Source organism: Cornus florida, unplaced genomic scaffold (assembly GCF_030987335.1).
Source record: "Cornus florida cultivar Cherokee Brave unplaced genomic scaffold, ASM3098733v1 CherokeeBrave_3.0.0_Hap2_Chr08, whole genome shotgun sequence".
Taxonomy (NCBI): domain Eukaryota; kingdom Viridiplantae; phylum Streptophyta; class Magnoliopsida; order Cornales; family Cornaceae; genus Cornus; species Cornus florida.
The window spans coordinates 2,588,143-2,689,729 of NW_026775578.1; the positions used below are offsets into that span (position 1 = coordinate 2,588,143).

At 34.1% G+C, this 101,587-nt stretch overlaps 11 protein-coding genes, 1 non-coding gene and 1 pseudogene across 17 annotated transcripts in view; 8 read left to right on the forward strand and 5 right to left on the reverse strand.

Moving 5' to 3' along the window:
* Nucleotides 1-667: 667 nt before the first annotated feature.
* On the forward strand, nucleotides 668-1,411 carry LOC132268541 (F-box/kelch-repeat protein At3g18720-like). The gene has a single exon (XM_059769373.1). The coding sequence runs from the start codon at nucleotides 668-670 to the stop codon at nucleotides 1,409-1,411; it is 744 nt and encodes a 247-aa protein (XP_059625356.1).
* Nucleotides 1,412-6,219: 4,808 nt separating this feature from the next.
* Nucleotides 6,220-10,812, forward strand: LOC132268879 (protein NETWORKED 4B). 2 transcript variants are annotated; one of them, XM_059769772.1, is made up of 3 exons: nucleotides 6,220-6,324; nucleotides 6,737-6,846; nucleotides 9,225-10,812. In XM_059769772.1, exons 2-3 carry the CDS (start codon nucleotides 6,750-6,752, stop codon nucleotides 10,574-10,576), a joined length of 1,449 nt encoding a protein of 482 aa, XP_059625755.1. In that variant the 5' UTR covers nucleotides 6,220-6,324; nucleotides 6,737-6,749; the 3' UTR covers nucleotides 10,577-10,812. The 2 variants fall into 2 exon arrangements, with proteins under 2 accessions (XP_059625755.1, XP_059625756.1); XM_059769773.1 differs by having other exon boundaries at nucleotides 6,743-6,846.
* A 2,614-nt stretch (nucleotides 10,813-13,426) lies between these two features.
* LOC132268880 (probable indole-3-pyruvate monooxygenase YUCCA10) lies at nucleotides 13,427-17,592 on the forward strand. The gene is made up of 5 exons (XM_059769774.1): nucleotides 13,427-13,725; nucleotides 15,539-16,178; nucleotides 16,375-16,608; nucleotides 16,908-17,030; nucleotides 17,208-17,592. The coding sequence occupies exons 2-5, from the start codon at nucleotides 15,567-15,569 to the stop codon at nucleotides 17,334-17,336; spliced, it is 1,098 nt and encodes a 365-aa protein (XP_059625757.1). The 5' UTR covers nucleotides 13,427-13,725; nucleotides 15,539-15,566; the 3' UTR covers nucleotides 17,337-17,592.
* Nucleotides 17,593-19,232: 1,640 nt separating this feature from the next.
* On the forward strand, nucleotides 19,233-21,514 carry LOC132268542 (probable indole-3-pyruvate monooxygenase YUCCA10; annotated as a pseudogene).
* A 2,783-nt stretch (nucleotides 21,515-24,297) lies between these two features.
* On the reverse strand, nucleotides 24,298-39,665 carry LOC132268881 (protease Do-like 2, chloroplastic). The gene is made up of 21 exons (XM_059769775.1): nucleotides 39,391-39,665; nucleotides 38,550-38,729; nucleotides 38,340-38,390; nucleotides 37,571-37,644; nucleotides 37,329-37,392; nucleotides 35,449-35,493; nucleotides 34,483-34,590; nucleotides 32,070-32,147; nucleotides 31,003-31,069; nucleotides 30,761-30,819; nucleotides 30,452-30,551; nucleotides 29,448-29,527; nucleotides 28,209-28,265; nucleotides 26,412-26,515; nucleotides 25,892-25,979; nucleotides 25,698-25,783; nucleotides 25,539-25,563; nucleotides 25,341-25,412; nucleotides 25,085-25,135; nucleotides 24,945-25,005; nucleotides 24,298-24,869 (listed from the first exon to the last, which is right to left on the reverse strand). The coding sequence occupies exons 1-21, from the start codon at nucleotides 39,559-39,561 to the stop codon at nucleotides 24,619-24,621; spliced, it is 1,872 nt and encodes a 623-aa protein (XP_059625758.1). The 5' UTR covers nucleotides 39,562-39,665; the 3' UTR covers nucleotides 24,298-24,618.
* A 6,316-nt stretch (nucleotides 39,666-45,981) lies between these two features.
* LOC132268544 (auxin response factor 23-like) lies at nucleotides 45,982-51,460 on the forward strand (the record flags this gene model as incomplete). The annotated part of the gene is made up of 13 exons (XM_059769375.1): nucleotides 45,982-46,149; nucleotides 46,582-46,677; nucleotides 46,839-46,895; nucleotides 47,321-47,497; nucleotides 47,721-47,805; nucleotides 48,451-48,541; nucleotides 48,726-48,890; nucleotides 49,017-49,139; nucleotides 49,425-49,500; nucleotides 49,600-49,771; nucleotides 49,960-50,624; nucleotides 50,814-51,004; nucleotides 51,118-51,460. Coding segments are annotated over 13 exons (2,160 nt in total), but the record flags the coding sequence as incomplete, so codon positions are not given.
* A 3,990-nt stretch (nucleotides 51,461-55,450) lies between these two features.
* On the forward strand, nucleotides 55,451-58,137 carry LOC132268882 (uncharacterized). Its single transcript, XM_059769776.1, has 2 exons — nucleotides 55,451-55,954; nucleotides 57,660-58,137. The coding sequence occupies exons 1-2, from the start codon at nucleotides 55,673-55,675 to the stop codon at nucleotides 57,918-57,920; spliced, it is 543 nt and encodes a 180-aa protein (XP_059625759.1). The 5' UTR covers nucleotides 55,451-55,672; the 3' UTR covers nucleotides 57,921-58,137.
* A 3,879-nt stretch (nucleotides 58,138-62,016) lies between these two features.
* On the forward strand, nucleotides 62,017-69,820 carry LOC132268883 (bifunctional 3-dehydroquinate dehydratase/shikimate dehydrogenase, chloroplastic-like). Of its 4 annotated transcripts, XM_059769780.1 has the most exons (11): nucleotides 62,220-62,267; nucleotides 63,119-63,192; nucleotides 64,506-64,614; nucleotides 64,861-65,079; nucleotides 65,579-65,931; nucleotides 66,098-66,161; nucleotides 67,284-67,392; nucleotides 67,955-68,104; nucleotides 68,183-68,331; nucleotides 68,448-68,610; nucleotides 69,073-69,417. In XM_059769780.1, exons 2-11 carry the CDS (start codon nucleotides 63,185-63,187, stop codon nucleotides 69,114-69,116), a joined length of 1,368 nt encoding a protein of 455 aa, XP_059625763.1. In that variant the 5' UTR covers nucleotides 62,220-62,267; nucleotides 63,119-63,184; the 3' UTR covers nucleotides 69,117-69,417. The 4 variants fall into 4 exon arrangements, with proteins under 4 accessions (XP_059625761.1, XP_059625760.1, XP_059625762.1 ...); XM_059769778.1 differs by lacking the exons at nucleotides 63,119-63,192; nucleotides 69,073-69,417 and adding an exon at nucleotides 69,518-69,820 and having other exon boundaries at nucleotides 62,017-62,267; XM_059769777.1 differs by lacking the exon at nucleotides 63,119-63,192 and having other exon boundaries at nucleotides 62,018-62,267.
* A 96-nt stretch (nucleotides 69,821-69,916) lies between these two features.
* Nucleotides 69,917-70,845, reverse strand: LOC132268884 ((+)-borneol dehydrogenase 2-like). The gene has a single exon (XM_059769781.1). The coding sequence runs from the start codon at nucleotides 70,567-70,569 to the stop codon at nucleotides 70,006-70,008; it is 564 nt and encodes a 187-aa protein (XP_059625764.1). The 5' UTR covers nucleotides 70,570-70,845; the 3' UTR covers nucleotides 69,917-70,005.
* A 5,093-nt stretch (nucleotides 70,846-75,938) lies between these two features.
* LOC132268885 (short-chain dehydrogenase reductase 3c-like) lies at nucleotides 75,939-79,998 on the reverse strand. 2 transcript variants are annotated; one of them, XM_059769783.1, is made up of 3 exons: nucleotides 79,843-79,998; nucleotides 78,349-78,423; nucleotides 75,939-76,982 (listed from the first exon to the last, which is right to left on the reverse strand). In XM_059769783.1, the coding sequence occupies exons 1-3, from the start codon at nucleotides 79,860-79,862 to the stop codon at nucleotides 76,175-76,177; spliced, it is 903 nt and encodes a 300-aa protein (XP_059625766.1). In that variant the 5' UTR covers nucleotides 79,863-79,998; the 3' UTR covers nucleotides 75,939-76,174. The 2 variants fall into 2 exon arrangements, with proteins under 2 accessions (XP_059625766.1, XP_059625765.1); XM_059769782.1 differs by lacking the exon at nucleotides 79,843-79,998 and adding an exon at nucleotides 78,599-78,868.
* Nucleotides 79,999-91,770: 11,772 nt separating this feature from the next.
* LOC132268545 (F-box/kelch-repeat protein At1g57790-like) lies at nucleotides 91,771-95,604 on the reverse strand. Its single transcript, XM_059769376.1, has 2 exons — nucleotides 95,526-95,604; nucleotides 91,771-92,708 (listed from the first exon to the last, which is right to left on the reverse strand). The coding sequence occupies exons 1-2, from the start codon at nucleotides 95,602-95,604 to the stop codon at nucleotides 91,771-91,773; spliced, it is 1,017 nt and encodes a 338-aa protein (XP_059625359.1).
* TRNAP-AGG (transfer RNA proline (anticodon AGG)) lies at nucleotides 95,222-95,293 on the reverse strand. Its single transcript has one exon. It is a non-coding gene; the product is annotated as a tRNA-Pro (tRNA).
* Nucleotides 95,605-95,785: 181 nt separating the features above from the next.
* LOC132268546 (uncharacterized) overlaps nucleotides 95,786-101,587 on the forward strand; it is a 7,510-nt gene continuing 1,708 nt past the window's right edge. The window contains exons 1-5 of the mRNA XM_059769378.1: nucleotides 95,786-95,867; nucleotides 96,620-97,036; nucleotides 98,169-100,681; nucleotides 100,776-101,045; nucleotides 101,189-101,302. Of these exons, the coding sequence (XP_059625361.1) occupies nucleotides 95,786-95,867; nucleotides 96,620-97,036; nucleotides 98,169-100,681; nucleotides 100,776-101,045; nucleotides 101,189-101,302 (3,396 nt within the window). The remainder of the gene's footprint in view (nucleotides 95,868-96,619; nucleotides 97,037-98,168; nucleotides 100,682-100,775; nucleotides 101,046-101,188; nucleotides 101,303-101,587) is intronic.

A 101,587-nucleotide genomic window follows, 5' to 3' on the forward strand; every position in this document is an offset into this window, starting at 1 on the left:
ATAGTTTATAAATTCAAATCCTTAAATTTGAATTACATAATATATATTTTTTGGGTTACTTGAATTTTATGCCGAAACTCTTTGGATAGGATTTAAATACCTTGCAAAGAGAGAGACGCATTCCTCAAAGTTGTAGTAGCATATCTTTATTTTTTTATTTTTTGAAAATAAAATAAAAAAAAGAAGTAAAAACAAGATTTGCTTTATTAGTTTGATTTGGGTTAAAACTCATCTTAAATACATAACCCAGTCCAATTATATCTTAAATTGATTAACCTAGTCCAATTGTATCATATCAAGTAAATTTCCAAGTAAAAGGAAGAAACCAAGATTGTTAGGAAATCTAACTTATGCTCGAACTAAATTTAAACCGCGCATTCTTTATATATGTATGTATGTGGGTGCGTCGTGTCTAAGAATAAAATTTCACTCTTGCTCCTATCTCTCAACAATGTCTAGGTTCAAAAGTAGACGTTCGTCAGCACCGTTGATAGATACAGATAGAGATAGGCCATTGATGTTTTTTCTAGGAGAAGTGGTAGGCCAAACTTGGTTTGGCTTATTCGACCCCATGAGAAGATCAACATACCCAGTGCAGATTTTTCACCATCAAGTTTTCGAACACCTCCAAGCACAATGTCTTTCGTCCAAGTTCGGATGGCTACTTATGTTATCTCGTGAGAACTCCTCTCTCTTCTTTTTCAATCCCCTCTCTCGTCAAAAGATTGAACTCCCTTATCGCAACTCTATCTTCAATGCTGTCACCTTCTCTGCCCCTCCAACTGATCCAAATTGCACCATCTATGCCTTTGTCATGCCCACTTTCAATGGCAAACTCTATGTCGACACTTTTTGTGTCAGTCAAGAAAATAAGAAGTGGATTCGTCATGCCTTCAAACCTAGTTCGGGCGAATGTGACAGCACTCTGGTCGGAGCAATTTGCTGCAATGGAGTTGTCTACTGCGTGGACTCGTTTGGAAAAATCAGTATATTTGATGCTCAAGAGAGCAGTTGGACCCGTCTTGCTTTCGCGAAAGACAAGGGTTTTGGGAGGGTTTGTAACCCATACTTGGCTGAATTCAATGGAGACATTTACGCTGGAAAGTTAGGGGCTCACGGGGTTCTTGACAAAGTTTATAAACTGAAGGTTGATGATGGGGTGACTGAGTGGATGGAGCTTAGAGATTTGGATGATGTCAATTTGTTCTTGGGGCCGTACGGGTCGTGTGCTATGTCTTCAAAGGAGAAGAAGATTTTTGTTTCCGTATCAGACTGTGTTTTATATAATTTCGACGGTGATGGTGAACTCAAGAAGGATACGAGGTTTGATATCGCAAACTCTAGCTGGTCGGATGTGCCAATTTGGATTGAAGACTGGAGTGAAACTGTGAATACTTTTCTTAATGATTGAAGCTCCAAGTGAAGCTTTTTATTTTTTCTATAAAGATATTCCTGATTTACATTTATTTATTTATTCAATGCATTGGTGGCATGTTCTAATTTTTTTTTGAATTTATATTATATTTAAAGGAATGGCAGGTAGAAGAAAAAAGATGAGATATCTCATCTCTATGGAAAAAGGATGAAAAACTTGAGCTTCTTTCCGAGCACCATTTTTCTTTTCTTTTCTTTTTTAAAATCAAGAAATCGAAGCCAGTATAGTATTTCAAATAATAATTCCCTAATTAATTACTAAACAAAGTAATTAAAAGTTGGAAAGAACACCTCATCATCCAAAAATCAAACCTTTCCAGTAGATGAGTGGCTAATGGTTGGGCGTCGTTGAGATTGTATTCAAGTCTAGTAGCCCATAATCCATATTGTTATGGGCAAAATTCTGCCCAAAGCAACCACTTTAATGCCCACTCTTCTTTACAAGCCCATATTACTGGGCTCGGCGATCTTGAAATGCAATTCTACATATTATTTATTTAAAATATGGAGAGTTCTTGCTTCCAGGGCTTCAAATGAACCGCTCGGACTTGGCTCGTTAAAAGTTTAGCTCGGATTCGTTCATTAAGTAAACGAGTCAAACTCTAGCTCAATTTTCAGGCTCATTTAGTATTAAGCTCGTTAGGTTAGTGGACAAGTTCGTTAACTTAAAAGGCCCATCTATATTTATTATTATACATTTAAAAGGTTTAAGCCCATATGAATATTAGTTTGGCCCAACTTATATCAATTCATTAATAAGGCCCAAAAATTATAATTCAGTAGCCCATCATCCATATATGATTAATATCAGCCGACCACTAGAATTTAACACATCTCAGCCATTCGTTCTAGATCCAAGAACTAGAGGTGTCTACAGCGGCAGGTCCTCCTCTTCAGCCCCATGATTTAGCCGGCAGCTTTCCTAATGCTACACAGAGGCGCTCTCTCTCCAACAGATCGTATGGAGTTGATAAATCATGGCTTGATTTTATCTTGAAAATATGTTATATATATTTTTCATTTTTTTTTTCTTCTTATTAGAGATGGAGATCGGATGAGCTTCTTTGTTGTGCGTATGAAGATCATATGAATTTCTTTGTTGTGGGGATGTAGATCGAATTTGAGGGTGATTTCTTGGAATCGATAGTTGCTGGGTACTAACAGATCTTGAGCCAAGCCGAGTTGAGCCTGAGCATGTCAAATTTTTACCGAGCCGAGCTTGATCTTGACCAAAACAAGCTCGTCCGAACCTGAGCACTTCTTTGAAGTTGACGAGTCGAGCCTCAGCAAGCCAAAGTTCCGCTCGGTTCATTTGCCTCACTTTTTTTATAGGTGATATGGACCAAGTAAATAATGACACATGTTCTAAATTTAAAATATTACTCCAAAGATAATAATAGTGGATTTAACCTATTTTTAAGCAGGTTTTTTTTTTTTTAACCAGGTTTTATCTCTCTGCACCCTTAACCAAAATCTAGGTATTTTTTTAAGGTTTCTATATTATATATATACTATATATTTAAGTACATATATGTTACATTTGGTATGGAGGAATGTAATGGAATACAAGTAAGAATGAAATGAGAAATTTTCTCTTTCTATTATTTCTAAATATGAAATGTGTAGTAATAGAATGATAATAATCATTTTAGTATTTGATTGAACCAATTTAAAATTTAAAATGGAATAAATTTCAAATTAAATTTTCCAAAATATCCTCTTAGTACCAAATAAATTAAATTAAAAAAATTACATTCTTCTATGATTGTGACAGTGGCGGTGGTGGATGGTTAAGGTGGAAAGCGGTAATGATATTAGAAGGTGGTAGTGGGGTGGTGTTGGTGGAAGGCGGTTGTGAAAGGCGATGGCGGCGGTGGTGGTGGAAGGTGGTTGTGGTGGTGGAAGGTGATAGCAATGGTTAAAGGCGGTGGTGGCCAAAGGTGGTGGCAGTAGCAGTGGTGAAAGGCGGCGGCAGTGGTTGCGGCAAAGGAATGTGGTACGGTGGAGGAAAGCAATGGGTGGTAGTGAAAGTCGATGACAGCGGTGGCAGTGCTGGTGGAAAGAAGTGGGTGGTGGTGAAAGTCGGTGGCGATAGCAGCGGTGGTGGTGAAAGTCGGTGGCGGTAGTTGTGGTGGTAAAAGGTGAGGTGGTTATGGTGGAAGGTAGTTGTGATTTTTGGACTTGAAATATGAGAGTTTTTTGGGAAGTTAATTTTTTAAAAAAATTTACTTGGGAATGGATAGCCATTCCATAGGTTTAGTTGTGGAATGAAATTTCATTAGTGGTGCACACGATCCAGTTTGGTTCGATTTTGAGGATTTTTAGAACCAAACTGCTCCCTACGGTTTCAGAAAATTTGAAATCGAACCAAACCATTTGAGCCATGGAACCAAATCAGCCAAACCATGAAAAAATGATTTGGTTCATTTCGGTTCCATGGTTCTAGTTGACTTTTATTTCCTTATTTATTTCCCCCTTGAATTATATATACAACGAAAATATCAATAAATCTCACATTCCTGAATCCAAGACTAAAATAGAGAGATAAAAAGAGAAGGGGAAAAATGGGTGAAATAAACCCCAAAGCTAAACCCTATAAATTAAAATAGGGTTGAATCTTGCTGAAACTGAAAAGGATGACAAATCTTTGGTTGAAAACTAAGAAACTTGATTCGTTGTCGTTGTTGGTTGTGCTTGAGGTGCAAACACGTCGTAAGATTTAGAGATATGTGAATTGGAAGTGTGAGAGAATGGGAGAGAGTGTGAGAAAGAAGATATTATTGATGGCAGCGATAAAAGATCGACAGCGATGATTGAACTTCGAAGGTTGCTTGAGAGAGATTGATCAACAACTGGATCTCGCGGCGATCAAAACTAAGAAGTGAATGAGGCGGCGTGAGCAAAGAAAAATAATGAGATAGTGGAGGAATGCTAGCACACCCCCATAAATCAAAACATTAGGAAAAGCAAAAACAAATTAAAAAAAATATCAGATAATGGTGAATGTTGGCTCCCGTTTGATTGTTGTGCCGAAATCTCTTCCAAAGTTAAGAGTAGTATATATATATATATATATGATGAATGTTGGCTTCCGTTTGATTGTTGTGCCGAAATTCCTTCCAAAGTTAAGAGTAATATATATATATATATATATATATATATATATATATATATATATTATGGTATGTATTTGTATACCAATTATAATAGTTCGGTCTGCGCCGATTCGGTCCTGTGGGACCCCAATCCGGGATCAAATAAAAAATTCACAATTCCATTATTTTTAAACCGTGACCGGACCGAACCACTATGAAACTGGCCCACTTTAAATTGCTTACCAAATAAAGGAATCGTTGAAATTAATATTTCATTTCATTCCATTCCTTAATACCAAACAATAATTTTTATTAAAGAGATTTATTTTTTATGGTTTTAGATTTTCAATAATTCGTTGAAATATCACTAACTGTTGATTCTCCACTTAATTTTTTTGTTAAATTAAGATATTATTATGAAATATGATTGAAAACTACATGGTACTTTTATTAGTAGTGGTAAAGTGGAGGGAGTTGTTGGAATGGAAAGAGAGTGGCGTGACTTATTATTATAGTTATTCTTTTGTGAATTTAAATATATTAAAAAATGTTATAAAAACTAAAATATGATTGAAAACTCTATTTTCAATTTAAGGGTAAATTGCATAAAATTCTCCTCTATTTTTAATTTATGACAAGAAAGTCATCCAAGAAAAAAAAGTTAATATAAATCTCCTTAACTATTTATTTGTTGCAAAGTGATGTTATGATGGCAAAAATACCTCTTAATATAAATTTTAAAAAATTGTTTCTCTTAATATAAAACTAAAATTAATACAAATAACTCATTCAACATAACAGTGTTAAAAAAATTTTTGAAACTTTTTTAATAGTGCGTTGGTAAGAAAAAGAAAAATACCTTGGAACAAAACTTAAAATTTTCTTAATTGAACAAAAAAATTAAAAAGAAAAAAAAAAACCTAAAATGAAAATTGTTTTAAGACAACCTAAATTTTCTTAAATTACATTAAGTGGTCATTTTCAAATTATAACTTCACTTTAATGGTGTGAATTTTTTTAAAAAAATTTAAAGTTCTATTTCTTAAAAATTTAAGAGGAAGAAAATATAAAATAAAAATATATTTTTAATTTATATTAAAGGACATTTGAATCCACTTTACAAAAAATTAATACTCAGGGAAAGTTTATGTTAAAAAGATTTCAGGAGAATATCTTGCCAAAAATTAAAATTAGATGGAAATTTTATTCAACGTGCTCCGCTAATAATAAGTATAGACAGATAGATATCTGTACAGATGAATTTATGATACAATTTTTTGGGTAAGTAATTTATAGTATAGTTTTATAAGTAAAAGTCATTATATTCCGTTCGATAGACGTCTTTTTTGTTGGATTTTTCGACCGTTACATGCTTTCTATTTGTGACGACACGATGGACGCTCCCTCGTATGGTTCAAGTGTGCCCACAAACAACAATTTGAAATGACCGTCTTATCACTGATACTGGGTCCGAATTTAACTAAAGAACGTAACATCAACCTGGGGTAATATTGTAAGTTGAGAGATTTTCAAAATCCCATATGTGTCAGTGTTATAAAGCAATACGCCTCGTGGATTTAAACTTGTGGGTCTTCGGAAAACGTGGCAAATATTCATTGGACAAGAACAGATTGACAATAAGACAAATTCGAAAATCGAGGTGATTTAAACTACGAACTGTCTTTTCTGGTTTACGCGTAGCGGTGCATAGAGAGAAAGAGAGAGAGAGATCGCTCGGCGTCGGCGTTTCTTCTCTTTTCTGTGGTCTCCGGTGAAACGAAGAGATATCTCTCAGGTAACACTCCCTCTCTCTCTATATCTCTTTCTCACTCTGTATACTCCGCCGTGACATCTACGGCGACAGAAGTGCCGTGGTCGGTGCTTGAAAGGGTTCAGAACTTCAGATGTAATTATTACTCTTGTAGAGGGGTATTTTGGTCGGACTTTAATCCAATTCCTAGTAGAGTAATACTATGGTCCTTTGGAGTTTTGGCTTTTTCTTTTTATCCCTTTTAGATTTGAATTTGTCTTTGGAGGCTGAAATGACTAAACCACCCCATGAAGTTATGGGATTTGATCTTGATTCAAATGCTCACCATTGATCTAATGGCGTTATTTTCTAGATTTTGATACATTATATATATATATATATATATATATATATATATATTTATTTATTTTCTTTACTGGGTTGTGGTTTTGTGAAGGTACAGAAAGAAAATGGGGGAAGCAAAGAAGACGCCATCGAGATATTGGTGGTTTGATAGTCACAACAACCACCCTAAACGTTCCCAGTGGCTTCAATCTACCCTTGAAGGTACCCATTTTTTATTTTTATTTTTATTTTTTATTTTTTTCTTCTTAGGAATTCTTCTAATAATATCATAGTTACAAATTGAATCTTGTAATGTGTGATCTTGATAATCAAACAACTAGAAATGGAAAAATTATAAACCCTTTTACCTGTTTTATGACCGTTAGATATTGTGATATTTAGTGACTCAGAGTTTTGAAATTTTTTTTTAGATTATTTTACCTGTTTCTGTATATGGTGTTTGACTTGCAAGTAATCACACTTGGAAAGACTGGCTGTTACAACTTCGGTTTTTTTTTTTGGTAAAGAATTATTATTTAAGGGACGGTAAAATTTGAGTCCTTGACCATACATTATTGATAAGGTACTTGGAATATGTTAAAGTTGTATCCAGAGGGCACCTCCAAAAAAACATGAGCATTAGGGAGTTCAGTTGTTACCATATTGACACCAAAAGGAAGTAGTATAGAAAAAATCAGGATACTTACAGGAGGTTATAGCAACCAAAAGTGTAAAAAACTTAAAAAATTAGTTCGATAACCAAGATATAATATATTGACCCACCACATATTGACCCATTTTGATAGATCAATCCCTTCAACTAATTATAAAAACCCTAGACAAATTGGGTTTAAATGATATCACAACATCATTGAACAACTTTATTTAGATTGAGCTATAGATATAATGGTCTGACACTGGAAAAAGATCCAATTTTTAGATCAGGATCCCCAAATTCACTTGATTGAAGATTAATTATCAGGATTGTAGGAAGGAGGAGAGAAGTTACAGATTTTAGGATTTGGTTTGTTGTGATCCATGTGTTTCATACTGGATTTGGTGCAATCAATCGGTGTTGGAGGGGTCACTTCAATAGTTTATTGGTCTCGCCTAATTGGGTTTAGAGTCTTTGCCGAGTTTAAATCCTGGTTTCTGCAGTGGACTTATATGTATCATCTGCATTGTTATAAGCACTGCACATTAACAGTTTGAATTCGTTAAAAAACTTGGTTTATATTTATTAAGTAAATAAACCAAGCTTATCTTTTGGACTCGTCTAACAAGAACCTAGCCTGACCAACATTGGACACGGCTCATTAAGTTTGTGATGAACTTTATATACACCATAAGTCATGTTTTTAATATTGAAAAGCCTAGCTCGTATGAAATAAGTTTAGTCTAAAATCAAATCAGCTTTAGGAATAAGGCCCCTATTAAATTTGGGAAAACTCTCCAAGGTACTCTCTCTCTCTCAAATTCAGAATTAGAGTAAAGGCTATTGCAGAAGCTAGATGGGTTCTTAGCATGCTAGCTAAGATGTAAGGAGTGTTTGTAATAATTGGTTTATGTTGAATCAAACTTCTTTTGGGATTGCAGAGAGGACGATCCATTATGTAATTGGTTTCCATTGAATCAAACTCCCTCTGAGATTGGGAACGGGATAATTAATTGATGTGTTTCTGTTTTCTGTTGAATCAAACATCTTGTGGGTCAAGATTGGACGTGTCTTTGAATGAAGTGATCAGCTATTAAGGTCGGCAGTAATGTCTTTGAATCAAACACCTTGCGGGGTTGAGGGAAAGGTCCGCCCCTGTTTCTGGATTCCATGACATGAGTTACATATTCTGTATAGATAAGATATTGGTTGAGTTGAATTTGGCCTTGAGCAATAGGAGAATACATGGCGGAGGGCTCCACAGCCATCATGAACTGAGAGACTAGGAGTAGAAAGGAGGTTGGGGAAAGTATTCGCGGTTAAGCAACCTCCCTACCAAGAGGATTTTCATCATATCTTCTTGCTATTGGTTCTGACTTCTGAAAGGTGATAAAAAGTAACTTTTGTTATAATGCATGCATGGGACCCTGAGGTCCAGTAGAATGCAAATTTTTACATACTTTTAGGCATGGCTTTTAGAAGTTATACATGCTGGTTTCAACTTCTGAAAGTGCTCACTGATAGCCTAATTATGTACTGGATCCGTTTAATATGGTTAAATATAAAAAGTACCTAGTGAAGCAAAAGATATAAATACTTATACAAAAAGGCCAATGATTCTTTTCACTTTTGGTTCTACTTCGTTTAGTGGATGGACCCATATCTGTAATGCACTTTTGACATGGCCCATATTGATTAGTTTTTGAGATTTCAAATTAGTGCTATGTAGTTGATGCTCATGCTTACGATGATACAATTTTATTTGTTACTGGTCAAAGAAACAGAGTGCTTAAACAATATCGAACACAATTTCTCTCACGGACACGAAATTTCAGGGACTTGGTTAATCTTTCTTCTTAACTAACCATCTCATTCTGAGTGCATTAGACCTATTATAAGATTGAATTTTCTGATATTGATATGTGCCTCCTTTACACTACTGCAGGGCTAGATGAGAAGACAAGTTCGATGCTTCAAATAATAGAGGAAGATGCAGATTCCTTTGCCCAACGTGCGGAGATGTACTACAAGAAGCGACCAGAGCTTATTAGCATGGTTGAGGAATTGTATCGAGCTCATCGCTCATTAGCTGAGCGATTTGATCAAGTCAAGTCTGATATTGGAACTCGCCCCACAAAACATTGGGCATCCCCATTGTCCTTCAAGTATCAAACAGAGAAGTTGATAATCTCCACAGAGAAATCCTATGACAGCTACTCTGAAAGCTATGATCCCGAGGAATCCGGTGAATCCGAGGTTGATGATCCTGAGCAAGAAGAAGAAGTCCAAGTCGATAAAGAAATGGAAGAGGAGGAAGTGTCTAGTGGGCTTTGCAACGATGAAGCAATGAAGCTGAGGTTAGAACTCGAGAGACTCAAAGAAGAGAACAGGATTCAGAAGGAGCAACTAATGCAGAAAGACGAAGAGAAAAAAGTCATAAGACAGCTCAGTTCAACTGTGGATATGCTCAAGGAGGAGAATGTGAAGCTGAGGAAGTATATTGCTAAAAACTCCCCCAAGAAATGGAGCCCTCTTGAGTTCAACAAATTAAAAACTCCCCCAAGCTATGATCCCGAGGAGTCCGGTGAATCCGAGGTTTATGATCCTGAGCAAGAAGAAGAAGTCCAAGTCGATAAAGAAATGAAAGAGGAGGAAGTGTCTAGTGGGCTTTGCAACGATGAAGCAATGAAGCTGAGGTTAGAACTCGAGAGACTCAAAGAAGAGAACAGGATTCAGAAGGAGCAACTAATGCAGAAAGACGAAGAGAAAAAAGTCATAAGACAGCTCAGTTCAACTGTGGATATGGTCAAGGAGGAGAATGTGAAGCTGACGAAGTATATTGCTAAAAACTCCCCCAAGAAATGGAGCCCTCTTGAGTTCAACAAATTAAAAACTCCCCCAAGCTATGATCCCGAGGAGTCCGGTGAATCCGAGGTTGATGATCCTGAGCAAGAAGAAGAAGTCCAAGTCGATAAAGAAATGGAAGAGGAGGAAGTGTCTAGTGGGCTTTGCAACGATGAAGCAATGAAGCTGAGGCTAGAACTCGAGAGACTCAAAGAAGAGAACAGGATTCAGGAGGAGCAACTAATGCAGAAAGATGAAGAGAAAAGAGAAGTCATAAGACAGCTCAGTTCAACTGTGGATATGCTCAAGGAGGAGAATGTGAAGCTGAGGAAGTATATTTCTAAAAACTCCCCCAAGAAATGGAGCCCTCTTGAGTTCGACAAATTGAAGGCAGTAATTTTGGGGAAGTTGTTTAATGAGTCTCCAAAATCCCATGCTAGTGTTGCTCTCTAGATGTGGGTTACATCCCAGCTAGCAATTGATTGAACACAATTAAATTAGGAGCTGACAACAGTCTATACTCTATATATGTAGGAATTTCCTGAATTTTTTTTTTTTAGTATATATAGGATTTTTATATCTTAGTAGTTTAAGTTATATTTTCATGTTCAGAGCTACAATTCATATTTTTCTGCTTTGCTAGGTTTGGTTCATCATGATACAAATATATTATTAGTCATTTTATTGTATATTTGAGGTTGGTCTAAATGTTTCATTCTTTCTTTCACTTAATTTAGGCGTTTAATTACCAATTTTTTTTCTAGGAATGGATTAACCAGTAATTTTCCATGGATAATTATACAAATTATATGCAAAACCATGACCATACACTACAGTTATGGTTCAGAATTTGGTCAAGTGTAGTGCAGGATGCAGAGTATAATACCTTTTATAATATCAATCTGCTTATAAAACAGACAAATTACGAAATTAAATAACAGCTTTAGACTGTTAAAGCACAATTAATAATAAGAAGGTCTGTTGAAAAAAACAAACTTTATTTATTTTTTAAAGACATATACACTCAGAATTCAGGAAAATGCGATACACCTCATTAACCTAAAATCACACACACATTTTATATACTTGGAAGAGAATAAAAATCTACAAACGTGGAAAAGAAAAGAAAAAAAAAAGTGGAACCACAACAATAATTGGAGCTGCCGACCAGCAAGCAATACCTTGAAGCTGCAAGAACTTTGACATACCAAAAAGCTGCTACATTAACCAAAATGGCAACAATCCGAAAACCAACACTGAAAATAGCGAGCCAAATGAAATTAGAGCAACCGAGGAGGAAGTTGGCAAAGAGCCTGATGGGGAAAAGGCCATACCGGGTCCCGGGGCAAGCATGAAGTCGGGATTTGGAGGACTGGGGTTGGAAGGAATGGTGGGGACAGAGGATTGAGTTGGTGAGAGGCCCGGAGCGGCTGGTGAAGGAAATTGTGGAGTAATGTCTGGAGATAAAGCAGGAGAGGACAGAGGAGGATTTGGCAGCAATGCAGGTGAAGCTGCTATAAAAGAGGTTGGTAAGGCTATTGAAGATGATGAGAAGAAGGTCATGAAAAGTAGTACAACCAATGCCAAGACTGACCAGCATTTGGAAGCCATTAAATGATAATGCAATCAGAGGAGCTCTTTACTAGGAGGAACTGTAATAAAAGACCTTGGACACAGAGAGAGAGAGAGAGAGAGAGAGAGAGAGAGAGAATTGGAAATATATGAGAGTTATGATTGAAATTTGAAGGCTAAAAGGGAGTGGTAAAGTTGATAATGGTGGGGACAGAATGATAGGTGGGGAGAAGATTATTAAAATATACAGCTTGGCATGTTTTGCTAAGGGACAAGATTGGTTTTTGATTTTTAGTTCTGGTACGCATGTGGGATTAGGTGTATGTTCCCTTTTCCTCATTTCTTGTCACTACCCTTCCCCCGTGAACTTTTTCCAATGGCCAAGCATTCAAATGAGTATTCGAGAAGAAAAAAAAAAGCGCATTCAAATGAGAACCAACATTTATTACAAGAGGCGTCGAAACGGAAGCTCCAAAACCTACCAGTTTGATAAAATAATTGGGCATCGAGGCCTGTGGTAAAGCCCATTTGAATCCAGCCTGAATGACCAACATTACTGATGTTGGGCCTTATCCTGAGTTTTAGCCCATAGTATTTGTCCCCGACTTGGGCACATTTTTGGCATTTTCCCAATTTAGGCCTACCTCATTTTCGTTTAGGAAAATGATTTCTAATTGGATTTTTCAAACCCAATAGTTGAAGGATTTTTATTTTATTTTTCTCGTAAATGATCCACACTTGAGTTTATTCATTACATCTAAGTTGTAAATGTCTAATGAACCTATTATAAATATTTTAGAATCATTTATTAAATGAGTGAACAGACACAGACTTCGTGGATTGTCCCATTGTTTTTTTTTTTTTTAGTAACACAACATATATTAGTAATTTTTCAATTTTTGACTATATACATATAAAATTTTAATGTTGCCCCCTAAAATTATAAAAAATCTCACTTTTACCCATCACAATATCCCTTTGAATAGGCTCATTTTGAACTTGAAATATATAGTTATACCCTATACATAGATATATAATTTTTTGAGTTCATTTACTATTAAAAAAAGTGGTCCACTTAACTAAATATAACCATCTTTTAATTCCGCCCAATATAATTAGGACATAACCTTTATCCATTATATTTCCCATTGAGTGATGGCCCTGATGGGAGAATGACCCAAGTTAAATAACCCTATTTTCATTTCATTTTGATTCTTGTAAGAGTTATTCACTTTGAACTCTCTATTTTAATCAATAAATTAAAAATTGTATTAAATTATTTATTTAAATTTTTACATATCTTAAAAAATAATCTTAATCCAATTATTAAATATGGAGATTTTCCAATACATAATATGCCTTGTATATAATGTGATTGATATGTCAAGCGAATAAAAATTAATATAACAATTAGATGAGCGTAATTCTTAAAAGTAAATCAGATAAATTTAATAAAATAATATATTAATTATTGACCACTCATAATCGTATGCATCAGGCCGCCACTCAATATCTTATCTCTCAAAAGAGAAATATCTTGAACACTCTTATAGTAATTTTATCCTAGGACTGTCGTAATCTCTAGGGTGAGAGTAGTAATTTCATTGTGCTTACCGACACCGAAACAGATTTTAAAACAGTTTAATTCTAGGACTGTCGTATTCTCTAGGGTGAAAGTAGTAATTTCATTGTGGTAACGGACACCGAAACAGATTTTAAGACAATTTACTCGTCGACCGGTTTAATCTTCAACTCTCTCTTCTCACTCAGCACGCAATCATCCTAGTATTCTCCGATCTCTTTTCAGCCCTTTCGTCCAATCACTTTTACCTCTCTCTCCTCACTCAGCACGCAATCATACATTTATTATTTTGTTTATGCTAGAGAGAGAAACAAGTAAAAGGAGTGTATTGCAATCTCCTCCGATCATGGCGAGGTATCTGTCGATTCTGTTATAGATTCACCTCTAATTGGGTTTGGTTAATGTTGACACATCTTCCTACTACTCAGTTATAGAGTTCGCTTCTCAGGTATGCGCTTTGTTCTTGTTTGCCTTTTTGAGAAATTGTGCTTGTTTGCTGCAGATTTTGAAGGCTACTAATTACTAAAATATTTATTTATTTATTTTATTTTTATTATTTTTTCAAATAGGTTTTTGGGTTAATTAGAATTTGAATTATGTACTGGATCTTATTTTGAATTATGATCAGCAAGTAAAATTACTTAGTGGACTCTTAAGTCTCTATTTTACCTTTACACTGTATAAGGTTGGACAAATTACATACGACTGGATTGTTCAATATTTATTATTATTTTAATTTCTACCACACTTATTCGTGGCTTAAAGTTAAAAATGAGATATTGAATGATTTATATATATATATATATATCATTCAATATGTTTAACATCAAATTGAAAGTTAGTAAATTATTGTGTCCATGGTAGTAATCTATTTTTACTCATGCACCTATCAAAATTAGACTTCATGAAAATTGTAATATACTTACGATTAGTTCTAAGTAGAAATCTTTGAGGTCTTATAAAGATTTCAAAATTAAAAAGGTTATTTTTTATATCAAGGATTTCTTTTTTCATTGGAGTATAATTTAATTCACTCGGTTTAAAAGTTCCTGAAGCATACTTACAAACTTTTTCTAAAATAGTATCTAGACTACTAGCTTTCAGAATTCCACTTCAGTTTGCATTTGAACCATATATTTCGACTATCAAAAAGTCATTTTTTTTAGGGAGTTTTAGCCTTTCTAATTTATTGGCTAAATCTTTTTTCTCCTTGATTCGTTGAATGTCACTTTGACTGAACACCTATTTTTCTCTTTTTCTAAGCTTTTTGGTTAGACTTGAAGTATATTGAGTTCTGTTTGGAAGATAATCCCTCATATAATTAACACATTCAAAGAACCTTTGAAGTTGATTAGCATCCTCAAGTTTACATCTAGCCTTATCTTTTTCCCAAAGTTTCAAGGATTCTTCTCCTAATTTTTATTTAAGCTGGAGTTTTATCTCACTTAGGGAGATATTTTGTTGAGCTTTAGCAACCTTTCTTAGGTTGAGATAGTGCTTATTTAAAACCTGAGTCACTTCCTCTTCTTGTTATTTTTCGACAATTTGAATTTTTGAAAAATTAAAAAATTTTAAAGCAGATTTTTTGAATTTTGTATCATTCTGATCACCACGTTGTGAAGGATTGAGCTAATCTGGGTTAACCTCTAAAGTTTTAACTATCCTTTCGATCTCTGTGGTTTTAGTTCTAAGTTCACCAATTACTTGGTCACTTAGATTTTTGTTACTGTTTTGTAAAGCTTTAACAACTTATGTTAGTTGGAGCTTTAGTTAAATATTTTTCTTGATTTCTCAGGATTTGATCGACTTTCTTTTCTAAGTTTGAAATCCTAGAATTATCTATTTCTTGACTTATGTAGTCAAATTTCTTATTTAGATTTAAAATTTCTTTTCTTAAATCTAATTTGTCTTCTAGATCTAGTTTGATAGGATCTAGGTTTTTTGGGATATCTCTTGAACTTTTCTTTTTACATAGATTTGTTCTAACTTTTGGTTAACCTAATTGAGAATCCTGATTTGATTTTTTATTTTGCACCTTGACTGTTATTGTCACTGGAATTCATGCAAAAAAATTTGAATCATGATATAGTAAATACGGATTCATTCATCATGACTTTGTAATAAATGCTTGGTAAGTCCTCTTATACGTGCAAATCCCTATATATATATATATATATATATATACACACACATGCGTCGCTATAACCATGCATGCTGGCCCATTCAATACTCTCTTCATTTCCTTGTTTGTGTACGTGCAGCAAGAGAGCCGCCAGTGATTTGGAAATTATGCCAGAAACTGTAGCCATCATAGTCGGAGCCGGTCCGACCGGCCTCTCCGCCGCGGCTTGCCTAAACCAGCTTTCAATCCCGAACGTACTCCTAGAAAGAGATGATTGTATTGCTTCATTGTGGAAGAAGAAAACATATGATCGCCTTCATCTTCACTTGGCCAAGAAATTCTGTGAGCTCCCTCACATGTCATTTCCTACCACTTTTCCCAAATACGTAACAAGGAATCAGTTCATACAATACTTGGATGACTATGCCTCCCATTTTAAGATTAGTCCCATGTACCAAAGATTAGTTGAGTGTGCAAGTTATGATGAAGTTACTAAAACATGGAAAGTTCAGGCAAGGAATATTGCTGTCAACTCTATTGAGGAGTATTCCGGCAGGTTTCTGGTGGTCGCAACCGGAGAGACTTGTGATGCATTCATTCCTGAAGTTGACGGTTTAGGTACTTTCAAGGGAGAGGTTATCCACTCAACCCAATACAAATCCGGGAAGAATTACAGTGACAAACATGTTTTGGTTGTTGGGTGTGGAAATTCTGGTATGGAAATTGCATTTGATCTATCAAATTATGGTGCCAAGACCTCTATTGTCATCCGAAACCCGGTAATTACATCTTTTAATTTGTTTGATATATATGTGTGTGTGTGTGTGTGTATCAAACTTTTGTTTCTTTTACACAAACAGTATAGTGCAAAGAACCTCTATGTTAATTAATTGCATTTGGTTTTTATATATTTCACCCTATGGTTTATATGATATATATCAAAATTATAATATTGGGCATTCTTGGATAATGCAGCTTCAAATATTCTCAAGGGAAATGATGGACGTAGCGGTGGCTTTAGCAAAATATATTCCAATAAACATACTGGACTACTTGGTGGTGTTGATGAGCAAGCTAATGTATGGAGACTTGTCCAAGTATGGGATTAGAAGGCCCCAACATGGACCTTTCTTTTTGAAAGCAAATCATGGAAAGTTCCCTGTTATGGATGTTGGAACCTGTAAAAAGATCAAGTCCCGCGAAATTCAGGTTAGTGAGTTGCATAAATTAGCATCATACTATCTGTTTTGAGAGAACTGAAATCGAAAAACTGTACAAAATTATTTAAAAATAAGAAAAGTGTACAAAAACTTTGCTTGATTCTGTTTTTTAAAAACACGATTATTAAAAGGTTTATTTTCAAATAATTTTATATTTTATAATTCTCTAAAAAAAAATTTCCAAGGCCCTAAAGTTTTTAGAATTAGTCTATTAGATCTAGTACTAAATCAAGTTAGTTATTATAGACAACCTTACTACTACTTTTTTGAGTTGTTTTGTATGTGCAGGTGTTGCCAGGGATAACAAGAATAACAGGCAATGATATATGTTTTGAAGATGGAAAATCACATCCGTTTGATGCAATTGTTTTTGCTACTGGATTTGAAAGACCAACAAATAAGTGGCTCAAGGTAAACAAGAATCACAGATCATACCCTTTTTTTATTGGGAAAAAACAAGTTTCAGTTTCAGATTTAGATTCTTTCATCTTTTGGGTAAAGGAGGAAGAGAAAACCAAAACAAATAAATATTAAAAAAGAAATCAAAAATAAAAATAGTTCCCTAATGAATTTCACTGCTTTGGACAGGGAGAAAAAATTTCTAAGCTTTGGAAGGGGGAAAATGGTTTGTATTGGGCAGGATTTGGAGGGAGAGGATTCTTTCGAGCTGGAATGGATGCCCAAAACATAGCAAATGATATAAAATCATTGCTGTGATTTCACATAATCTAATATAAATAGCAAGATACAATGATTTCCAAAAATGATGCATTAAATCGTATGGTGGTGCAATATTTAAAACATTACATAGTACTGCGATATATATATATGTGTGTGTGTGTGTGTGTGTGTGTGAAAATATAACATGAATTTGTATGGCGTGTAACAGTGCACTATGGTTTTGGAGTGAATGCATGTTATGAATTTAAAACTGAACCATTAATAATATTAATTTATATCCGTTCCACTTGAATTTGAACTTGAACCTTAGTTTATGCGTTCCCCTTGAAAGTGAAAGCGCATTTTTTTATTTAGGAATTAGAAAATGTCATAAATGTGTTTTATGTTATGTTTGGTCAGAGGGATGGATGTATGAACCGTGTTTGGTTGGAGGAAGGAAAGAGAGGGAGGAAGCAAGGAGAGATTTTCTTCTTGTTTTTCTATCTGCCCAATTTTTGGGGTAGAGAGGGGAGAGAAAATGAATAATTACTACACATACAATCTTCAATAATAAATAAATAAAATCAAAGGGATATCTACCTTTTATTATTTTATACAGTAAGTATATATTCCTCATTTATTCCTCCCCCTATTTCTTTTATCAATTTTTTAATCCCTCTAACCAAACGAAGTATTAACGTTATGTTTCAAACTCTTATCTTATGTCAATAATAATAAAATTAATAATAATATTGAAGAAGAATGAAGACATATACTCAATATGGAGGGGTGCTTTATCCCTCTTCCCTCCACCCAAATATAAAGGAGTAATTTTATCTCTACTCTCATTCATCCCTCCCCGGTCACTCTCTCAAACCAAGCATACTATTAGGGATCGAGTTTAATTCGAAATTTGACTAGGGTAATTTTTTTTTTTCCTATGTAGTATTAGAAAGATGCACGAGAAAATAATTTAAAAATATTTTGGTGGTCCAATGGATTTCAAATTCCCAACCTCTAGTGAGAGACTGAAAATGGTTGGGCGTGGAGGGCTATGGTTAAAAAACCCATTTGAATCGAGGCTGAATGACCAAGATTTATGCTGGGTCTTATCCTGAGTTTTTAGCCCAATTTGGGATTTGCCACCTCATCATTTTGGTTATATCCAACACGCAACTCTCTAATATTCAAGGTGGACAGCAAAATGACCATCTTTTTCTTTCTTTAACCGTGATTGGTGACCCACGAGTTGTGTGGGGCCCCTTGGTACGAATCTGCGATACCAATAATGTAAGTCCAATTTAAATGGGGTGTCACTTTCAGTCTTATTTTATTAATTTAAATTTTGCCACTTATAGAAAGAGATAATATAAGAAAAAAAGAAAAAAGAAAAAAAAGGTAATAGAATGAATGAGCTATAATATTTTTTGGTTGTAAATTTTTATTGAAGTCAAAAAACGAAGAGAGAAAATAAGTGAGTCTATTTTAAAAATTTTAAATTATTAAATTATTTTTTATAAATATTTAATAAATTTTACAAATTAAGTAAGTGATGAATTTAATGAGATGAGAAAAAATAAGTGGACTTATTATAACAACTTAAAATTATCTATTTTCTTTTATATTACAGATCAAAATAAATTATCAATTTCTTCTCTTTTACATCCAACCCAACAAAAAGAGAGGATATACAATTACATTCTTTAACATAAATCTTTGATTGAAGACTTAGGTTAAAATAATTATTTAGAAATATTTATTTATATATATATATATATATATATATATATATATAATTTTTCTGACCACACAAAAAAGTCGCAGGAAGTCAATGTAATAACCGACTTGTATCATTTTAGATGACATGTGATGTGTCCATGCATGGTTTCAATAATAGCTCTCTTGATTTAGTTTGTGACAGACAGCACCATGTGAAGTGATCATAGAAAATAAATGGGTGCAGAAACAGTAAGGGGTGGAGGCAAAAATTTGTTTCAAGGGGCTCCATATTAAAGATGATAAATTATATTTTTTTAAGTAAAAAGTGATGCAAAACAATAAATCAAAAATAAAACTGTACTAATGGTGGAATAATAGTATTTAATTATTTGAAAAAAATAGGAACATAAAAATATCGACCTTAAGGCAACAAATTTAATTACCAAACTTTGAAGAGAAAAAAAGAATAGTTTGAATAAAGGAATGCAGCTTTTTTTTTAAAGAGAATATAAAGAAGAGGAAGATGAGGAGTAAGAATGAAAAGAAAGGAAAAATTAAAGATATTTTTAAAAATAATTATTTTAGTAGGTATTTTTGTAAAATTTTATAAATTAAAGGCCTATTTGCAATAAAAATTAATTGGCTCAAGGGTAAATAATTATTTCAGGGGGCATTTTTTAAGTTTTTATAAATTATTGACCTATGTGTAATAAAAATTAATGGCCATTTTTTTAAAATAAATTATTTCAGGAGGGGTATTTTGAAAACTTTTATAAATTATAGGTCATTTTGTAATTAAAACTAATGAGCCGGGCCCTCCGGCCTCTCCGTGGCCGCTTGCCTAAACCAGCTTTCGATTCCGAACGTCGTCCTAGAAAGAGAAGATTGTATTGCTTCATTGTGGAAGAAGAAAACATATGATCGCCTTCATCTTCACTTGGCCAAGAAATTCTGTGAGCTCCCTCACATGTCATTTCCAACCACTTGTCCCACGTATGCAACAAAGGAGCAGTTCATTCAATACGTGGATGACTATGTCTCCCATTTTAAGATCACTCCTATGTATCAAAGACTAGTTGAGTTTGCAAGCTATGATGAGGTTACTCAAACATGGAGAGTTCAGGCAAGGAATATTAACGTTAATGTCAACTCATCTACTGAGGAGGAGGAGTATTATTCCGGTCGGTTTCTGGTGGTGGCGACCGGAGAGACTTGTGATTCATTTTTTCCGGAAGTTGAAGGTTTAAGTAGTTTCAAGGGAGAGGTTATCCACTCAACTCAATACAAGTCCGGGAAAAATTAGAGTCACAATTCAAATGTTTTGGTTGTTGGGTGTGGAAATTCTGGTATGGAGATTGCACTTGATCTCTCAAATTATGGTGTCAGCACCTCTATTGTCATCCGAAACCCGGTAATATCATATTATATCATTTCATTTGTTTCATCCATCTTTTGCTCTTTTTATTTTTTTTAATATTTTTTTTAACTTTTGCCACGCCCTGCTCAAATTCCTTCCCCACTCCCTTTTTTTCAAAACCAATTTGTTTTTTTCTTCATAAAAATCCAAAAATATCCTTATTAATACGTGTAAATAAGTGCTTTTTATATTATTTTACTTTAAGGGCATTTTAGGCTTCAAATTGAAAAAATATCTTTATTTGCTAAATTTAGAAAATGTTGGGATTTATCTTCCCGGGAAAAAAAATTGCAGAAAGTTTTTTTAATACCAAAAGTGGTGTTTTTGCACATTTGTAGATAACGGTGGAGTTACTCATATATGTATATACACATATATCAAACACACACACACACACATACACACACATATATATATATATATATATATATATATATATTGATAACTTTCGCATGAATCGCATATGGTTCGGACTATATCTACGGTCGTGACCCTAATGAATTGATCGCACTTAAGAGGATTCAAACATGAAACTTGAGACATCAAGTCCTAGGGCTTCACTAACCCTTTGGGGTTATATCTAACACATATGTGATACGTGTTTGGGTATATATATTTCACCTTATGGTTTATATATATGATAAAAATAATAATTGGCGTAACGCAGGTGAATATATTCTCAAGGGGAATGATACAGTTGGGATTGGTTCTATCGAAATATATTCCATATAAAATGGTGGACTTCTTGTTGGTGATGCTGAGCAAGCTAAAGTACGGAGACTTGAGCGAGTATGGGATTAGAAGACCCAAATATGGACCCTTCTTTTTGAAAGCAAATCATGGAAAGTACCCTGTTATCGACGTTGGAACCTGTAATAAGATCAAGTCCGGCCATATTCGGGTCAGTGTATCATTAAATTAATATATATATATATATATATATATATATATATATATATGGGTATAACTAGGGAAAGTTATCATTAAATTCAGGTCAGTGTTTCATTAAATTAATGTGGCTATAACTAGGGAAGTTATCATTAAATTCAGGTTAGTGTAATATGATACATCTTCCAGTTCCCACCAATGCTCTATACCTTCATTAATAAAACAGAAATAAATAGAGAGTATTTATTTAAAGAGATATCATGTGTCAACGTATTTCAAGATGTTGTACACTTTCTCTTGTCGATCGCCAACTTACAAAATTTTTACTAGTTAACGTCACATGTAATTATTGACGTAGTTATGGAACTTGTTGGGACTCCGTCCTGACTCATTCATGCTTTAATTGCATAAATCCAGTGATACATATATATATATATATATATATATATATATATATATATATATATTAGCCCCCAAATCAGTGAAATCGAATGGGGCTTGTTTGAGCTGAAATTGGATCTAATTCGACATCCAAGATAACGGATTTTAATTTTGAATCCCACTTCAAAGACATAATATGAATCTTTATTAAGATAGTGTAATAAGTAGACGCTTACCTATTAATCTAAAAATTCAACCTGTTGAATAGTATTACATACTAAAATATTCTCTTGTAACATTTTTTCACATTCAAACTCGCAACACTCTCGTTGCGGTCGGGCCACCCTATTTACCCGAGGTGGCTCACTCGAACGTCTTCGGGTCGGGTTGGGTGCTTGGCGTGACACCGAATTAATCAAGGATTGGGTCTGACTCTGATAGCAACTGTAACGGATGGAAGCTTATCTATTTACCTAAAAGCCCAAACTGTTGGATAATACTGCATATCCACCTATTTATACATTTAGATACTGCGCTTACCCACCTAATTTTGTGGGAACGATACACTTGTTCTAAGGAAAAAAAAAATTACATTCAAGCATATAAAGATCTTGTCCGCATAATCCAATTCAAATCTAAGTATAAACTTTCTCGGAATATACAGTATACAGTTTTTCAATTGACATTATTTTGATTTGGAAATTGATTTGGTGTCTAAAAATTCGACTGATTTATATGAATAATGGTTGATATCATCATAATATCACTAATATCTTTAATTTCACGATGATATCAACCTTTATTCATATAAAATTAATCAGATATAGCCGGTTATCATTGTCTATCATTACTCTCTTTTTAAAAAAAAAAAAAAATTCACCCATAACACAAGGTACCTGGAATATGTAATCAAGGTAATTGGAATATGTAATCAAGGAACCCTAGTTCCTGGACAAGTAAATGAGAAAACGGACATGTATTTATTGAATTGAGTGTGACTTGCTGGAAAGAAGACAAAATGTACGAGGAATACTAGGTCCCACTATTTACTAATGCATGTGTCTCTCAAATGGTGAACCATAACACCCAAACCCAGGTTCCACCACACGACTACAAAATTTCTATCTATTTACTTGGGTGTCAAATGCTAGTTTACCTTAAGAATATGATACTGAAAATTACAAATCAGGCGGCCCAAACATATCATAATCATTTTTCCTCGTACATAATGCAACCTTTAAAACTGCATAACCTACTCATCCCATATATATTATTATATTCTCATATTTAAATTACACACAAATAATAAGTTTGATATATATATTATAAATTAAGAAGGAAGAGAAAATCACAAGACACAAACATAAAAAAAGAAAAAGAAGAAGAAAAAAATGATGGTAGCTAATGAATTTGAGTGGTTTGGACAGGGAGGCGATTACGTTCTAAAGGATGATGGAATGCCGAAATACAAAAATCCAAAGCATTGGAAGGGGGAAAATGGTTTATATTGCGCGGGATTAGGAGGGAGAGGATTGCTTGGAGCTGCAATGGATGCCCAAAACATAGCAAATGATATTAAATCATTGCTGTGAATATTTCACATAACCTAATATCAAATGATGCATTGAATCCTACTATGTATGGTGTTGTAGTTTTAAGACACTACAAAAAATAATGTGTACTAGTGTTGTGATCTGTAATGGGACTGTAAAAACTGTACTATGGTTTTAGAGTGAATGCTTGCTTGTTACGAATTTAGCAGTAACAAATGTTAACGTTATGTTTTAACTTTCAACTCTTATCATATAATGTCAATAATGATAAAATTAATAATATTATGGAAGAAGATACAAGACAAATCCTCCCAAAATAATTTTTTTTTTTTAAATAGAAGTTAAATAGGAGTTTAGTTTAATTTGAAATGTTAGTAACCACAACACACCACACCACACCTCAACTCAAACTCTTTTATATATTCTAAATTATGATCATTCTTTACTTATCAACTTCATTTTATTTTAAATTTTAATTAATGAATATTAATGTTTTGGATATTTAATTCTGTAAGAATTTGTTTGTAATTTTTTAAAAATTTACTTTATTTATTAGGTGTAACAACCCGAAAACTAATCTGAGAACAATTCGATGTATAGGCCCTTTTTCCTAACCTGACCTAAACACCATAACAAAAATCTAAAAATTAATTTCTTTTTATACAAAAAGTGAATTGATGTACTGAAATACAAATCCCGATAGTCCAGGTCAGATTCAAGCCTACTAAGCACACTCAAGGTCGAGTTCATTGGACGCGGCATATAAAATAACATGTCCAAAATTAATGGGTAAATTATTTTTGTTAAGTTTTACTGCAAATAACCAAACACCAAAATCTAAAAAAAATATTTTCAAGAAGATTTTTTGTCACAAAAATAAGTTTGATATTTTTTCTTTTCTTTTTCAGCTAAAATTTCTAGATAAGATTACTTGATCATAAATCCATTTATTAAAAGATCAAGGTTTCACATTACCAGAAAGGTTTATGCCAACATATGCCAACCTGAAAGCGAAAAGGGAGAACATACCTCAAAATCATAGCAGATCTTCAACTGGAAATTACATCAGAAGATTGAGGTTTTTTTTTCTAATGCTATTTAAATTGAATTATCAAAAAGAAGAAATTGAACATTATTTTGTTTTTGAAGCAGAAAAAAAAATACATTAATCTTTACTAATGCCGGCTACAACTACTTACATGTGTGCTCTCCCCAAATAATAATGAATGGATACAGAAAATTTAATGTTGACAAAATTAAAAAATGCCAAGTTACAGCTAAAAGAAGCTTGCTATGGTTTAGTAGATTTTACTGGCCTGGAAAAGCTCCCTCAAGAATGATAGCAAAGAGAATTCAGGGACGAGTTTTCAACAAACAGTGACTACGCCCAAAGAAGCCCATCAAATCCAAATTCATGATTTGAAACCGGACTGTCCCCAAAATCATCCTTTTCATCTATTGCTTGGTTGTCTCCATTATAATCCACATATGGCTCCAAAAGATCAGAAGATCTTTCAGATGGAATTCCATAATCTTTGAGAATGCAGGATGAGGCAGCTACTGCTGCCTCCCTTTCCAAAACAGCAAGGTAATTGTCTTCGAATTCGAAAACCAGATACTTGTCCTTGCATGCTGAGCAAAGCAAGACGATTGTCAGGACTAAGGTAGGGAAAGAGTGGTAAAGATGAAAGAGATGCCAGCACTTACAATCAACCAGGTGAGCTAGGTGATGAATGTTTTTTATTTGCGTCCCATTGAACTTCAAAACCTGCATAATCTTTATTTTGAGAGAGAGTGTGTGAATTGGCAAAAGCATTCTGGATATGAAGTGGTAAGAAACAACTTGCCTGCTGATTGCCCATATCCTCATATCCAATGTTTACTTCATTTGCCAAGACCTTGCAATGGAAGAAAGAGATTAGCTGTCTCCAATTATAATAGAGTTCAGAATTCAACTTTCAGAAAGAGAGACAGAAAGAGAGGAAAACAAAACAAGGCGTTGTGTGAAAGAAGCTGCATGTGCAAGAGGATTAACAAGCTAACCAGGGCCATCATATATCTGGCATATTGTGAATATTGTTTAGTGAAAAAGCACACCATTACCTGCGATAGGATCACAATCTGCTCCCCTTTAAATCTTGCCAAAGAGTAACGTGCTTTTGCCAACAATTTCAACTAACTCAAAAGAGAGAAACAACTAATTAGATAAAGAAAGAAACAAAGTGATTGGGTTGATGAACATCAGATTAGTAATAATATTCTAATATCTAGAAGGTGTCATTGGTTATTTAAACAACTTACCCCTATGGTGTCTTCACACTCCTCACTGTCAAAATAATTGAATTCAATTAGCTCGGTAATAACATTAGTTTCCAAGAAAACAAACAAAAAAACAAAAATATAAAATCTGAGAGATGTAATTGTCATATTGATAGGTGACAAAAATCTCATAAAACGTACTCTATGAGTGGCTCCGAAAGTGGTGTAAATACCAAGCCAGCAACTATTAAATACGAAGGTTGAGCTCCATCAATGTGATAGGGAACCTTGAGGTGAGAGCAGTAGGAACCCAAGTTAATCAACACTAAACAAAATTCACGTTATCAAGGTATCAAAGTTCACATCATTAGAAAGCCAAGTTTCTCTTTACATACCAAATACACACGTGGATTCAAAACTGCTTTAACTTTCATGAAAGCTCCAGCTCTAATAATACCAAGCTCCGCTACATCACCTGCAAACCTGAACTAGAATATCCTTAGATCAAAGCCGAAAACTAGCATCACTGATATATGTAAAAACATGTCTCAACCAGAAAAACATACAATACTGTTGGGCTACCCCAATTGGCCCAACAAGACATAATCCTCTTTAACTTAAGTAGAGTATGTTGTGCAATAGTATATGAGTATAATAAACATGGTTTCAGTCCATAAATCATATTGACATATCCCTATAAACTGGTGTGTAAGAGTAGGAAAGCTAGAGTGAAGGAGTACAACAGTATCGTTCATTCTATACCAAAGTGAATTGCCATTAAAGAAATATGTGTCATTACAAAGTATTCCACTTCTTATATATTAGTTATAAGGACTTGTTAAATGTATTACTATGCATGGCCACTAAAATGAACTGACAAATTCAATTTCTTAAGAGAGAATAAAAACACTTTACTTTTCACTAATGAGGTAGCGAAATGCTATGCGCTCAGTTGATCTGAATGGCACTGTTCCTTCACTCCCTACACGAACACCATCAAAGCTTACAATCACATCCCCCTGAAAAAGTATGAAATTTACAAGTATTACTTTATTCCCACAATGTTAATCTGACGAAATGTCAGAAACCCAAGAAATTTGTATCATATTTATTTGGTAGGGAATTAAAAGAATAGCAAAATCCAAACAAGAATACTACAAGAGGCTCACCACACATATATATCAGCAATTAGGCATCAATTAACACAATTCTCAACACTCATGCAACTTTTTGTGGGACTCTTCATCGGTTAAGTTTGTCATTGGATTAGAAACTCCTACCGTGCTCGTCGCACATGGGAGTTATATTGCACTACCAATTAACCTCTTATTTCTAAATTATCTTAAAGAATGTGATGCAACGATGGATAGAGCCATCTGTAACCAATCAACTTGATATTCCGCATGCATGACAAGCATGATATCATTTTTTTTTTCTTTTTTTCTTTTTTTCTTTTTTGCATAGTTCCACTAGTTACAGTTCCCTGTTTAACAGAAATTTCATGTTTTAACCTGTGCAATGTGCTCAACGTATCCATGTTAACACGGCATTGGTCACAATATGGATCTATTTTCGACACAAGAACCAAATTGAACACTTGGATTCTCTAATTGTGATGATGAGAAAAGTAGAAAGCTCAAATTTGATAGCAAAAAACAGTTTCTTCTTATCTTTGAGATAGATGATACCACTCTTTTTTACATCACATTCTGTTTAACTTAAATGTTGCATATTTTGTTTTGAAGTGAACAAGACATGTCTATGTACCTGTCTTCAACTTGGGATGCATTTCCTACTCCTTGTACCCCAAGATTTGGGATTCAAGAGAAATTCCCATCTCAGTATGAGCTTACAAAAGAAATAGCTTAGTAGCCACATTACAATGCTTGGAGGAATTTGGGTGACACCTACCCACACCCGATGCATGTATCCAAGTGACCAAGTCTACGTAACGTAGGTTTTAATTGGTGAAAGTTTAAACCTTTTATTTTTGTCAATTCTTTTTTATTGACAAATAAAATACCTGACGCTCCTCTCATTCCAAGGTTCTGAACCATCAATTTTTTTTTCATCAAAGTTTAAATTTTCACTTCTGGTTTTTTGATTGCTTCTCATCCCAGTATCACTAGTTTCTTGGAAGCATAGACTAAAATGGAAATAATCTCTTGTACAAGTGTATAAACACAACAAATTTAACATAATTACCCAAACTTCCTTAAATTCAATCATTTTCTTTGCTGACACCAATTTCTGCAACTTCATTTACTAATTTGGACTTCGAGCTATTCATTCAAATTGCACTAAGAAAGGAATAGGAAAGAACAAAAAAGGTCAATGAAGATCTCGCCAGTCTTATTTATCCAAAAAAAAAAAGGATCTTGCTAGTCTTGCCAAGTACTACTATTCAATTACTAATTTTAGTGTGAGAAATAAAAATTAGATGAACACCAAACAAGGATCCCACCAATCTTAACAATGAATGAAATACCCTTTTCTTCTTATTTTTCTATTTTCTTTTATGGGTCCTATGGAAGAAAGAACAAAAATGAAAAGAATATAGACAGAGTGCCCACTACTTGAGATGTTATGATCTTGAGATCCATTGACCTATGAATTGCAATAAAATAGTGCAATCCTACCCACCCATGATCACATTTAACAAATATAGATGCATATTAAGAATGTCCAAGTAAACTCTTAAAGGCAGCATACCTCCTTCAAGACATTACTGGAGTCAGAAGTGGGCTCAACTCTCCGCACAAGTACACCCTGCAGAAACCAGATATTGTGGGGAATTTTGAGTGAGAATTAGAATGGAACCCAAGTTCACAAGCAAGTAGTAGTAGAGAAAATTCATGTTGAGTTTACAGTGAGAGAGCTATACAATAACTAAGGCAGTCTAAACTTACTCAAGGGAAACGGAATAATTGATGCTTCACATTATAAAAATATACACATACAATAACATAAAAATTTACTGACCCCATCCTTATTGGACAAAGCAAGGATGATGATGATGATGACAATGAATCATTCCACTTAAATCTCAACTACTTAGGGTTAATAACAAATTGTTCTTTTTGTCGACAGATCTAAATCCACATATTCCTAGTAAGTTAATAATATTCACCGCCTCAATCCATAACTGCTGTTTTTTTGGAATATCTCCCTTGTATTTGCTTCAACTTGAATCCAATCACACCTTAAGGTTCACAATTGTTATAGGAACATAGCACCTCCACTCTCTAAGAACCCATCCAACGCTGCACAATTTTCAGCACGCAACTGAAACTCCATTATTGAGAAATTTATATATATAAATAAATTTCTTAATCCTGAGGAAAGCCTGCAGGAATAACCAGCAGGCAAGCACATATGAAAGGCCATCACTTGATCTAGGACTTGAACCATGATACATTTCAATACTGGGTTTAGAAGGTTCTTAAGACATGACTATCAAAGTACATCAAATTGGATAGTTCACAAGTTAAAACATGACTATCAGAGTACATCAAATTGGACAGTTTACAACTTACTGTTCCTCTCTATTATGATAAATTGTCATTTTGGATCTCCTCTTGGCCGAATGTCTTCCTCTGGGCCATTACCACCTCCCGTCACCAGTTCCTACTCTCTATTTCCATAACCTCTTTCCCCAGTTTTCCACTCTTTCTCCCATGTCCAACTCCTCCTACCTTTTCCTTCCAAACATCCACCCTCAACCCACTAGCAAATACTGTCACTCCCAACCAAAACATGTACCATGGCAACTAACAAAAGAATTGAAATTACACCAAGTGTACAAATGACGTACCCATAATTTGAAATACAAATGATGCCAAAAATACAGATTGCAAACAATAGAAATCCATGATAGATAGCATGCTGTAACAAAATATATATATATATATATATAATGACCATTTTGCTTCTAACTAGATAGACACATACCTCATTAGAGGAAACTTTTAAGCAGGCACGTAGAGCTGGATTCTCTAATTTCTGTAACAACACACCAAGGCAAGGGAAACCTGGAGATTTATGCATAAATAATTATTTGAGATAATTTCATATCAACAGCAAGATTATGTTAAAAACCAAATTTAGATCTTGTTAGTGAGTCAGTGAAAGTGTAACAAATAAAAACGAAAAATAAGTGCCGAAATCTAATGCAAGAAAACATCAGGAAGAGTGAGATGAGCCAACATGTTTTGAAGGTGTTATCATCAAAGTGCCAACCCAATCCCAAAAAAGTGGGGTACGTGTGTGCATGTATGAAGCACAAGATTTAAGAAACATTGCATGTGTGAAGCACAAGATTAAAGAAACATCAGTATCAGCAGATAACATCTTCAACAAGAATGTGAACAAATTGTTTTTTTTTTTTTTTTTTTGTGGGGGGGTGGTGGAGGGCGGAGGGATATGAATATAATAATAAATAATACAACATCCCATTCATACTTTTAAAAGAAAGAAAGGAAAAAACAAGGGGAACCACATCATTTTTTAACACTTTAGTAATCAGACCAAAACACTTTGACATATAAACGAAGGACCAGTACAGAAGAAGAAACAAGACATCTCACTAACAGTGGACCTATAAATCTTGTAAATAGAACATAAAAAGTGTTCTGCAGATTTTGTTGTAGAATTTTTTACAAAGAAGTTACTTATTTTTTAAGAATTTTTTGGTAAATATTTTCATTTAAATTGACATAACAAAGAGCGTTGAGAAGTCATGTGCAATAAATTATCATAATCAAGGTTATATCCTCCATGACTCGTGATTAGAGGTCTAATTCAGCTTTCTATCCTTGAAGCACTATAATTATTCTATCACCATCATCATTTGTATAGAACAATGTGTACATTTATCAAGGCCAATTCATACATGAAATAGTTCACGAGCATAAAATACCCTGCACACATTACTGAATTAAAGAAGAATTTCTCACCAGTGTACTTCCCATTCCTATCGTAGTCATTCAAAAAATGAGATACAACTGTAGTTGGAATTACATATCCAATATTCTCAGCCTCTTCAGATCTGTAAACCTAAAGGAAGTGTCATGTGAAAACATAATAAAGAAAAAACATATTACTATTACGATAAATCCTTAAGTGAGCAAGAAATGAAACTATGAGATAAAAAGAATAAACATCACTGTTGTTAAACTATGACCTTAACAAGAATGTTTCAACTAGTCTGAGGTAACAAGTGTGAAAATTCTAAATAATGAATATCAACTTTGACATAGAACTACCTGAAATGCCAACCCAATGCACTCTCCTTGGTCATTGAATGCAGGACCACCACTATTACCTAAAATCTAGCTAGTATAAGCAGTGGATAAAGCAATGAAGATAATATAACATTAAAATATATAGTGATAATAGGACAACATAAAATAAGCAAAGTTTTAAATTTAGGTCATGCTTGAAAAAATAATATCAGAGAAGTTTCTTTTAGAAGTAATGAAGATATAGTTGTTAGACATTCACTAACCAGGATTTATTGCTGCATCAATTTGAATGCCGAGCAACTCGGATGATCCATGAGCATATGATGTAACCTAATGATAAAGAACTAGTGAGGAACTTGATATGTTTCTTCAAAAACATTTAGATGCAAAGAAAAATTTCAGGATCCAAATAATTTGTGACAAGGGATGTTGTGGAAAATTATTTGAGAAACAACAGAAACCACCCACAAATGACATAAACTCAATGTGTACATAAATTTGTCCAAAGAGTTAATCAATCTTGACATGACTAATTCTAAGATTGGAAGTACAACATTGACCATGCATAAAACTACAATGAACAATTTCATATGAGTAACATATTTCCTTGTTGTTCCCCTAAAGTGAACCTCAGTTTTAAATTTACAGATTACCATTGAAATATAGCATTCACATTATTAGAAAGACAAATTGCTGCTAAAACAAACAGATTATTCTGAACTAACCAAGGATTTTGAAATTCCAAATATTAGTTTATGAAATAACAAATGGTCGCTTTCTAGTTTCTAAGATTATATTTTTCAGAAAATTTTAAGTAGAATGTATCTTTTATTTTTATCATCTCTATTGTTATGCATCTAGCTGTTTCATTTATTCTAATTCAAGATAATTCCTTGATAACTATTTCTAATTTATACTCTCGTTGTTCTTTTGTTTTTCTTTCCTTCTTTTGGGAGTAGTGGGGATGAATCAGAAGGGAGCTTCTCTAACTTCTCCATTTCTTAACTAAGACATGATAAACTATCATCGTTTCACAACAATCAACCCAACACCATCATCGCCTGGTTCCATGAAAAAAAAAAAAAAAAGAAGATAATGCGAGGGAATAAAAAATATAGCATAAATACATGACAAGAAAATAGAATTACCGCATTCTCAAATGGCAATAATATAACATCAAGCTACTTATCAAAATTAATAATTTAGTAAAACATCGAGGCATTTCAGGCAGAGAAAAGTAGGAAAAGGGGGGGTCACAATGCTGATCCCAGGAACGGCAGAAATTTATTAAGTCTCACAAAATTCAAAAGTCCCATGGAGCAGACCAAACCTCTATTCGCGATACCACTCCCTTAGTCACTGAAATGGTGTCACCTCCAAGGGGATATCCCACAACTGTCACTGCATCCTGCCCATCCAAAGAACCAGATTAAAATGTTTTCACCTAACACATGTTTATTGCACCAGAATAGTGAATTTTTACATTACTTAGGCTCCTTTTGTTTGGACGTAAAATATTTTTCAGGAAATATTTTTTTATTTTCTGGTGTTTGGTTGTTGTAAAATATTTACAAAGAAAAAAAATATTAAAATTTAATAAAAATAATTTATTCATCAATTTTCGGCAAGTTATTTTACATGCCTTGCCTGATGGACTCGACTTCAACCTCGACATAGACATTTGCCAAATACCGACAAAGTAAAAATAAAAAAAATATATTTTACCTGAAAAAGAAAAATATTTTTCAAAAAAAATATTTTACGTCGAAACAAACAGAGCCTTAATTACACTAGTTTTCCAATTTATTATGAATTTTTCTCAACTAAAAGTTCCCACAAATTATAAGACAAGCAGATCAGGAAATATCTTGTGGAATAAAGCCACTGGAGCAGGACAAACAAGAATATACACAACAGAGAGTGAATAACAAAATAATCAGTGAAACATATAACAGAACGTTCAAGAACTAGGCAAGGCACAGTCCCCCCTTGGCCTCTTAGTGAGCCAAGGCCTAGGAAAAATTTTGAACTTACTAAATTAATGAAATAGAGATACCAAAAGTCTCAAAGTATGGAGATCTAATGTTCCCTCCCTAGGCCTTAAAGCAGGAAGTCATTAGTTAAGCTCTCTCGGTGTTCTATTTAAAACTTCATTGCAATAATTACTTACGTTAGCATTCTTCAAAAAATATTTTCATTACTCGTGTATTCTCATTCTTTATTGTATGTAAAAATTTATACTGTCAGAAGAATAGAAATGTAATCATTATAATGGAACTGGCAATAAATGTCACTTATATAGGCAGTAGAGGGATTTCTAATACAACAACAAATAGAAAAATATTTCAACTGAAACATTTTTTAGCTATATTAGAAAATATTGTAAAAGGTGTTTTATTAAGAAATATTTCGAAAAAACATAATTTTCATTATACTTCAGGTATCTTGCAGGAACACTTACTTCTGCCTCTATAATATCTTAAGACAAAAGGAATGATAAGATGAAATAAGAATGAGTAAGATGACTGACTATATTTGCATGGGATCCCTACAGGACTCCCTATTATGCTACATTAGTTGCATTTTCTAAGGTACATAGACTCAGTCAGCAGAGGTTTCACGAACCAGTAGGAGATGTTCAAGACAGATCGACCAAAGGGATGGGTATTCTACAAATGATAGGATCATTGGCCATAGGTATCCTCATTTCCCTTTATCTAAGTTATTTATTGCAAATAAGCATATCAATAAGAGTGAAAAAGCTATTTGAATTCAAAACGCTAGGTTTAGGGCAGGTAGGTGCATTGGATAAGTGCGCCTCGCTTTTAGTGAATGATGGTACAGTTCTTGCCGGTATTTTAAAAACCAAAGTGAATTGTTTGCTGTCTTATCCAATATAATGAAGTTGTGAAGGATCAAGATATTATGAACTCATGAACTGCAAACCCAAATCTAATAAAAACACAAACCTAATATGAATAGACATATAAAGCATGTATGTTAGGTGTTAGTTACAGAAATAATTATCATATATGTGTGTGTGTGTGTATATATATATCCACATGATTATGCAATATTTCGAGTGCTTTAAAGAAATTGTTTTTATAACCATGAACAATGCAATTCATACTTATCAGGAGAAATATCCAAGGCCCTCAAGGAGTTGCTAAAGCAATCAGCACATATAATATTTGTGTTATTCAACTAATCAAAAAAAAAAAAAAAAAAAAAAAACCTGTGTCATTCTCATAGTGTAAGTTTTTGTGTCATTATATATATTTCAGTCTACATACTAGATGGAAACTAAAACTATTCCTCAGGTAGGAATAATTATCAACCTGAAGACAAGGCAAACATCCAAATCTAATAAAAACACAAACCTAATATGAATAGACATATAAAGTATGTATGTTAGGTGTTAGTTACAGACATAATTATCATATATGTGTGTGTGTGTGTAAATATATATCCACATGATTATGCAATATTTCGAGTGCTTTAAAGAAATTGTTTTTATAACCATGAACAATGCAATTCATACTTATCAGGAGAAATATCCAAGGCCCTCAAGGAGTTTCTAAAGCAATCAGCACATATAATATTTGTGTTATTCAACTAATCAAAAAAAAAAAAAAAAAACCTGTGCCATTCTCATAGTGTAAGTTTTTGTGTCATTATATATATTTCAGTCTACATACTAGATGGAAACTAAAACTATTCCTCAGGTAGGAATAATTATCAACCTGAAGACGAGGCAAACGTCCAAAATGGAGAGGCCCAGCTCCTTTCCAGAATTCCTTGCTTTCTACCGCAAGCAGAGCTATGTCGCACTCAACACCTCTAGCTAAAACCTGTATATTAGATCACTGAGAGAAAAGTAAGCTGCAACTTACTTATTTGAAAATTAAATGATTTGAGAATTAAAAAAAAAAATTTGATAAGTCGGCAAACACAAATAATAATAAATAATAAAATTAAACATCAAATACCATCTTCTTGTTTTTACCAGTGTGAAATGTGAAACTACGAATTCTTGATATTGCAAGCATGTTATAGTTCTTGTAAAACAAGTAAATAAACCAAATGAGGAGCAACTAAAAAGCATTTAATTTTTTATTTCCTAGTTGAGACACACACACCCAGTTTGCCCCTACAGAGACTAGGAACTCTCATCCTCCTCTGGACGGTGAGGAAGTACTGCTAGGCCACAGCCCTTGGTGGTAAAAGCACTTAAATTAGCACTGAGGAAACAACATCAAGGCCGTCATGAAAAACAATTATATAAGCCAGATGTTATCAAGATAATTATTTGCAAGTCAAGTTTTAGTATGCAGGCGGGCACAAAACATGATGTCCTAATACAAGAGTCTGTGCGTGTGCTCACAGAAGCATAGTGTTACCCTGCATCAAGGAAAATGAAAATTATCTACAACATTGAACGTATATGATCATCTATAAGGTCCCATAGAAATGGTGGTTTATTAAATTCCTAGTATCATTTATTGCTACTAATATATTTTCATGATTACTCCATTTACAACGGGTTGATTATATGCCTTTACCAGCTTTAAATATTCTAAAGAACAAAATGAACCAAACTAACTCCATAGGACATCAAACACTCCAAAACTTATCAATATATAACATTGTTAAAACGATAAAGGAACATAACAAGAAAGCAAAAACAATTATGTCTATAAAAGTGATACCTTAGCCACATATTTGGTATCATCTCCCCTTCTCTTCACTTTGACCTGTACCCAAAGTCAAATGAGATGAATAACGTAATTGAGCTCAGCACCTTGGCATGTACATCATGTCATCATGTGATTAGAACATAACAGGAACGAATTATCTTGCAGCCACTTAAACAAACTAAATATAGAGAAGAAAAGAAAAACCCCATACATGGTACCATGATTTATATTCAAATTGACAAGTTCATATAATTGATACAACAGCATAGTCAATGGTGCAAAGTTAAAAGTTCATCTTAGTTATTTTCAATTGTTGGAAAACAGCAAAAATGCAGATGAATGCACGTGCAAACGGGCACACACACACAGAGAAGAATTTTAAAAAAGATGGCATCAACCAGGAGCCTAAAAAAAGGGGGGGAGCAGGTAGAAAGATACAAATCCAATAAAATATAGGCATGCCTTCTCCTCCTTTCATTCTAAGTTAGGAAAAATAGAAAAAAGGTAGATTAGATATTAGATATCAGTTAGTAACCAGGAGATACTAATTTTCTTTTAACCCTTTTATAGTTTACCTTGCTATCACATTGTGTACTAGACAAAGTTTTTTCATAACTTATCCCAAAAAAAAAAAGTTTTTTCATAGAAAAAATAGCATAACAAGTAATAATTTCTTTACGTCAACATAGGGAACCCAGGTTTTTTTGTAGAGTCAAGGTTTCAATTTAACATCTCACACAGACAAGTACAACAGGCTAGCTTATTCACATGTCTGTATGCAAACACTCATTTAAGAGTAATAATATTTGCAACGTAACATGCGTAATTAGCAAATACGACTCTAACCTTCCAGCACCAAGCATAGGGTATCCTTGTCAGCAAAGTAAGATTAGAGCACATGATGGAAGTAAAGAAAGCAGGATAACATATAGTGACCCTACCATTGTAAATAAGCTTACAATTGTGTGTCCAATAAACAAGATATATTTAGAAGACTCTGTATTATTATAACGGGTACATATAATATGAGAGCCAAATTTATGTATACGATACTCTAAACACTAAAGCATATTTTTATATGTAAAAAAAGTACCAATAAGGGGATTTAATGGAATGAGACCTGTATGTTTAAACGAACTTCAAACATGTTTAAAGCTACATCTTATCACAAATTACTTTAGTTCCTCACAAGTAGCCAAACAAGCCAATTAAACTCACACAAAATACATCTATTACGCTAAATATTATTTACTCCTCACTGTAATCCAGAATTTATAATTAATAGATACAGTGCAAACTTCTGATTCTTGCAGTATCAAAATAATCAGCCCCAGACCCACATGCTTTCCCCATTTTGGAGTGCCATTAAAACATCAGAACTTACATTGTAACCAAACACTTTCCAATTTTAGAAACTGCCCCTGATTCTGATAAAAAGATGTCCAGGGAAGAAGACATACAGTTCTTGGTCCTAACTAAATAGAAACTTAACACTTAAAATCAGCCAGCAATATAATATCACTCAATTAAGCAAATTTTTTCATACTATTATAATAATCTTAACCCTTTTATTAGTGCAATACCCAGTATGTATCTTGCCACCATTGCAAGGTGCTAGAAGGCCAAAACTTAAAACATACCTAATTATGCACAAAGTGGCTGCTCTCATACTCAAAACCCCTATAATAATCTAGAAAGTTAGTGACAAATAATCAAAATTTGTTCCATTACCCAATGAGATACTTATCTCTTGCATGTACCAAAACCTTACTATTCAGGTGATTTTCATTTCAAATCAGTTGATAGAAATGCAGCCAATAGAGGATAGGCAGAGAAATTCATAAAATTTTAAGGTTTGAATACCTATAGATCCGACAATTTAAAAAGATCACCTGTGTATCATGTTCCACACAATGTGCATTCGTCAAAAGCTTCCCTTCCCCGATCATAAAAGCACTGCATTGAAATTTTTTAAATCTAGTCAAATATCCTCTAAGGATGAATGTCCAATTAAATTTAGGGCATAAGAAATAGAAAGAATGCAATTTCAAACCAAATGCAGATCTAAGTTTCCAAGGGAAATCATTTTTTACACTATTCAGGAACAGCTAATAGGTGAGAACTCAAAACATGCCTTCCAGTGCTTGTATATTGTCTTTGTTTTTGCCAAGGAAGTGAATAATCAGGCGCGGTGTGTGTACAGTAAACCTAGAAAAAAAATGAAGAAAAAATTATTAACAACATATTAAAAGTAAATTTGATACGAAACAAAAAAAAATGGAATTCTACAAATTATTGCCATGTATAAGGATAGAGTTCAAGATTGTTGAGTTTACAATTAATAAACGTTAACGAGAAGGAAAATTAGTATGAGAGAGCCACAAGAGAGACTGGAACAGCATTAGTCACTGCCTGCAAAATATATTTGACACGTCACTTAACTATTTTCTTATAATCTTGTAAATGAGTTCGCATACTTTGTTTTTAGAAGATTTGTAAGTCAAGTGTATGATAGATGGGTAATGTAAATCTCATAAACAAGTACACGATTTCTAATCAATACAGTCTAATTTACAAGATAGATATTAACCCAAATTAGCTTTTGATTGATTGATCCTGACAATCCAATCAATCAGTCTTGACTCTTGAGAGTTTCTGAAGAACATATGGGAACATTTTGAATAAGTGTATCTTTGTTAGATGTCAAAGGCAATAAATCAAGTCCTGTTGAAGAACAAAGACTGCATAATTCAAAGCATTTGCATGAGCTCCGCGCATGAATCATTCCATTTAAATCACTCCCGTTATAGATCCAGCTATATAATTACTACTACCTAGCAGAGTTCAATTTGAAAATTTTAAAAACAAAATACCTTTTAAAAAAGTAAAATAAATAAATTTACCTTCACAACAGCATTAAGAAAATCTGCATCTTGAAGATTACCTGTTTCAACCTGAAAATATATATATATATATATTTATACGGTAGCTTACATAAAATAACATTAGCTCAAACTGATTAAGCTAAACAGCACAAAATAATAGCAGAAAAAAAATAAATAAATAAAAGATTAAGAAAATAATGCAAATTGAAACCCTCCCTATCCCCGTACCTGCTGGTCCTTTAAGTCAAATAAAAATCCCTTGGTGTCTTTTTTCTGTGTACCAAATGATTTTATGGCTGTTGGTTGAGATGACCCTGTTTTACTTCTACCACTATCGCTATTGGCATTTGAATAGTGCCCTTCATCTTTTGTTTTTCCAGGAAAATTCTTCTTTGAAATGGCTTTTCTCTGAATTTAACAAACCAACATCAAATTTGAACTAAGCAAATGAAATTAGACAACAAGAAACCTGAACGAATCTTTAGAAACTGTATTAAATCAATAAAGATCTTTTGCAACGAGAATACTACAAACAACAAATATTCATATAAATAATAATTTCAACTAATCTGGAAAACACATAGTATATATCAAACAGGGCCTCTATGCGGACTAATAGTGTGTGCACTTGTGTGTAAAAGTGAAATTTCATACAATCAAGAACAGGAATAAATTGTTTTCGTAACCATACTTTAGGAATGACTAAACGATTTAACAAAACATAACAAATAGGGCCTAAATCATCATCAATCAAATAGATAATTAGGGAAATAGATACAACCAACAAATATTCATATAAATAACAATTTCAACTAATCTGGAAAATATAGTCTATAACAAACAGGGCCTCTATACAGACTAATTGTGTATACACTTGCGTGTAAACGTGAAATTTCATAACTTAAAAACAGAAATAAATTGCTTTCTTAACCATACTTTAAGAATGACCAAACGATTTAAGAAGACATGACAAGCAGGGCGAAATTATCATCAAACAAATAGATGTGCATTTGATGTAAATATTTAACAAGAAAACAAGAAAAGCAAAGATAGAGAGATTAGGGTTTACATCTGCGTCAGATTTACGTGGTGTTGCTTCACTGTGATGGGTGGCTTTAGTAACGACCAAACGATTAGGTCCGTGGAACGTGACGAAGTGGCGTTTGGTTAAGAGAGAATAACAAGAAGTGCCGGTGGAAGAGAGAGGAGAGAACCGGCAGCTTGCGGCGGCGATCGCCATTTAATTGTAAGGAAAAGAGGTTGAAGAGGAGAGTGCCCACTCTCTTACTTACAGGCGCACTCTCAGAGTCTCACTGCTACCTTATCCTCATCGGATAAAATTACAAACTACTCCGTATTTAGTTAATCGCCTAATACCACAATATATTAGGATCATCATCTACCTTTCGTTTTAAGCTACTAATATTGTTGTTGTTGTTTTTTTTTTTTTTTTTTTTTTTTTCCAAATAATAGTATATTATTGGAGAGTAATTCTGTAAATACAGAACGATATTAATTTTATTTTTATTTTTATTTTTTACACTAATATTGTCAATTTGTTCAACTAATATATAATTATAGAAATAATTGTTAAATTTTTTTATATTGTTTGATAATAGAAATACGGTATAATTTCTACATACTTTTTAGAATAAATGCAATATATATATATATATATTTACATGTTTTTCCTCCTTTTTAAAGTTTAATTTATAGGATTATTGACATATGATACAAGAAAATATACTGTGAATTTATTTTTATTTGTTTTATATACCTGAATCACTGAACTAAAGGCATGTACTTTTTTTAGTTTTTATTTTTGGTAAGTGTAGGGGAATACTTTTTGGTAAAGGCATGCACTTTTTTTGTTTTTTTTTTTTTTTTTTTTTTGTAAGTAGGCAGATACTTTTCGATAAGTGTTTTAATATTTGGAGGTGATTCATTGCTATAAATTATTGGAGAATATTTTGAAATTAAGATTGATATTTGTAACTAATTAAATTGTTTGAATTATCAATTTGTTGTGTTATGTTATTTAAGGGCATGTAATTTGACGTGGGAGAATGAGGAAAATATTATTGTGAATGCATGTGTTAAAATGTTGTTTTTAAAATTTAATATGTTACTATTTAAATGTTCAATATTTAGGTGTGTCATTGTAACATTAAATGCATTTTGTTTTTAGTTATACATTTTGAATCTACAAGTTAGATTGTTAAATTGTAGAGATTTAATATTTGACCCAATTTCTTTTTAAAACAATACTAACAAAAATTTCACATCACATTATTCAGGAGAATAAGAAATTAAATACCACTAAAGTTTTCATATATTTACAAATTTAATGCACAACAATTATCGGGGAACAAAAAAGAGTTAATGCACGTCATATCATTATCCTTCATCACTCTAATATTTTGTTATTATATTTAAATTTTTAAACCAATTTTTAATTTGATTTTGTACCCGTGTTACCTATGTATATTTTTTTATCCTTTTATATTATATTTACTTTTTAAATCATTTAAAATTTGATTTTGCAGGTGAAAATAAAATAAGTCCAACTAGAATATAATGCAATTAACATTCTTCATATGTAAGGATCAAGATGCTCACAAATTCTATTATATATATATATATATATAATGACGTGAGAATCCTTGTAACCATTCGCTCTTTAGACTTGTCACTACTAGGTAAACCCTTCGGCTGCCGACGCCGGCCCCACATTATAAGCAGCAAGTTAAGTCGAAAGTAATAAAAGAGGTAGGAAGGTCAAAAGTAATAAAGGAGGTGGGAAGACTTAAACCCTAACCTAATGATAACCAAAGCTCTCTTCTTACCAACTCATCCAAATCTCCCTGGGCAATTCTATTTAATGTTGATCCATGAAATTGTAAATAAAAAAAAAAAGGGATTTTATTACTTCATCTTTAAGAATGTTGGCTCCTCCATTATCACCACTATTCTTTGTCATGGCATAAATTACCAATAAAGAAACAAGTCATGCCCTGTTCTTCTTTCATTCCCTTCCAAATTCTTTAATCTTATATTCATTCTTAAACTATAATAACAGGAACGTTCTGGTATATGGAGTCAGAAACAAGGAAGACAGAACAAAAAGTGCCAAAATTAAGCCTGTGTTTTCGAGAGACATGCAATTAAAGGAGGGTTTTTTTGTGCATAAAAAATTGTACCGTGTTCAATTTACCTGCTATGAGTAGTTTAAAAGGGATCCATACCGGACATAGGTTGTACATGTATAAAACAAATCACAAGTAATTAGACTTAATGACATCATTTTCACTTGTTATGATAATGTCATTTATCATTAATAGTATCAATTAGTAGGTAGTATCACCGGTGCATATTATAAAGATAAAATAAGTTCATTTAAGGATAAAATGAGCCGATTGTGTAATTTGATTGATAAAGATACTTTTTCCGAAAGTGCAAAGAATCCTAATTTTACACAATATTTAGACACCGTACAAAATAAAATAATAAATAATTTTTATTAAATACATTTTTTTTATTGTTCATCCATAACCCGCCAGACAAAAATAAAATCCAAACCAAACATACTGCAAATATTATTCATATATAATTACAAGATGGCCCAGAATGTTCCTATAGAGTCTAGGGAGAGAGATTGTAATTTGTAACGGACTCTACAGCTGGGAGAGGAAAGAAAGAAAGAAAAACAGGGAGGGCACAGCAGACGTCGCGTGGGTCATCAAAACAGGCTATAATTTACCATGGAGCCGAGTTATCACCGGGTAACGCATTCTTTAACCACTGTAACCTCTGCAGCGACACTCGGTGTGGGGTCCAGACACGTGTCGACCATACAACTCGCTGCCTGGTCTGGACGGCGCGATGTTGCCCGCTCAAACAGCAGTTAAGAGTAACGGCGTTAAAATTTCTACGCAAAAGGACAAGCACTCTTTTCTCTCTCCCTTAATTTAACACACACCTCTCGACGTCGGAAGTAACGGCGGTGAGAAGGCCATCGTGCGAGAACGGAGCCGCCTTTTTCATCAATGCTTCCTATTTGTGTCGTGTCGTTTTCGCCGCTGTAAATTGTACCAGTCTGTTTCTCTTTTTCTCTCTTTATAAAATCCACGCATTTCCTCGCCGATTCTCCGTCAACTTTTGGCTTTGGTTATGCTCATACTCTGTCTGATACCAACCATATTAGTTTTATACTCCGTACTATTATAAAAACAATAAAAATAAATGAAAACTACTTTTTATTTTTATTTTTTATGTTAAAATACATAAGTCCATTACATAATAAATAGTTATGCAATACAAATCAAATCAAGTTATGTTAGTTACTGTATGATAATAGTACCAAGTATAAACAAAAACATCACGTGCATGATGGAGGAAAGTCATGCTAATTAGGAGAATTAATTAAATTCGTTAACTTACAATTAGAACAGTAAAATATAATGCAAGGTACTAAAGTTAAAGATTGTCAGTTCTAAAAAAGGAGAACTCAGAGACGGAATTAATATTTCACACTATGGGTTATGCATTTGACGGACTTATTAAGATGAAACAAAATTAAGTGATATGATTATTAATTTTAAAAATGTGATCTCTAATAATGTATCATCTTTAACAAAATAAATTGCATTATAAAATTGATCGTTCTTAAGAACTTCATCTTACACTAATATCTTTTATGAAAACTAATTTTCCTCTTCTATTGTTTCTAATATAATGGGGCCATTTATTACATTATTTTTCCTTAATTTAACAAAATAATTTTTTTTTCAAAAATATCTAAGGGGATTTAAAAAAAAAAATAAAATTAGAAGACCTAATAATACTTATTAGATAAACTTATTGCATTTTTTAAGTATTGAAATCCTCCATTTTGTTTACACTTTACACCCATGAAGGATTGATGGTCGAGTCTTGAATGGATTAGAACTGATAATTTTTTTATTTATATATAATTACAAAATGGGTAGTCAAATATAAACTACTTTTGTTTTTGTGAATGCGAGCACAATGACTCACCACTGGTTCCCTTGGCAGATGGGGATTAAATTAAAGGAAAATATTTGTGTGGCAACACGTGTTAAAAACAGAAAACATTTAATTTGGAATATTGCACCGGCCAATAGGAGGCTCCCACAACTGACTACTAGTCATAGATCATAGAGTGAAGCTCCTAAGATCTACACTATGTTGTCCGTAGCGGGCCCATGTAGACTACTTGGATAGTTTATTTATTTATTATTATTTATTTTGTTATATTAGTAAAAGTATTCAACTTCTTAAAACAACTCCTTCACAATAAAAGAAGACATGTACGGTAGTATTTAAGATTTTGTGGTTAAATCAAAGTGTCTTTGACTTAATGGTGTAATTTTCTCATTTTTTAAAAAAAAAGAGAGCAAAAAGAGTGTGTGTTTGTTTTACCATCAAAAAAAAAAAAAAAAAAAAAAAAGAATTTTGTAGTCAAGTAATATATTTTTTTACATGTAGATGTCTTGATAGTCCAATAATTAGTGTCTTCGATGAATGTTGGGAGTTCCAGACTTCGACTTTTTATATTTACTAATCTAACTTTTAACATTTCTTACCTTGTAATATATATATATATTTACATGACAGTGGGTTCTAGTCCTAAACAGACAAATTGAATGTATGAGTGATGAGCCAGAGCTTTTTATAAAAAAAAAAATTGTAATATTCACTAAAATTTCAAATTATTATTTATATATTTTTGTACTTTTTAAATGGGTTAAAAATTAAAATGGAATAATAATAAAAATCACATGTAATAGAAAAAGGAAACAAACAGGGGAGGTGTATATTTTTTGAAATGAGTATTCTATAATTTGCATTTAGTTTTTTCCCTTTCTTTTTTGTCTCACTAAAAATTCACAAAACCAAATGAAAGATAAACTAAAAAAATTAAATAAAAAAAATAGAAAGGGCGGAGAAGGCGACATAAGAGAGAGAGGATAATCGGATCGGCGATGTGTATGAAATTAAATGGGGGTGATAGAAACGGGGCATAGAAGATATCGGCGCAAAGTAGCAAACACCGCCAGCAGAGGAGAGAGAGAGTTAGAGAAAGAGACGCCTGACCCTTTAAAAAGCTAGACTCGTGTCTCCCAGGACGAGGGTACGGTGTCGAAGAGGCAGCACAGCGACTCATCGTTGCAGAAGCTGCCCTGAAAAGTGTACCCTTTAGTCCTTTGCCTATACACACATATATATATATAGTTATATACATATCAACATAGCATACATCACATATATTACCCAATAGGCCAATCACCTCTCTGATATATGTGATGATGACAAACGTTAAAGGCTAGCACTCATGACAGAAAGAGAGAGAATGTAAATAATTCCAGAGAGAGAGTACTGGCTAGATAAATAGTGGGAGACACACACAGCATATATGTATTTGTGAAGGTGGTGGTGAAGCAAATTAAGGGAGGTACTGGGTACATAGTCCCACATTGAACGCGTCTGGTGTGACTCACCTGATTCCATAAGGGTCCTTTTATATCTTTTTTTCTCTCTGTTCTCGTGGGTCCTCATCATCAATATCTTCTTCGTATTCTCCTGCATTCTCTCACTTTATCAACCTGTTCTAGAGAGAGAGGGAGAGAAAAAAAATGGGTTTTTATAATGAAGAAGATGAGTTGAGCCCTGAACCGGACAATGAGAGAAGTAGATACATAAACGATGACATCCAAACTAACAACCCAGGTGACCACTTTGGCCTTTTGATCATTCTTTTACCATTACTTCTTGTTGTTTTAATCCTGATTTCTGTTACTTACACACTGTGAACTATTGAAGTAGTGTTCTGGTCTATGCATGAAGAGAATAGGGAAATATATAGCAGATATATAGTTAATGGCCAATATTTAGGGGGAGAGCCCATTTTTTGCAGTGAAAAAATGGCATTCATAATTTCACAGCACTGTGTGGAATCAATTTTATGGGAGAGAGTAACTGTGAAAATACCAATTTCCAACTCCATTGTTATGTGATCTTTTGATTTGAGAAAATAGTAATTTCAGGACGGCAAGTTTAGGTGTCGTTTTCTTCTGTTAATGTTCATATTGCCTCATATATGAATATATATTAATTTCTTCTTCTTCTTCTTCTTCTTCTTTTTTTTTTTTTTTTTTTTTTGGGTACCGAATGAGATTTATCAGAGACTTTTATGAACACGGGTAATAGGGAACTCTTGCCTTTATATCGTCTTAAAACTCAATTTGTTGATTTCATTTTTTTTTTTCTTTTTTGTTTTAAATTGTTTGTTGAGTTCTATCCTCTGATTCTTTCCTTCTTCTTTTTTACCCCCCATTTTATCCATGTTTAAAACTTAAGTCAATATTTCCTCCATTCAGTGTAAATTTCCGGTCAGTGGTGGTGTTTTTTTTTGGGGGTGCTTAAAATCTTCAGATCAAACCTCACAAAGCTATAAAACCCTCTACAGTTTGTGTATATAATTATGTATTTGTTTGTTTCCCATATAAGTTTGTGATAGTTATTTATTTCATCCCAATACCTAGTCAAATTAGTAGTTTAATTTTGGTTCTTAGTCTCTCACTCATCCCTGAGATGTATACCTCCATCTGTTTCTGTCTCTGTACGCACACATGGCTGATTTATTGTTTCCCCCTTTGGTTGTGTTGTTAATGCTGCTCTGTTATGGATTTTAGGTCAGAAAGTTGATTTGTACTCCGAACTTTGGCATAAATGTGCGGGCCACCTGGTTAATGTTCCTCGCGCAGGGGATAGGGTTTTCTATTTCCCTCAAGGTCATATGGAACAGGTTCTTCTCCTTTGTACCTAATCTCACTATTGCATTATGGTACTCCAGTTTTTGTTCATTCAAGTTAGTGAAAACTGACAAAAATAAATAAATAAAATTTAATATGGGCTTTAAATGTCTCTTGGAAATGTAATTATTGAATTTTGTCGAAATTAGCAAGCTCAACCAGAAAGAAATTATTGCGGTTAGTTGAAATCGTTCCAAAAATGAAATAATGATCCAGAAGATAACCTCATCACTTGATACATAACCCAGATGCACTCATGTAAAATAATTATTCGATGGATTTGTTTCTCGTGTTTAATGCAACTTTACATCTAAAGCTTTAGGAAAGAAACATATCACAGATCTTTACTGGATAATTTTTGATAGAAAAATTATCTATTTGTTTTGTCATACAAATCCGTTTATTATTATTTGAATTTGGTATAGGTTGAAGCATACACAAACCAAGATGCCCAAGTGGAGATGCCAATCTACAATATACCTTCTAAGATTCTCTGCAAGGTTGTCTATGTTCAGTTAAAGGTAAATCATATCTTTATGTAAGAGTTAATACTCTTTTAAATGTTTTGGTTTTTGTCAATGTGTAAATGGGAATGTGGATGGAATAGCGCATAGGCTTTATTAGTATATCTGTCTACAACTATTTTTTGATTGTATTCATGCTTATTGACTTTGATTTTCAGATTGAAGCTCACACAGACGAGGTGTTTGCACAAATTACTTTGCTTCCAGAAGTTAAGGTTGGCTACTACAATTTGAAATTGTTTCAGAAGAACCTAACTGCTCAGTTTTTGAACTTGTTTTTACTTACTGAATGTTTGGAAAAACATGTGAATTCGCCTTATTTTAATTTTCTAATGCTTCCATATTGATTCTACCATATATTCTGTTGCATAGCAGATGTTAAAAATGATGTCATTTCTGTCAATTCTACTTTTATTTATTAGTTTAGATTTTTTTCTAATGATTGCCATCAACATGACAAACATTGCATTTTTGTTTTGTTTTCTTCTAATATGTTTTTATTTTGGCCATGCTACTGCCTACCAACTTGTGCATTCAAGAGCTTCGTAAATTTAATTATTTGATTGATTTTTCTCTCTTTCCTTTTCTTGCTGTGAATTCTATATTCTCTTATAATGTGTTTGCTTATTGAATATGCTAGAGCTTTGTATCCTCTCCTCACGAGGTGTCAAGTCCGAAAAAAGGAACTTCTCTAACTCTGGCTCCTCGGAAAAGGAAATCACGTTCCTTTAGCAAGAGGCTCACTCCATCTGATACAAGCACACATGGTGGATTCTCTGTTCCTAAGCGAAATGCTGATGAATGCTTTCCTCCTTTGGTCAGTATTTTGTTATAATTTCCCTTCTAACCTACTTCCTAATAATCCTCATAACATGATGTTTGCACCAAACTTATCTAGCCTTATCTCGTTGCTTTACCTTATTTAACTCTGGTTAATTTCATGCTTTCTTCTTCTTTCTCGACAACAAAAACATCAAGAATAAAGGGTATTATTTGCATAATCCTCCCGTCTCACTTACAAATTCATTTCTTGGTTGCAGGACATGTCCCAGCAGCCCTCTGCACAAGAACTGGTGGCAAAAGACTTGAATGGGTTTGAATGGCACTTCCGCCACATATATCGTGGTATCAAAACTGATCTTGGACACTTTAACACCAAAAACGCATCATAAGCCTAAACTATATGTCATCATGTTCCATATACACAACTGAACCTACGATGTATTGCATGGATGAAACATAGAGGCCTTTTCGGCATACCATGTAGATAATAAATAAGCATTAATTTTCAGCATAGCTATTTTTAGCAGGGTGAATGGAAGCATCATTGTTAGACAAAGCCATATTTGGTAGTGTAAACGGAGACATCATCATCAGACATAGCCATATTTGGCAGTCTAAATGGAGGCATCATCATAGTAATACAATAATTAGTGTCAAAAGAAACGAATAGACTCATTGATATGTTAACAAAACACAACATTCTCATTTCCAATCTCCGGTAAAACAAAATGGAACTCATTGAAAATCTGTACAAACTGCTAATAGTCCATTAAAGTATTTTCTTTTCTTTTCTTTTTTCTTTTTTTATGTGAAGGTCCATTAAGAACTTTAATTTTGCATTTCTTATCTTTACTATGTAGAACTCTTAACTTGGCAGATAATCTTTATAGCACTTAGCCTTATGTTAGGTCTTATTCTCAGATTTTTATAACATCCTCATCTGTTTACCATATAATATATTATCTATTTTACCGACGTAAAATGTAGGTCAGCCAAGGCGACACTTGCTTACTAGTGGTTGGAGCACATTTGTAAGTGCAAAGAAGCTTGTTGCCGGGGATGCTTGTATTTTCTTGAGGTTCTCTCTCTCTCACACACGCTAAATTCTAATTCTGAACACTTTTTGAAACTAATGTGGGAGTAAGTCATGTTGGATTTAACAAGCTGAGTCTCACTAGTAGTATTCTCAAAATATTTGCTAATTTTCAGTTGGTTGCGTATTCAATTTATATTTCATAATAATTAATTGGTTCTTGTTTCAGAGGGGAAAATGGAGAACTTTATGTCGGTGTCCGCCGTGCAACAAAACCACACAACAATACATCAGCATCTGTGATATCTGGCCACAGCATGCAACACGGCATACTTGCCAGTGCCTTCCATGCCATTTCTACTGGAACCATGTTTACTGTATATTACCGTCCTTGGTAAGCTACTACCAAGCTATGGGTAGGAATTCTTGAGCGGAAGACAATGCTAGGTTGTAACTGCAATAGTTCCACAATGATGGTTCTTATTTGATCTTTAAGTCAAAACCTATCTATCTTCTGCAGGACAAGTCCTTCTGAATTTATAATCCCTTATGATAGATGCATGAAGTTGGCTGAAAACAACTTTTCAGTTGGAACAAGATTCAAAATGCAGTTTGAAGGTGAAGAAGAACGAAGGTGCTCAAGGTGACTAATTAAAGAAAATTTGTCTTTCAGAAGAAATTTAAATTTTCCTTTACAGTCGTTACATTTGCTGATCATGGGATTGCATATTGACATTAACATCGTTTATTTGACTCGGTAGTGTAAATTCATGGATTTATTTTGGAAAATATTGTAAATTTCCTTGCTATTATTGTTAGTGGAATAATTGACAACAGAACAAAAAGTTATTGCAGCTAATATCTGCCCACTGGAATACGATTCTTCTCGTGTTCTATTAAATCAACTGAATGTAGTTATATGAACCAGATTTGCAGGAACTGTAGTTGGTGTTGACGATATTGATTGCATCAGGTGGCCTGGTTCAGAATGGAGATGTCTCAAGGTAACAATATTACCACGTTATTCAAGATGAACTTTTTATTTTTTTCAGAAACTCATATTTGCTGTCGTCATATTTGTCTATATATTCTTCTCTCTATAGGTGAGATGGGACTCCACAACAGGTATTCCTTTTCGTCCTGAACAGGTTTCTCCTTGGAGCATAGAGCTTGTAGAAGTAAAAAAGAAGCAGCACACTTCTACTCTTCCTCATCGAAAGAGGTCACGCCCTTTCGACCCATCAAATCCTGAGTTTCCTGCTCTGGTCAGTGATGGTAAGTAGGTTTTATACATTCCATTTTTGGCTATAGATTTTTTCTTCTTCTTTAATTGCTTGTTTTTTAAAAACTAAATAAATAGATAATAATACTGCTCTATTTTTAAAGAAATAATTGACCATAACTTCAAACTACCCTATTATGTGTTGTAAATGATCAAATTCCTTTGGTCTTCTATTCTCTAGGCTTAGTGAAGAAGAATTTAGTCAAGTGTACACCTGAAATACACTCAGGGGTCTTGCAAGGTCAAGAAATTAGAGCCACAGGTGCTTATGAACTGGTTGCATCAATACAACCACCCATACCACATGTGATTCCGCAATCAAATCCTGATTGGGGCCACATGGGATTGGAGAATCATCTGTGCTTTCAGATGAATGGCCAGTTTTACGAGTGCCCTGGCAACATGGTATCAGTTCCTGGTGGAAATTTTCTCAATTCAGGGCTAGTTAACTACTGCCCTCCAATGTTTACCTCCCATGGACATGGCAGTGTTGAAGTGAGTAGAAGCATGTCTGTTCCAAACATCAACTCCAGCAGTTCTGTATCTCAGGACTGGAAGGCGTCTGAAGAGAAAAAAGAAACAGAGGCTCCAGTAGCCTTACCAAATGGAAGTGGAAGATACATGCTTTTTGGGGTCAATATATTTAATTGTCACCCAGAGCTCCCTTCACCACAAGTTATGTCGTCTAGTGAGCTTCATGGTGCTTCTTCTGTCCCTCCAGCAGCATCTCAGTCGAGCATTTCTGAATCTGTCCAGGTCTCGTTGCCGTCTAACAGCATTTCTGGCAACCTTCCAGAGAAACAATGCAAGAAGTGTTCTTCTGTTACTAACCGGAGTTGCACAAAGGTAGGTAAATGGGAACTTTTGAAAGGAACTTTTGAGGAAGAAGCCAATGCTGATTTTGGCGAAGTTTTGTGATCAGTAACCTTCTGTGTAAAAGATATCTATTAAATTCCTTAAAATTGTTTCCTTTGTATGCACTTAATGTGGTTGGGTTGACAATATTTGAGAAATTGTAAATTTTTTCCATTGCAGGTACTGAAGCATGGAACTGCTCTTGGAAGATCAGTTGACCTTGCACGGTTTGATGGGTATGATGAACTCATTTGTGAACTTGACCAGATGTTCGATTTCAAAGGAACATTGATTGATGGGAGCAGTGGTTGGCATGTAACGTATACAGACGGTGAAGGGAACATAATGCTGAATGGAAATTACCCATGGCTGTTAGTACAAAATCCCTTATAGCTGATTAAAATTATCATCTATTAGACCATGATTTAGTGTTAGATTGTGATTATTCAATTGTGCTAATATTTTAACATTGTTACAAATGCAGAAAATTTGGGTCCATGGCGCGAAAGCTGTTAATCTGTCCCAAGGAAGACATTGATAATTTGGAACCAAGCTCACCAAACCCATCGCTGTTATAGTTTTTACTTGTCAAGGTGGTTCGTTTTATTCCATCATCCATAACATGAAAAGTGTCACACGGGGGATCATACAACCTTACTGATAACTAAATAAATGATGTTGAGAGTCAACAGTAAATGTATGTAGCTATATATTGTCTGTGAATGGTATGAGTTTCATTGCAAGGTTGTGGAGATTTGTAGGAGAGAAAATGTATGAGCCTCTTATTATACATTAAACAATTGCAGCTCTATGTTGTTTGAGAACTATGTAGTTGTGTAAGATGATTGTAACATGAGGAGGTCTGTGATTTTTTGTTTTTTTAAGAAAAATTTAAAGTAGAATGGACTTAGCCAACATTGGAAGTTGGTTGCATGATGGGCCCAGCAAAGATGGAATGCATTGAAATATTCTTTGATTGGATGGGGAGAAGTTCGTTTTGATCTATTCCATCAAAATGGTTTCATGATTACCTAGCTTGTCTGGGTTGTATAATTAAGGGGGGTAAAGAACAAGATATTTAGGACCTTACCAAGTATTTTGGTTTTGATGAGACGGGCTAGAAATTTTCATTGATAATAATATTCTATGGGTTGAATTGGCACATAAGTGAATCGATTTGTAATAGTATCTAATAGGAGTAGCTACTCTAGTTAGCTAATGAACCATGGGACCGAAATCCTCTCCGGCGCTACAAAACGAATGTCAATAGTCATCAGAAGCATAGACATTGTGATTTCATCTTATAAATTTCTTGTCCTCCAACTGTTTGACAAAAGCTCTAACTAATGGACCATAAATTCTAAAGGCTTTTAGAACTACAGTTGAAATTATAGGAAAATCTGATATCTATCTATTTCAATCCATATGGTTAAAATTTAATTCTATATCTTTTTTTTTTTTTCTTTTTTTTTTTCTAAATTTTAAGCTACTATCAAAAATTAAAAATAGTATTTACAATAGTGGGCCTTAGGCCATAACAAGGGAGAGACAACAGGCCCAAAGGCAAATACAACAAGGGACTAGCCCAAACCAAAATCCAATTGAGAGAACAAGCTAACAACCAGTCGCAGTACCGAACCATTAATGGTTGTTAGAGAGCATTCCGGTAATGGTGTTGGAGCTGCACAATCTGTGCGAAGGAAGCTAATCTGGCGGTCTTGGAGGCGGCCGGAAGGGAGGACGACAACATGATGAGGAGAGATTCCAGTCCTTGAGGATCTTTGAAGTTGTTGAGCAATTTCTAAGAACCCTTAATTTGAGAATGGCAGAGATGGTGGAACAGATTTTGGAGCAAACGACTCGTTAAGATGATTTTTCTCCTCTGTAAATCCTAGCATTTCTCTCTTCCCAGGTATGATACACAACTAAGAGGAGAGCCAATTTTCGAAGCATGTTTGAAGGGGTGTTATTGTTGCTGATCTGTAGAACAAGCACTTCCTAATTTGCTGTTGGGATGACCAATTGACATTTGTAAGTGATGAACCTCCAAATTGGTGAGATGAAGGAGCAATTGAAAAACAAATGGTCATGAGATTCGGTTGAATTGTTGCAAAGAGCACAAATGTTTTGACGTCTGGCCATAGCTTTGCTGTCCAGGGTAGGCAACCTTGATTGAACCGCCATCCAAAGGTTAAATTTCATTCTTGGTATGATTGGAGAATCCCACACTAGATTGTGCCACTGTATTGATGAGAGATCCCCTACAAGGTGCTGCAGTGTATGCTTGAAAGAATACTGCCCATTTGGAGATGCAATCCACTTCTTTTAGTCACTTCTAGTGCGGCAAAGTGGTGGTAAGGAGAGCAATTCAGGTATGGCAGAGGTTAAAGAAAGTGGGAAAGACCAGATATTATCAACAATAAAGGAATTGACAGTGGTTCCATCATTAAACCCAGCCTCAGTTAGAAGAGTGTATGGAAATCTAAAGCTAAGAGGCCTTATTGTTGTCCAATTGTCCCACCAGAATGAAGTTTGGGATCCATTGCCAATCCTGTGCTTGATGAGCATTCTGGCTAGGTGCCTAAGTTGGAGAATTTTCCTCCAACTCCAAGAACATGGTTCTGGTAACTTAAGAGTCCAGAGGTTCCTCCCTTTGATAAGGTGAGAATGACACCATCTAAACCAGAGACTGCTTGAATTATCAGTTTGCAAGTCCCAAATATACCTCAAGATGCCAGTTCTATTAGCAATCTCCAAGTTTGGGATCCCCATTCCACCTGCCATTTTTGGACTGCACACCCTACTCCAAGCCACTTTAGCCTTTGGACTGCACACTCTATATCTTGGTTGTAACATAAAGCAAGCTAGGGCAAAAATTGTAAGCAGTATCATACCATGGGAAGTAGAAACAGTGAGAAAGAAAAAGCGTCGTTTGCTGAAATTTGGTATTTTGTATAAAGTATTATACTTGCAGTATGCAGTAACAAATTTTAACCCATCCCCACTTATGCGACGTGGCGTTACTAGAACCGTAGATCAGTCACCGGCTAGGACATATTTCCTTTGGCGCTGGAGAGAATTTTTATCCTGAACCATGACCTATGATCTAAAACGATTTGACATCATCTAATAATTGAGTTGTTGATTGTTTAGATTTATCAAGGCCATGTTTGGCGTGACTTTCTGGAGCTCCAAAATGGGCTTTTAACCCCATGAAATGATTTCACTAAAAAAGTGAGTGTTTGACAAATATTTTGAACGGGCTTCTTTAAAATGCCCAGACCTTTGAAAGCCCGTTTAAGGAAAGCCACAAAAATAGGCTGCTGAAATCCCATTCTCGGCAAGCCAATGAGGCAGTTAAGTGATAAATATTGTGATGACAATTTTAACCCTACAAATTTTAGTATATTTCCAAATTAACCTTTGTTCTCCACTCTGCCTCTGCGATCTGCAAGTAAAAATGACGACGACCTTGTAACGACTCAACAACCTGTAGAAATACCAAAATAATAATAAAAATTTATAAAAATTTCGGCATGACTTCCGCAGAAAATGTCCCTCAACAACCTGTAGAAATACAAAAATAAATGCAATGGCTTCACTGGGCCTTAAATCTAACTTATCCTGTCCCAACGCACAATTCAAATATTATACTACATTCCCAAAATGGTTACATACATACAAAAGTCCCGTTCCTCCATCTCATCCAAACATGGAACCCACTTAAGTTACATCAAATTACAGTCCATAAAATGTAGCTAGAATTAAAAGTCCATAACTTACAACATTATACTAATTAAACTAAAGTGTCATAAGGTAGTTAATATTACATTTACAAAATACTAGAGTCTAATACAAAAGATAACAAAATAGAATGGATCTTCAAGCTCATCTAAACCTGTGGTGGACCGTCGTCCACCACCTCTTTTCCATATCCTGAAAGAATGTTAAAAATAAGGGGGTGAGCACAAGCTCAGTAGGAAGTGTCTAAGACACACTTCTTATGTCCCCGTGAATCCATGCAATGAATAGATAAAAAGTGAACAGGATCATACTATCGGGAAACGCACATTTTCAACCACAATAACAAGTATATAACAAATATCAACCAATCACAAATTTACCACGATATCATGAAGTGCAATGTTATAATGATAGTATGTACACGCGTGCCACTCCATCGAAATCTACTGCAATGGAGGACAACAACAAGAAATGAGCATTACACATGATGGGATTGCTAATTCAATATGGCAATCAACTAAATAAATCGTGCCTTAGTCTGTTTATGTCTTAATTTGGATTGTTTTTAAAGGTTTCATTTATTTATTTTGGACAATTATTGTTTATTTGAAATTAGTATTTAAAATCTTGGGTATGTTTACATTATATTTCATTTGGAATTTATTATCAAAATAATAATTAACATTTTTAGTGGTAGAAGTATTCTACCTAATTGTTCTTACAATTTTTTATTTTTGGATAAAAAAACGGTTGTCAATATGATTTAGTATGGTGTCAGTAAGGCAGCCAAACGCCTTTGTTTTTTTTCAAATTTCTTCTTACAAAGTGATTATTGTAAGCCCATTCTAATGAAAGGACTTTTCATTTCAAGAAGCTTCCCCCAACTGGCCCAGCTAGTTTGGAAGCACCAAATTGACAATTTAGATTTAGAATTAAATAAATTTTAATTAAAATATTTAAACTAATTTATTTATTTATTTTTTCAATTTCAAATTGGAGGTGCCTCTCAAGTCTCAACTGCCAATTTTGCTAAAAATCCCCTTCTGTCCTCCCTCGTTCCTTTCTCTTAAACACTACCAAGGAATTTAAGACGAAACATTATAGTACTCTTTAACTAGTGGAGTACTTGCTTTTCCCTTTTAACTCGGCTTATCCTCCTCATCCTGGCTTTCACGGGTTCAACTGATAAACTGTGTTACGAGCCACTCGTTTTCCCGCCATTAACCATTCCGCTTCTGCGAAATCACAACGAGATTTGGAAAAAATTAAGGGAAGAAATCCAAATTTCAGAAACAATGGGGTCCCTATTTCTCATTGTCCCGACTTCAAAGATATATGGCACCTCTCTACCTAGTTCAAAGATGTATGGTATTATCCTCACAATTGGTACACCTACCCTTAATTTTCCGGTCTCTTCTCGATCAACGTACCCTCCGAAAGGTCACCTCCGTTCCGTTTCTGTCCAAAGATCTTATTGTCATTTAAATCCACAAAGTGATGGAGAAGAAGACCGACAAACCCAAGTTCAAGATCTTAGGGTTCCTGACCAATGGTTCGACCCTTCCAAAGCCCTGGAGGTATCGTCTCTTTCAATGGGTGTTTTATTGATAATTCATGGTAAATTATATGATTAAACAACTTTAATTCTTGATTATCTTTTCATGGTGTTTCATTCATGTCATGTCTCTGGGTCAGGTTTTAATTGCCCTAATTGCTGCCTACATATTTATATTACATGTGATTATTTGTTCCATTGAGGTTTACTACTATAATTTATGATTGTTGGGGAGGTATATTTATTCTGGTGCTTGTTTTGAATTTTTTTTTTTGTTTTGAGAAGTTACACCTGCCTTGATCTGGAATTATCTTCTCATCCTTCCCTTGTAAATATATATATATATATATATATATATATATAGTGCAAAATTCTGGAAAATTCTTGTAATTTGTAAAAAGTGGATAGACCTGTAATTTGTTTTGATTATGAATTTGCATTTGAAAAGATGGAAGTGGACCCTTATTTGATGGAACTTTGAACAATGAATGTAGAAATGATGGTAGTTGATATTATTGATGAATAGTGTCAAATATTGAAAAATGAAGAAAAAGTGATGATTGCTCATGGCAACAATCTATTTACTCAGTACCTTACCTGGAAAACAAAAAATCTATTTAGTCAAATGCATTTCTTTAGTTGAACCATAATTTTGCGGAGCTGTTGCCTATTCCATTCTTGGGAGTGCTGTAATTAGAAGATATGTTTTGTTCTTTTTGTCTTCATGGTGCCCTATGACGATGGAGCTGTCCTGTTCACGAATTGTATTTATGAGATCGGGGGAGACATGATTGATATTCCGGTGGAAGTATAGTTTTGAGGGCAAGGTTGGTCTCATAATACATGGAAAGATACAAGCATTTTATAGTAGTAATTAGATCTAATGGGTTAGTTAGAGAAGATATTAAGTGGTTGGTATCATATTAGATTTAATTTGTTCTTATGTTCCGAGTCCATTACATGATCATGAGTTGAGTCAGATATCGAGTTAGTATATACGTTCTTGTACTTAGAGAGATTGAATTATTAATGAAAAGGAAGGTCGTTGGAGAAAAGAGTGGATTGGTGTTTAACTTAATTTCCATTTGCAGTTGTAGATGTGCTGTTCTACCAAGTTGAATATATAGGAGGTTTCACCCCCTTGAAGTGGGCTTTCTCTCCTTTTTCGATCTCTTCTTCTTTTATATTTTGTACAACATATAGAAATCCTTTGGAACCACAACAAATATGATGTTCCTGTAGCTGTCATCTTCCACCGTCTCACTTTGGTTGCAAGTAGCCATAGGTATACTCTGTTCCAGCTGCCAAGTAGTACTATCTTCCGTAACTTGAAACCGAAATCTTACACCTACTTCAATGCCAAATGTTACTAAGTTGACCAATGCATCAAAAGCCCTGAGGCTGATGGTGTTCTCCCAACACTTAGGAATCATAAAATGAATTTATTGTTTCATTTGAGAGGCCCTTTCTTTTTCCTATATTGAAATATTAATGTTTTTACCAACAATTAAGATTTTGTCTTTCTTTCTTTTTAGTTTTTATATTGGCGGTTAATTTATACAATGATTTGTGCCTCTCTCTCTCTCTATATATATATTCTCCCCGAACCTATGTTTGCATGGTGCTTAGGCTATATCAATGAGCATGCATGAAGTATATAGAAGTAGGCTATATCGACGCGTGTAGTCTCAGTTGTACTGTCTACATACTCTTAAAATTTTCCACAGGAATCAGAGTGGCTAAGAGTAAGTCTGCATAAATGGTTGGATGAGGAGTACTGTCCGGAGCCAACTAATGTAGAAATCAGCAAGGTCGCAGCACGCTCATATTATGAATCTTTGGTGGAGAAACAAACAGATGTGGGCGAGATTTTGTTAAAGATGGCTGGAGAATTGGAATCTATTTCGTATCAAGAAAGCTTTCACGGAGCATTCTCGTCGGCAAATGCAGCAGTGAATTTAATCATCCAACGGATGGAGCAGGACTAGTTGCTTGACCATGCACCACGAGTTTCAAGTGAATTTTTTGTCCTCTCGCATTGGAAATGTTTATGACATAATGCAGCTTTTGCTGGTTATATAAAGTTGCACATTTTCCTAACATGAAACTGTAACATGTGTGGGGCAGCTGCTCCTTAAAAATCACACTTCTGAAACTTACTGGATGTTTGGAAACTACTGTTAAATTAGTTTGTATTAAGTTATACGAGGCATGTAAGGTGGCTGTTCTGACTTCTGAGGGGGTTAATGACCTCAATAGGTGGAGTATAAATTTATAATAAAGCCGAGTTATCAAAGTTGTAACGTAGTGGTACTTTTTCGCCTTTCCAAACAGAAAGTAAAAGGTTTAAATTCTTGTAAAACATGTGGTCATGTGAGTGTATTTTTGCCGGTGTAAAAATAATAATACTAATAAAGCGGAGCTAGAGCATGGGATTGAAGTATCACAGCAATTCTTTTAATTTTGGACCAACCCACTAAAAACCAGATCTCAGTTGAAGAAGTGGGTTGAGTTTTTAGGTTGTTGATTGAGGAACAGATTGGGCTTGAGCAACTTTTGGGCTGGGTTTCTAAAATTTCAGTCCAATCTTGGCTATCTCATCATCACAACAATTTTTCTTTTTTTTTTTTTTTTTTTTTTTTTTTTTGCATCATCACAACTATCTTTTCTTCAGAGAATGCTATCAATGTTGTAGAGGCAATTATTCAGTGTAGTTTGGTAGGAGAGAAAGGTTAAATAGAAACCCAATATTGACATTTCGCAAATTGTAGAGGCAATTATTCAGTGTAACTTGCTAGGAGAGAAAGATTAAATAGAAACCCAATATTGACATTTCGCAAGGTAACTATTTTCTTATTTAAATTTATGTTTTCACTCGTGATTATCGAAAAAATCTTTCTTGTATATGGAATACTATTTGTATTCTATAAAAATATATATGCATCTCACTATGTGTTAATATTTAATTGGTGAGTAATATCATGTAATTATTACTATTGGCATATTAATTTTGCTCAAATTTTAAATATTTATAGTTTGCTCGCTTGTAGCATGGGTTTGGCTCCAAAGTTAGGGGAATTGCAAACATGTGATTTATGCACCATACACGTGGGAGTACTAATTTTATTAATGAGGCAAACACATGGTTGGTGAGACAGTTTGACATTTATGTGTTGCTTTGCAATAATTGGTAACATATTGTCGGTATATGAATATGCACCATACATGTGGGAGTGCTCTATGTGGAATCTGATGAATATCATCATAATTATATATGGATTCTTGATTAGTGACATAAGATTTTTGGTGTCGAATCCTGGTTGGTGGCCTGAATTTTCGTTTTCGACATTATCTTATCCTATCTTCTTCTTTTTTTTTTTTTTTTTTTCTTCTTTTTTTTTTTTTTTTCACTTTCTATTTATTTATGTTATTTCTAAGAACAGGCAAAATAATGAATAATCTAAATTTTCTCCGTAACCAAACGGAGGGTTATATACACAATTGGTGTTTTGCATGTATGATGACACAGACAAAGCGCTGGCTGGCTTTTTATTTTTAATAGAAAATTTTTTTTTGGTATGTTGAAAGTTTTACAAAATGTGTATTATTATTAAAGAAATACAAAAAAAAAAAAATCGGTAATTAAGGTCCAAGATCTATCATCTTCTCTTATTGTTATCATTTTTGTGGACAGTAGTAACATTGGGTAAGTGTATTATCCAACCATCTTTACACGTGAAATGTAAGTATAATTTCTGACTCGACAAGACTTTTATCGGTAAAAATGACAGATTTGGGACTTTAATTTTGGCCATATTGCATCTTAACTCGTTATCTCTCCATGCCCGAGAATTTGTTTTTAAAATTATATTCTCTCTCATGAATTTTTTTGATGTATCTAATATTAACTCTGCATACAGAAAGTTGTTTCCTTATTTCCATGATGCAATCTTACAAAATCATGATGTGTTATGATTTGTAAAATGTAAGTATAATCTCTTACTCACATGAAGCCGACAAGGTTTTATCACGAGTGATTTGCAGACACAAATTTCTTGGCATATGCATTAATTCACCGATATTATTTGTTTGAAATAAATCTGCCAACAAATTCTCTAATCTGCCAGTCAGAGTGACATAGGTCACGTGCTATGAAATTCCCTCTTCAGTCTTCATATTTATTTTTCCTTTTCCTCCTCGTCAAACACTCATGCCTATGTATTATATATATATATATATATATAATATGAGACCCTCAAGGGGTTTTCTTCGTCATTTCACTACCCGTGAGGTTTACCTATCATCATAACCTTTTGAAATCAATATCCTCGTCATACACTCCTACCTATGTGTGCGTGTATATATATATAATATATATGATATTTTAGTAATTTACTATCAAATATATATATATATATATATATATATATATATATATATTTAACGCATTTACTATCAAATATATAGTCATTACATATTATCTCTGATTTGGTATACCACTTGTATTCCTGAAAAATATCCAAATCTAAAAGCAAAAAAATCGTTTCTGCTTTCGTTTACAATTTTTTTTTTTTATAATAAAAAGCCAATATAATATAGACACCATTTTTTACCAACGAAAAAAATAAAATGTATACAAATAATAATAATAAAATATAGGATGAGCATATATCTGTATTGTAATAATGTAATGCACAAGGCAAAATAAAACCATTTTACTTGACAATCCAAAATAGAGAATAAGTAGGTTTAATTATTTGGTAGAAATATAGGAAGCCAGTTGTTCAACCTATAAAAATGGATTATGGAGAGAATCCAGATCAATTAATTGTTTCTCCCCACTGTCCCATTTTAGACTCTTTAATCAGAGTTTGACACTATGATTTTAATAAATTACTTTGATATATGAATTAAATAAATGAGTGTGACAGAACTTTTTAACTGAATAATTTTAATTGATCAAGCCAAATAAAAAAATGAAAAATCTTTATCTTTATGAATATCTAAGCTGTTCCAGTAAAGAATAAAGTATGAGAGAAAAAGGAAACAAAAAGTATCCAATGAAGCGAGCCCACTCCCAAAAAATAATGAATGGATCGGTGGTTGGCTCAACACATCACATCATTTACTGGACCCACCTCCACCTTGCAAATGTTGGGTCATTTTACAGTGTGTTACTTTGGATATGGAAATTTCCCTAAAGATGTTGGATCATTTTTAGTCTCTTTATTTTTGAAGGCTGAGCTCTTGGTAAATTTGTATTCTTGTTTCTCCTTATCATAGATGTTCAATAACATTTTCTTCGAATTTCAATCGTATTTAAGATGTGTTTGATCGCATGAAATTGAATCACATAATTAAAATTGGTAGAATTTGAACAATTTTTGGTTTAATAATTTGTGTAATATTGTCTATATAAAACAATAAAATGATCTTCGTTGTAGCTTTCGTAGGTAGCAAGATGTGGAAGAATTAGTGGGATCTCGGGAAGAAAGGTCAAAAAAATAAAAAATAAAAAAATGAATATTAATATTGCATAAGGGCATTGCAATCATTAATTGTTCTGATATTTTATATTAACAATTAATAAGATATTAAAGGGTGAATTAGACATTTCACCTACTTTTAGACTTTGTTTGGATCATAAATCTAACAAGGGGTGTCATTGTTCAAAAATCCTTCAACTTTATCTATATAACAAATTTTAAGAATTGTGAGTGTGATTAACCCTTTTATTTATTATTTGGGAAATGAGTATATTATTATATACAGTATGAAGTAGTGGAAATCTTTTCAGGACACACACCCATTAATTAGGTGTTACGATTATCGTATGAGACTAATAAAAAAATTATTTTATTGTCAAAGCAACAATATAAAATATTAATATGGGATATGTAAATCCCACATGCGAGAATCACATTTTTCTTTCTTTTTACTAGTAACCAAACCAAAAGTCCCGTAGTCTAGACTAACATGCCAGAATCACAATTTTCTTTCTTTTCACGAGTAATTTATTTTTATTTGTGGCCGTAAATCATGAATGTCACACTCATGGGGTGCTTATATACGGATTCATGGCTCTGCTGAATGGACGTTCTCTCTCTATCACACACACACTACACACACACATTCATGGCTTTCAATAACCACCTCTTAGTCTGCACAACATTAGAATGTGAAACCATGGAAGAAATGGTATATTCCATGGAGAAAGCTAAAGAAGAAGGTGCGGATCTTGTAGAACTTCGCATGGATTCCATGTCCTTTTCCCACATTTTCGAAATTGAACAACTCCTAAAACAAAGAACTCTTCCCGTAATTGTTTCTTTCAGGTACCTACCTTCTATATACTTTTCCTTTTCTTCACCCACACACACACACACACACACACACACACACACACACACATATATATATATATACAAGTCGATGGAGGTTGGTAGTTCATTCACATTTTTACTATACTTCCGTGTGAGTGTGTGTGTATATATATGTAGTATACACACACACTGACACACACATATATATATACTAGTTGTTGTTTGATAACCAGTTACTTGAATTACTCATGTATCGATCATCTCATTCTTGTAACTCTTTTTTTATCATTTCATTACCTGTCATATTGTCATAATTAATCCATTGTCAGCGGTGAATTAATTACACCGCCAACCATTAATTATCCTATATATTCCGAGACTATTGACAATTAATGTACTACTCTACTGTAAGTCCATGGCATGATGGTCCTTACCTATCATTTTACCTATTAATATAACATCTCAATTTGACAAATTTATTTATTTATTTATTTTTAAAAAACACATCAATTTGACAATTAAGAAACTCACACACATTTCACTCATATAATTATTTTGTCCATTTGAAAACTTAACACTTATTATTCACTTTCATTTTGTTCATTTGAGAATTTGAACAAGCGCCGTTCACTTCAGAAGAGTTATAACCCCCACCGTAACTGTGAAATGTACGAATTTTTATCCATTTAAGAATGAGTACTTGATGAACTCAGAACTCTCCGTCACAATGATATATATATATAAGGAGCAATAAATTTTACGGACATTCCTGTGAGTACAAATGGAATGAAGCAAGAGGAGAGGTAGGTTAGGTAGTCTTTTTCCAAACCGTGATCGAACACGCGCGTTTGATATGTATGAAGGTTGGGTACACCATCCAAGACGGTAAGGCGGGGAACAAGACAAATAGAGGGAGATATGAATGCAGCATGATCAGGCAAGAGCTTTTTATCTTCTCTAATTACTTTCCTTAAACAACCCAAAACAGAAAAGACCTCAAATATATACAAACATATATACGTATATACTTGTATGTATATATTTTGTATTTATCATTCTCACAATGTCACTCAAAGGCCACTTTGAGCATGTTTGGAGTTTGACCAAGTCAAACTGCTTACAATTTGAAAATTTACTTAAACTTGTGTTTGGTTAGAAAAAACAGAAAAAAAAAAACTAGTTTTGAAAAAAACACATTACCCTCAAAGGGATTAAAAAAAAAAACATTCACTTTGTTTCAAGACTTGAAAAACATTTGAGTGTGAGAGGTTAAAAAAATACGAATAATGCTTAACTACTCACCGTCAAAGGAATTAAAAAAAAACATTCACTTTGTTTCAAGACTTGAAAAACATTTGAGTGTGAGAGGTTAAAAAAAATACAGATAATGCTTAGCTACTCACCGTCAAATGAATTAAAAAAAAAGCATTCACTTTGTTTCAAGACTTGAAAAACATTTGAGTGTGAGAGGTTAAAAAAATACGGATAATGCTTAGCTACTCACCGGTGAGTAGTTTCACCCTACTCACTCTTTATGTGTTCCAATAATAATTTACCATATCAGTTTTAATAATAAAATAATTCACACTTATTCAATGGAAGATCCGATAAAATACAGGATGACGTGGGTTATTTTATTATTAAAGCTGATATGGTAAATTGTTATTGGAACACGAAAGGAGTGAGTAAGTTGAAACTACTCACCAGTGAGTTGCTAAGCATTATTCAAAAAATATTACTGAATTACAATCCTTAGCAGTAATATTGTAAGTAATGAGAGATGATTGTTGAGGATAAAGAAAATTTAAAAGTGGAATATATATATATATATATATATATATATATATATATTAAAATTTCAATTTTTTTTGTATATATAAATTTAAAAGTATAATATAAATTTAAAAGTAGAATATTTACTAAAAATATTAATATATAATATATATATATATTAAAATTTCAATTTTTTTTACTAAAAATTAATATTTATATACAAAAATTAATCATGACTATAAAATTAATAAATAAAAAAAATCATAGTCAATTCCATAGTCTCAGTTCCTCATTCTCTTTCACAAATACCTAACATCCAAAAGTTGGGGACAGTTTCATATGATTTTTTTTATTATTTTTTTTTATTAAGTTATGGAATTGATTGTTGCTCTCTCTTATCTTGGAAAGTTTTGATTTTGCGTATTGACCATCACATTACTCCATCATATCCATATGAGATTGCCTAATTTTTTACAGACTTAATTCGCCAAGGACTTCACGACCAGCAGACTCCAAGAACACATGCTTGCAAGTTCTGACACTGGCTCTCGAATTAGATGTTGAATTTGTCGAAATTGAGCTTGAGGTTAGTAATACTTGTTTGTGATCGATAAACAACCTAGTGTAATATTGAAAGAACAATCAATGGGCTAGTGGTTCAGCTGTACTTGAAGGAAGGTAAAAAGTTCGAGTCTTAGCGGAGGCAGTTGCAATAAAAAAATCTAGAGAATTTTAGAATTATAATGAGCTATAAATAAGCTAGGTAGGAATGTCCAACAACTAATTTTTGTTGAACTCGTGAATTTTGGCTGATCCTCATGAAACTCTTCAGGTAGCTTCTAAGGTTGGCATCACAGAGTTTATGAAGAAGCGTTTGAATAGCAAGATAATTGTATCCGACCATGTCAATGGCGGCAAACCTTCAAGAGAAAAACTTGGTAACCTAATTGCATGCCTGCAATCTACTGGAGCAGATGTTATCAAACTACTGATTGACGTTGATTATATTACAGACATTGCACCACTTTTTCATATGCTCACCCATTCTCAGGTACCAATTCATTACAACCAAATCAATGGATTCACAATATTTAACTGCCAATTCATTATTTGCAGCTCCTCCTCCTAATCTTTTCCCCTTTTACTCTTCTGAGGTGGTGAAATACAAATTCTATAGTACGTATTGGTATTGGTATTAAGTCGGAGTGGAGTGTTAGATTCTTTTTTTTTTTTTTTTTAGTTGGTACTCACACACACTTGCCTTTATAATAGCTCGAATTCCTGACTTTTCTTTGGGAAGTAGCAGCTTGGAGTGGAGTGTCAGACTTTAAAAAAAGAAACAAGAACAACGTCTTCATATAACGAAAATGAAAATGTTAACATGAATGATTTGACTGCTTAGAAGAGATGTGGTCATAAATGAACATGTAAAAGAAAAATTAAGTGTGACATCCATTAAGGAGAAAGCATTTACGCACTGAAAATAGAGGACTCGTAAGTTTAATTAGTACAAGTAGTATGCTAGTGGACTGGCACTCAAGTTGCATTAGGTTACTGTGCAGGTACCACTTATTGCTACAGCAGTGGGTGATAGAGGACTCATAAGCCAACTATTGGGCCCAAAGTTCGGTGCTTTTTTAGTTTGTGGATCTCTGGAAGGCAAATCCATACCTGGGTTACCGCCTCTGCTCAGCATCAAACGAGTATACAAGCTGGAATACATAAATGCAGATACAAAAGTTTTTGGGCTCATCTCCAATCCAGTGGGCCATAGCAAAGGCCCACTTCTCCATAATCCTGCCTTTAGACATACACGATACAATGGAATTTATGTTCCAATGCTTGTTGATGATATCAAGGAATTCTTTAGGGTCTATTCTGGCACCGACTTTGCTGGTTTCAGGTATTGTGTGTTCTTTGTTCTACAAAAAACTAGTTAATTTTACACCTAATTGAATGAGTTGTTGTTGGTATTTCAATTGTTTGTTGTTGAATCATTTAACTAGGGTTTCCGTTTTGGAATACGAGATCTTCTAATGCATGTTTCATTCCTTTGATGGAACTTGTAGTGTTGGAATCCCGCATAAGGAAGCAGCTGTAGAGTGCTGTGATGAAGTCCATCCACTTGCTAAGGTCTTAATCTATGCAATGTAATTTTGTTCTTCATCAGTATCATAATTGCCTTTATTCCATATTAATATGCAATGTAATTTCGTTAGTTTTGAAAAAATTTAAAAAATAATAATTCAGATTTTAAATAATTCTTTCTTCTGTGTGTGTATTGCTGAAAATGTATCTACATTATTTTTTAGGATGTTGTTTCCCCTTCATTTAATCCTTTCTTGGGTGTAATAGTTCAAGTTTATTCAGGTTGGCATGGAGAAAGAATCAGATGTAACTGGGTCAGGCTTGGTTCCACAGCCAAAATCGAAGTAAATGGTTTGTGGAGCCAAGCCACCAACCCTGGTTGAGATTGCAGAGTTCCAAATTAATGCTCCAGTTGAGATTTTTAAATTCGAAGACAACAGAATTTCTCTATAAGAATTCAATGTATAAGCATTGAATTATATAAATGAGATGCACCACCTAACTTGCATGGTATTAACGATGTGGAGTTTAATATTTTTGCATATATAAGTGATAAAATATATTCAATCCAATTCCATACAGCCCTATCTCGACTTCTTGAGTCTGCTAAACATGATATATTCTTCTTTCTTATTATTATTATATATTTTTTTCTAGGGCCTTATGTTTAAACATATACCGTATGAATGCAGCATATTAAGGGATACAAGGTAATTAAATCATAAATCAGGTTGAGTTGGTTTACATGGGATCTTCAATTCAACAGACTTGAGGTTTTCTTGGACTGAACCTATGGCAGCCCCAAGATTAATTTGGGCAGTGTGTTATTTGGATGCATTATACAAGTTGCTTCCTATCTATGCTTAGTATTTTTAACATCAGAATTTGTGTTTCTAGCAATTGACTTATCAAAAAAAAGAAAATAATTTCTGTTTTCTGCAATTAATTCTTCTTTCAACCTAGCTTGATTCTAACATAAATGTGCACTATTTTCAACTTAGTCAAATCAGTAGAAATTTATTGAATTCCAGTATTGACATCGTTTTTGTAACCATGGGGCATGGATAATTTTTTACCACAAAATGTTATTTTTTCATTTGAAATGTGCCATTGATAGTATGACAGTATATATAAGCTCTCTAAAGTGTAGCGTGCTTTGTCAATCAGTCCATAGGAGCTGTAAATACTATTGTGAGAAGGCCTACTGATGGGAAGCTGGTCGGTTATAATACAGACTGTGAGGCTTCAATAACGGCAATTGAGGATGCATTGAGAGGTTCTATGATTTATTTTACAATAACAAAAATTTCATTTTATATCTTTTGTTACATTGGAATTTGACTATAAAGCACCTCTTTTTATTTTCTAAAATATCATAAAATGATCTCTTAATTGCGTAGAAGTAAAAAAAAAAAATACACAAACAAATAAAAGAACTCAACTCAACAAAGATTTATGCTGACAAATCAGTCCATTTTATCTAGTGTCATCACTTCAAATATTTCACACCCCACCATTTCTTTCCGTATTATATCAACCTATGTTAATTTTGCTTTTCCCCACCACTACATTACCCTCAATGTGGAATAAGATATTTTCTTCACTGATACAATTACTGACCTTCATTCCACATGTCCAAATCATCTTACTAAATTTTATCTCATTTTATATCCAATTTTTACAAGTTCCACCCCATCAATGATTCATTCCTTTTTAATTCTATCTGTTAATGTCTAGACAAAAAAAACATAAAGAAAAACAAACAACTTAAAAAAGTTCAATCTACCAGGTCTATTTCAGATGATCGGAAGCTAACTTGCATTTTGTTGGGTGCACAGAAAGACAAGCTGCCAATGGGGAAATATCACATGCTTCTCCTCTTGCTGGAAAGGTATTTGTGTTGGTTGGAGCAGGAGGTGCTGGAAGAGCACTGGCTTTTGGTGCCAAAAGCAGAGGAGCACGGGTCTTTATTTTCAACCGCAACAATGGTAAAACTAATAATTCTACCCGTCTAGGTTTGTATGCAGAAGTTTTCCTGTCTACTGACATTACCTTTCTTTTGACAGAGAGAGCAAAATCTCTTGCTCTAGCAGTTTCTGGTGAGGCAATGCCATATGAATGTTTAGACAAATTTTGCCCTGGGAATGGAATGATCCTTGCAAACGCTTCTTCTGTAGGCATGCAGCCAAATTCAAATCAAACTCCTATTTCCAAGGTTATCTCTCTCTTTCTCTTAGTACATTGTATTTTGTTTGATAAGTTTCTCTGGATGTGGTATATATTTTATGACTTATTCATCAACTTAGTTTTCACCTCTCTTTGGCTTTTTAGGAGGCATTGAGAGCATATGATCTTGTTTTTGATTCTGTTTACACACCTAGAAACACTCGACTCTTGCAAGAATCTGCAGAGGTGGGAGCCATTGTGGTGAGTGGTGTTGAGATGTTCATCCGGCAGGCACTTGGTCAATTCAAATTGTTCACTGGTGGATTAGGTATCCTCTTTACCAGATTACAAATTTTCTGTTAGAACAAGTTGTCACCCTGAGAAAAATAAATAACTTCTTTCTTTCTTTCTTTAATTTATTTCGGGAGGGGACATAATAATGTATTTCTAAGTGGACATGCAACCATACTACATCTCTGGATGGTAAGAATTGGGGGTTTTGACCAATGAGCTTTTAGCTCAGTTGATATCAGGGCCTTTTTTTCACGAAAGAGATTGGGGTATGACTCCCCAAAAAGAAACTCACCTACTGGGTAGGTGGTTTTTTGTCAGTTCATAATAGGAGATGGGTGTGGGAGTGATCTTGCAACCAGGTGGACCAATAAGGGAAAAATGGAGAGAAAATGCTGCTAATTGAAAGAGGAGTGCAGCATCTGTTTAAGAATATAATGGCTACTAAAATTTTAGACAATTGATTGATGTTTCCTTTCTTACTTCCACTGTTTTCCAGCTCCGGAGGACTTCATGCGAAAGATTGTTTTACAACAGTTCTGATTGTTCCTTCCCACTAGCATGAGCAGGATTTGAGAATGGAATAACTCTCATCAATTTTTAGCTCATGCATTCGAGGTCATGAACATGTATTCCAGTCAGTAAAGATTGTAGAACTGGATTCAATTTTTTACTACCTTAGCACTTTTACCTGCTTGCTATTTTAAGGCCAAAAAGAAAATAACTGTTCAAAGTGCAACCAGATTTCAGAGCTTTTAATATTGTTGCTAGTTCATTCTTAAAAGTAATGAAATATTGTTCATATTTAAGATTTCTTTTAATATAAAAAACACTGTTTCTTCTACCCCCATTCCACGAATTTGCTATAAAGGGTTGGGTTCTAATCAGATCAGTACAGACTGATGGCTGCGGTATTGGGTTGCTGATTCATTATATGCTCACAGATTTTCCTCAACTGCTGGTGCCTTGCACTATTTCTTGAATGAAGCAGCACAAGAATTGCACAATGTTCCTGCACTTCGCACCTGCTTTTTTCAATGGAGCTTCAAGTAAGGTGCTTATCACTACACTTGAATTCCTATATCAGTATACTTGTAGGCAATAAATGTGAATATCTTAGTGTCCGCTAGTTTTGGCTTGATTTATTGCTTGAGACAGTAAAATGAAAAGACAAGCGATAATCGTGGCCACATAATGGTTACATGTATTACAAATACTTAGAAATTTCACTTTCACTACTTAGAAAATTTCACTTTCACTTTCACTTTCAACCTCTTGAAAATAGAAAAAGCGAATGTACTTATCAAAAAAAAAAAAAAATTAGAAAAGCGAATGTGAAAGACATGCATAGTGCTTGGGCTTCATATTCCTAGTGTTTGTCCTTGGAATGTGAACTCAAACTTGTAGTCAGCAATTCTTCTCTTTGATGTCTTCATGACATCACCTGATCTGTTGCGGGAAGCTCCAAACTCTTCATTGCTGTAAAACCACCATCCACCACCAAGTTATGCCCACTAACGTACTTGGCATCGTCGGACGCTAGATAAACCGCAGCATTTGCTATATCACTAGTTTCACAATATTTTCCCTCTAAAATTCCTACGTTGTGTAACGTTTCGGTGAGCCTCTGAGCATCAACTCCTGGAAAGAATTGAGCCATATAATCCAGCGCAATCGGAGTGGGAATGACGAAAGGCGATATACAGTTGATCCGAATTCCGTGTTTGCACAGCTCTGCTGCGACAGATTTAACAATTCCGATCACACTGGACTTGGAAACTGAATATGGGTGTGGTGCTATTCCACCAATCACTCCCGTCACCCTCGCAGTGCATAGAATGGAGCCAGTTCGACGTGGGATCATCACACGTGATGCATGCTTGATCCCTGCCATGACACCTCGGACATTGATTGACATGACCCGGTCGAACACCGCAAGGTCAAGGTCGGCTATACCCGGAGTAGTGTTTGTTGTAACCCCTGCATTGTTGTACATGATGTCAAGCTGTCCATGTTTAGAAACTGTGTAATCAACTGCATTAGAGACCTCAGATTCCTTAGTGACATCGCAGGACACGAAACTTGCATTCGATCCTAGCTTCTTGGCTGTGTCTTGGCCGAGTTGGTGTTGGATGTCGGCGATCACAACTTTAGCACCATCGTTGATGAATCTGGTTGCAGTTTCTTTTCCAATGCCGCTTGCTCCTCCGGTGATCAATGCTACCTTGCCTTCTAGTTTGCTATGTCACACGATATGTTTAGTTAGCTTTGATTATAATTTATAAACAAGAAGCAACCATAATAAAAAAATCTCAAAAACTTCAATTGATTAAAACCCCAAAAATTCTTAATGAGTCCACTAGATTTCATCCCATCATATATAAACTATAGGGTTAATTCCGCTTACGTCCCATGTAGATTGGACAAGTAACAACATCCTACTCTCTAATTTAAATAATCACACTCGCCTCCCTGTAAGTGACGGATGTTGACAGCTTTAACATAGCATGAAAATTTACTAAATTAACCTTGTTAAAAAATTAGTTTTAAATTTAAAATAACAGTACATATATTATATATATAAGAGTGCATACATAGGAGAAACAATTGATCTTGATTGTTGTTACTTGATAAATCTTGAATACATTGTCAATCTTCTGATTGAAGTCTCCATAATCAAGTTAGAAGCCAATGGGTTGAAAGAATTTGAAGCTGATATACAGGTCCAATATATTGGGGTAAGAATCAATTGGACAGTGAGATGGGTTTTTGATTCGGCATACATGTGCATACATGGTATGATATACATGCGTGAAGAAGAAGAAGAAGAAGAAGAAGAAGGAATTATACAACTAGTGTGAGATGGGTTGTTGAAAGCTTTAGAGAGAGAGAGAGAGAGAGAGAGAGAGAGATCTTAGTGGATGCGTGTTTGATGGGCAAAAGAAGATGGGTTTTTGCCAAGGATTTTCAGATGGGTCTTGAGTGTGAAAGAGAGTTTTTTGAGAGAGAAAGTGAAGGGTGGAGTAGTGGATGTGTGTTTCAAGAGAATAAAAAAGTTCGGTTTTTGTTGAGGTTTTCATATAGGTCTCAATGTGTCTGTCTGTTAGAAAGAGAGAGTGAGAGGTCTAATGGATGAACTTTTGCTATTGAAAAAAGAGGGGTTTTGCTTTGGGATAGAACTGGGTCTCTAGGGTTCTAGTGTTTGCAGTTCTGATTGTTTTCCATGGAGACGTGAAGAAGGTTCAATGTGTGTATTTTTTCGACAAGTACCCAAAAAAAGAAAAAGAAATATATATATATATATATATATATATAATATAGGAATGTATTCATGGAAGTATCCTTCAAATGTATGTATATGGAAATACCCATCGTGTGTATATATAGTTGATGTATGTATATGGAAATACCCTTCATGTATGTATAGTTGATGTGTGTGTGTGTGTGTGCGCTTGTGTCTGTAGGGAAACCCAATTCTATTTTTGGAAGAGGGAGAGTTGAGGAAGAGAGGGCATTAAGAGAAAATTAGGTATTGCTGAGACGGCAAAAGTGTCTTCTTCACAGTCATTTTAGGAGTAAAATAGGCATTTTAAGCTTAAGAGATGATGACATCAGCGTTGTCGGCCTTTAACTGTAACCGAGACGGACCCGAGGGGTTGATTTGTAAAGCGATTAATCACTCAAACCTACCTATTTGGATTTTTTTTTTTTTTCTTCTTCTATTTGGATTTGAATGATTGAATTGAGAATGCCTTTTGAAATTAAAATAAGACCGAATCGAATGAGCTTACAATAAGTACCTATGAATGACTAGTTCAACTGCATGGCTGAGAGTGCCCCACATTGACAATTGAAATTTGTATTACCCGATTCCGAATATAGTGCCCTCATTATACAATAGTAAAAAAAAGTACCTGTGTGTGTGTGTGTGTGTGTTTAACACACCTATTGTTGTGGGCAGAGAATCGTCTGCTGAAGCTTCCAGCAAGCAGAGCTCCTGAAATGGAGATGCTTCTTCTGCAGATTGATATCAATAAATAAATAGATGACAGCGACACACTGTGTCAAATCTACAGAAAATATACTCTATACACATTGAATGCTGTATTCTTGAGGAACACTTTTGATAATTGGAGCACCAGAGAACAAAAATGGTCTGTGTGGTGCAGACTTGAGCGAGGACAGAATGTATCGTCTTTACACTTAAGATTGCTCAATTTATCAACAATGCGCAGATCACAGTCCACATACCTTCATGATTTGAAGAAGAAGAAGATAAACGTACCTACCTTAATTGAAGCCTCAACATACTTTCGTCGAGATGATGTTCTTAGAGATGGAGAGAGTGTGTTTTAGGGCTCTGTTCTTGGAACCTATGGTACGAGTTATGGAGTCTAGTATATATATATATATATATATTTGAATCTCCAACATAACAGTCAGAATGGAGATTTTCAATACCATCCTCAATATCATCCTCAATCAAAAATGAGCAAAAAAACAAAACTAACTAATAAATGAGCAGGTACGTTTGCGTCACAAGAAGAATAAGATAATAATAATAAGCGACCAAGACTCATAGCCAAAATAATTGAGATATCATACAAGAGTCATAGCCAAAATAATTGAGATATTATGGTAAAAAAATAATTGAAATATCATGCACCAAGTTTGTGGCCATAGTATGATTAAACTGACTGCAACGAACAGAAATTTGTTTCAATGAAGGCGTCTTTGAACAATAATGAGGTAAACCTGATTTAAAAAATAATAGGGTTAATTTTAGTGAAATCTGGTCAAGTCAAATATCACATTAAAACACTTTTTGAAAATTACTATCACTTAGGTTTATCACTTAGGTTCAATTTTACTTTTCCATTACCCTAACATGTTAAAAAGTATGCAAAAAAACAATTTTACCCCTAATTTTTTTAATTCATTTTAATCCAAAATATCAATAAACTTAAAAGACAAAATTATCCCCATTTATTTCTTTCTCTAAAATTCACACTCTCATCTTGTTTCATCTCCTAACCTTCTGCACACCCACTTTCTCTTCCAAGGTCTCAGACCCCTCAACAGACCCACTGATCACTCCCCTCTCTTCTCCACGACCCATGTATGTATATGTATATATACAAGCTTATACACACAATAAGAGATTGGTGATTTTGTGATTGTCCAGTGTCCACTCCCTCATGTGACCCACTAATCCAATATTTCTATAACGGAGAAAGCAAAAATTAATTTTGAATTGTGAAATGACGCTATGGATCTCCTCGGGTTTATTTTTTATTTTTTATTTTTTATGAAATTATATTTTGTGCAAATTCGATTTTTATGTTGTCAAAAATTCTGCATACCTTTTTGGCTCCTCTGAATTCTACATGTTATATATATATATATATAAATTCTGCATTCTTATTCAATTTTTATATTCTATATTGTCCGGTGATATATGTGTGATTGTGTGTATGCGTGTGTGACTGGTGTGGGCATGGTGCTGATGGTGATTGTGGTGGCTGAATGTGACCCATTTTTGTTGTGCAAAAAGACAATATGAGAATCATATAAAACCTCTTTTTTATTATAATTATTTATTTCAAGCTTCATCAATGACATAAAAATGGAGTTGGTGATGTGGTGGGTGGAGAAGAGAGTGGTGAGAAGAGAAGATTGGATAGTTTTGATAGAGTTATGGGTATTTTGGTCACTTAACATGGTTATTATGGGGTAATTAAGTCATTTTATACATAATTCAATCTATTTATAAGTAAAAACAAAAGACAAAAGGGTAATAATGTCATTTTATATGAAAAAGTGCTCTGACAACACTGAAAAGTAATTTTTGGAATGTGAGTGAAAAACGAACAAAAAATTTATAATACGAGTGATAATAATTTTGGAAAGAAATTTCAATGTGATATTTGGCCAAATAAAAAAGTGTTAGTGAAATTAATTCAAAATAATAATATTTAACTTAATTACAGATTGATAATAATTTCACTCAATACATTAATAATTGTCCTCGCCGTTTAAAAAAATGTCGAACATACATAATATATTATTAAAAATTGTAATATAATGATATATTCTCTTCATTTAAAATAAATAATCCTGCTCTAACCGTGCCTGCAACTGGTAGATTGGCTGTTGGGTTCAAAAGATAAAGTTATGGGCCACAAAATTTGGGATAGAAGGTTTGGTTCATAAGATAAAGTGAGGGGCCACAAAATTGGTTAGGACTCGAACATCAGCGGATTTGAATTGATGTTAATCGTGTTCTTGTTATATTCGTATTAATTTAATGAATTAATTGTGTTCTATTTCGGTTTGAAGACTCAATTTGTGTACTTAATTGTGTCAAGCCAACCCGTTTAATAAGTACCATAGTTAAATCAATATGAATATTTTTGTTATTCATGGTATTATTATGGAATCCAAGTTATTTGTAAGGACAAAATAAAAATTTTAATCATTTAAGATGTATATTTATTTTATAATTAAGAAAAAATATTAAACGAGTTATTAAACGGGTCCGGTTACACGCGTAACCCGACCCCAATTAATGTTAAATAGGTAATGCGCTTAATAAAGGAGTTGTTTTTATGTCATAAATTAGAATATCCACAACTCATTAGCACGATTTGTCTAAACAAGCAAAACTAGCTGAGGTTGAGCTTGACAAGTAATGTTTGAGCCAGGTCCAAAACTTGTATATGATCTCCACTCAAGCTCAAGCTTGCACAGTCAAAAGCTCGGCTCGCACTCATTTGTAACCCTACATAACAGGCAGTGCAAACATAACAAATGGCATTATTTACACAAGACGAGATTAATGTTCTCCCTTGAATCTTTTATATAGTAGTATCTTAGAAACCCCAAATTTTCACCATCATTGCATATAAGCATTGAGTAACCAAATTGTTAATTCTGTCAATCAGCGGTTTGAATTTGAAATGGGAAATTTTTTAACTAAAACTTTAAATTTAATTTCTTTTAATTTTAAATTCAAAGCACCGATTTAATTCGAATGCTCCCAATGCAACATTATTAATTTCAATACAATTAACTGTTGTTTGGGATAGATAGACGTAGAAATGCATATTTACCCAATGTTGTTCCGCCAATACGAGATGATTGCTGTCAAACATCACTAGAGCTGCCTTGCATGTACAATGTTGCATAAGTAAATGAACATATGTTATGTTTAAGAGTACCGAATCGGTGCCTTGAACTTGATATTGATATTAAATATCAGTTGACGCAAAGTTACACCACCACCTGCTTTTTTCAATCAAGCTTCAAATAAGGTGCTTATCACTACACTTGAATTCCTATAGTAGTATACTGTTAGGCAATAGATGGGAAGATCATAATGTCTGCTTTATTTATTAGTTGAGGTAGTAAAATGAAAAGAGAAGCGATAACCATGACCACCACATAATGGTTACATGTTATACAAATTGAAAATTTCACTTTCAACCTCTGAAAAATAGAAACAGCTAATAAGCAGAACATAATGTTTTAAGCTTCATATTAATTGGAGTTGAAAATAAGTATCAGCTCCTAAAAGTCCCAATTCTCGTCTTTGATGGTCTTCATGTCTTCACCTGTTCTGGTGCGGGAATCTCCAAAGTCTTGATTGCTGTAAAACCACCATCCACCACCAAATTATGCCCACTAATGTACTTGGCATCATCAGAGGCTAGAAAAACCGCAGCATTTGCTATATCACTACTCTCACAAAATGCTCCCTCTAAAACTCCTGTACTTTCTATGATATTGGGGAGCCGCTGAGCATCAACTCCGGGATAGGATTTTGTAAAAGATTCAAGTGCTGCCGGAGTTGGAATGGCCCAAGGCGATATACAGTTGATCCGAATTCCATGCTTGCACAGCTCTGACGCGACACTTCTAACCATTCCGATCACACCCGACTTGGAGGTTGAATATGTGTGTGGTGAAAGTCCACCCAGCATTCCTGTCACACTTGCAGTGCAGAGAATGGAGCCAGTTCGACGCGGGATCATCACGCGTGATGCGTGCTTGACCCCTGCCATGACACCTCGGAGGTTGATTGCCATGACCCGGTCATACTCCGCAAAGTCGAGGTCGACTATACTGGTAGGAGCGTTGTATGTAACCCCAGCATTGTTGAACATGATGTCAAGTTGTCCATATTTAGAAACCGCGTAATCAACCGCATCAGAAACCTCAGTTTCCTTGCTGACATTGCAGGTGATGAAACTCGCATTCGATCCGAGCTGCTTGGCCGTGTCTTGGCCGAGTTGTTGTTGGACGTCAGTGATCACGACTTTAGCGCCATTGTTGATGAATCTGATTGCAGTTTCTTTTCCAATGCCGCTTGCTCCTCCAGTGATCAATGCTACCTTACCTTCTAGCTTGCTATGTCACACAATATGTCAAGTTTGTCACACACAAGAGATGGGACCATTTTCAATGTCCAACAAGGTTACCTCTTTGATTATAGAAAAGAAGAAAACCATAATCACAAAAACTTCAATTGATTCAAAACTAGAAATTTTTTTATTAGTCAAGATGTATTAATCATGGACTTGGATCTTCTAAGTTATCCTAAGTTGAATTTTTTACATAATATTATCATTTAAGATATATGGCTAACAATCACTTCAGCTAATTTAATAAAAGTTATGAAACTGCATTATTTTAATATAGAAAAGCTTTAAAATACCTTAACCATTTATACTTCAGTTTAAATTTGAATCTGAATCTGAATCTGCATAAAAATTCATCTACTTATTACCAACGGAGAAAAAAAAAATGAGAGATCTTATAGGAGAGAGATGTTTACATCTTCGTCTTCGTAAAGCTTTTTATCTTTTATTTATTTATTTATATATATATAAGTAAAATTATAAGGATAAAGCTTTTTATCTTTTTTTATTTTATTTTATTTTTTAAAGTGAAATTATAAGAATAAATTAAAATAATTAAATTAAATAGTTATTTACGGGTATCCTAAAGCTTTTTATCTTAAAACGTTATAATTTTTTAAATTTTATTAAATTAGCTGATGTGGTTCAATATAGGTCGTAGATACATCTCAATGACACAAGAAAATTCAATTTTTGATAACTTTATTATACTATTAGCTCAAAGAAAGGCCAATCGAAATATTCATTTGATAGTAAATTGACTAATCCGTGTAAAATTAAACCACCTTTATGCATTACCGTCCCAAGACAAATTTTATAGAGTAAAACAAGTGAAAATAATTAGTGAATAAAAGCCACGCACCAATAACCAACACACATCAATTTCGTGCTTCATGTTGGTAGTTGATGTGGCCTAATCACAAATATGAAAAATGAATCCGGATCGACCTGCTTTTAATCAGATAGATCACATTCTGTATTCACTAGGGCACACCCTCTCTTGTTTTCCTTCTCTCTCTTCCTCCCCCCTTCAACCTTTCACGCCCTCTCTCCACTGTTCGTCTTCCTCTCACCCTTCCTCGGGACTAAACAGGCCACAGCTAACAGATTGGGGAATCGGATTTGGGTGTGAGAAGGGAGGCTTTTGATTGGATTTTGTGGGTGGGTTGATTAGTTAATGAACACCTGTTATTTTACAGGGAGGGCATGATTTATCCTAATGAAGTCAGGTCGATCCAGATTTATTTTCCTTTGCTTTCATAGTTTTTCAATTAGAGAAGATGTGTTCATTTATGATTGCATACATCAACAGTAAGGAATTGAGTGACCAGAGAGAGAGAGGGCTTTTAGCACACCTGTTATTGTGGGTAGAGAATTGTCTGCCGAAGCTGCTTTCCGCAAACAGAGCTCTTGAAATGGAGATGCTTCTTCTGTTAGATTGATATCAAAAATAAATAAATAAACAGCCATTTAAAGAGTCAGATCTACGGGTCTTCTTTACATTCACACACCTCAATTTATCAAGAATATATAGGGTGCCCAGATCACACTTCACATACCAGAAGACAAATTCTCTTCTAATACTTAAAAAGAAAATTATCGTACCTTACTAATTCAATCCTCAACATACTTTCCTGAGCTGAAGATGATCTTCTTTAGAAAGAGAGTTTTATAGAGTGGTTGTTTTTGGGTCTAGTGCTGAGAGAGATGTTGTTGGAACCTATGTTACGAGTCCTATTTATGAGAAAGAGTGTCTGTGTGTGTGGGTGTATTACGTGCAACTCCAAAAAAATTGAAATAAACCACTTTGTCTAAACAGTCAGAAATCAGAATAGAAATTTTCAATAATCAATATCCTATCAAACCAATCAAGGAATGACAAACAAAAATAAATAAATAATAATAAATAAATAAACTGGCTAATAATTGAGATTTTTTTCCTTTCGAAAATTTATGAGATGCCCTGGCAACTTGTAGATTGGCCGTTTGGTTCATAAGATAAAAGGTAGAGATACCAATCTTTTGTAGAGACAGCCTTTTTCACCCAACACTGTAAAAAATGCTATGAATGGCCAATATTGTCTCTTATTATTTAATTCATTTCTGATATAAAAATACTCCACTAACCTTTCATCTTTTGCACTCATCAGAAGCCCTACATTTCTGCAAAACCTTGACTCTCTCTTCCTACACCAAACGCCATTCTTACTCTCTACCTTCTCATCTTCTGCAGAGAGGTATTCTCAGTATGGGTCATTAGGTGGTTCTTCAACCTGCCATGGGCTTTTAATGATAGATCCGACCATCGGAGTCAAATAGTACAAGACCTGACCTACCTTATTTAGATATATCCAAGTGTAAATTTTCTTGCACTCCCACTTTCTCGGGAAAAATATTAATCACTTACCCCAAACACCTACCCTATCTACATTCATATAATTGTTAAGTGATTAATCCCTTGACCTACCTTATTTAGATTCGAATTATTGAATTGAGCACGCTTTTAGAAATCAAAAAATAACATATGCATAAATGAAATTAAGAAATACTCTCACATATGCATTGTTTGTCATATGAGAAAATTAACGCTTTTTTTATATCAATAAATAAATAACAGCAATACACAGAAGAGTATATTATACTCTGTGCACATTGGAGAGCTGTATTCGTGAGGAACCCTTTTGATAATTTGGGCGCCACAGATACCATCATGATTTCAAGAAGAAGATGTAACGTCGTCTTTGCGCTCAATAGTCTACTTAATCAACAATTCCATCATGATTTCAAGAAAGAAGACAGATCATTTCTCTTCTAATAGTGAAATTGAAAATAAAAATAAATTAACGTACCTTAATTGAACCCTCAACATACTGTCGTCGTCAAGATGATGTTCTTAGAGAGAGAGAGAGAGAGAGAGAGAGAGAGTGTGTGTGTGTTGGGGGCTACTGCTGAGAGAGATGTTCTTGGAACCTATGCTTCGAGACCTTTTTATGCGTGAGAGAGAGTGAGTCTTATGCTATGTTTGGTTGGAGGGAAGAATTGAGGAGGGATGGAAGAGAGGGGGGATAAATTAATTTTTTCGTGTTTGGTTGGAGAGAAGGGAAAAGTGGGAGGAAGCAATGAGGGATGCTTCATCCCTCCCTCCTTTGTATTTCTCTATCCGCCCAAAATTGGGAGGAAGAGGTCCCTGGTCTCAAATCTAAAACCAGAGGCAAGGTAATTTATCTGCAGACCGTAATCAATTCGCATGTATTTGTATTTTTATTGCAATAATTAAGACGTTGAAATTTATGTGTTTTGTTGTTAATGAAAATAAACTAGAAAAGCCTCCATTTCTATGAATTTCCATGCACAAATATCGATTTTTCATTTCTAACCTTTTTAAAAATTTGAAATAGATAAAGAATTTTTTAATTTTTAAATACTAAGGGCATATTAGTAAAAAGAATATAAAAACCATATTTCCCTTCCTTCCAACCAAATAAAAAAAATGTGTCACCCCATTCATCATTTCTACTATCCATTCTATTCAACCAAACAAAAAGTGAGAGAGACACCTTCCATTCCATAGGGATGCCTCATCCATCCCTTCCTCTATCCTTATATCTATTTTTTCATCCGTCCAACCAAACGAACCATTAGGGGTAAAAAAAACACCTCCAGTTGCATAGTGCAAATATTTCTCCATTTTTGTGAATGAATAGTACTTATCATAGTGGGTAAAAAATTATATTTACTTTATATAGAATTTTTGTATATATATATATGTGTGTGTGTGTGTGTGTGTGTGTGTGTGTGTGTGTGTGTGTGTGTGTGTATACACTGTTCAACCTATTTGAAATAAATTTGAAATCTCGCCACCCAGCCCTTCTTCTCTCCCAAAATATCAATCAACCCAGTTTAGAACTTTATTTCTTGCAAAATAGATTTTGATTGAAATCCCGCCATCCAGCTACCTTTCTTCTTTCCCAAAATATCAATCAACCTAGTTTAGAATTTGATTTCTTTCCGAATAGATTTGGATTTCTTTCCAAATAGAAGCAAGAAGTCGATTTTATTTCGAAATAGAATAAGCGATTCTATTTTCAAATGGAATGTCACTTCTCTAAATCGAAGCAAGAGATACGTCAGATCAGACTTCTCCAAATCGAAGCAAGAGATACGATTTCTTTGTTTCTGCCATTCTTATGGAAATAAGAGAATTTCCTTAATTTTATTTTCAAACAGCATTATTTCCTTATTTGCTACATCACAGCAATTTTCCAACTGCAGGATAACAATTTCCCAACATTTTCGTAATATATATCCCAACGTATTTGTAAAGTGATGCATCACAACATTTTCCTTGTAATGACCCGGTCATTTTCCTTCCTTTTCTTTTTCCTAAAATTTTACAGATAAATTTTTTCCGTTTAATTTTTCTTTCTGAGCTCTGTTTCTGGTCGCTTAGTGTCATCTCGAGCGCTTGGAAATGGTTTCCGAGACTCTTTCATACGGATTGACAACTTCCTTTGAAAACCGAGTCATTTCCACATTTTCACTTTTCGGACACTATTCACTTTTTATACTTTTTCCTATTTCGTCATTTTCCCTATTCTGTCTTTTCCCCGTTTGTCAGTTTTTGGCACAACCTCACTTTTCATGCTCAGAATTAGTTTTTGACTTGATGTACTTTCATTCTAAGTGGTTTCCACGAAATACGTATCTTTACTTTTGCAAGAAAGTACTCTGGTTGCTTCCGATGTCTGTAAGGGCATGGATGCACAGTTCTTCAGAATCTTTTTCTTTTCTTGGGGTGTTTTTTTATAAATATCTTTTGAAAATATTTTATTTCAGTGGTTTCTAAGAAAATATTTTTGGAAGATATTTTCATTTTGGATCATTAGTGCAGTTAACCCCTTTTGGAGGGGTCATCGTGCAATTAACAAAAGTTATTACAAAAATACTTCGTCTGGAGCCTGAATCCTCGTACGGGATTCATTTTTACATTTCGTCGAGTCGTGTACTCTTAGGATTTCTTTCTGGTCGTTTTTCTCCAGTTTTAGAGTTTCTGGCCCTAGTTGCCGCCGAACTTGTTCGGGGCATATCTCTCTACTCAAAACTCGGTTTTCGACGTCGTTTCTTCTGTTATTCATATTTTCTCATTTTGAATCTTTTTCGTTCATAAAGTTTTGCCGTTTGAGCGCGTCTGCTCAAAATCTACTTTTTCGGACCCGGCGGGACCTTTTCGGGGCACTTTTTGAGATTTTCTATAAATAGGGGAACTTAAAGTCAAGAAGTGATCTCCTTCTCTCCTTATGCACGACCAGTAGCTGCCACCCTTCTCCTCTCATTTAAACCTCATTCCCTTTGTTATAAAGTCATAGTGCCTTCGCGTTTAATGCTTGTCTTAACGCCGTGCACCTTTCACCCTTATTAGAACCCGTTTCTGATCATTATTCGAGTTCGGGTTTGAGTTCAAGTTGTGATTTTCATGGGGCTTCTTGGGGATTCTTGTTCATCGTGTTGTCCCCGACAAAACCCTTCGGTATCGTCGGATTCGGAACACTTTTCTTTCGGTGGGCCTTTGAGATTTTCATCTCAAATTGAGGTAGGAGGTGTTATAATTTATTTTCTTGTTATATTGCATGCTTGTGATACTTGTCCAACTTGTTTACTTACTTTGATATCAAATCTAGAGATTTTATTTAATTATTTTCTTGTATGAAATTTGATTTTTCCGGTTGCTCATAACTTGGTTTAAACATGTGGCATAATAGAATATTACCCTTTGACATGGTCATTAACATATATTAAATTGAGAACTTTTGGACAAGTAATGAAGTTTTTATTTAATATTTATCTTAAGTGAAAGATTAATTCATGTGGCCTTATCTAATTTGAAATCAATATGTGTTAGCATATTATGTTAGGTTTTAATGCACTCTTCAACATATGTGAAATTGAAAGTAATCGGTGATGTTTTGAAATTTAGTAATAATTAATTAATTTGATTAATTAATTTGCTCCAAGTACACTATTCACTTTCTTGAAATTTCGACTTGATATCCTTGATGTGCATGCCATGTAATTTCATATATATTAAATTTAGAGTATTTGATTAAGTTTTGAAACCTTTCATTTAATTATTTTTTTATTTAAGATTTAATTCTCATGATGGTAAACACCTTGGAATTAAATTGTGGCATGCTAGTAAATTAGGCATTGGTATGTTGAGTAACATATATTAAATTCGGAGTATTTGAATAAGAATTGTAAAACTTATTTAATTTTTATCTTTATGAAAGTTTAATTCACATAATTGAAACAAGCATGAAAACAACTTGTAATGTGAGATTAAAATAGGCCTTAGCATATTCTCTAACCAATGTTAAATTGAAAGCATTTGGATAAGTTTAGAAATCTAGAGATTTTGAATTAAATGAATTGATTAAAAATTTAATTAATGGTACCACTAGTTTGATTGAGTTTTAACTTGATAATGGTAATGACTTGGGCTTACTCATTTGTATATATCCATTTGGGGCCATTTGGGGTTGATTTAGAAAATTTAGAGATTTAATTAACATGTTTCAATTAAACTCTATTTTGTTGTATCAATGATCCAAATTAGTTTTTGAGTTGGTTTGTGTAGTGACCATACCATGCTGTTTAACATATTTGAAATTGGGATAGTTTGGATGAGATTACATTTTAATATTGAAATGAAATTGTCATAGCGTGTAACGAATCGCACACTGAAGATTTGACATTGTGAATGTTGGTGCGACCGAGCGTGTGCACAAAATAATGCACAACACTTAAGGTTTTGAAATAATGTCAAGTGAGCACCATATTTTATAATTTATAAAACCACTAAACACTTATACTATGGAGTATGAAATGAGCAGGGATCATCCCAAGAGATCTAAACAGTTATAGGTTTTTCAGAATTAAATTCTACTTTAGTGCTTATGTGATTGCTAAAAATGTTTGGTTTTGTGATTCGACTAATTTTAAACTAAATGATTTCAATAAAATAAATAGAGTTTAAGAGATTGGGAAGAGACTTAGGGTGTAGGATTCACCACTAAGCACATCCCCTAACTCACTAACTTTCAACTAATTGGGGAAATAAAATGTATAATCTAAATGTGGCTAACAATTGTAATGAAAAGTATGAAACATCAATTTAAAGCTTGAATCATTTACCTAATGACAATTAGCTAAATGTAAATCAATTCACCAATTCAAAGCATGGTCCATCAATTCAGTTATCAATTTCAACTCACATTAATCTAGATGATAATGTAAATTGTGTGGCAACAAGCATGGAAATCAAACACAAGCATGGATTGTCTACTTACCTAAGAACGAAAGTGCAATTAAACTAATTAAGCCTGAAATTAACTAAATTCAACAAGAATTTAACCTAGTTAAATTAACTATGTAGTACAACCCATCTAGTAAAAGAAAATTTCATCAAATTAAAACACAATTACATCTAATTAACACAATGCATAACCATCACAAGATTCAATTCACAAAGAAATCAAGTGTAGAGATTAATTATCAATCAAAAACATATAAGACAATATGAAATTGACATAGATAATCAAATGAAAGAATTAATTTATATTTCAAGGTTATACAACAAGTACACAAATAAATCCCCAAAAAGTGAAAAGAGAGAGAGATTAGGTTACATGCTTAGGATTTATCCAACCCTAAGTAGAAGATTTAGCCGCTCATAGTTGATGGATTCAAGGTGTCAACATGTTCCATCATTTGCTTCATCATTTCTAAGCTTTTTCTCAAAACCCTAGCTTTTTCTTGTTTTTTCTCCTCTTTCGCGTGTTTTTCCAGAGAGAACGTGATATCGGTACAGAATATAAAACTTAATAATTAAAATAATAATCTCCACCTCAATAAAATAAAAACTAACCCTAAACTAATGGCTCACTGGGCCATAAGTAATAACCCTATTAAAGCCCAATAGTTCACAAAATAAGCCCAAACAATAAGAAAATCCTATAATGTTGCCAAGTCCAAGAGGATCGATCCCCCAAGAGTTGGAAATTTCCTTTAAGCCCTAATTAGCTCCATTTTGGCCCCGAGCTAATTGGTTTGCTTCTTCCTCTTTGGGAATATCATCAAAGGCCTGAGATTGACCATTTTTGAAGAATAAACACACTATACGAGCAATGGGCTACGACCTCCTTTTTGCCATTTTCTGAATATCTTTGCTTGACTCCAAAAAGGCTTTAGTGAACCAAAATTAGCTCATTTTAACTTTATTACCCTGAAATACACATAAACATAAATTAGGACTAAAACATGAAATTAAGATAGATGCAAAGACTGAAATACCCTAACTTATGTGCTAAAATGTGTAACATTTTAGCACTTATCAAATGTCACTATGGACTTGAACTCTAGGACATGGGTTGTGTGGATTTAATCTTGCATGTGCGTGTAAAGTCATTCCTAGACATTATTTGAGATGTATAAGTTTGGTTTAACTTATTAATTTTGCATAAGTTTTGAACTTATTATTTTTGGAGGCTTGTAAGGATCATGTTCATGTGATGGCTAGGGTTTGGCCTTAGTACAGATTCGTGAGTTTCCTAAGTCATATGAAGTGCGCAGTAGGTAGTACCTTGTGGGTCGTAATTACTCGGAATAACTTATACACGTGCGCACTAGGTAGTACCTTGCAAGCTAGTAACCCGGAATAACTCGATTGGTCTGCAGCCAAGGATCATAATCTTTCCACTATTTGATTTCGCATTTAAATTCAAGTTGTTAATTATGGATTATTTGTAACTTGTGAATTTGTGTTTATCTTGCATTTTAGATCTTATTTTGTATACTTGAGACTGTATACTCGCTTTGTGTATTAGATCTTATTTAGTATACTTAAAACTGTATACTTGTTTTGTGTATTTAGATCTCATTTAGCATACTTGAACTTGTATCCTTGGTTGTATATCTAAACCCTATTTAGTATACTTACGTATTGTATGTTTGATTTGTGCAATCGGATTTCATTTTGTATACTTGTGTTGTGTATGCTTGTCTTATGCGTAATTCATTTAGCTTAGTATACTCATACCTGTATACTTGATTCATGAGTTTTCCATGTTAATTGTATAATTGTATATACATGCTTAGACATTGCATAAGTTGTTTAATATGGATTAATATACTTGAAAATGTATGCTTCTATATCAAATATCATGTTTTAATATTGACTTGCATACTTGAGCATGTATACTTGTATGCCGTGGTTTAATTCAGTTGCATAAGTAGCTTAGGATGCTCTCTGAGTCTAACCTTTGACATAGACATTAGGTGGCATGACCATTTTTAAATTGTTTCAAGTCAATGTAAAAATCTCTAAAGAAATCGAGTCGATGCATGGTCATTCTCTACAAGTAAACTTGTTTACTCATCCCGAAGTTATTGGGGGGCTGTTTTAGGTACGAAAACTTTGTTCGTGATACTTATCGTTCATTGGGATGACTTATAACTTTTAAGTTCCATTTCATGCAAGTGTTAGCATGAAATGCCATTTGTTGCCATTTTGTCAAATGTGTATATTTGATTCCAAATTTGTATTACGTGCTTAAACACATTTTTTGACACTCATTCCATGTATATAATTTGTGGCCAAAGGCCAAACTTTATTTGAAATCCATGAATATTCATGAATGTTGAATTTTTGCCTTTAATGAGAAAAGTATGAAAACTAGGGTTTTAATATGTCATTCTCGCACCGGTGTCTGCATTTTGTGTGAAATTCATCTTTTAACATTCATTTGCCATATGTGAGGTGTGGCCAAGGGCCAAATACCATTTAGTTTTCATTTTTGCATTTTAATTCACATATTGCATTTTTGGGCCAAAATAGTAGAAACTGAGCCTTTAAGGGTTTATTTTCAAATCGGGTGGTGCAAAGTGTGTTCCGGTACCTCCACTAGGTCTCATTAATCATGCATGAAGTATGACCAAGGGCCAAACGGTAATTCGAAATCATTTGTCAATTTTAAATTTCAGATTTTACATTTCATGTGCATTTTCGCCCTTTTGGCCGTTGGGGGGTCAAATTTTGTATCGGTGGTATTTTTAAGTCATGGACCATTGTAGCACGTCCTAATAGGTAAGTTACGTTAGCGTGCATGATCATTTTCAAGAAAAACCTCATCATTGGTGATTTGAGCCTCATATGGACTCATTTTACATTTTTATTGCATAATCTGATTTTAGGGCATTTTGGAGTTTTCCTTTGGAAAATAAATTCCAGTCTCCACATGGTCACTTAGAAAACGTGATTTTAGGAAGGGGTTTCTTTTTCATATTTTTCCAGAAAATGTCGTCTTCGTACCGAAAATCTCTTTCAAAGTTCAGCTTTCAGTTTTACATTTAGCAGCTTTATGACCCTCATGACCAGATTTCATGGAGGGGCATTCAGGGCATTTTATGGTCCATTTTCTTTGTTTCCGTTGCCCTATCGGGTAGAAAATTTGATTTCGGGAGGGGTTTCTTTTCCGTGTTTTTCCAGAAAAATTCATCTACTAGCCCGTTTTTGCTCTCAGTTGCAGACAGTCATTGTAGCATTTTTTAACCCTCTTGGTCTAAACTGATTTAAGGGAATTTCCTTTGAAAAATAAATTCAGATCTTAAGATGGTCACATAGAAAACGTGATTTTAGGGGGGAGGGGTTTCTTCACAATATTTTTTCAGAAAATGTCGTCTCGGACCCGAAAGCCCCGTGTCAAATCTGATTTCCTGTGCGCACTTGCACTATTTAAAAAAGTCTGTTGTAAGGGTATTTTGGAATTTTACGTCAAAAATAAAATTTTCTCTTGACATGGTCAGCTTGGGAAAATTATTTGGAGGGGGGTTTTTTCTTCATATTTTTCCAGAAAACGTCGTTTAGTGCCTCAAAACGGTACACGAATTTCAGCATTTTGCCCAGGTTACTATTCATTGCTGTCAAAACACTATTCACGATTGCGGCGACATCAAAACTTTGTTTTGACTTTTCTCTTCCATCCGGACTCCGAATCAAGTGATTCTCAAGTCTAACTTGATTAAATTTTCACTGTCTTCCCAGTGGTATGCTCGGTAGCACCCAATTTTATATTTTTAGAAATGACCATTTTGCCCTTGGGGCTATTTTTGTCCGATTTTCTTGTAATTCGCTTTCACTACTTTCTTTTGAGTTCCGTGACTTCACGGGAAGTCACGGATGTGTTTCGAGAATGATATACATTCTAGGGACGTCATTTCTATGTGAAATAACTATTTTGCCCCTGGGGGCTTATTTGTCATATTTTCGATCTTTTGCTCCCGCGTCAGTTCTCATTGAGTTCCATGACTTCATGGAAGGTCATCAAAGTGTCTTAGAGGTGTGTTATGCCTTGGGAGACCGTTGTCTTGTTTCTTGTTTTCGCATCTGGATCCGTTTTCGGGTCAATTTTTGGTTCATCACAGAACGCACTGGCTTGAAAAACCAGGGCCGTCACATTCCTAGAGTACATCTCAACATTTTCGTACAAACATCCCAACTTATTTGTAAAGTGCATTCCAACATTTTCCTAAGGTGGTGTACTATTTAAAATGGTACTATTTCCTTCTTTTTCGTCGCCTCAGACCACCGTTTTTCACTTCTTCTTCTTCGCCTCACCGCCGTTCTGGTGTATCCCAACATTTTCCTACGGTGAATCCCAACATTTTCCTAAGGTGCATCCCAACTTATCCCAACTTTTCCAACCTAGCTTCAGACCTTCTTCCCTTCTTCTTCGTTTTCCCTTCCCTTCTTCTTCATCTTTGTTTATTCGAAATCCAAACCCTAACCTTCAGACCTTCCTTCTATCCTTCTTCTTCGCCTCAGACCTTCCTTCTTCACTCCTTCTTCTTCGCCTCACCGCTGTTCTTCACTTCTTCTTTTTTGCCTCAAACTGCCATTGGTACTATTTCCTTGATTCCTTTTAGAGAGAAAAAAGAAGACAATTCTATCTTTTAGAGAGAGAAAACATATTTTAGAAATAATATTTAAAGTTTATATATATTTGAAATACAATATTTAAATGGTGGTAAAAAATTAGTTACTCAATTTTTTTAATTGATGTGGCACATTCTCAGTCACTTATTTCAAATGGAGCAAATGGTTGCACTATGTAACTGGAGGTGATCCTGGTCCAAGTCTTAAAGAGTGTTTTATGTACAAATAAAATAAAAAAATAAAACTACAATGAGAAGAAACTATTTCATGATCTACGTTGTATTTTCATGCACATGTGATAATTTTATTTCGATTTTTTTTTTGCTTGCATTTTAATTGCAATTAGCAATTGGCCAAATAATTTTATTTTTTCACGATTTGTATTCACATCGGTTCATGCATTCGTGTGACTTATTGGGTCCGACTCATATTTTACAAGGATATTCATAAATATTCCACCTAAAAATGTGACTGGGGAATTGAATTAGAATCCTCCCATTACATTGTACCGATATATGTACCAAATGATGCTAATGTATCAACACGGACTTTCCATTTCATATAATTCTGAGTCTCTATAATGTGTGTTTTTATAAGTGGTACAACTAATATGCTAACCATCTCCTCTAACATTTTATTGCTTATAGTGCTATGATTCATAATATGATCATTCTTCATATATATATATATATATAACGCGATTGCTACCAATCACATTTTTATCCTTAAAATCATAAAATGAATTTATATTAATTAAATTATAAAAATTAATTAATTTTAATTACTAATTAATTAGAGGACATTTATAAGAAAATGGTTTGTCGTACAAATTTTTTTTTTTTTTTTTTTTTTTTTTTTCTTGACAATTCCCATACATGTACTGGCGTGAAATTATAATAAGGTTTCGAGACATCTTGACCAATCATCAGACCCCTAAAATTTTTTTTACACAATTTTCTAATTCATGTAATAATTTATCATAGTGGTCCAGTTTTAGTTAAAAAAAATTTGTGGAGCAGAAAACTCAGACATGAATACATGATGAATCATGTTGGTCCACTTTGAGTGAAAAGCAAAAAAGAGGGGTGAATGAGAAAAGGTAGACATGAATCATGAATCCACGGTGGTCCAGTTTTTGGATGAGAGAAAGTAGACATCATGACCTTGTTTTCTTTTTGATCTTGTGAAAAAATAAAAAAATAAAAATCATGGTGTCCCCAGTTTAGTGAGAAAGAAAAAACCGAGATACATGGTAGTAGTGATGACAAACAATTTTTTTTATTATTTTTTTGTGTCCACTGAATAATGGAAGTAGTAATGTATTATATTAAAAAGTCGGAGTACTCTATTAAAAAAATATACTAGTAGTTAGTAGTAATACAGTATACTTTATAGAGATTGCCAAAACGTATCACATGGTTGAAAGTTTAATAATATTTTATTTTATTATATTAAATTTCCTGTCAGGCGGTATGGATACACGCAATCCGGAAGGAAGGATGAGTGGTCCAAGTCACAACCTCCATAATTTTATTCACATTTATCGAGGATCTTAGTTGGCATTAATACAATACTATTCCCCACTGTAGATCTGGTAGATAGAGAATTCAATTTTATATAGGTGGGGAATTTTTTTATCTCCAACGTTAAATTATAAGTGTCAGATTGGAGATTTTCAATTTCCTCTCGATCAACCAATAAATTAAAAAAAAAAAAAAAAAAACGAATGAGAAAAAGACAAAACTAGCTAATAATAAATGAGGTGATTTGGTTGCCTCCCAATGAGCAAAAGTAAGCGACCCAGACTTGTGGTGGGCCAAAATAATTGAGGAGTTATGATTCACTTAAGTTTGAAGTGCTGGGCCAATGCTTCCCCATATGCGGACGCGGCCCACTACTTGGGTTGAGATATCATCGTACACTTCGAATAAATTGGAAAAGAAATTTAATTAAGTCAGTTGTAGTAATGACATGATATCATTATCTTATTAAATTTTATCATGTAGTGTGATTTATCTTTTGTTTCATAAAAGGGGCAACAGAATGGGATATAAGTTAAATACGATTCATTTCAAAGATATGTTTAGGGATCTCGAATAGCGGATTGAATTTAAAATTAAGAAAATAAATTAATTAATATTAAACATGTGTAACATCCATATAATTTCCTGGTCTGTCCTTGATGGGCACACAGTAAAACAAGACCAACAAAACTAATAAAAAATTAATAAATGTATTATTTTCTTAGGCAGTTAGCAGAAATAAGGCAAAAAATATGAGCATCATCATGTGCTCATCACTAAATTGCAGACTTAATGACAAAACCTTCAATAGGAATACCCCTCCAACAAACACATTTAGCTCAGGCCCAAAGAAATAGTATAAAAATAAAAAAGTTAAGCATAGTTTTACTAAATGTGTATAATAAGAGTATGGAATAACTTAATGATAAATGACCTGAAAACACTGCCATTTGGTATTTAAAAAATGTCTCAATTAATGTAACTTCAGCAGCACTAGGAATTATCAAGTCTCTAGCTAGTCTCTACTCGATCAATAACATATACTGTGTATGCATTAACTTGATGATGACCTGAAAACACTACAATTTGCTACTTAAATTAATGTAATTAAAAAAAATATTGAGTCTCGATCTAGTCTCTACTCAGTAACAAAAGAATAAAATGTAAATGAATAGAATATGATGGTGAAAACAAAGAAATATACCCATTATTCAAAAAAAAAAAAAAAAAAAAAAAAAAAGGAGAAAGAAGCAAAACCCTCCTCCTCAAAGTAACCAGCTCTGGTTTGGAGGGATTTGATGGAAGCGAGGTTGTATCCATATCCCTTTAAGGTGGCGGCTTTCGGGTTCTTTTGAAGCCTTGACGCTTTCATTGTTAATAAACAAGCGGTTACTACTGCGTGTGCCACAAGTAGAAATGGAGACATTATCCTCCAATTCCAGACCTTTCTTAACATCAGTTTTGCCGAAATAGCTTCTCCGGAATCCGAAGTGTAGACGGTCAGCATTAGAATCGCTATCGTCTTCTATAATCCGATAAAGCATCCATGTTTTATCGCTAACAGAAAAGGTCAATAGCCCATCTTTGTTGTCCAAATAGTAGAAGTGTCCCTCATGATAAGTGGCACATGTAACATTGTCTGAGTAGTCCAAGGGATCATTTTGTTCATGCTTAGTCCATGTGTTGTCTCCCCGGTGTACCACATTTAGCTCCAATTTGAGCTTATCACGTCGGTTAATTACAGAAACAATGCACTCGTGGGACGTTGGAGGAGATGAGAATGCTGCAACATGGTTGGAGAGCTCCGAATGTGGGAACTGTGGGAGGTCTATTTTTGCACCCGAGAAGGGACAGAAGAAGAAAATTGAGCCCTTTTTGAATAAAAGAAGCCATCCTTCATCTGATGCGAGGCAAGTTGCTCCATCCAGTTCCGGGATACTGATTGTGTACTTCTTTTTGTCGGATTCGTTGTACAAGACACATTCTGAATTCTCACCATAGAGTAGAAACCAAGGATTATGGTTTGGTGAGGATTCAATCTGAGCTGAAGCTGTGGAAGAAGCAGAGTGCCACTCCTTACAGGTGCCACGGAAACCGAGAAGCTCAATTAGGCCTAAGCGATCGGCAATTGCTGATACAAGCTCGGGAGGAAGATCAGACCGAGATATTGTTGCAACTTCACCACCATCACTACTTGAGAGAGCTTTTTATTAGCAATTTAGCATGCAAATGATATAAACAAGTTATAATACAACAGGTGAAACTAATAAAAGGGCAGAAGAACCATTCGATTTGCTGCCATTAAAAACAAATTCATTGAAAAATACTATTTTACTCTTTCTCAATAAGTCATTTCTTATTAAATTATTTTTATTATCTTTTCTTTTATGTAATTTTTAATTATACTATTTATCTTACTTTTATTATTAGTATCAATTTATCATAAAAATGAGAAAGAATAAAAAAATTTGTAACTACCATTTTCTAAAATGATTAACTTCTTATTAAAATTTTATTATTTATAGTAATAAAATTTATTATAGTCCGTTTAAAATTTTTTTACCGTAGGAAGTACCTTCTTTTCATACAAAATATTGATGAAAAATCAATAAATTATTTAAATACCTTCTTTTCGTGTAATATATTTATGAAAAATTAAGAAATTAATTAATATATTTATGAAGGCATAATCACGAAGTCGATAAGCTGGTGGCAGAGTAGTAACGAGGACTATGTTAAGGCAGAAGCTTTGTATAAGGGGCGCAATAGAGTGCAAAGGTGACCTGTGTAAGCCAAACTGCCAGAGCACGAGGAAGAGGATGAGGAGGCTCCAAAGTTTGCGTTTGTCATGCAAGAGTGCACGAGCACCTTGTAAGCAAGGCCAAGTGGGGGAAGGTATGTTGGAAAAGACCTTGCCCCACACTTGTGAGATTAAGGAAGATGAGTTTCCCGTAGATGAGCACAATGTGGAGACGGGCACGACAGAGAGCTGCCAGAGGATGACAACATGGGAGGAGAGGTCGTGTCGTGCAAAGAAGAATCCTTAATTGCCATCAATTGATGAGCTTAGTGGCAACGCTAAAGGTGAGAAGACCGGTAAAGGAAGAGTAATTATTAGATGGTCCAAGTCATAAATACTTGGTGAATGTATTAATATATTGTAAAAAAATCTCAACAATGGTCAGGATTTAATTGGTACAAGAAAGGAGATACAAAATGATACAGAAACTTGAGGATGGGTGGAAATATTAACGATTAGTTTGTGTGTTACAGGGACAATCAACTATTTCTCTCTATCCATTATAGCCCATCATATTTATCATAAATCTTGTGAAAATCAAAATAATTAATGAACATGTTTTGTTTAACTAAAATATTATATTATATTGTCGATTCTTTTGTTTTATTTTATTTTATTTTGTATTTTTTCAATACGACCTTTCAGAGTACTCATAATTAATCACATGACACAAACAATCATGATATTTTAAAAATGGATTGAAACAAAGACAACCACGAGAACAAATCTAAGCCTATTAACTGTTCATGTATAGATATAGATGCATAATTCTGAATCGTGTAACAGACGAGGAACGGTATAATCGGTATTACCTCTTATGTTTAGGTGAATCAAGAGCCATGCGAAGAGAGAAGATCGCCCAAGTGCTTGTATCATAAACTAGATGGTGAGTACAATCAGTGACTTGGTATATTAATATTTTGAAGAATGCTAATTGCAGTCGCATTCTTAATTGGTTAAGATTTTTAAAATTATACGCTAGTTAATTAAATGTTTTTGAGGAGTGCTAATTACCGCTCTTATTTTGTTAAGATTCTTAAAATTATAGTCTCCTACTATTATGGACATTTAAAATATAAATTTATAGGACAAAAATGCCCTTTTAACTATTTTCTTTTCGAAGTTGATTCGTATACATATATAAACACGTATATATATCAATAGGATAATGATTATTTTCTTTCTCGATCTCTCTCGTTTTTTTTTTTTTTTTTTTTATGGATTCTTTTCTTTCTTTTTTTAATTGTCTTTTAGCTATATAGCGAGTGTGTATATAATTACTATATATATATATATATAATTATTATATATATATACAAAAAATGGAAAGCTGTCGTATATATATGTAGATACTATACTGTGAGGGAAAAAAAAAGAAAAGAAAAAAATTAGGTGTTTATGTATATGTCCTATAAATTTATATTTTAAATGTCTCAATATAAATCTAATAATGGTAGGAGATACTTAATTGTCTGTGTAATTTTAAGAATTTTAAACAATTAGATGGGTGGCGATAAGTTTCATAGAATTTTCATATCACTGTTTACTATTACCATTGGCCGGAGAGTTTGGATAACACTGAGAGTTTGGCATCTATTAAATTGAGTTTGAGTAGTGTTTTTGTCATTCATTTTGGGTTTAAAGAAGCAGTCTAACCATTATTAACTAGGTGGAGTTTTTGTTGTACTCCAACATTCATTATTTTCTTCGGAAAAGTAAATTTATTAAAAAGTGAATGACAAGTGAGAGAAGAAGAATAAAAAATAAAATTTGAATTAATTTCTGAATTACGGGAAAAAAAATTAGAAATTCATTTTTAAATCAAATTAAAGAAGGAAATAGTAAATTTTGTGAAAGGAGAAAATTGTAACTTCAGCATAAAAGAACAAAATTTAAATAAAAAAGTCGGAACTTTAGGGGCATTCCGAGAATTGAACTCGGGACCTCTCGCACCCTAAGCGAGAATCATACCACTAGACCAAATGCCCGTTCGATTACTGTTGCTTCAGCGCCTCTTTATATTCATAATTTAGTAGCACAATTTTCCCTCCAAAAATTTGATGTACTTCTCACTGTTCATCCAATTGAACCAAATCCTCATACGTCTGTGTCGATATATACAGTATACACACACATATAGATATATGAATGCATAATTTGTCAAACCCTAACATATTTATATTTGATCTTCGGGGCTCTGTGCGACACTGTCGCTGATGCCTTCAATCACACCACTCTCTTCATAATCCGTTAATCTTTCTCTCAGTAAGGTTTTCAGTCTGTCTGATGATCGTGTCATCTTTCCATACTAACATTGTCTTAATTTTTTCTTATTATTTGTTAAGTAATAATCTTTTGGCGGATCAAATGTTCTATTTGAATCGATTTTTCTCTTATCTGAGATTTTATTTGGATTAGGTGGACTGAGTGGGCTTCGTTGGCGATGATGATGAAAAACATCCTGTATAGCTAAGCATCCAATGGCTGATTCTGATACTGAAACGCAGGCCTTTGATTCTCAATCTCCGTCCCTTTCATCACCGTCATCGTTATTATCAATCGGTAACTATAATCAATTTTCATCCTTTATACTCTCTGTCTTATTGCTAAAAAAAACTATCCTCATTGGATTGGATTGGATTGGATATACACATATTTGGATTATGATGGAAATTGAATAAATCTGATATTTCTTTTTGTTGCTGATGCCATGGAACCACGATGTCACAGTCACACATTCACAGGAAACAATAAGAAACGAGCTGAACCAATTAAATTGGCAAATTCTTGACCTTCTGTTTGGTTCTCGGAAAGAAGGACAAGAAAGGAAAGGAAAGGAAAAGAAGAAATAGACCTTTTAAAGCATATTTCTTTTCACTTCCCTTGTTTTAAGATATAAATGTACCCTATAATGATTTGGCTACATTTTCTCCAAATTGTGTTGTTTCAAGTCAGGAATCCCCATTTTTTTTGTTGTTGTGTTGACAAGAAAATGATGATCATCTTTATTGAACATGAAAGAGAGAGAATAATAAGCCAGGCTACACGGAACATGACATCAGCACATGGATAATGCCTTTAAGAGGTGTTATCACTGTGAAAACACTTGACAAAACTTTGTGGGGATGGAGTCATTGAGGCTCATTTAAGTAATTAAGCAAGCACAACATATTCTCCAAATGCTTTGTAAAGATTAAGACCATTGCTTAATTCAATTTCCACTGGGAGTGCAATGGTTCCGTGATACTGAACTGGTTGCTGTCATATATATTAATCCTCTTGTAAAATTATGGTATACGTTTTTCTTTAATCAGATATCACAAGAACAATCTTATGTAAGTTCTCATCTGGCTCAAAATCAGGCAATAGACGCAAGGACAGGATTGCTGATGAGCATCAAAATACTGTACCATTCCATGATACTGTTGAGCTTGAGAGTCCCTCAGCTGAAATCCAAATGAAGAATTCTGATGCTGAGACTGAGGTAATGGATGTTCCAGATTGTGTTGAAAACAGGAGAACTGAGACGGTAGATGCCTATGAGAAATTAGTGGTGCCTGACAGTGACGATGAAGAAATGCATAGAATTGAAGAGACGAATGTCATGGAATTATCTTCTAGTGGTTCCAAGAGAAGAGTTGGACGGGATGCATTAAACATGGAGAAGAGGAAGCTCACTCCTTCTTGTGAGAACGGTTCTGTTGCCTCTGCTGGTAAACAATGCTATGCAGGTTGGTATATACTAGTCCCATTTGAGATAAGATGATGATTATAGCTTCTAGATATTCTCTTATGTTTGTTTGAAGTTCAAATTAGCTGTCTTGTTATAAGATTTTGCTTGATGTTGTAGTTTTTCTAATGCATTAGACCTACATAATATATGCAATTGTTAAATCTCATAGGGGAAAGGGAGGGATAATCTCTCCAGCTTTTCACATCTTGGTCAATTTATAAATACAAATTTACAGTTTGTTTTCATAAAATAAATTGGTTTGATCTGTTTGTTTTTCTAGTTCATTAACAAAATATTATCTTTTTCATCAACTCTGTAGATCTTTGAATGGATAATTGACCTTTTTTCACATGAGAAGTGCAAGAGATATATGGCTACTATTACCAAATGGATTATCTTCATGGTTCTTGAGCTTTTGATTTTAGTTATCTTTATCTTTAAAATTCAACATTTTCTTGTTATTTTTATTTATGTATCATTTTTTGTTGCTATCAAGAATTATCAAGGTTATACATGTTCATTAACAAAATTGGTAAAATGATAAAGTATGACCGAATTTTAAAGTCCTGTCAGTGTGGGGTACTAGGCAGGGTGAGCTCAATAAATACTTAACCTTCCGCATTTTACAAGAAGGGCATTCTGCAATCAATATCTCTTCCTCTGCTTTGCATGTCTGCTGCTTTACCGTCCCTTCGGATGGAATGGATCTGCTGCCGTCCAATGCCCAGTAGATGCTAAAGAAGTGGGTGCTGCCCTCAAACTCCAACCGGCACTCTCACACATGGCAGTTTTAGTTTTTAGTGGTGCACCAGCCAATGTTTCTCGTGACTGAATATTTTATTTTTAAAATGTATTAGTATTTGCCAAAGCTGTAGAAACATAGTTTTTATTGCGCTGGCATGGCATCTAAGGGAGGGGTGGGGTCATTTGTTCAATTATCATTCTCTACCGTCAAAATCATTATTAGCAAAATATTGAACTTAGTTCTTCTCTTTACTTGGACATTCTTCTTTTGGCATTTCTAAAAGCTTTGTATTTTTGTGCCTTTTAAGATTAATCAATTTATAATCTTTTATATGTAAGTGAGAAGTTATCTTGATTCATTGTCTAATTGTCTTGCTTCTTCTCAGTATACATAAGAAGGGGGGTTGGTTCAGTTTATGCACATTCAGTATCGGTCTCTGGTTTTGCTACACACTGTGTGACTGACAATAGTAGTAGTAACGGACCTAATTCTATACAAGTTCATACTCATTATGAGAAACGGCCTGTTGTAAAGGACAATGACACATCCAGAGTGGAAGATCAATTAACTGTTGATGCAAATATAAAAGGTGTTCAGAACCATGACATATGCAAGTGCAATGGGAAAATTAACAGCTTCAAGGATGAGAACAAGAATGGAGCTATGGTTGATGGGGAAATGGTATCTTCATGTAATCGCGAGGCAACAGATGGAGGAAAAGATGCTCCACTGCTTTCTCTTGATCAGGAGCGCGCAAGGCTAAGCTATATTGAATCTCAAGAATCTGGCGAGTCATCACGAGTCAATGCACTTGACTTTGTGGATCACTATCTTTCATCTAACGATGTGAACTTGTTTGAAGAAGTTGCACTTAAGAGTAGTAAGAGGGAGAAATCACCTCCTGTTTTAAGTGCCAAGGGGCCTCAACTTTTGGCCAGAAGAGCCAATCTTGGGGCTGTAGTTGGGAAGTCGAGAACATTTGAATGGGATGACAGCTATATTAATGATAAAGAGGGATTATCTTTAGGGGAAAAAAAGGAATTGATCTTAGATTATGAAGGCCGTGGGTCAAGATCTGTCACCGTGCCACCGAGTGCTGGGAATAATATGGATGTCAAAAAACAGGAGAATGTAGATGTTCAATGCAAAGAAATGGGTTCAATTAATTCAGATTCAAGGTTAATGCTGCGTGATTCAAAAGAGATTAGTGAGGCAGTACAAACTTCTGAAATAGATCCTGAAAAGGATTTTGTCAGGGATTTGAATGAGCAGTTTGATGCAGAATCATCGGGGCGGCAGTTGGAAATTGGTGGCACTGAAATGGACATACCAGACACATTTGATGTTGGTTTTAATACTCAATTGGCTGCTGAGGCTATGGAAGCCTTATTATATGCCCCCATCCCAAGTCCCAACTGCAATGCTGATTATGCTCATCAAAAGCCAGACATTACACTAAAACTTTCTTCAAATGGTGCGACGAAGAGGAAAGCGGCAAACTGTTGTTCCTTTCCTAAGATATGTTCCGATTCAGGAGTCACAGCAAGAAAATCGCGAACAAAGAGGTCTGCCAACAAATCAAATGGGAATATCTCTAGTTTGATTCAAGAACATGCAAAAAACTTAAAAGTGTCTGATCCTGAGTTAACAGTAGCAAGAAAAATGAAGAAGGGTAAGTTGTTGACTGAAAATCACTTAAATTGTAGAAAACCAGCCAATGCGAGGAAAAGCTTGCGTGGAAGATCTAAGTCAATTCACCAAGGAAAGAAAGAAGGAGCTCTGGTGAGCGACAACATCAAAGTGGTTGGTAAAAATATCAGTTCATCAATATCAGTTGAAGATAACTTGCTTGGCAAAGGATCTTCACGAGGGAAATTTAGAAAATTTTCACCCATTTTTCACCGGACTAGGGATTGGTCATCTGTAAAATCATTGGAAAGGATAGAGCATCCAATAAATAGTGCTGGAGAAAGGACAAATAATGTTCTCAAGGTTGGTGTGCCTATGAAAGGAAGAAAGAGGGCCAGTTTAAATGCTGATGTGTTCCAAGTGTTGGGTGTCAGAAAGGAATGTCCCAGGTTAGGTTGCAATACATCAGTGGGAGCGACAAATGGTAAAGTGAGTCAGCAAAGGCGTACAGAAATAGATGTAGATGTAGCTGTTACTGCCAGTCACTTGAAATTAGATTCATGGAGCTATCCCAAAGGAAAAAGGAAAAGTAGGAATCCGCCAGATCAGTCAAGTGGAGCAATCAGCCTGTGTGCAGAGTCAGTTTCTGGGGAAAAAAGCAACTACCATTCTATTGAAAGCAGTAAAAATTCAGAAAGGAACTCCAAAACCACTTGTTTCAGCTTAGAAACCTTAGTGGTGAAGAAGAAAGCAAGGTCATCAGTATATACTCGTCATCAGTGTTCATTAGAAAAGAAATGTGGGGAAAGCATTTTAAGGCAGAATTTTGATGAATCAAATACTGCAGATGTTATGAATTGTGATTATGCTCCCATGAATAATGAAAAAATTCCTCGGGGTCCAGATAGAGCCAAGACCTCATTGCAATCTGGCGAACTAGATGATGTGAATTCCATATCGTTCGCTGATGGTGTTAAGAAGAACATTTTATTAAATGAGAATGATAATAGATCTCTATCATACTGTCCTAACCCAGTTACAGAAGTGTTAGACGAGGCATCACCCATTTTCAAGGGCGATGAGGATTACAAGCAACCATCCAAGAAAAAATTCTCAAGATTACCGCTTTTGAAAGAGCTTACTAGATTAGGGATTGAGTCACTACCTAATTTCGCATCAAAAGATTTGAGAAGACGAAGGAACATGGCAAATGTCCGTGTCTTGTTCAGCCAGAACTTGGATGATGATATAATTAAGCAGCAGAAAAAGGTAGTTATATTTTTTAAAGAATTTGTCTTATCTGCTCAAAATCAGCAATTTGATAAGTTTCAGATTACATGTCTACTGATGGATTTTTCCTCAGATTTTGGCACGACTAGGCATTTCGACTGCATCATGTTGTTCAGATGCTACACATTTCATAACTGATAGATTTGTGCGGACAAAAAATATGTTGGAAGCCATTGCTTTTGGTAGACCAGTGGTTACGCATTTATGGCTTGAGAGCTGTGGACAAGCTAGTTGTTTAATTGATGAGAAGAACTACATCCTGAGGGATGCCAAAAAGGAAAAGGAGATTGGCTTTAGTATGCCTATTTCACTGGCTCGTGCAAGCCACCATCCACTCCTGAAGGTAATTGTACAAGCTTACGTGTTTAACTTAAACCAAATATGCTAGTTGATGCATTTAAATTGGTATTGACATATGGTGCCAATAGGCAGGCTTCTTCTAAGTTGAAGATTCAGTATTAATTATGTGTTTGCTGGTCCCAGCAGGGTAGAAGAGTCTTTATTACCCCAAATGTAAAACCTGGTAAAGAATTGATTGGATGCTTGGTTAAGGCAGTTCATGGCCAGGTATGTAGTTCGGCCAACGTCTTTGAATCTAGGGTGTAAGTTCATTTAACCTATTTTAGATGTCATCTTGAAGTCATGAACTGGATTTGTAAATATATATGTGTTGAACTTATATGAAGCAGAAGGAATCAATTTGCATATTTGCGGACTATGCGGACATAGTTTAGTCAATTTTTCACAAGGAATATATAAATATTGTCATCCTTACGACATAATTTTACACTACCAAAATGGCATCTTGAATCAAGCGTACCTCTATATTACCTGTGTATTTTCAATAATTGAATTATATATCTTCATCTACTCTCTCACTCCATT

What these genes read in the sequence shown, in the direction of transcription:
- LOC132268541 (XM_059769373.1), top strand. Translation starts at nt 668, where the DNA reads ATGTTATCTCGTGAGAACTCCTCTCTCTTCTTTTTCAATCCCCTCTCT.
- LOC132268879 (XM_059769772.1), top strand. Translation starts at nt 6,750, where the DNA reads ATGGGGGAAGCAAAGAAGACGCCATCGAGATATTGGTGGTTTGATAGT. An exon ending in GCTTCAATCTACCCTTGAAG is followed by an intron (nt 6,847 to 9,224) that starts GTACCCATTTTT and finishes ACACTACTGCAG; the next exon opens with GGCTAGATGAGAAGACAAGT.
- LOC132268880 (XM_059769774.1), top strand. Translation starts at nt 15,567, where the DNA reads ATGCCAGAAACTGTAGCCATCATAGTCGGAGCCGGTCCGACCGGCCTC. An exon ending in TCAAGTCCCGCGAAATTCAG is followed by an intron (nt 16,609 to 16,907) that starts GTTAGTGAGTTG and finishes TTGTATGTGCAG; the next exon opens with GTGTTGCCAGGGATAACAAG. An exon ending in CAACAAATAAGTGGCTCAAG is followed by an intron (nt 17,031 to 17,207) that starts GTAAACAAGAAT and finishes TGCTTTGGACAG; the next exon opens with GGAGAAAAAATTTCTAAGCT.
- LOC132268881 (XM_059769775.1), bottom strand. Translation starts at nt 39,561, where the DNA reads ATGGCGATCGCCGCCGCAAGCTGCCGGTTCTCTCCTCTCTCTTCCACC. An exon ending in CACGTAAATCTGACGCAGAT is followed by an intron (nt 38,730 to 39,390) that starts GTAAACCCTAAT and finishes TGTTAAATTCAG; the next exon opens with AGAAAAGCCATTTCAAAGAA. An exon ending in GCATTGGGTTGGCATTTCAG is followed by an intron (nt 30,552 to 30,760) that starts GTAGTTCTATGT and finishes CACTTCCTTTAG; the next exon opens with GTTTACAGATCTGAAGAGGC.
- LOC132268882 (XM_059769776.1), top strand. Translation starts at nt 55,673, where the DNA reads ATGGGGTCCCTATTTCTCATTGTCCCGACTTCAAAGATATATGGCACC. An exon ending in ACCCTTCCAAAGCCCTGGAG is followed by an intron (nt 55,955 to 57,659) that starts GTATCGTCTCTT and finishes AATTTTCCACAG; the next exon opens with GAATCAGAGTGGCTAAGAGT.
- LOC132268883 (XM_059769777.1), top strand. Translation starts at nt 62,023, where the DNA reads ATGGACGTTCTCTCTCTATCACACACACACTACACACACACATTCATG. An exon ending in AAGTCCATCCACTTGCTAAG is followed by an intron (nt 66,162 to 67,283) that starts GTCTTAATCTAT and finishes TTTGTCAATCAG; the next exon opens with TCCATAGGAGCTGTAAATAC. An exon ending in TATTTTCAACCGCAACAATG is followed by an intron (nt 68,105 to 68,182) that starts GTAAAACTAATA and finishes TTCTTTTGACAG; the next exon opens with AGAGAGCAAAATCTCTTGCT.
- LOC132268884 (XM_059769781.1), bottom strand. Translation starts at nt 70,569, where the DNA reads ATGTACAACAATGCAGGGGTTACAACAAACACTACTCCGGGTATAGCC.
- LOC132268885 (XM_059769782.1), bottom strand. Translation starts at nt 78,621, where the DNA reads ATGTTGAGGATTGAATTAGTAAG. An exon ending in TTGAGGATTGAATTAGTAAG is followed by an intron (nt 78,424 to 78,598) that starts GTACGATAATTT and finishes TCAATCTAACAG; the next exon opens with AAGAAGCATCTCCATTTCAA. An exon ending in TTCTCTACCCACAATAACAG is followed by an intron (nt 76,983 to 78,348) that starts GTGTGCTAAAAG and finishes TGTGTGACATAG; the next exon opens with CAAGCTAGAAGGTAAGGTAG.
- LOC132268545 (XM_059769376.1), bottom strand. Translation starts at nt 95,604, where the DNA reads ATGACACGATCATCAGACAGACTGAAAACCTTACTGAGAGAAAGATTA. An exon ending in AGAGAGTGGTGTGATTGAAG is followed by an intron (nt 92,709 to 95,525) that starts GCATCAGCGACA and finishes GCTAATAAAAAG; the next exon opens with CTCTCTCAAGTAGTGATGGT.